Consider the following 144,179-nt stretch of genomic DNA (forward strand, 5'->3'; position numbering starts at 1 on the left):
AACAGCAGGTTTTGTAATAAGTAAATCTAAAACGTTTCCCACACATTCTTGTGAAATATCACAGAGTTTAGATTTCAAAAAGGACATTAGCTGGAAATACGCCAAATGATGATGTGTTTGGATTTTCCAAGTGGATACCAGTTCCTCGAAGGTCATATACCTCCTATCAGAGGAGTGTATCAATTGAGACAATGTGGCAACACCCAAGGAGCGCCATTTTTGGAATTGGGCGTTATGTTGTCCTTGAGAAAATTCCGGATGTCCCCAGAGATACAAGTGTCTAGATATGCAATATGGTAGTTGGAAAGATATCCTAATGATTTTCCAAGTCATTATTGTGTTTCTAAAGAATATCCGATGTTTTATGTCCTTAGGGAGCTGTCCTAAGGCAGTATGCAATAAGGATGATAAATGCCAGGGTTGTACTAACCCCGCTTCCAATGAATAATTAGAATAAAAACTAGTCTGTTGTAACCAATCAATACAGTGTCGAAAAAGACAAGCCAAATGATAACTACGAATGTCTGGAAAGTTAAGTCCACTCAGTTCCTTAGACACCATTAATTTTTTTAACGATACTCTTGGGTGTTTCTGGGAACATATATAAGATAAGAAAGCTGAGTTTAATTTAAAGGGGTTATACGGGGACCAAAAATTGCATTGCATTAATATTTTTATGTAAAAAGAAGTCACTTACTAATGTACTTTAATTTAAAATTCGGTACTAAATGGTGCCGTTCAAACCCGGTTCAATTGTTCCCTGAAGTTCTGTAGCTTTTCTAATATCGATGACGTGCTGACACGGCCCCACGTAACTGAGGGCTTGCTTCCTGTACTGTTCGTGTTGGCGTGTTATCAATGGTATAACCATTGGGGCTGTCACATTGACTATTGCTGGAGTCCCCCGTTCTGAGCATCAGCTAGCGCTTTGCTTGGGACTCCAGCCCTGCTCCCGACATTTATTCAGTGACTTCAGGGGTTTCCTATCGCTGGAGTTCCCGAGCATGAGCATATGCTGATGCTCTGCTCGGGGACTCCAGCACTGCTTCCAACGTCGCTGTCCATATATGGACAGTGACGTCGGCAGCAGTACAGGAGTCCCCAGGCAGAGCATCAGCTGATGCTCTGCTCGGGGACTCCAGCGATAGGAAACCCCTGAAGTCACTGACCATTTAGGGACAGTGAGGTCAGCAGCAGTAGTACTGTAGTCCCCGAGCAGAGCATCTATATATGGAGAGTGACAGTGACCTTGGAAGCAGTCCTGGAGTCTCCAGGGGACTCCAGCACTGCTGCTAACGTCACTGTCACTGTCCATATACGGACAGTGACGTCGGCAGCAGTACAGGAGTTCCCAGGCAGCGCATCAGCTGATGCTCTGCTCGGGGACTCCAGCGATCAGAAACCCCTTTAGTCACTGTCCATATATGGACAGTGACGTCGGCAGCTGCAGTGGAGCTCCTGAGCAGAGTATCAGCTGATGCTCTGCCTGGGTACTCCCGTACTGCTGCCGACGTTACTGTCCATATATGGACAGTGATGTTGGCAGCAGTATTGGAGTCCCCGTGCAGAGCATCAGCTGATGCCCTGCTCGGGAACTCCGGCTATAGGAAACACCCGAAGTCACTAACCAAATGTCGGGGAACTCCAGCTGTAGGAAATAGCTGAATCCACTGACCAAATGTCGGGAGTAGTGATGGGGTCCCGAGCAAAAAGGCAATGTGATAGCCCCTTGCAGTCATGCCATTGATAGCCGACACGAACAGCACAGGAAGCAAGCCCTCTGTCACGTGGTGCCGTGACGGTGCATCATCAATATTAGAAAAGCTCCAGGACTTCCGGGAACAATTCACCGGGTTTGAACGGCACCATTTAGTACCAAATTTTAAATTAAAGTGCATTAGTAAGTGATTTCTAATCATTTTGAGAAAATTATATTTGCCCAAAAATGATAGGGGGAGATGTCTCCATTTATTGAGCTCAGATATGATTTTTTTTGTACCAATGGAGGGTAATTTAGTGTGTAGATGGAGTCTGGAGTACGACCCACCTGTATCCCCAGGTATTTGAGAGATGTTTTAGCAATAGATACATCTAGAGACGACCATTTAGCAGCCGATGGATGTTTTGATAAGTCTAAAAGTTCACACTTAGTGACATTGACCTTAAAACCTGATTGTGCCCCAAAAGATTGTAATAAGTCAAAAACTCAAGTTACATCTCTAAGAGGGTTAGAAAGTACACCAACATATCATCCGCAAAGTATGTCGCTTTCACAACTCCAGATCCTATTCTAATACCCTCTATGTTTTTGTCTTCATCCAGCGCCCTGATAAAGGGTTCCAACGCTATATTAAATAACAGAGGTGATAGAGGACACCCCTGTCGTGTTCCCTTAAATATGGAAAATGGAGAGGAAAGAAATCCTGGAGTATATACTCTAGCCTGTGGGGTCGTGTATAGGGATTGAATGTATGTCCGAAAAGAACCCTTTATCTGCATAAAGTCTAAGATCTTACCCAACCATACCCAGTCCACCATATCGAACGCTTGCTCTGAATCCACTGTTAGGAGTGTTGGGGAAGGGTGTGCAGAAGTATGACCATCGAGATCTTACGTACGTTAGAGACTGCTGAACGTCCTTTTAACAAAACCAACCTGATTTGGAGAGATCATTCTGGGATAGCCAATCTGCCTGACATAATTTTAGACATTATTTTTAAGTCTGAATTTATTAATGAGATAGGCCGATAAGAAGTTGCCAGTTCTGGATCTTTCCCTTGTTTAGGGAGTACTTTAACATGGGCAATATTTGAAGAGTCCGGGATAGGTTCTCCCAACAAGTAGCCATAATATAAACGTAGTAGGCACAGGGTAATTTGCTCCTTCAATATCTTAAAATATTCTCCTGTATAACCATCAGGTCCCGGAGCTTTTTGATTTTTAAGATGTAAGATAGTCGTTTTGACTTCATCCTCATTAATAGGGGAATTTAATTGGGTCTGTTCTTCCTCAGTCAGAGTAGGAAGGTGAAGGTAATCTAAAGCAAAAATACTTTGGGTGAGTGAAGTTTGGCGTTTCGCATATACATCCGCATTAAAGTCTCTAAGAATGGAGTTTATGCGCTGTGGTTGGACGTGCGGTTGACCAGCAGAGTCCTTCAACTTTGATATATAATTTTGTATCCACTGACTTTCGGCCATCCGGGCTAACAGTCTGCCTGATTTATTGCCAAATCTAAACAGCTTTGCTTCGAAGGATGAACGCCTCAATTTTCCCCCTCTATCCAGCCACAGCTCATAGTCCTGTTTGGCCTTTTGCCACATCTCGTTGGTATGTAAATTTGTACGGGCCCGGAAAAGAGTATAGGATTGTCTAAGTGTTTGGCTAAAATCAAACGTTTAATCGTTTTTTTAAATTGGAAATATATACTATTAAATGTCCTCTCAAATCTACTTTCGCAGTATCCCTTTAGAGTTGAGGATTTTCGGCATGTGCTCCATTGTTAAGGTCATATTCTTGCCACCATCCCCGAAGTTTTTGCTGACAAGCCTCATCTAAAGCTAGATTAGAAGGGAAGCGCCAAAAAGTCTGTGCCACGAGGAAGGCACTCATGTATATCTAACACTACTGGGGAATGGTCCGATATGATCATAGGTTCAATTTCACAATGTTGTACTCACGGTTATAAGGATTGGGAAACACAGAAAAAATGGGGACGTAGATATACTCAAAAAAACACAGAAAAGGCCATACTTTCTATATGGGTTGGTAGACACCAGTTTCCACCAGGACGCAGACAAGTAAAAAATACTACAGAGGGAAAGGGCTCAGGTGCATTAAATAGTAATATCCACTCCCACTAGTCTTGAAGGGAGTGGCTGCTCAGTGTAATCACTACACACCAGTTTGCAAGGCACAGTGTAACTTGCCGGATCACAGCCTATTAGTCACGCCTATACTATTAGATCAGGCGGGCTGCCCTGCACGCCACACCAAACAAAGGCACACTAAACTCTCCCAACATTATAAGACCTGGCTGCATCTGTAAAGGATCTGCCAGGCACAACTTCTGTGTATACTCCCATAGGTAATCAGTCTGCACCTGAGTCTGTCTCTGAGACTGACTCCATCTTCCACCACTCAGGATGGCAGGTGTAGGAGTGGGAGAGCCTATCGCAGCCTGGCCAGACGGAGCTAGCTCCCGCCCTCTGTCTATTTATACCTGCCTTTCCTGTTCCTCCCTTGCTTGTGATTCTTCTCGTGTGGTTTCCTGGCCCAGCTACAGCTTCTAACTATTTGATCCTGCTCCATACTGACCCTGGCTTACTGACTACTCTCCTGCTCTGCGTTTGGTACCTCGTGCACTCCTGGTTTGACTCGGCTCGTTCACCACTCTTGTTGCTCACGGTGTTGCCGTGGGCAACTGCCCCTTTCCCTTTGCTTTGTGTTCCCTTGTCTGTTTGTCTCGTGCACTTACTGAGCGTAGGGACCGCCGCCCAGTTGTACCCAGTCGCCTAGGGCGGGTCGTTGCAAGTAGGCAGGGACAGAGTGGCGGGTAGATTAGGGCTCACTTGTCCGTTTCCCTACCCCCGTCATTACAGCATCCTGAAAAAGTGTATACAGTAAACATATCCATGAAAAACATGAGGTATTAATTGTTATTTTGGCCAAAATACGCAAGTTCGCAACCCAACGTCAGGGGTTCTCACGGTCTTACGAGTCCCTATGCTAGAACTTTCCGTTCCCTACATAAAAGCCAAACACAGAAAAAATGGGGACATATACTAAAAAAACACAGAAAAGGCCATAGTTACTAAATGGGTTGGTAGACACCAGTTCCCACCAGGACGCAGACAAGTCAAAAAATGCTACAGAGGGAAAGGGCTCAGGTGCATTAAATAGTAATATCCACTCCCACTAGTTTCAGCATGTGCTCCATTGCTAAGGTCATATTCTTGCCACCATCCCCAAAGTTTTTGCTGGAAAGCCTCATCTAAAGCTAGATTAGAAGGGAAGCGCCATAAGAAGTTTGTGCCACGGGGAAGGCTTTTCACAATGTTGTACTCACGGCAAGAAGGATTGGGACACCAAAGTATCATCAATTCTTGACCATGACTGTTGTGCATGAGAGTTGCCCTACCTTAAGGGTTGAGGATCCGCCAAGAATCATGAAGATCAGTTTCTGTAAAAAAAAGTTTTCAGAGTGGTATCTTTTGTAGAGTTCAGACTAGATTTAGATTTGTGTAAACTAGTTCTATCTTCCTCAGGATGTAAAACTACATTTAAGTCCCCTCCCAAAACTAGATTGGGACTATAATCAGTTCCTATAACTCTACTAACCTCCTGATCAAAGGATGATTGCTTCACATTTGGTCCATAAATATTGTAAATGCTTATATTGTCTGTTGAGTTAGAGAGCTGTAAATTTACCTAACGGCCTTCTGTGTCTATCCTAACTTTGGACACTTTATAGGTTAAGTTTCTATGTAGAAGAACTATTACACCCGCTTTTGAGTCTCTGGCTGGGGAGCCATATACCTGTCCCACCCATTGTTTTTTCATTTGGATAAAGTCTGTTTCAAGCAAATGAGTCTCCTGTAGGAGTGCAATGTCAGCCTTAAGATGTTTTAAATGCCTCAGAACAATATTGTGATTGTGTGGTGACCTAAGACCTTTAATGTTCCATGTAACAATTCTCATAAAAATCCAAGATAGCAATGACTTTCACCTGATATTCCATTTGCATTCCCCACAACCTAAGGAAAAAATCCAACAAAAACTGAAAAATGTAACAAAATACACAACCTGAATATTTCTCCACCCACATAGTTTCACGTTGGGTACGTGGACCCACTGGGCCGTACCACCTTGACGGTATGGCAGCTGGCCAATAGGACGCAAGTCACAGTATATAGTTTGTATAGTATACCTGTGGCAGCTCGGACAGTAGCAAGACAGGCTCGGCTGAGACTAGGCAGCAGTCAGGCGTGGTGTAGCAGGACAGGCATGGTATACAGCACAGCACGACTTCAGCTCAGCACGGCACTTGACCAGGATAGCACGGGACACAGGTACAAGAACGGGGAACACTGGGAACTGGAAAAAACTAGGAGACCATTTGCTTAGACAAACTTGGGTAAGACAACAATGCTCAGGCATGGGAGGAAGGGGCTGAGGCATTCTTATAGTCCAGGGTGCTCATGGGCTAATTTTGACATTAACTCAGGTGCGTGCCCTGGCCCTTTAAGAGCGGGCACGAGCATGCACCCTACAGGACCCGGCCGAGGTAAGCAGAAGTGAGCGCTGGTGTCTCCTGAAGAGGAAACTGGGGCCAGCGCTCGCAGACCCATAGCTGTGGGCGTCAGGAGATTAGTGAGCCTGACGGCCCATGGACATAACCGTATCCCCCCTTTACGCCCCCTACTCTTGGGGCCAGAACAAGAGAAAAACTTCTTCAGGAGGGTAGGGGCATTGAGGTTCTCTTCTGGCTCCCAGGACCTCTCTACAGTACCAAACCCCTTCCAATCCACCAAATAAAAGGTTCTTCCACCCACTCTCTTGGTGTTCAGGATCTCTCAAAAGTCTCTGATGAACCGCTGGGAGCCACTGCAGGAGATGAAGTCTTGGAGTAGCGGTTCAAGATCACCGGCTTCAGCAGGGAGATATGGAAGGAGTTGGGGATCTTGAGGGTAGGGGGCAGTTAAGCTTGTAGGAAACAGGGTTGATTTGTTACAAAATCTCGAAGGGTCCAAGGAACCTGGGAGCAAACTTGTACGATGGCATCCTCAGCCGGATATTCCTAGAGGACAGCCAGACCTTAGTACCTGGAAGGAACTGGGGAGGCTCTCGTCTTCTTGTGTCTGCCTTTCTCTTCATGTGGTCGACCGCAGGTAGAATAGAAGATCGAGTCTGCTGCCAGATCTGTAGAAAGTCCCTGAATGCAGAGTCAGCTGCAGGCACCTGGGACGTAGTGGAAACAGGAAGAGGTATACGAGGGTGTTGGCCATAGAAAATTAAGAATGGACTCTTTGCGGTGGACTCACTAGTATGGTTGTTGTAGGAGAACTCAGCCGAGCGAAGCAGCTGCAACTAGTCATCATGCTGTCTGGAGATAAAGTGTCGTAGATAGGTCTCCATAATCTGGTTTATTCTCTCGACTTGACCATTGGACTGGGGATGGTAGGCAGAGGAAAAGTCCAACTTCACACCGAGGAGTATGCAGCGGGCTCTCCAGAACTTCGAGGTGAACTGAACCCCCCAATCCGACACAATATGTAGAGGCAAGCCGTGCAGATGGAAGATGTGTTGGACGAAGAGATTGGCCAGTATGGAAGCAGACGGTCAGTGGAACGAAATGAGCCATTTTGGAGAATCGGTCCACCACCACCCAGACCGTACTGCAAACAGCAGAGAGAGGCAGGTCCGTGACAAAGTCCATAGCAATATGTTGCCAGGGGGCATTGGGCACAGGCAACGGCTGGAGCAGGCCCGCCGGTTTGGAGTGGGCAACCTTACTTGTTGCTCACAACGTGCAGGAGGAGACAAAGTCCATGATGTCTTTGGGCAGCGTGGGCCACCAGAACTGACAAGCGATCAAGTCTCGGGTCTTATGGACACCCGCGTGACCTGCCAATTTGGAACTGTGTCCCCAGCGGAGGATTCTTCTTTTGTCCGCCAGATGCACAAAAATCCTCCCCGGGGGAATGTCTCTAACTTGCAGAGGGTTGACAGGGATGATGCAGGATGGGTTAATGATACTCTGTGGAGACTCCATAGTGTCCTCTGTCTCGAATGACCTGGACACGGCATCGGCCCTCACAATCTTGTCGGCCGGACGGTAGTGGAGCTGAAACTGGGACCGGGCAAAGAACAGCGACCACCTGGTCTGACGAGGATTCAGTCGCTCGGCCGTCTGGAGATAAGTGAGGTTCTTGTGGTCCGTGAATATCAAGATGGGATGAACTGCGCCCTCTAATAGATGTCTCCACTCCTCCAGAGCCAATTTGATGGCCATTAACTCTTGATTCCCAATCGAGTACTTGCGTTCTGCGGAAGAGAAGTGCTTTAAGTAATAGCCACATACCATTGACTTGCCCTTGGAACCACTCTGGAACAGGAGTGCACCAGTACCGACAGATGAGTCGTCCACCTCCAACGAGAACTGTCGAGAAACATCTGGATGATGGAGGATAGAGGCTGACGTGAAGGCACTCTTCAGGCTATTAAATGCGGACCCTACTTCTGGAGTCCACACCTTAGCATTCATGCCTTTCTTAGTGAGGTTAGAGATAGTAGATGTCAGTGAGGAGAAGTTTGAAATGAACTGTCTGTAGTAATTGGTGAATTCCAGGAAGCGCTATATGGCCCTCAAACCTTAAGGGCGTGGCCATTCCAGGACGGACTTTAAGTTTTCAGGATCCATCTTGAGACCTTCATTCGAGATGATGTAGCCCAGTAAGAGTAAGGCATCTTTCTCAAATACGCACTTCTCCAACTTGGCATACAGGCGATTCTCTCTTAACCGCAGCAAAACTTGACGGACATGTCTCCGATGAGTCATTGGATCTGGAGAAACAAATCAAGATGTCATCAAGATAGACCACAACACAGACATAGAGGAGGTCGCGGAAGATGTCATTAACGAACTCCTGGAAGACGGCGAGAGCATTACATAGGCCGAAGCGCATTACTAGATATTCATAGTGTCCGTCACGGGTGTTAAATGCAGTCTTCCATTTGTCACCCTGGCGAATCCGGATTAGATTGTAAGCCCCACGCAAGTCTAGTTTAGAAAAAATCTTGGCACAACGTATACGATCAAACAGTTCAGAGATCACTGGCAACAGATACCTATTTTTCACCGTGATCTGGTTGAGACCCCGGTAGTCGATGCAAGGGCGCAGAGAACCATCCTTTTTCTTGACGACGAAGAACTCGGCTCCTGCCGGGGAGGAAGACTTCCATATGAAGCCCCTCTCCAAGTTTTCTTTAACATAGGCGGACATGGACAGTCTCTGGCAAGGAGAGAGGATATAACTTACCACGGGGAAGGGAAGCTCCAGGAACTAGGTTGATAGGACAGTCATATGCCCGGTGGGGGGGGGGGGCAGCGTCTCCGCCTCTTTCTTGCTGAAGACGTCCGAAAATGCAGAATAATGACCAGGCAAATCCTGCCAAGGACCAAGGCAGAGGAGGATGAGCTGAACTAATCTGTACCAAGCAACGTTTGAGACACTCAGAGCCCTACTGGAGAACCTCTCCAGAATTCCAGTCCAGGACTGGGGCATGTAGTCGGAGCCAAGGCAGACCCAGCAGCACGGGGTTGACGGCCTTGGTCACAGCTATAACTGGGTCTGGCAAATGTAGTCCATTTACAGATGCAACCATCAACGGCCTCTTCATAGGGGTAGTGGACAATTGGAGAAGATCCACCAGGTCTCTACGAATGAAATTAGCAGCAGATCCAAAGTCCAGATATGCAGAGACCCGATGTGTTTTCTCGCCGGAGACTATAGTCACGGGAATGGACTATTTAGTTGAAAGTCCTTCTTTACCCAAGGTTGTCTCTCCACCTAGGCTCTGGGGCTTTTGGGGACACAGACGCACAAGATGGCCTCCGAGGCCGCAATATAGACAGAGTCCCGAGATGCGTCTGCGTTCTCTCTCCTGGGTAGATAGCTTAAATTGGTCCGTCCTCACCGACTCCTTAGGAGGATCGGCATCTGTGGACAGCAGGGGTTGCTGCAAAGTAGGGACCAGACTAGGGAGTCCTTTCTCCCAACGAGCTTCTTGGAGCTGTTCTCGGATCCTTATATCAATACGGGCGGCCAGAAGGATGAGGTCATCCAGGGTAGATGGTAGATCTCGGGCGGCATGCTCGTCCTTAATCTTAGGAGACAGTCCCTGCCAGAATGTAGCCACCAGGGCCTCATTTTTCCAAAACAGTTCTCCCACCTGGGTGCGGAAGTGTATGGCGTACTCGCCCACGGAGGTGTCTCCCTGGTGTAGGTTCAGCAAGGAGGCGGCTGCAGACGAGACTCGGCCAGGGTCCTCAAACACTGTGCCAAAAATGTCCGGAGGAACCCCTGGAAGTCACGGGTCTCTGGTCCCTGTCTCTCCCAGATAAGATTCACCCATGCAAGGGCCCTGCCCGTGAGGAGAGAGATGATGAAAGCGACCATTGTGCCATCAGACGAGAATGCCCTTGCATACAGGCTGAAGTGGATCTGGCACTGGTTCAAAAGTCCACGACAGGTCCCTGCGTCTCCATCATAGCGGTCAGGAAGAGGCAAAGAAAATCGGATATCAACACTGCCAGGAGGTGTAGTCAGAGGACCAACACTGCCATGAGGTGTAGTAGGAGGAACGTCAGCTTGCAGTCCTGCCAACGTGCGATAATGCTCAAGGCCTGGAGGAGTTGGTCGTATCGAGACCGGAGGTCTAGCATATCCGTCTCTTGTGACGTCATCTTGGTCTTGGATCGACCAGCGGGATTCATGGCCTGAGCGTACTGTCACTTTGGGTACGTGGACCCACTGAGCTGTACCGCCTTGATGGTATAGCAGCTGGCCAACAGGACGCAGGTCACAGTCTATAGTTCGTATAGTTTACCTGTGGCAGCTCGGACAGTAGCAAGACAGGCTCGACTGGGACTAGGCAGCAGGCAGACATCAGACGTGGTGTAGCAGGACAGGCGTGGTATACAGCACAGCACGACTTCAGCTCAGCATGGCACTTGACCAGGATAGCACGGGACACGGGTACAGGAACGGGGAACACTGGAACTGGAAAAAACTAGGAGACCATTTGCTTAGACAAACTTTGGGTATGACAACAACGCTCAGGCATGGAGGAAGGGGCTGAGCCCTTTTTATAGTCCAGGGTGCACATGGGCTAATTTTGACATTAACTCAGGTGTGCGCGCCGGCCCTTTAAGAGCGGGCACGAGCGTGCGTGCGCACCCTACGGTACCCGGCCGATGTAAGCGGAAGTGAGCGCTGGCATCTCCTGAGGAGGAGACTTGGGCCAGCGCTCGCAGACCTATGGCTGCGGCAGTCAGGAGGTGAGTGAGCCTGACGGCCCGCGGCCATGGACATGACACATAGTATTCACGTTAATGTGCATATGAGGTTCAAAAATGTATGTAATAGTAAGGCGCCTCCATCCACTACTCCATTCAGAAAAGTGTCGAGATTCATCAAGTTTGCTGGAGATGTATATACTCAAAGAGTGAGATATCTCTTATCAGTATGACCGTAATAACTTAAGCAATCAATTACAATAAGCATACTAAACATAGATCAATAGTTGTGTGTCATTGTGTAGGAATATCTACCTGGCTGCATCACCACGTCCCCAATATCTAGACTCAGTCGCCCTGGGCATTATGAGAATATCAACAACTAGGCTTTCCATATTAAGAGATTTCAAAGTTCGTCAAATTGTGTGCATAATCAAATGAAAAGGATATCAAATCAGCAGAGAGGACATCAAAAGTATGTAGGTAAGTATTCAGGAAAGATATTTGGAAGTCTATTGTAAGATGTCTCCATCCACACATCTCATAAATGGAGAAAGAACCTTGATAGTATGGCAATATTCATTCAAATGGAAGATTTCGATTGTTCAAGATGACGTTGTTCCGGTGGTGAAAGCGTAGAAGATCGATTGTCCATCTGAGATACAGTGTTGTCTGTCTCTTGAGAAGTGGAACTATTATGTCGATTCGGAGACCGCAAGATGGCAGTCGATTCCTCCTGGGTCTCGAAGTATCGCTGGGTATAGCAAGGCAAATTTCACATGGTCGTAGTATAATTTTGAGCAAATTTGCAAAAAGCAAATCTCCTCTTGGCTACTTCAGCAGAAAAGTCACCGAAAATGAGTATACGGTGACCCTTGAAATCCAGGCCTCCGTTTTTATTTTTAAAGGCTTTCAGTAGCGACATTTTGTCAGAATAGTCAAGGTATTTTACTATTACTTGCCTTGGTTTGTCTCGTGGGGACTGTATCTCACCACGTTTGTTTGCTGCAGCCTGGCGAAGATCAGGTCCGATCCTGTGTGCTCGCTCCACCTTATGGGAATGTTTCAGCCCCAGTGCTGCTGGTAAATCAACTTCACATAAGTATCGCAACTCTTTCGGTGGCAGTATTTCTGGGAGACCTACTATTTGCAGTTTGTTTAGGTGCAAACGATTTTCCAGGTCTTCGATCCGATCCCAAAGCTTTCTATTCTCCTGTTGAGAATCTTGCATAAGTTGGCGTAAGTCATCAATATGAGAATGCATGTGTTGTATAGTTTTGTCTATACTATCCAGCCGTTCCTCATGCTGCGTCACAGCATCATGTAGTTTGGATAATGATGCAGCTACAGTCTTAAATAAAGATTCCTGCAAGTCTGGCGATATAAGCTTGGCCACATTAGTTGCCAGCTCTTTGTAGTCAATATGACAGTCCGGTTTACAAACAAAGGCTGACCGAGGAGAGTCTTGTCCTTCTATCACTGGAGGGCCGCTGGAGGGGAAGAGATCCGACGCCATATTAGTTGGTTGTTCGGCGGTTCGTCCCGATTTCATTTGGGTTATAGTTTTGCCCATGACACAAATAGATCTGTCCATGTACTCCCAGGATATGTTGGGGAAGAGGAGCAAGCTTCTGGAGCAATCTTGGTGACTGTATGGTCCGGCAGAGAGATTTGTGGAGTGAAGGCTGGAGCACTGTGCTAGTGCATCCTCACATGTCGGGGCCGGAACCGGAAGTCAATCTGGGATTATTATTGCATTAACATAACCAACTGTATAGTCCTGAGTAATAGGATAGACTGTTGCAGCCTGTTTCTGCTATTAAAAGATGACTGACACAAACAGTGTGCATGTAATATTTAGACTGCATTTACTAGTATTAACGTTGCCCATATTAAACGCATACACTCTGCATTATATGCCCACCTGCCTGATATAAGCTGCAGTAATGATCCAATGTATGGTCACCTTATCCATAGATGCAACAATAAAGGTTACTAATCTGTCCATAAATCCATAAACATGAATGATTATTGTTGTTTATGGGACTAAAACAATTGGTTTCATTAGTTTTAACTGGTTTGGCTTTTCCGCTGAAATTTTCCTAGTCGTTATTGATAAACCACTATGATTGAAGCATTTTAGCAGCTATCATATGAGATAATACATGTGCTTTAATGTATATAAATTTTATTTGTAACAATTAAAATACCCCATAAATAATAATTTCAGTTGTTGCAAATATCTAGCAGTGTATGCCCCTGTAATGACCGGCATCCTGATAGTAAAAATTACTGAAATGCTGAAAGATGTTTATTATTATCTGTCAGGCCATTGTTACTTTTTGACAGTCGGAGTAGCGTGGCAAGCTGCACTATTTCATTTATTCTTTTAAAGTGGAAATAAATATGACAGATGTAGTATGAGTCAATGGGGGGTGGATCATAACTGATTAATTATATCTGTCATGGATCCTGTAAAAATGGAAGCTAGGACACCAGTATTAACACAACCTGGAGGCCCATTTACACTGGCCAATTATAGCCATGATTCTCTGGATCCTCAGGGATCGTAACGATCATTGGCTAGTTTACCTGTAGCAGATCAGTAAATGGCGCTGTTTTACAATAAGCATTGATTGCTAGCACAAGAGTCTTGCAAAAGCAATTTCTAGCCTACAATGACACTCCATAGCGAGCTGGGATGAAATGTCAGAAATGTTAGCTTCTTGCAAACTTCAGGCTACCTGAGCCTCTCATTAGTCAATGCAGTTAATGTCAATGCAGTCACAGATTACAGCTGGGTCCTAAGCACCTGTTTACAGGCTTAAAATCAAATGTGTATTTCCACGGGAGAATAATCCTCAGATTTCTGCCGCAGATTTACTGCGGATGTGCTGCTGTGTGTGCAGCAGATCCGCACGAGTATACGCCCCATTGTCCTTTAATGAGGCTAATCCTTGGCATTTCCGTCTGAAATAAATAGCATGCATGGAAGGTGGGTTGTCGTCTGATTTGACATGGATTAAGGTGCTGATCCACACCAAAATCCATCTAAAATCTGACACATGTGAATGGGACCTTTATTGAGCAGAGCTAAAAAAAAAATACAGCCAGGTTGCTAACTGTATAGGGAAAAAGCAGGTAAACATTGGCTAAAGATACTAAATGACATATAACCTCCAAGCCCACAACTAAACTTCCACTTTGAGACTTTTAGTTTAGAAATATCACCTACATTAAAAAAAATATAACATGAAAAACTTGAAGTTCTCGTGAAGATGATCACATTTCCAGAGATAACTGTTCCAAACACCAAGCAGTCATTTGACTATTTCACGGTACCTTGAAGCAGGGCCCTGGCACACAAGCTCACACATAACTACATTTTCCTGGGTGGTCCTAAGTTTTGTTTTTTTTCTGGTCTCAGGATGTTTTCTGTCTATAGATAACTAGCGCTATCACTGAGCTTTTATTGTGCATTATGCAAATCATCAGCAAGAAAACTATCGGACTATGGTAAACGTAACCCCTAAATTGCAACATCCTTTGAAGGTGACGCTTGCTTTCAATGTCGACAATTGTCTGTTATATAAAAATGGGAAGTAGTTTATAGCATCATAAAGCCTGATGTACTCTGCATAATCCTAACTGGAGCCCAAGCAACAAAACAATAAAGCAAAAGGAAATCCCCCTTTTTCCCAATATAACAGTACACAACAGCCTGAAAAAAAGAGTTGTCATGACACCATGTAAACAGTAATTGTATTTCATCTAGTCACTGTGACTATAAATAATGGACATTGACCCCCCTGCTGTACAAAGCTCAACTGCTCTAAAGTTATTGCATTACAGATCCTGCCTGACCTTGCAAGCCAAGGTAATTCCCTCCCAGGATTTTAGCTTGGGGCTTTCATGGGACACTTCAGGTAGCTTTGGCGCAGTAATCCCATTATGTATAGATGAGAGCAGAGGTATGCAGACTGCACAGCTTGTACGCAAGTCCTATTATGTTGCTTGTAGGCGTCACTTCTACATTGCTTGGTCTCAGGATATGTTCTTTGTGATTTGTGTTGGCATTTGGGACGGAAAAAAAAAATTAGCTTTGGAATCACTAGAATTGCTAAGAACTTATGTCCATTCACTGAAATTCACAACACAAATACTGGACAGTATAATAACTACGAACCATAATAAGCTATTTTTATTAACTTCGAGAGCTTTGGGTACCTTTTTGCAAGGGTCAGTGCATGAATGTCAGTTCATTAGAGATTGTCTACAGTAATGCTTAACCTTTTTAGCTTTAGAGGGGGCCAGAATGCACTGCCCTTACCATTGATATATCGGAAAATATGGCTACATATATAGTCATATGGTTAACTAGCTTTGATGTAACATCTATATGAAATGTACTCGGAGATACAAATAAAGTTGACCTCCTGTTAGTTAAGATCTGAACCTGACCAGCTAGTGAAAAACAGTTGTGGATCTATATATTCAAAATCGAATGCAGAACCACTGTCATCTGTCAGAGTACGAAGCTAAAATGTTCCTCTGCTATATGACAAACATAAAAATGTCCTAAAAGTGAATCCAGAACATTTATATCCGTTAGAACGCCTGGTGTTACATTGAATTGCAGCCTGTGTCATTCCCATCATGACTTCTAAGGGAGGAATCCTCAGCTCCAGATTTGTTGTTCCACCCCAATGCCATCAAAGACTAACCATTTCTCTTAAAAGTTCTCTAGCTTTCTTACCCAATAATAAAAATAGGAACAATACATTGACATTGGATGTGTATTCCTTGGTGTTAATCCCCATTTTGTTAAAGCATTGATCTCACATGTCCATTGTAAATCCCGTCACAATGTCTTTAAATCAGATGAGGGGATTAGGACATTTTACTTAGACACAGTGACTCTACGGAACTGTCTTCGTCTCAGTATATGTTGGGGTGGGCCATTCCTTTGGTTATGTCTATTTCCAGAAAAGCATGTTGGTGCCAGTAGTATCCAAAGATAAACGAAAACACACGTCCAACAAGATGCCACCTTGATCCAAAATGTAGACCAACTTCCATGTGTAAATATCGTCTCCAAAGAAGAATTTTCATAGCTGCAAAGATAAGGCATTGCATGAGAATTTACAGATTGTAAAACATTAGTCACAGTGATACTTAAACATTACTCACAATGAGGTGTACATATGGCCAGCTATCAATGTTGTGTATGACTATAAACATACTATCCACTGAACTAATTGTTTTGCCCTTTGGCTACTATTGGATGAAACCTTTCCATTCTATAGACCGAAAGTGTAGATCTGCTATTACTTGCTTCAAAGTTCACATCACAAGCAAGACATGGGAGAAAAATCATTCCACCCTCCAGATAAATAATGAAATTGGGATGTAGCCAACTCCATGTGTTGTTTTTTTTCTATGCAATGCTGGGGAGGATGTGATATGTGATAGCTACAAGCTGCCTTTAGTACATATCTCTACACAGTCCAGAAGTGTGTAAGGTCATGTGAGTCAAAATTTATAATGATGGAAATTGATACAGTCAGCATAGTTTTTCTATGTAAAATGTGTTACTTATTACTGTTTGCCAGGCAACCAATGCTATGCCAGTGTACATAATTGTTTACCAACTGAATATTTCAGATAGCCTTAACCCCTTCCCTCTTTAGCCACTTTTGACCTTCCTGACCGAGCCTCATTTTTCAAATCTGACATGTGTCACTTTATGTGGTAATAACTCCGGAATGCTTTCACCTATCCAAGCGATTCTGAGATTGTTTTCTCGTGACACATTGGACTTTATGTTACTGGCAAAATTTGCTCGATATGTTCAGTATTTAATTGTGAAAAACACCAAAATTTAGCGAAAAATTGCAAAAATTAGCATTTTTCTCAATTTAAATGTATCTGCTTGTAAGACAGGCAGTTATACCACCCAAAATTGTTTCTAATTAACATCACCCATATGTCTACTTTAGATTGGCATCGTTTTTTGAACATCCTTTTATTTTTCTATGACCTCACAAGGCTTAGAACTTTAGCAGCAATTTCTCACATTTTCAAGAAAATTTCAAAAGGCCATTTTTTCAGGGGCCAGTTCAGTTGTGAAGTGGCTTTGAGGGCCTTATATATTAGAAACCCCCAAAAAGTCACCCCATTTTAAAAACTTCACCCCTCAAAGTATTCAAAACAGCATTTAGAAAATGTCTTAACCCTTTACACATGTCACAGGAATTAAAGCAATGTAGAGGTGAATTTTACAAATTTCATATTTTTTTGCAGAAATAAATTTTTAGTACAATTTTTTTTATAACACAGAAGGTTTTACCAGAGAAATGCAACTCAATATTTGTTGCCCAGTTTCTGCAGTTTTAGGAAATATCCCACATGTGGCCGTAGCGTGCTACTGGAATGAAGCACCGGCCTCAGAAGCAAAGGAGCACCTAGTGGATTTTGGGGCCTTATTTTTGTTAGAATAAATTTTAGGCACCATGTCAGGTTTGAAGGGCTCTTGCGGTGCCAAAACAGTCAAAATCCCCCAAAAGTGACCCCATCTGGGAAACTACACACCTCAAGGAAATTATCTAGGGGTGTAGTGAGCATTTTGACCGCACAGCTTTTTTACAGAAATTATTAGAAGTAGGCCGTGAAAATTAAAATCAACATTTCTTCAAAGAAAATGTAGGTTTAGCGATTTTTTTTTCTCATTTTCACAAAGACTAAAGGAGAAAAAGCACCGTAAAATTTGTAAAGCAATTTCTCCCGAGTAAAACAATACCCCACATGTGGTAATAACCGGTTGTTTGGAGACACGGCGAGGCTGAGAAGGGAAAGAGCGCTATTTGGCTTTTGGAGCTCAAGTTTAGCAGGAATGGTTTGTGGAGGCCATGTCACATTTACAAAGCCCCTGAGGGGACAAAACAGTGGAAACCCCCCACAAGTGACCCCATTTCGGAAACTACGCCCATTGAGGAAATTATCTAGGGGTATAGTGAGCGTTTTGACCCAACAGGTTTTTTGCATAAATTATTGGAAATAGGCCCTGAAAATGACAATCTAAATTTTTTCAAAGAAAATGTAGGTTTAGCTAATTTTTTCTCATTTCCACAAGGACTGAAGGAGAAAAAGCACCGTAAAATTTGTAAACCAATCTCTCCCGAGTAAAACAATGCCCCACATGTGGTAATAAACGGTTGTTTGGAGACACGGCAGGGCTGAGAAGGGAAAGAGCGCTATTTGGCTTTTGGAGCTCAAGTTTAGCAGGAATGGTTTGCGGAGGCCAGGTCACATTTACGAAGTCCCTGAGGGGATAAAACAGTGGAAACCCCCCACAAGTGACCCCATTTTGGAGACTACACCCATTGAGGAAATTATCTAGGGGTATAGTGAGCTCTTTGACCCCACAGGTTTTTTGCAGAAATTATTGGAAGTAGGCCCTGAAAATAAAAATCAACATTTTTTCAAAGAAAATGTAGGTTTAGCTTATTTTTACTCATTTCCACAAGGACTGAAGGAGAAAAAGCACCACAAAATTTGTAAAGCAATTTCTCCCGAGTAAAACAATGCCCCACATGTGGTAATAAACGGCTGTTTGGAGACACGGCTTGGCTTAGAAGGGAAAGAGCGCTATTTGGCTTTTGGAGATCACATTGAGCAGGAATGGTTTGCGGCGGCCATGTCACATTTGCAAAGCCCCTGAGGGGAAAAAACAATGAAAACGCCCAAAAAGTGACACCATTTAGGAAACTACACCTCTTGAGGAATTCATCTAGGGGCGTAGTGAGCATTTTGACCCCACAGATGTTTCATAGAATTTATTAGAATTGGGCAGTGAAAATAAAAACAATCCTTTTTCTTCAATAAGACGTAGCTTTAGCGCAAATTTTTTCATTTTCGCAACAAATAAAGGAAAAAAAGAACCCAACATTTGTAAAGCAATTTCTACCGAGTACGGCAATACCCCATATGTGGTCGTAAACTGCTGTTTGGGCACACGGCAGGGCTCAGAAGGGAAGGACCGCTATTTGGAGTGCAGATGTTTCTGGATTGGTTTCTGGGCGCCTGTGGGCCCAAAACAGTGGAAACCCCCCAGAAGTGACCCCATTTTGGAAACTACACCCCTCAATGCTTTTACCTACGGGTGTAGTGAGCATGTTAACCCTGCAGGTGTTTTGTAGAAATTAGTGTGAACTCGATGTTGCAGAGTGAAAATGGGATTTTTTCCACAGATATGTGGACAATATGTGGTGCCCAGCTTGTGCCACCATAACGAGACAGCTCTCTAATTATTATGCTGGGTTTCCTGGTTTTAGAAACACCCTACATGTGGCCCTAATCTCTTGCCTGGACAGTCGACCAGGCTCAGGAGTGAAAGGGTACCATGTAAAATTGAGGCCTAATTTGGCGATTTACAAAGTATTGGTTCACAACTGCAGAGGCTCAGATGTGAAATAATAAAAATAAACCCCTGGGAAGTGACCCCACTATGGAAACTGCACCCCTCAAGGCATTTATTAAGGGGTGTAGTGAGCATTTTCACCCCACAGATCTTTTCCATAAATGAATGCGCTGTGGATGGTGCAAATTAAAAATTTATATTTTTCCCTTGATATGCCATTCAGTGGCAAATATGTCGTGCCCAGCTTATGCCACTGGAGACACACACCCCAAAAATTGCTAAAAGGGTTCTCCCGGGTATGACGATGCCATATATGTGGAAGGAAACTGCTGTTTGGGCATGCTGTAGGGTTCAGATGGGAGGAAATGCCATTTGGCTTTTGGAGCGTGGATTTTGCTTGGTAGTAGTTTTGTTTGGAGTCTTACTGGTGTTTCCGTTTATAATGTAGGGCATATGTAAGCCGGGCGGAGTATATAAGGGGCATAGTCAGGTGGTATAATAACGGGGTAAAAAAAAACAATAAAATAATCCATAGATGTGTGTTACGCTGTGAGGCAATCCTTTCCGCACAGGCCGGTGTCGCACTGATAAATGGTGTCATTTCTTATCCCCCTTTTGGTCCACACTCCGCGCCTTTGTAGTTTGGGGAATTTTGCTGGGAAGTGTTGTCCTGGTATAATACGGGCACCGTCGCTTCCAGCGGATATGTTTGGGCCCTCCCTTTCCTGGTTCCCTAATTTTAGGTCCTTGAAAAATCGCCTCTTCAAACAGAAGAAATGTTCCCCTCGGGCACAACTGCATATTTTTTTATTTCCTGACTTATTGGAGCCATAACTAATTTTATTTTTCATAGACGTAGCGGTATGAGGGCTGGTTTGTTGCGGGACGAGCTGTAGTTATTATTGGTACCATTTTGGGGTACATGCGACTTTTTGATCACCTTTTATCCTATTTTTTGGGATGCCAGGTAAACAAAAAAATGCAATTCTGGCACAGCTTTTTTCGTTTTTTTTTTTATACAGCGTTCACCATGCGTTATAAACTACATGTTAACTTTATTCTGCGGGTCAGTACGATTCCGGCGATACCGAATTTATAGAACTTTTTCATGTTTTACAACTTTTTGCACAATAAAATTACTTTTGTAAAAAGAATGTATTTTTTCTGTCGCCAAGTTGTGAGAACCATAACTTTTTAATTTTTTTGTCGACGGAGTTGTATGAGGGCTTGTTTTTTGCGGGACGAGCTATAGTTTTTATAGGTACCATTTTTGGATACATGCGACTTTTTGATCACTTTTTATTCTAATATTTGTAGGGCAAAGTGACCAAAAAACAGAAACTCTGGTAACGTTTTTTACGGTTTTTTTTACGCTGTTCACCGCGTGCAATAAATAATATAATATTTTGATACCTCCGGTCATACGGTCGTGGCGATACCAAATACATATGGTTTATTATTATTTTTCAATAATAAAGGACTTGATAAGAGTAAAAGGGGGATTGTGTTTTATTTGATTACTTGAAACTTTTATTGTTTTCAAACTTTTATTATTTGCACTTTTTTTTACACTTTTTTATACTTTTTTTACACTTTTTCTCAAGTCCCACTAGGGGACTTGAAGTTCCAACGGTCAGATTTTTTTTTTTCTAATACATTGCACTACCTATGTAGTGCAATGTATTAGATCTGTCAGTCATTCACTGACAGCAAGCCGATTAGGCTTCGCCTCCCGGCGGGGCCTAAATCGGCTTCCGTAATGGCAGAGCAGGAGACCATTGTGTCTCCTGTTGCCATAACAGCAGTCGCCAGTCCCGATTGCCTGTCAGGGCTGGCGATCTGCTAGTAACCGCTACGATGCAGCAATCGCTTTCGATTGCTGCATCGAAGGGGTTAATGGCAGGGATCGGAGCTAGCTCCGGTTCCTGCCGTTACAGGTGGATGTCAGCTGTACAGTACAGCTGACTTCCACCGCTGATGACGCCGGATCAGCTCCTGACCCGGCGCCATCTTGCCGACAGCTACGGAAGCCGATCAGGCTCCGCCGCCGGGCGGATCTTGACCGGCTTCGGTGCTAGGCAGACCGGGAGGCCAGTATTAGGCCTCCGGTTGCCATTGCAGCCACCGGAACCCCGGCAATTTCATTACTGGGGTTCCGATGAGCTGCAAACACCTTAAGTGCAGCGATCGCGTTTGAGCACTGCACTTAAGGGGTTAATGGCGGGGATCGAAGCTAATTTCGGTCCCCGCCGTTACAGCCGGATGTCAGCTGTAAGATACAGCTGAGATCCGGTGATGATGGGACCGGCTCAGCTTCTGAGCCGGTCCCAAACATTTGGCGTACATGTACGGCAAGATGCGGGAAGTCAGTACTTTCCATGACGTACATGTACGGCAAATGTCGGGAAGGGGTTAAAGGGGTTTTCCAGAAATACATATGTTCTTAGGAGAGGCTATCAATGTGTCATTAAGAGGGTCCATCCATTTGGACCCTCATGATCAAGACCTTCAATGTTTTTTTCAGAGACAGTGGCGCATCTACTCATGCAGCTGTTCCTGGTACTGCAGCTCAGTCTCATTCACTTGAAAAAATGTGGCTTCTTCATTCTTCTGTCAGTAGGAGTCGCAGGGGTCGGTCCCCCACTGATTGCACATTGATGACCTGTCTTAATGGCTTTGAAGCCGTTTTTTAAATGTAATGTATGTGTTTTATGATTTTAAAATGTTTCTAATATAAATTTATTACAAATGTTATTTCGTTTTAGCGCTGCAGCTTCGATGTATCCACTATACATAGAAGCTGCATAACCCTGCTGCATGCCAAATCAGTCAGTCAGATGGGCTGACGGCTCAGGTGACAGGAGCTCCTGTGTGCCTCTGACAAGACAATCTAATCCCTAATACCGAATCTAAGGTGACTGACAAATTCGTTTTACAGTGGCATTATGCAGGTTTTATGTACAGTAGAGTGTTTACATACATAGAAGTAGCAGCGCTAAAACTAAATACAATTTTTAATAAATGTAAATTAGAAAAATATTTACATCGAGGCGTGGCTTGATGAGCATGTAGAGAGTCGCACATTTCTGAGCTCCTGCAAGAACTCCTGAAAAGTATCCGACTACTTTGCCTGAGGTGACATATACTTACCTGAACTGCTGTATTACCTGAGATCCTCGCTTGATGCGGTGGTTGTGGGTTGGAGGTGTACAGATATGACCAGAAGCAAGGCAAGATTCTCTCAGAGGCCCGCAGAGCGGGACTCACAAGATGGCGCCGCGGAGGAAATGCTGGCTGATCAACACGTGGAGCCAGTGGTCACGATTGCGGACAGGTTGGACCGCTTTGCCCGCACTGACGATGAGTCTAGGGTGAGGAGCAATGTGGCAGATGGGGAATCAGCGAGTGCTATGGCCTCCCGAGCTTCTGATGAGCCAGCTGGCGTATCGAGGGGGGAGCTGCTTCCTGCGCAGCAACCAATGGCGGGAGCTGAGCCCACACTACGAGATGTCTTTTTGGCTATCAACTACTGCAAGTCTACGCTGTCTACTTTGAATGTGAAGGTGGGTGCCATGAAGGAAGATATTGCCATTATTAGGCATGATATGCAAAAGGTCCACGAGCGACTTGGTGAAGTGGAGGGACGGGTCACAGACCTGGAAGATAATATGTTTACTACCATGAAAGACTCTAAAAAGTCGACTCATGATATTGTGGCTTTGTTTAACAAAACGGACGACCTAGAAAATAGGTTACGTCGTAATAATGTCAGACTGATTGGAATACCGTAAAAATCAGAAGGCTTGAATTGCACAGAATATATGGAGAATTGGTTGCGCACTTCTTTTGGGGAAGACACCTTCACCCCATTATTTGCTACTGAACGGGCTCATCGTGTGCCGACTCGCCCTTTACCACCTAGGCACCCTCCAAGGCCTATATTGGACAAATTACTGCACTATGAAGATCGGGATATCATTCTACGAAAAGCGCTGGAATGTCCGGGTTTGGCTATAAACAGCGGGAAAGTCTTCATCTTCCCGATTTTCTCAGCGGAAGTTCAGCATAAAAGAGCACGTTTTCAAGATGTCAAGAAACGACTGAGAAATTTGCAGGTGGCGTATTCTATGCTGTACCCAGCGAAGTTGGGCGTTGCAGCTCTAGGAGGAACTCATTTTTTTGAAAATCCGCACATGGCCATGCAGTTGATTGATGGACATGAGAGGCAACTACGTGTCAAGACGCCCTGAAATATGGTTCATATGTTTTATCTTGCAGGTCATGTATTCTGGGACTTGTACTCTGATTAATGTTGCGTAAAGTAGTGAGTATGTGACCTGACTTGTTGCTATTTACTGGTTACTCAGGCAGCACTTATGGGCTTTATGCCAAGTATATTGTTATGTTGAAATGCAGGATATATGTTTTGACAGAATGGTGGTATGCTCTACACAATCTTTCTGTAGTTCTGTACATTTCACTAGTGGGGAATTCAACGCCCACTCTCTCAGAGAGAGAGGTTTACTATGTTTATATGTGGGTTTTTTTGGGGGGGTTGTGGGGTTAAAGTTGGCACACACTTGGATTATATGTGAGTGTAAAAGAGACGTACATCCTTGCTTAAAGATGAGATATTACAGGCTAAATATTGTGTCCTATTTTGAATATGGCTAGTTCAGTTAGCTTTATTAGTTGGAATATTCGGGGTATGGCTGATGCCACGAAGCGTCAGGCCATTTTTCAGTATATTAGCAAGCACCAACCAGCGATTGTGTGTCTACAAGAGACACATTTGATAGATGACAGATTACAGCAGCTACAGAGGAGATGGGTGGGCTTTAGCTGTCACTCCACATTTATATTCTAGGGGAGTTAGTTTACTAGTTCACAAACAATTTCTATTCAACTGCTTAGACATGGAAGTGGATTCCGAAGGTCAATATATCTGTGTGTTATGTACCATATACTCAAAAATGTTCATAATAATATCTATATACATACCTCCTCATTTTTCTAATAGAGTATTGCTGAAGGCCATGTCTTTTGTGGCGGATAAACCTGGGATACCTTTGCTTCTCCTTGGGGATTTTAACAATATTCTTGACTCCAAATGGGATAAATGTAGAGATGATGACAGGAGTGACGGGGAGGCCCAGACTCCGGTTGGTACAATGATACAAGAATTTGGATTATTGGATATGTGGAGATTAAAACACCCTCGTGAAAGGAAGTTCTCATGCTGTTTATCCACTTACTCTTCTCTATCCAGAATAGATTTGGCCTTGGGGAATGAGTGTATGTTGCCCTTAGTTAGTCAGGTGGAGTATCTCCCTAGAACGTTATCTGACCACTCTCCCCTTAGGGTCACGGTTGATGTTAATAATCAGGGTTCCCATGGCCCGCGAACGTGGAAGCTGAATCCCTTCTGGTTGTCTTTGATTGATGGGCAAGGATTCATTGCCCGGAGGATAGAGGATTACTTTCAAATTAATTGTGGCTCTTCTTCTGTTCCTTATGTTTGGGATGCAATGAAAGCGTATTTGAGAGGCTTGTTTATGCAAGCAATTAGCAGGCACAAAACGGCAACCAGGGCGGAGGATAAGAGATTACATGAAGAAATGCGTAGGTCAGAGGCGGCATTTATTTCAAACCCGACTGTGGTACATCAAACAAGTTTACGAAATGCGCAAGACGCATTAAACTTACATCTTTTAGCAGTAGCGGGTAGAAAACGGCAGTTTTATGCGCAGAATGCTTTTGAAGAAGGAGAGAAGGCCGGCCATATGCACAACAAGGGGTATCACATATAGCTGCTTTACAAACGGCAAGGGGCAATATGGTTACGGAGACCTCAGAGGTCTTGGAGGTTTTGGGGGACTTTTATTCTGATTTATATGCCTCCAAGGTGCATCCATCCACAAATGATATTTGCTCATTCTTAGCTAAAGCACAACTCTCTAAACTGTCAGGGGAGGCCAAGGCACCTTTGGACTCTCCACTCACGCTGGAGGAATTGGAAGAAGCGGTCAAACAGATGGCTAACGATAATGCGCCTGGGGCGGATGGGTTGCCAGTTGAAATTTATAAAAAATATTCTGGTGCTCTTACCCAAATTATTAGAAGTGTTTCACCATTCACTGGCCCATGGCTCTTTGCCGGCTTCTATGCAAGAGGCCATTATTGTGGTCTTGCCGAAACCCGGGAAGGATCCTCAATTAGCTGATTCTTACCGACCGATTTCGTTACTGACAACTGATGTCAAGATTTTGGCGAAGGCCTTAGCTCTGAGGTTAAATAAAGTTATTTCTACCATTATACACCCGGATCAGACCGGCTTTATGCCTGCTAGGTCCACAGCTATGAATTTGAGACGCTTATTTTTAAATCTTCAGCTGAAGGCGGGAAAGAGCTATTCTTTCATTGGACGCTGCTAAAGCGTTTGATAGCATGGAATGGCAATATCTTTGGTGCACCTTGGAAGCTATGGGTTTTGGATCGTCCTTTACAGCGTGGATGAAGGTCTTGTACTCTTGTCCTACAGCTCGAATACGGGCAAATGGTGGATTATCTGCTCAGTTTGCTCTTGAAAGAGGAACTAGACAGGGATGCCCATTATCACCCCTCCTGTTCGCTGTGGCAGTGGAGCCCCTAGCAGCGCGCATACGCTTGTCCGTTATATTAAGGGATTTTCATATGGCTCTGTGCAGGAAAAAGTGGCGCTTTATGCAGACGACATGCTTCTCTATTTGGGGGATGTAGGTAGATCACTGGCAGAAACAATATCCCTAATTGAGAATTTTGGTGCATTGTCTGGTTTTAAAATAAATTGGGCTAAGTCCCACCTGCTCCCTGTGGATCCAATGTGCTCTACACCAAGGTTTCATGATGTGTCTGTAGGGTGTGTTGAGCACTTTAAATATTTGGGGATAGTGGTTTCGGCTTCTCCTTCTGACTATATTGCCCTTAATTAGCAACCCCTCTTGGTCAAATTCAAACTGAAAATATCGACTTGGTGTAAGTTATATTTGTCAGTTGTAGGTAGGGTTAATCTTATCTAGATGATCCTAATGCCGCAATTATTGTACATTTTGCATAACTCCCATGTATGGATTCCTTTACGCGACTTTTACTATGTTAACGCATTTTTTAGAGATCTAATATGGCGTAAGGGTCACCCCAGACTTAAATTAGAAATTCTACAACGTGCAAAGCATGACGGCGGCTTGGCCCTACCCAATCCTTGGTTATACTTCCTTGCATCCCAATGTCAGCATTTTAAGGGGTGGGGGAAAATTATACCGAGTGGATCTAATAGTGCGATTTTGCAGTTTGGTTCATCCGCTTTACTGTCCGTTTTGGAAGCGGGTCATGCTCTGCTGTCGGGTAGGAACATGCCCACATATGCGCTAATGCGCAAAGTTTTGGATAAGGTCTGGTCCATTAGAGATATCGGGGTATGCACAGCTTTTACGCCTATATGGGGTAATAGGGCACTTCAGGAGTTCTTCTCTCTTGAAGGCTTTGAGGGTTGGCAATCAAGGGGCATCTCCCGCGTATCACAGCTGCTCCATGATGATATATTTAAAACTTATCAACAGCTTCAGGAGGAATTTGGGTTGCCTCGAAATTCCTTTTACCAATATCTACAGATAAGACATGCATATGATGCTCAAAAGAAGGTTGTAGATTTGAATGTACATACAGATGGGGTGCTGGCTGTCTTACATGCTGGGAGTGGTACTTCGGGGGTTATCTCAAACATTTATCAGCTGTTGCTCAGTAAATTTTTGGATAAGTATCCCTTGATTGCTTCTCGAAATGGGAAAGGTAAATGGGTCCCATCTCTGAAGAACAATGGTCAGATATCATGGAAGCAGTTCCGAATATTTCTCTTAGTGAGGCTGGGCGCCTCTCTCAATTATATATTATCCATAGAGTATATAAGACTCCTAAATTTATTTTCAACATTGGTGTACGGGGTGATTCTACTTGTCCCAGATGCTCGGAAGATGGGGCTGATCATATGCATATGTTGTGGTCATGTCCAAATTTAACTTCATATTGGTCAGACGTGCTGAAGCTGATTCAGGATGCGTATGGGATTACGCTTCAGGGGACTCCTATAGAGTGCGTTTTGGGGTGTGTTACGCATATTCAGACTTCTGTCCTGGGTCGGCTTGCTATTGTAAGGCTGCTATACATAGCTAGAAAACTTATTACATTACACTGGATACAAAGCGCCCCGCCGACTAGGAGCGAATTCATTGCTAAAGTGAATAAAATGATTGTGTTGGAAAAAGCTGTGTATGTAAAGCGTAAAGCTCTTAAAAAATTTGATTCCATATGGGGATCATGGTTATGTGTATCGGAATCTGTATCATAAATTGTGCTCATGGAATTTTTCTTGTGGAAGCCTTCTGTATTGTATGCGGATTACATTTCTGGAAGGGATGAGAGGGGGGGGATTAAGAGAGTCCTATGTCTGTCTTACATCTGTATTGTACTTGCTCTCAGGTGAATTGTTTATTCGATGTTTGGAATATGTCTCACCACATATGTCTTTTATTTCTGTAATAACTGATGGTGCCTGGGGGGAGGGTTAGGGAAAGGGTTTGTATGCTATGTTTTGCATTGTCTAATCTTGAAATAAAAAATATCTGATTTAAAAAAAAATATATATATATTTACAATCTCAAAATACATACATTACATTCAAAAAATGCTTCAAATGTTTACATAGCCTTTAAGGATAGGCCATCAATGTGTATTCCAGGAAAACCCCTTTAAAGAGACTGTATAAGATTAGTAGGGTTTGCTTCCAGAACAGTGCCACTCCTGTTTATAGGTTGTGTCTGATATTGCAGCAGATTCATGTGAATGGGGCAGAGCTGCAATACCAGACATAGCCCATGGGCAAGACTTGTGATGATTCCAGTTTAAAGGAAATAATTTTACTGATCTTATGCAAATCTATTACCTCAGTGAAAGGGGTTGTATACCACTACACATTGAAAATCCGTACATATCTAGTGCATAAAAATAATTTTCCAAATAAGTGAGGTTTCCCTTGAAGATATCCTAATCTGTTCAGTTTAAAACTAAATTAAAACGACCTTTGGGGCTTTTTGTAAAACTCTTTTTTTTAGGGTAATTTCTGTGACTTCAGCAGATACAGGCTGTTACATCCTTTCTATATGGTAGATGGATCCCATTTGGCCTTGCTCTTTGGCAGTTCTCAGCATTGTGTCATTTGTATTTTTGAAGGTGTAGTTCATGTACACTGTTGTGCAATTCTTGTCATGTCTGTGCAGATCAGGAAAAAAATGTATTCAAGTATTATGTCAACGGTATATATTGCGGTAATTACGTACACAGTCATTTTCGACACCGCATTTAATGTATAAATCAATATTATTTTAGCAAGAGAAGCAACACCACAAAGTTTTTCTTGCCAAAAGTTCTGACCTGATGTGAAAAATAACCTACAAGCCTTTACTGTAGAGATTGTAATGCAATTCTAGATAAAAGAACAAAGGCCGGCTACAGTGGTACATGGTATTACACCACTTACATTCCTGGATGGTTTCCAAATCCGAACCAACAAAGGAAAACTGGGCATTAAGAGACATTATTATAAGACAAGTTGCTGCTCTTGCTCAATCAACATGTAACAAGAGAATGTCAATAAGTACCGTAAATGAGCGTACAAGGGCTCTCGTGCCTTCTATCTAAACATGCTATAAATCACAGTGAGTTATTTCGCAGCAGGCCCTTCATGCAGCCAATAAGGAGACTAAGCACCTGGGAATGTTCGGAATGCGCACCTGAACCAGTTGGTCAGCGTCATCATCACATAGAGAGAGGCGAGCACAAATACAAAGTGGAAGAAGGAGTAGCTGTAGATCACTCGCTCATGCTCATCATGTATCACTGTCTGTCCACCGCCAGTGTCCACATCCTCCCCACAGTTCTTTTCCCCTGTTAGAGAAGGCAAACAATGACTACCCGGTCATGATCGTATCTCTACTAATCTCTAACACAATATTCAGCCAACAAGTAATGACATAGTTGAGGGACAAGACGTCTTGTGAAGTAACTAATGCTTAGCAAATTCCCATTTGGAAAATTGCTTCCTTTAGAGGAGGGAGGTAAACTTTAGATATTGGAAATAAAGTTGTGACCGTGCAGAAAGAAATGTAAATGTCAGCAATTGCACTTGCAGTACGCCATACAGGCCCCGGTATTGTAAACTGAAGCCGGTACAAGTCAATGCCCCTTCATCACTATAGTTCAGAGTTCTGTATAAAGAGAAGCACTCCTTATATAAGATTGTAATGCTGGCCATATACGCTAGATAGCTGATGGGTGAACAAGCAAAGCCAAGACAAAGAGTTTGTGGTCTATGGATTTAAAAAGTAGAAATCAATGCTCTGTACTTAAATTTATTTGAACGACCAATTGGATGCTGTGTCCAAGCTGCTGATAATTCTGTAGGTGCAATGGTAAGATGAATGTTTAACTTTGGTGCATTGGAGAGGGAACAGTGCTTGTCATACAGGAAAAGACAGAAGTCCAATGAGTGCTTCAATATACAGGGAAGCCGTGGATTGAAGAGAGTTTCATATGGGAATGATGGAGCCAGCCCTGCATTGAGAACTGCACATGTCTGCAGAGGAGGGGGGTGGAGGGAAATGTATCATGCTGAACTTCAGGTGGGGGCGGCACATTTAGAAATTCCTGCCTTTGGCACCAGGAGCTTATTTTGCTCCGTTCTCTCTTGACACTCCCATTAAAAGGCAAGTATGACTTGGCTGATGGTGCATGTTTATTATAGGGAGGGGTATTGAGCTGCTGAGAGACACCTCTCAGGGTTTCACAAAAAATTGGGCATATTGAGATCTAACATGCATGATCCTTATTTGCCATCAACTTGTTTGCATACCTCCCAATCGTCCCAGATTCAGCTGGACAGTCCCAGATTCCGGGCGGTTTCCCGCAGTCAACTGTATAGGCGTCCTGAGGACCTAGATACAGTTGAACCCAATACTGAAGCAGGGAACTGTCAGCTCCCTGCTTCAGCATTAGTTCAGAGTGGAGGAGCTGGGGGAGCTCCTCCGCTCACCGATGAATCCTCGGGCACAGCTCTACTTTAAGCATTGTGCCCGGGGAAGCCCTTGACGTCACTGTCCATATATGGACAATGACTTTAGGGGCTCCACCTGGAGCGGAATCCCCATTGTCGAAGCTCTGGCTGGGGATTCTGCTCTTAGAGCATCTGTGTTGGCTTTATACTGTATAGGTGCATCTATGGGGCATTATACTGTATGTTTCAGCTATGGGGACATTATACTGTATGGTTGCAGGTACAGAGCATTAGACTGTGTGGGGGGCAACTAGAGGGCATATACTGTGTGGGAGGCACTATGGGAGCATGATACTGTGTGGGCTGAACTGGGTGTGTATGTGCGAGGATTGGGCAGGATCAGAGGCGTGGCTTAAAAGGGAAAAAAAAGTTGTCCCTTGTAACGTCTATGGCCGCGGACCATCGTCCTGACTTACACTCTGACGGCAGCGGCCATGGACGAGTGAGTTCTCGGCGGCATCTCCCTCCTGAGAGATGCCGGCACTCACTTTCTGGTTCGGACACTGTCTCCCGCAGAGCGCGCGCGCCTGAGCGTGCATGGCCTTAAAGACTATAAAAAGGGCTCTGTCCTCTTGAACATTGCCTGAGCGTTGTTGTGTTACCTAACGGTTGTCATTGCAAGAGTTGGAGTCATGTTGTGTCTTCCCCTGCATCTATTGTGTCGCACCCCGCCGTGTGTCTGTCTGCTGTCAGAGCCTCATCTTAGCCTGAATCCACCGCTACTGTCTACATTGCCTCAGGTACCCTTTCTGGACTATAGACATTGCATTGTACCTGTTTGGCCAGCTGATATCCCGCTACGCAGTACGACCCAGTGGGTCCACACCCCGCGCCGTGACATCCCTCTTTGTGATTCTTAAAAGTTGGGAGGTATGTGTTTGCGCGATCATGACTGAATATATATGGCCAACTTAAGAACTCTCAGTATTTCCACAGTATTACAATAATTCCTAGTAGAGTGACAGTCATTTATTTAATATCGTTAAATATTTTTGCCATACAATGTAAACATTTTGTAAGATGTACACAATGCACAATGAGACTGCACCCAATATAGATATGAGTAAATAGAGAAGTCTGTGACGAGTATATTAAGGAGTAGCATGCCTCGGTGCTCATGGGTCACTCCTGACATACCAGATGACCTGGAGCTACAATTTGTAAAACAAAAAAATGTTTAACTTGATAAAAAAATCCACCACAAAATAAATCATATGCAGTAACTAGCACAATATAGAAGGTTATTATATTCCAGAAAAATAATTTGTGAATAATAAGTGAAGTTCTGCCTTGCATTGACATTAGCCATATAGTCGGCTAATGTAAAATCCAGGATCATAAACAGAGGTGCACTAAAATACACCCAAAAGAAGAGCTCATTAACACATAAACATCCAAATACCATATAAATTTAGGGTGTACTTATTTTTGTGTGGTTTTGTCAATGTTTTTTTGCTGCAATTTTCGTAATTCTGGTAAAATTGGAGTGTTTCTTCAAAAAGTTTTTGGGTTTGCTGCAATTACAAAAATCACAGCCAAATCCACATTAAAAAAAATTAAAAGGAGACACAAAAATGGTGGTGTCCCTGTGGGTTTCTACTATATACTTAAAGGCACTGTGTGGCGGTTCGAGCATTCTCCAATTTATTTTTTCACAAATTCTGTATGTATTTGTGAAAAACCTCTGTATACATTACCTATATATAAAATCTGGGGAAACAGGGCTATATGTAAAGGCTGTATTATTTTTGCTCTGTTGTAGTAAAATGTTTAGCTAGGTTTACACCACATTTGGGGATTATTTTCAGAGACATATGCCGAAAAGAGTAGTCGACTTTTCAATTCAACTATAGGTAAAAAACAAAACACATTCCTCGTAGTATATATATATTTATGGGAGTCAATGTCAGATATATGTAACTGTATAGTCAGACAGTTCCATATGTCTGGGGTATATGTTCAGCAGGCGTCCCTAACTACAATAAAAAGTTGATGAAGATATATTACAAAGATGATAATGTTCGCGGACTATAGAACCAGTGCTACTCAAGGTGGTTCTTCACTAAGGCCTCATGCACACGACTGTAGCCATGTGCACGGCCGTGATTTTCGGGTCAGCCGGCAGCGGAATGTCACCCGCGAGCCGCCCGCAAATCGTAGGTTGTGCACATTGCATTATTTCCTATGAGTCTGGACCGCAGAATATGGCTGTAATAAGACATGTCGTTCTTTTTGCGGTCCAGGCTCCTGGGCCATGCACGGACCGTGGAAACCACGGTCGTGTGCATGGGCCCATAGGAATGAATGGGGCCGCAATTCTCCCATGGATTTTCGGGGGAATTGCAGCTGCAAAAGCACGTTCGTGCGCATGGGGCCTAAGGCTGAATTAACGCACAGCTTTTACTTAAGTTTTTGGTGGCCTTTGTTTCTGCGTGTCGTTTTAAAAAAAAAAAAAAAAAGTACTTTAAGAGGCTCTGTCACCACATTATAAGTGCCCTATCTCCTACATATTTAAAAAAAACGATCTGTTTTCACCACTTTATTAGCGATTTTATGCTAATGAGTTGCTTAATGCCCAACTGAGCGTATTTTTACTTTAGACCAAGTGGGCATTGTACAGAGGAGTGTATGACGCTGACCAATCAGTGTCACGCACTCCTCTCCATTCATTTACTCAGCGCATAGGGATCCTGCTAGATCCTTATGTGCTGTCTTATACTAACACATTAACAATACTGAAGTGTTTAGACAGTGACTAGACATTCCACGGGATGTCTATTCACAATCTGTGCACTTCGTTACTCTGCCTGTGGTAGTTACAGCAGAGGAAGCGTAATCTCGCGAGATTACGCAGTAAATGACAGGTTACAACGAGATTACGCCTCCTCTGCTGTAACTACTATAGAAACAGTAACGAAGTGCAGAGATTGTAAATAGACATCCCGTGGAATGTCTATTCACTGTCTAAACACTTCAGTATCGTTAATGTGTTAGTATAAGACAGCACATAAGGATCTAGCAGGATCCCTATGCGCTGTCTAAATGAATGGAGAGGAGTGCATGACGCTGATTGGTCAGCGTCATACACTCCTCTGTATAACGCTCACTTGGTCTAAAGTAAAAACACGCCCACTTAGGCATTAAGCAACACATTAGCATAAATCTAAAATCGCTAATAATGTGGTGAAAGCAGATAATTTTATTAAATAAAAAAGCACTGCTGTCATCTACATTATAGCGCCCATCTCCTTATATAGGAGATAGGGCACTTATAATGTGGTGACAGAGCGTCTTTAAAGTAAAACTGTCACCAGGTTTATGCTGGCCCGATCTGAGGGCAGCTTAAAGCAGTGCCAGAGACCCTGATTCCAACAATGTATTTCATACTTGTTAGCGATCAGTAGTTTTTGTAAAAATGAGTTTTCCTCATGCAGCTCGTGTTTATGAGTTGCGGCTTGCCCCGGCCGCTGATTGACGGTTTTCTCCGCAGCTCACGAATATCGAGGACTCGGGAATACAAGCTGCATGAGAAAATCAGATTTTTACAGATTCCCTTTCAAAACTCTGCAGCCAGATGTTTCTTTAACCCCTTAGTGACCAGCCCATTTTAGGCCTTAATGACCAAGCTATTTTATTCGTTTTTCTATAGTCGCATTCAAAGAGCTATAACGTTTTTATTTTTTCGCCTACATAGCTGTATGAGGACTTGTTTTTTGCGGGATTAGTTGTGCTTTTTAATAGCACCATTTTTGGGTACATATAATTTTTATATTAACTTTTATTAACCTTTTTGGGGGGGATTATAAAAAAAAACTGAAATTCCGCCATTGTTCTATGCGTTTTTAAATTGACGCCGTTCACTATGCGACGTAAATAACATGTTACCTTTATTCTATGGGTCGGTACGATTACGGCGATACCACATATGTGGAGGTTTTTTTATGTTTTACGACTTTTGCACAATAAAAACACTTTTGAACTAAAATTATTTGTTTTTGCATCGTCGCTTTCCAAGAGCCGTAATTTTTTTATTTTTCCATCAATGTAGTGATTTTTTGGGCTTGTTTTCTGCGGGACAAGACGTAGTTTTGAATGGTACTGTTTTGGGGTACATGGGACTTATTGATTCATTTTTATTATGACTTTTTTGGGGGGCAATGGAAAAAAATTGCAATTTCGCCATAGTTTTTTGCGTTTTTTTTTTACGGTGTTCACTTTGCGGTTTAAATTACATATTAACTTTATTAATGGAGTCATTACGGTCGCGGCGATACCACATATGTGTACTTTTTTTTTTTTTTACACTTTTACTAAATAAAACCACTTTTTATTGAAAAAAATGGTTTTATTTATTTTTTTACTGTACTTTTTATTAATAATCTTTATTTCACTTTGATGACTTATTTTATTAGTCCCACTAGGGGACTTTACTGTGCGATGTTCCGATCGCTGCTATAATGCTCTGGTATACTTCGTATACCAGAGCATTATTGCCTGTCAGTGTAAATCTGACAGGCAATCTGTTAGGACGTGCCTCCGGCGCGTCCTAACAGGCATATGCCCAGGGCAGACCCGGGGGCTTTTATCAGTCCCCCGGCTGCCATGACACCCCATCGGAGACCCGCGATTGCATTCGCGGGCCGCCGATGGGTGACAGAGGGAGCGCACTCCCTCTGTAAACAAAGTTAAATGCCGCGGTCGCTATTGACGGCGGCATTTAACGGGTTAAACGGCCGCGAACGAAGTAAACTTCGATCGCGGGCGTTGGAGCAGGAGCTCAGCTGTCATCAGACAGCAGAGCCCCGGCTCCTGCCTGCACGGGAGACCCGTGCAGGACTTAGACTAGGCTGACGTGAAAAGGCGTCAGCCTAGCCTAAAGCCCATTAGTGAATCACGTAAAAAGGCGTATTAGTGGTCACTAAGGGGTTAAAATCTATAGTAAGATATGAGAAAGCCTGCATACGTTTTGGTTTGTAGCGTTTTTGGGGTAGTGGTGTTTTTTTCAAAATGCAGTATGCTCTATGTATGGCCTTTATTCTGGCATTTTTTTCCCGTAGGCTTCTCTCTTGGACCAAAAAGCCACCAAAAATGCATGTAAAAACACGCTTAAAAAAGGGTTTGTAAGGAGGACTAAATTAGATAAATAAGAAATTGCACAAAGAGCATCTGAAAAACATGACTAGAAGTTCATAGTCAACATTACTTAAACTGATCGGCAGAGCGAGAATTGTAAATGCTATTGTTATGAGGTGTTATGTAAATTATAGACCACAGGCTCTACACCGCGTTCCAAATTATTATGCAAATGTTATTTTTCGCTGATTTTCCTAAATAGTCGATGCAAATGACAGTCAGTATAATCTTCAAGCCATCAACCGTTGGAGTATAATGTGAATTTAATTGCACAAATCTCCTAATGATTACAGATTTTTTTTTATAAGTAAAAAACTCAAAATGCACTGTTTCAAATTATTATGCACAACTGAGATCAAAACATTTTAAAGGTTGTAAAGAGAACTAAAATGGTAATTTGTTGAATTTGTAGCATCAGGAGGTCATATTTACAGAAATCAAAAGCTCTTTCAATCAAAATAAACTTAACAGGCCAAGTTAGATGTTAACATAGGACCCCTTCTTTGATATCACCTTCACAATTCTTGCATCCATTGAATTTGTGAGTATTTGGACAGTTTCTGCTTGAATATCTTTGCAGGATGTCAGAATAACCTCCCAGAGCTTCTGTTTAGATGTGAACTGCCTCCCACCCTCATAGATATTTTGCTTGAGGATGCTCCAAAGGTTCTCAATAGGGTTGAGGTCAGGGGAACATGGGGGCCACACCATGAGCTTCTCTCCTTTTATGCCCATTGCAGCCAATGGCACAGAGGTATTCTTTGCAGCATGAGTTGGTGAATTATCATGCATGAAGATAATTTTGCTACGGAAGGCACGGTTCTTCTTTTTGTACCACGGAAGAAAGTGGTCAGTCATAAACTCTACGTACTTTGCAGAGGTCATTTTCACACCGTCAGGGACCCTAAAGGGGCCTACCAGCTCTCTCCCCATCATTTCAGCCCAAAACATGACTCCGCCACCTCCTTGCTGACGTCGCAGCCTTGTTGGGACATGGTGGCCATTCACCAACCATCCACTACTCCATCCATCTGGACCATCCAGGGTTGCACGGCACTCATCAGTAAACAACACGGTTTGAAAATTAGTCTTCATGTATTTCTGAGCCCACTGCAATAGTTTCTGCTTGTGAGCATTGTTTAGGGGTGGCCGAATAATAGCTTTATGCACACTTGCAAACCTCTGGAGGATCCTACACCTTCAGGTTCGCGGGACTCCAGAGGCACCAGCGGCCTCAAATACCTGTTTGCTGCTTTGCAATGGCATTTTAGCAGCTGCTCTCCTAATCCTATTAATTTGTCTGTCAGAAACCTTCCTCATTATGCCTTTATCTGAACGAACCCGTCTGTGCTCTGAATCAGCCACAAATCTTTTCACAGTACGATGATCACGCTTACGTTTTCTCGAAATATCCAATGTTTTCATACCTTGTCCAAGGTATTGCACTATTTCACGCTTTTCGGCAGCAGAGAGATCCTTTTTATTTCCCATATTGCTTGAAACCTGTGGCCTGCTTAATAATGTGGAACGTCCTTCTTAAGTATTTTTCCTTTGATTGGGCACACCTGGAAAACTAATTATCACAGGTGTCTGAGATTGATTACAATGATCCAAAGAGCCCTAAGACACAATACCATCCATGAGTTTAATTGAAAAACTAATAATTAAATGTTTATGACACTTAAATCCAATGTGCATAATAATTTGGAACACTGTGTATACTTTGATCCACACATTACAGAATGGGTGTAAGGATAGGCTTCCCTTCATGTGAGAATGACTTTTCAAACCACTGACAAACGTCAAGGATCTGAAGGACATTTCCATCAGGACGATCCACCGCCGGGTAAGTAGTGGTCATTATTGCCTTGTGACAGGTTTTGTGAAAGACATGCGCTAGGCAGCAATGCCGTCTGTAAATGAAAATGTCGCTAGGAGTGATATTTAGCGTTACCCGGCAATGTTTGCTTATTTGTTAAATAAACCCTTAGGCTGGGTTCACACGACCTATTTTCAGACGTAAACGAGGCGTATTATGTCTTGTTTTACGTCTGAAAATAAGGCTACAATACGTCTGCAAACATCTGCCCATTCATTTGAATGGGTTTGCCGACGTACTGTGCAGACAACCTGTCATTTACGAGTCGTCGTTTGACAGCTGTCAAACGACGACGCGTAAAAATACAGCCTCGTCAAAAGAAGTGCAGGTGTAAAGGATCTGCCAGGCACAGCTTCGGGGTTAACTCCCATAATTAATCAGTCAGCACCTGAATCTACATCCCTGAGACTGACTCCAGCTTCCACCACTCAGGCTGGCAGGCTTAGGAGTGGGAGAGCCTATCGCAACCTGGCCAGACTCAGCTAGCTCCCGCCCTCGGTCTATTTAAGCCTGCCCTTCCTGTCCCTCGGTGCTTGTGATTCTTTTCGTGTGGTTTCCTGGCCCAGCTACAGCGCCTTCTATTTTGATCCTGCTCCATACAGACCCTGGCTTACTGACTACTCTTCTGCTCTTCGTTTGGTACCTCGCACACTCCTGGCATGACTCGGCTCGTTCACCACTCTGGTTGCTCACGGTGTTGCCGTGGGCAACTGCCCCTTTCCCTTGCTTGTATTCCCTTGTATGTTTGTTGTGTTTGTCGTGCACTTACTGAGCGCAGGGACCGCCGCCCAGTTGTACCCCGTCGCCTAGGGCAGGTCGTTGCAAGTAGGCAGGGACAGAGTGGCGGGTAGACTAGGGCTCACTTGTCCGTTTCCCTACCCCCCGTCATAACATAATCACAAGCCCATACCTAGTCTACCCTGGTCCCTGACACCACTATGGACCCCCGTGAGACCCTGGCTCAGCAAATGCAGGGTCTCTCCCTACAGGTCCAGGCCCTGGCTCAGAGGGTCAACCAGCCTGATGCTACCTTGGTAGTTCCCCTCACCTCACCTCTTGAACCCCACCTCAAGTTGCCCGACCGGTTCTCAGGGGACCGGAGGGCTTTTCTCTCCTTTCGGGAGAGTTGTAGGCTTTACTTTCGTTTAAAGCCTCATTCCTCAGGTTCTGAGAGCCAGCGGGTGGGTATAATTATGTCCCGGCTCCAGGAAGGGCCCCAAGAGTGGGCCTTCTCCTTGGCTCCTGACGCCCCTGAACTTTCCTCCGTTGATTGTTTCTTTTCTGCTCTCGGACTTATTTATGACGAGACTGACAGGACTGCCTTTGCCGAGAGTCAGCTGGTGACCTTACATCAGGGTAAGAGACCTGTTGAGGAGTATTGTTCTGACTTTAGGAAGTGGTGCGTAGCTTCTCGGTGGAATGACCCTGCCTTAAGGTGCCAGTTTAGGTTGGGTCTGTCGAATGCCCTGAAAGACCTGCTAGTTAGCTATCCCTCTTCTGACTCCCTAGACCAGGTTATGGCTTTAGCGGTACGACTTGACCGACGTCTCAGGGAACGACAACGTGAACGTTTATGTGTTTTCTCCTCCGACTCCCCCATGATGCCTCCCGAAGTTCCGTTGCTTCGTTCCTCCCCAAAAGACTCAGAGATACCTATGCAACTCGGGGCCTCCGTGTCCCCCCAACAACGTAGAGAATTCCGCAGGAAAAATGGTCTCTGCTTCTACTGTGGGGATGACAAGCATCAAGTGAACAACTGTCCTAAGCGTAAGGGTATGTTCACACGGCCAAATTTCAGACGTATACGAGGCGTATTATGCCTCGTTTTACGTCTGAAAATACGGCTCCAATACGTCGGCAAACATCTGCCCATTCATTTGAATGGGTTTGCCGACGTACTGTGCAGACGACCTGTTATTTACGCATCGTCGTTTGACAGCTGTCAAACGACGACGCGTAAAAATACAGCCTCGTCAAAAGAAGTGCAGGACACTTCTTTGGACGTTTTTGGAGCTGTTTTCTCATAGACTCCAATGAAAACAGCTCCAAAAACGGACGTAAAAAACGCCACGAAAACGGCGCGAAAAACGCCGCGAAAAATGCGAGTTGGTAAAAAAACGTCTGAAAAGCAGGGTCTGTTTTCCCTTGAAAACAGCTCTGGATTTTCAGACGTTTTTGTTGACTACGTGTGAACATACCCTAAGAATGCAGCCAGAGAACTTCCGCGCCTAAGTGATCATCGGGGAGGTCACTTGGGCGCACAGGTATTTCCCGTAAATAGGAAACGTACTAAGATCTTGCTTCCCTTTCAGGTCTCTTTTGGTGGTAGGTCTGCTACCGGCAGTGCCTTCGTGGATTCAGGGTCCTCTACTAATATCATGTCTGTGGAATTTGCTATGTCTCTTGCTATGCCTCTGATTGATTTGCCTAAACCTGTCCCGGTAGTGGGTATCGACTCCACTCCTCTTGCTAATGGTTATTTTACACAGCATACCCCTGTTTTTGAACTCCTTGTTGGCTCCATGCATTTGGAGCAGTGCTCTGTACTGTTGATGCAGGGATTATCGTACGATTTGGTTCTAGGCCTTCCCTGGTTGCAGTTGCATAATCCCACGTTTGACTGGAATACTGGGGAGCTAACCAAATGGGGTAATGAATGTTTTACATCATGTTTTTCTGTTAATTCTATTTCTCCCCCTGAGGAGGCGAACACGCTACCCGAGTTTGTTCAGGATTTCGCTGATGTTTTCTCTAAGGAGCCCTCCGAAGTGTTACCTCCTCATAGAGAATACGATTGCGCTATCGAATTGGTACCAGGAGCTAAGCTTCCTAAGGGTAGGATATTTAATCTTTCTTGTCCCGAACGTGAAGCCATGAGAGAGTATATCCAGGAATGCCTGGCCAAGGGTTACATTCGTCCCTCTACTTCTCCGGTAGGTGCTGGCTTCTTCTTCGTAGGGAAGAAGGATGGTGGTCTTAGGCCATGCATTGACTACCGTAGCCTGAATAAGGTCACGGTAAGGAACCAGTATCCCCTTCCTTTGATTCCTGATCTCTTCAATCAGGTTCAGGGGGCCCAATGGTTCTCTAAGTTGGATCTACGGGAGGCGTATAACCTTATCCGCATCAAAGAGGGGGATGAGTGGAAGACTGCGTTTAACACGCCCGAAGGCCATTTTGAAAACCTCGTCATGCGCTTTGGGTTGTGTAATGCCCCTGCGGTCTTCCAGAATTTCATAAATTAGATTTTGAGAAATTACCTGGGGATATTTCTTGTAGTGTACCTTGATGACATACTGGTGTTTTCCAAGGACTGGTCCTCCCACATTGAGCATGTCAGGAAGGTGCTCCAGGTCCTTCGGGAAAACAAACTGTTTGCCAAAACCGAAAAAATGTGTGTTTGGGGTACAGGAAATACAATTTTTGGGTCAAATCCTCACTCCTCATGAATTCCGCATGGACCCCGCCAAGGTTCAGGCGGTGGCGGAATGGGTCCAACCTGCCTCCCTGAAGGCGTTACAGTGTTTTTTGGGGTTCGCTAATTATTACAGGAGATTTATTGCTAACTTCTCGGTCATCGCTAAGCCTCTTACGGACCTCACTCGCAAAGGAGCTGATCTCCTCCACTGGCCTCCTGAGGCTGTCCAGGCTTTTGAGGTCCTTAAGAGGTGCTTTATCTCGGCCCCGGTGCTGGTTCAGCCCAACCAAATGGAGCCATTTATCGTGGAAGTTGACGCATCTGAGGTGGGAGTGGGGGCTGTCTTGTCCCAGGGTACCAGGTCCCTCACCCATCTCCGCCCCTGTGCCTACTTCTCCAGGAAGTTTTCGCCAACTGAGAGTAACTATGATATTGGTAACCGCGAACTCTTAGCCATTAAATGGGCATTTGAAGAGTGGCGCCACTTCCTGGAGGGGGCTAGGCACCAGGTAACGGTCCTTACCGACGACAAGAATCTGGTTTTCCTAGAATCTGCCCGGAGGCTAAACCCGAGACAAGCTCGATGGGCGTTATTTTTTACCAGATTCAATTTTTTGGTTACCTATAGGGCTGGGTCTAAAAATATTAAGGCTGATGCACTGTCGCGTAGCTTCATGGCCAGCCCTCCTTCGGAGGAAGATCCTGCTTGTATTTTGCCTCCAGGTATAATCATTTCCTTGATCGATTCTGATTTAGTCTCTGAAATTGCTGCTGATCAAGGTTCAGCTCCCGGGAACCTTCCTGAGAACAAGCTGTTTGTTCCCCTGCAATTCCGGCTAAGGGTACTTAGTTAAAATCATGACTCTGCACTATCTGGTCATCCAGGCATCCTGGGTACCAAACACCTCATTACTAGAAACTATTGGTGGCCTGGGTTGCCTAAAGACGTTAAGGCCTACGTCGCCGCTTGTGAGGTTTGTGCTAGGTCCAAGACTCCCAGGTCCCGACCAGCGGGCTTACTGCGTTCGTTGCCCATTCCCCAGAGACCTTGGACACATATCTCCATGGATTTTATCACCGATTTGCCTCCATCCCAAGGCAAGTCGGTGGTGTGGGTGGTAGTAGACCGCTTCAGTAAGATGTGCCACTTTGTGCCCCTCAAGAAACTACCCAACGCCAAGACGTTGGCTACCTTGTTTGTCAAACACATCCTGCGTCTCCATGGGGTCCCTGTCAATATTGTTTCGGACAGAGGGGTACAATTTGTTTCATTGTTTTGGAGAGCCTTCTGTATGAAGTTGGAGATTGATCTGTCCTTCTCCTCTGCCTTCCATCCTGAAACCAATGGCCAAACTGAGAGGACTAATCAATCTCTAGAACAATATTTAAGGTGTTTTGTCTCGGACTGTCAATATGATTGGGTCTCATTCATTCCCCTCGCCGAATTTTCCCTTAATAACCGGGTCAGTAACTCGTCAGGGGTCTCCCCCTTTTTCTGTAATTTTGGGTTTAATCCACGGTTCTCCTCCGTTTCACCTGGTAGTTCCAACAATCCCGAGGTAGAGGTCGTTCATCGGGAACTGTGCACAGTCTGGGCCCAGGTTCAGAAGAACCTAGAGGCGTCCCAGAGCGTACAAAAAACTCAGGCTGATAGAAAACGTTCTGCTAACCCCCTGTTTATCGTCGGGGATCTGGTGTGGTTGTCGTCTAGGAACTTGCGTCTCAAGGTTCCGTCCAAGAAGTTTGCTCCCCGGTTTATTGGGCCATATAAGGTCATTGAGGTCCTCAATCCTGTCTCCTTCCGGCTGGAGTTACCCCCGTCTTTTCGTATACACGACGTGTTTCATGCCTCCCTCCTTAAACGCTGCTCCCCGTCCTTGGCTCCCTCGAGGAGACCTCCTGTTCCCGTCCTCACCCCTGAGGGGGTGGAATTCGAGGTGGCCAAGATTGTGGACAGCAAGATGGTCCAAGGCTCCCTCCAGTACCTGGTCCATTGGAGAGGATACGGGCCCGAGGAGAGGACTTGGGTACCCGCCCGGGATGTTCACGCTGGGGTATTGGTCAGGAGGTTCCACCTGCGTTTCCCCAGTAAGCCAGGTCCACTTAGAAAGGGTCCGGTGGCCCCTCATAAAAGGGGGGGTACTGTAAAGGATCTGCCAGGCACAGCTTCGGGGTTAACTCCCATAATTAATCAGTCAGCACCTGAATCTACATCCCTGAGACTGACTCCAGCTTCCACCACTCAGGCTGGCAGGCTTAGGAGTGGGAGAGCCTATCGCAACCTGGCCAGACTCAGCTAGCTCCCGCCGTCGGTCTATTTAAGCCTGCCCTTCCTGTCCCTCGGTGCTTGTGATTCTTTTCGTGTGGTTTCCTGGCCCAGCTACAGCTCCTTCTATTTTGATCCTGCTCCATACAGACCCTGGCTTACTGACTCTTCGTTTGGTACCTCACACACTCCTGGCTTGACTCGGCTCGTTCACCACTCTGGTTGCTCACGGTGTTGCCGTGGGCAACTGCCCCTTTCCCTTGCTTGTATTCCCTTGTATGTTTGTCGTGTTTGTCGTGCACTTACTGAGCGCAGGGACCGCCGCCCAGTTGTACCCCGTCGCCTAGGGCGGGTCGTTGCAAGTAGGCAGGGACAGAGTGGCGGGTAGACTAGGGCTCACTTGTCCGTTTCCCTACCCCCCGTCATTACAGCAGGACACTTCTTTCAGACGTAATTTGAGCCATTCTTCATTGAACTCAATGAAGCACAGCTCAAAATTTACGGCTGTCAGAGAAGCCTCGCAAAATGCGAGGAGGAGCATTTACGTCTGAAACGAGGCAGCTGTTTTCTCCTGAAAACAGTCTGTCTTTTCAAACGTAAAAGCCTGCTACCGTGGGCACATACCCTTAATTGCCCACTCAGAAAATTCTTAGCCAACTATTGTCAAAAGTAAGGAAGGTAGTGCTATCATCCAACAGCTAAAACCTTTTCATTTTTATTCCAATCGAACACATAAGACTTTTATGATACTTTCACATGTGCGTTTAATTTACCGTAACAGTGAGATGTGCTATTGTGATCAATGAGTTTTTTAAACATCCCGTTCACACAATGCGGTTAAAAACGCATTTTGTTTATTTTTGCACCGCATCATTTGTCACAGTTGTGCTGCTATTGTGTCAGTTTTTCTCCATTTACTTCAGTGGGAATAATACTACTGGAGGTCCGGGTGTTGCGGCCATGATACAGATGCTAAAATGCGCCAGTATTTTGGCTGTCTGAAAGGAAACTTCTGAAAGCGGCAGCAGAAGGACATATTATATATGTGAGTGCATTATTTGATCTAAGCAGACATTGAAAAAGAACATAAATTTTCATCACCTCTTTCCTCGTCCTCTTCTGGACAGCAGAAACAGCAGGACGCTTTCTACAAATAAGATGGATAAAATAAAACAGTACAGTAGATCCATAGATTAATATGACCTGCATTACAATTGTATTTGCTACACGCTATAATCTTCCACATTACAGGCAGTGTATCCCATCTCAGTGCCCTGTGTATCACTGTTCTCTTCCTGCTCAATTTACCACAATAATTCTTCAATTGGATATGCTGATCTGAACTAGCAATGAACCTCTGAAAATCCAGAACTCACAGAATGATTACCCACCAGGAAGGAAATGTGAGAAAATGACTCAATTCTTAGCAAAAACAGGTTACATAGTTTCTGAATGGGCCAAAAAGTGCAGAATAATAGATACTAACCTGGAACTCATATGTGTAGACCTTAACCATCCACATTGGACCAAACATCTCAGCTAAGTAAGAGGCTTCATTGCTGTAAACATATGAAAATATATGCAACATTAATAGTCAGTACATTGGCATGCATTGTATCCCGCAGGTTTTCTGTAACATATTAGCCCCTTGAAGACACAGACAATTTTTTTTTTTCCATCACCGCATTACAACTTTTTTATTGATCTGTCTACGTAGCTGTATGGGGGCTTATTTTTTTGAAGGATAAGATGTAGTTTTTAATGGTACCATTTAATATACCATATAATGTCATGGGAAATGAAAAAAACAGTCCTTTGTGGGGTTGAGTGGAAAAAAACACCATCGATTCCTTCATTGTTTTTCAGGTGTCTTTATTACGGCGTTCACTGTGCCAGAAAAACATCATGTTAATACGAAATGCGGGTCAATACGAAAACAGCGATACCAAATTAATATATATTTTTTTTATGATGTACTAAAAAAAAATTTGTTATAACATTTTTTTTCGTGTAGCTATATTCTGACAGCCATACATTTTTCATTTTTCTGGCGATGGGGCAGTGTGAGGGCTTCATTTTTGCGGGGCAAGCTGGAGTTTTATTTGGCACCATTTTGTTGTATATACAACTTTATGTTCACTTTCTAATACATTTTTGGAGGAAGCAATTCTTGCATTGTGCATTTTTATTTTTCTACAGTGTTCCACCATAAGGTTAAATAACGTAATGTTTTAATAGTTTGGGCTTTTACAGACGCGGTGATACCAATTATGTTTACTTTTCTTATTGCTTACATAATTTTTTGTAAAAATTTTTATTAAACAGTTTTCTACTTCGTTTTACACACACTAACTGCAGTCGCACCCGGGCGCTTCTTCACTTAGTGGCCATCACTACCGCTGTAGCAGCCTTAGCGGCTGCTAGCGGTGACACCGGGCATGAGGGTGGTGGCGCCGATAGCAGCTGCTGTGGCCTCTATAGCGGTAGCGACGGCACTATAGCAGAGTAGGGAGATATCCCCCTGCTCTGCTGTCTACTAGCGCCACTGTAGCTCCCTTCAGTTACAGCGGCGCTAGTAGACAGCAGAGCAGGGAGATACCTCCCTTGCTCTGCTATAGTGCCCCCCTGTAGATATCAAACCCCCCCCTTCCAGGATAGCGCCACCATAGCTCCCTGAAGGAGCGGAATCCCCATGTGGCCGGGGATTCCGGTCCTGGAGCGCTGCTTGATGCCTCTGTCCTTATATGGACAGTGACATCAGGGAAAACTCCTGAAGCGGAATCCCCGGTCACAGCATTGCAGAGTCTATGATCGGGGATTCCACTCCAGGAGAAGCCAATGACGTCATGGACACAGACGTCAGGAGCTTCTCCTGGAGTGGAACCGACGGTCATAGCGTCTGAAAACGCTGTGACCGGGAATTCCGCTTCAGGAGTTTTCCCTGATGTCACTGTCCATATATGGACAGAGTCATCAAGCAGTGCTCCAGGAGCGGAATCCCCGGCCACACGGGGATTCCACTCCTTCAGGGAGCTACAGTGGCGCTATCTATACTGGAAGGGTGGGTTGCTATCTACAGGGGGCACTATAGCAGAGCAGGTAGGTATCTCCCTGCTCTGCTGTCTACTAGCGCCACAGTAGCTCCCTGAAGATGCGGAATCCCCGTGTGGCCGGGGATTCCGCTCCTGGAGCGCTGCTTGATGTTTCTGTCCATATATGGACAGTGACATCAGGGGAAACTCCTGAAGCGGAATCCCCGGTCACAGCATTGCAGACTCTATGACCAGGGATTCCACTCCAGGAGAAGCCAATGACGTCATGGACATAGACGACAAGAGCTTCTCCTGGAGTGGAATCGACGGTCATAGCGTCTGCAACGCTGTGGACGGGGATTCCGCCTCAGGAGTTTTCCCTGATGTCACTGTCCATATATGGACAGAGGCATCAAGCAGCGCTCCAGGACCGGAATCCCCGGCCACACAGGGATTCCGCTCCTTCAGGGAGCTACGGTGGCGCTATCTTTACTGGAAGGAGGGGGGGTTGCTATCTACAGGGGGGCTGTGGGCTGTGTGGCACTACATACAAAGGACAACTGTGCAGGAGCACACAAAATACCCAGCTTTCCTGGGTATCAAAAAAAAAGTGTGGCAATAAACTAAGATATAACTTTTATTTAATCTAGCTAAAAGGATTAATCCTTTACTCAGACTAAATAAAAGTTATAACTTAGTTTATTTCCACACATTTATTTGATAGCTGGGAAAGCTGGGTATTCTGTGTGCTCCTGCACAGTTGTCCTTTTTTGAATGTCTATTGCCCGCCAGCTATCAGTCATTTCGTAGTCCTTGCACTACCTACAAGGGGGCTGTGGGCAGTGTGGCACTACCTACCAAGGGGCTGTGGGCTGTGTGGCACTACCAACCAGGGGGTTGTGGGCTGTGTGGCACTACCAACCAGTGGGCTGTGTGGCACTACCTACTAGGGGGCTGTGTGGCACTACCTACTAGGGTGCTGTGTAGCACTACCTACCAGGGGGCTGTGTGGCACTACCTACCAGGGGGCTATGGGCTGTGTGGCACTACCAACCAGTGGGCTGTGTGGCACTACCAACCAGGGAGATGTGGGCTGTGTGGCACTACCAACCAGGGGGCTGTGGGGCACTACCAACCAGGGGGCTGTGGGCACTACCAACCGGGGGGCTGCGAGGCACTCCCTACCAGGGGCTGTGGGCTGTGTGGCACTCCCTACCAGGGGTCTTTGCGACACTTCCTACCAGGGGGCTGTGCGGCACTCCCTACAGGGGGCTGTGCGGCACTCCCTACAGGGGGCTGTGTGGCACACTCTACAGGTGGCTGTGTGACGCTATCTACAAGGGGGCTGTGTGGCGCTATCTACAAGGGGGCTGTGTGGCGCTATCTACAAGGGGGCTGTGTGGCGCTATCTACAAGGGGGCTGTGTGGCGCTATCTACAAGGGGGCTGTGTGGCGCTACCTACAACGGGGCTGTGTGGCGCTACCTACAAGGGGGCTGTGTGGCGCTACCTACAAGGGGGCTGTCTGGCGCTACCCACAAGGGGGCTGTGTGGTGCTACCTACAAGGGGCTGTGTGGTGCTACCCACAAGGGGGCTGTGTGGTGCTACCCACAAGGGGCTGTGTGGCGCTACCTACAAGGGGGCTGTCTGGCGCTACCCACAAGGGGCTGTGTGGCGCTACCTACAGGGGGAATCTGTGAGTGGGGGTCTGATGGTCATTTTACTGAGTGGTGAGCTGATGGTCATTTTGCTGTGAGTGGGGGGCTGATGGTCATTTTACTGTGAGTGGGGGGTTGATGGTCATTTTTCTGTGAGTGGGGGGCTGATGGTCTTCAAGTGGTTTCCACCTCTGACCTCCAATTATAATTAATAGGAGGCAGAAGATACCTGCAGTGCTCGTTTGGAGCTTTTTTTCCTGCGTCTTTTGCATTCGCTTCAACGGCTTAAGAAAAAACACAAAAAAAAGGTCACACAACGCTGTTAGTTGCTGAAGGAATTTTGAGGCAGATTTTTTTTTGCCTTACAAAAAACGTGTGTGAACATTCCCTATAAGTGGAGTGCTTGTTCTTAGCCGTTTTCTGTCTTTCTCAAAACAATTTTTGGTAGGGGGGCCCTGAGGAAATTTTGTTTTTCCAGTGCTGCCTCGAGTCCGAAAAGGTTGGGAAACTCTGTACTAGGGTCCCGTCATGGAGCAGCTCAGTTCGTCATGGGAACGGGGCCTAGGTGAGTACAATTTTTGTTTTTGTTTGGGGGCACTGTCTACAAGGGGGAGGTGCGGGAACTGTATGGCACGATCTACAAGGGGGAGGTGGGGGACTGTATGGCACTGTCTACAAGGGGGAGGTGTGGGGGGCTGTATGGCACGATCTACAAAAAGGAGATGGGGGATTATGGCACTGTCTATATGGCAAAATCTACAGGGGGGCATTATACTGTGTCGGGGCCACTAAGCGGACATTATACTGTGTAGGGGTACTACAAGGCGCATAATACTGTGGGCACAATTAGAGGACAAAATACTGTGTCCTTGAAGGGGTTGTAATATATTATATTATTAAATATTATTATTATACTGTATGGGGGCACTAAAGGGGCATTATAAATTTTTTTATGGGGCATTTTTTTTTAATGATGGGGTGGGGCGGCGAAAGATCATTTCGCACAGGGCACCATCTATACTAGGGCCGGCCCTGACTATGATTCCCTGTAACAGTGTAAAAGCACTCACATCAAAGTACCCTATAAAATAATAACCCAGCAATTCAGCAACTGCTCTACATAAAGTTGGCAGCAAAATTATTACATGTAAAGGGTGACAATGATATTTAGCTGTGGTTTAGCGTTCGAGTATTTATTTTTGAGGCTATGGCTCGAAAAGAAAACCTCCCAGCCTTCATTCACAAACAAAAATCTCCATTTCCCCTCTCACATTTGTAAATCAGAAAAATACATATTTTTTTCACGTCAGCCAAGTGACTTTCCTAATCTTCCAAGTTTCTGCTTTCCGTCAACCAGATTGCAGGGTATCGGCTGAGGTTGGGAAGCAGTCGCCAGCAGAAGACAGAAAGGCTTATGAGGAATCGTGTGAGGTCAGCTTTATTGACTGTAGAAGTTTATTGATGCTCAATAAAATAGCCAATTCCCTGTTCTGTTTCTAAAACGAAGATCGTTTTCTGTACTGAATCACATAGCATCCTCATTGTGCTGCTAACCCTTTGTGTATACCTGTAAACAGTAAGTATGTGCACCTGATGTCATTTTTTTATATATACACAATGCCACTTTGTATTATCCTAACAGGGTAGAGAATACCAATAACCACCAATATTCAATGTCGATGTCCAATATCATGAAAAATAACAATACTCATTTGATCAATTTGGATTTCACAATTCCTTGCTGGATTTCCAGTAGTTTTCAGAGAATGGAAATTGCTGTGTAAGCCTGTATTGCAAAATCCCACAAATTGTTTTATTATATTCACAAAATTATTTGCTAGAAAATCATAAAACACTTAATTGTAAGAGGAAATTCATTGAAACTTTAAGGAGAAACAGTGATATCCATCATGATACTCATTGTATAGTGCATTGGCATCTGATATTAGGGGTGTTGGTGGGTCCCCTCTGGTGGAGACATTTATGCTATAAAGCCGGCCATACACATTACATAAAAGTTGTCAGAACCCACTTATTTCAAGTATCGGCCGACTATCAAATGTCTAAGGGGGCCTCTTAACTCTCTCCGATGGCAGATACTGGAGGAAAGAAGGATTAGGAATTTTGGATTTGAAAAGGTTTTTGAAGCGGCATATTCCCCTCTCCCTTTTTAACCCCTTAATGACCGCCGATTAGCCTTTTCACGGCGGTCATTAATGGGCTTTATTCTACAGCGCCACCATTTCACGGCGCTGCATTAGAATAAAGTAAACAGAGCAGGGAGCCGTCAAATCTCCCTGATCTCAGCTGCCAGAGGCAGCTGAGGGCTGGGGGCGTCCCTGCTCTGCCGGGTGAGATCGATATAAGTATCGATCTCACCCGTTTTACCCTTCAGATGCGGTGCTCAATAGCGTGCACCGCATCTGAGCGGTTTTGGAGAGAGGGAGGGAGCTCCCTCTCATCCCACTGACACCCGGCGATAAGATCGCCGAGTGTCTGTGTCTCCGATGGCAGCCGGGGGCCTAATAAAGGCCCCCAGGTCTGCCTGTAATGAATGCCTGCTAGGCTATGCCGGAGGCATGACCTAGCAGATGCCTGTCCGTTTTAAACGGACAGGCAGTAATACACTGCAATACAAAAGTATTGCAGTGTATTATAAAAGCGATCGTATAATCGCATAGTGAAGTCCCCTAGTGGGAGTGGTAAAAAAAAAAAGTTGTATAAAGTTAATTAAAAAAAATGTGAAAAAAAAAATAAAAAAACCACTTTTTCCCCTTACAAAATGCTTTACTATTAAAAAAACACAATAAAGCAAAAACGTTACACATATTTGGTATTTCCGCGTCCGTAACGACCCCGACTATAAAGCTGTTACATTATTTAACCCGCACGGTGAACGCTGTAAAAAAAAAAATCAAAAACAATGGAAAAATTGCTGTTTTCTGTTAATCCTGACTTAAAAAAATGTGATAAAATGTGATCAAAAAGTCGCATCTACTTTCAAATGGTACCAATAAAAACTACAAGTCTTCCCGCAAAAAAAAAAGCCCTCATACAACTGCATCAGCGGAACAATAAAATAGTTATAACTCTTCAAATATGGAGACGCAAGAACAAATAATTTTGAAAAAAAAGTGTTTTTACTGTGTAAGTAGTAAAACATACAAAATCTATACAAATTTGGTATCTTTGCAATCGTAACAACCCGCTGAATAAAGTTATTGTGTTATTTATACCACACGGTAAACAACGTAGATTTAGGGCGCAAAAAAAGAGTGGCGAAATTTCAGGTTTTCTTCTATCCCCCCCCCAAAAAAAAGTTATTAAAAGTTAATGAATAAATTATATGTACCCCAAAATGGTGCTATTAAAACTTACAACTTGTCCCGCAAAAAACAAGACCTTATACAGCTATGTCGACTCAAAAATAAAAAAGTTATAGCTCTTCGAATGTGACAATGGAAAAACGTAAAAAATGGCTTGGTCATTAGGGCCCAGAATGCAAGCAGGGGGAAGGGGTTAAAAAAAAGCATGTTTGTGTTGAAGTCGGGAGAAGTAGCTGTTTCGCCCACAGCTATTTCAATGTATGGCCAGCTTAAGGAATATTTTGTGAATTTTTGAACTACCCTACCCTGGGACTTATATTTTTTAGTTATATTCGTAGCATAAGATACTTTCACCCACACATTTATATATGTTTATCTATGTCTGTGAAATTATGTTTTACAATGCTAATGGCTGCGTGACGCGATCTCCCAGCACAGCAATACCAGCACGGACTGGAGACATATAGGATAAAGCAATCTATTCTCCAATCTGACTTCTGTCCAAGGACATGCATGGACATCTCCCTTAGATACCAGGTAAAAACAATATTAGTTTTACTTCATGTGAAACATCTCTTTATGATTACCAGTTATTAAAATGTATATAGTAGAAGCCTGTAGGCTGGTTTCGCGCACAGCATGTTGCTGCGTATTTTATAGCGGTTTTATGGTGCGTGTTTTTGTGCAGTCAGATGTTTTAAAGTCTATAATAAACCGTAAAAAGCACTAAATACACTGTGTTTTTGTTTGTGGCATCTTTGTTTCATTTTTGTGGTCAGTTGCGTTTTTTTCCAAACGCAGTTTTTCCTGGAATTTTTTCCCATAGGCTTTATTATAGGACTTTATAAACACCATTAAAAAAAAAGCACGTACAGAATGACACTAAATGAAAAACATGCATTTTTTCATGCAATGCTAGAGAAAAAACTGTGTGAAGAAAGATTTCAAGTGAAACACACAGCTAGCCCAAGATACATATCAGAGCTATGACTATAAAACCCTCCCACAATGTGCTGCTTGGCAGTGTAAACAATGTGGGCAACACGGCAGTAGCTCGTGCAGCAGTGTTTTTTTTGGTTTTCATGTTTTACTATCATACTCCCCACAAAACTATAGACCAAGCTCTTATGTAGCAGTAAGGGACCCGTCCTCCACCCTTATTTGCAATGAGAGATTTTAAGCATTGTACTTATTTTATTGGGAACAGCCAGCTTTTTATGGGTGAATCTTCACCCTTGTTAACAACAGCGGCAGTAAAAGGGTTGACTGCATAATAATACAACATAGTTAGAAGTATTTACAGTGCCAGAGTTAGCAAATGTCCATGAGCAGGCGTGCGCTGGAGGACAGATATCCAGAGGGCAGCTGCTGCTGGCCTCGGCTTCTGAACTGCTAATATTGTTGGCTTAATTAGAAAAAATATTTAGCATGCCAGGAGAAGCAGTAATTCCCACTGGTTCTCTGGTTGCTCTCTGTTCATAACCTTTCCACATTTCCACTTGGATCACAGTTAAGTATAGCAAGCCCCATTATTTATAACAGCTGGCAAAGACTGCTGCCCCTTTTAAAATAACTCTTAATATTTTTATGTTTTCGCCAATCGTGGGCATCATTTTATTCCATATGGTTCCTCCTTCTCATCCCCTGCAGCATCTTAATCACTGTTATCTAATGAAGAAAAAAAATTCAGTGGGGGTCAACCAACAGATCCCAGTGTTACTACTAGTCCTGAATAACAAGTCACCCACATTGTAAGAAAATATTTACTTGCGTTATATCAGGATGAGGACTTAATAAAGGCTGTAAATTTTCTTCACAATGAGCAATAACTATTGCCAATTGTTTATCCCCTAGTACCTTTCATGCAGCATATGCTAAACCCACATGGCTAAAGGGGTAGCACATTTTGGAGAATTTCGTTTTTGTTAGAAGGGTCCAATGACAATAAGCTAATCACAGGGTTTCCCGCTGCCAGACCCTCAGTGATCAACTGTAATCTCTGCAGTAACCTGATAGCAAGTGTTCAATTTCCCTGAAGCGCCACCACAGAGGAAATCAAGTATTTCACAGTTCCCATTGAAATTAAAAGACTATCCATGCAATGATGGATGTGATGGGTCCTCCAGAGCTAGAGGCACTCTTTGTTGCAGCTCTCCCCTCTTGATAATGAGGGCCTGATAGAGGGATCGCCATCTATTAATTCAAAATAATATAATAGAAGATGTTTTTTCTAAGCCAACCCCTTTAAAGGGAATCTGTCTTCATTTTAGAGTGTTACTAAAACAGAGTAAAAAGGACACGGCGCCACATCGTGCAATTCAATTTGTAATATGCAGGAGCAAAAATGATGATAATTGCTCACCTTGTGGTTGCAAAATACTGGTGGGTATATGCAATACGGTGGAAAGCTGCTGCTAATCCCAAATGCAAACACCCGGAGGAGTTGCCAAAGTAGTGCTTAGTAGGAATAAAAACGGGATTAAAAGGCGCTGCTTGGATATATTTAAATATGAAAATAATTTATTGAGTAGTCATAGTACAGATGCTACGCGTTTCAACACCGGACTGGCGTCTTCATCAGGCAAGTAAAACCAAAACCAACTTTTACTTGCCTGATGAAGAAGCCAGTCCGGCGTTGAAACGCGTAGCATCTGTACTATGACTACTCAATAAATTATTTTCATATTTAAATATATCCAAGCAGCGCCTTTTAATCCCGTTTTTATTCCTACTAAGCACTTCATTTTAGAGTGAGCATCTGTTATGTATCACATTTCCCATTCGCAGCAACCACTCGTTGAGGTGATTTAGAAAGAGTGTCTCATAAATCTATGGTAGATCAAATCTGTGGCACTCTGCAAAATGGTCTGGGTGCTGTAGGTAGGGTTCCCACCCCATCAATATTGATAAGATAAAAGTCAAGCACTCCTCTGGTTAAATATGCAAAGAAAAATATTTAATTTTCGGATCAGGCAATATAATAGAGAAAATATATAATGTTTCGGCCACAATCCGGCCTTTGTCAAAACTCTATTGCCACTGGTCAATAGAAAAAGTTGCTGGAGCGCTATAGGAAAAGGTAGCTTGTACCATGGATCGCCTTTGTACGCATTTCTCCATGGTACAAGCTACCTATTTCCTATAGCGCTCCAGCAACTTTTTATATTTACGATTGTGGTCGAAACGTTACATATTTTCTCTATTACATTGCCCATCTAAAGGGAAGGTGTCACGAAAAAATTTTTTTTTATATGTTATTGCTTTTAGTATGTCATTAAAATACATTTTATTTATTTGTGTTTTTGTGTTGTACTTTTTTCTTTTTTCTTTCTTTTACTTCTCTATGGGGGCTGCCATTTTTTCTTTCATCTCTGTATGTGTCGATTAACAACACATACAGAGATGGAATACGGCACATACATCCCCATAGAGAATGCGAACGGGAGCCGTTCCATTCACTATAGCGTACGCCGTCTGTGTGGGAACGGCGCATGCGCCGCTCCCAAACAGACCAAAAGGAAGGTCTTCGGCAGAGCGACATCCGGCGCTATTTTCATGTGGACCGGAAGCCGCGGCCGGACAGTAAGATGACTACTTCCGGTTGCGACTCCCGGCTATATGTTCAGACTCAATGACTAGGAGCGGAGGCAGCGGAGGCAGCGGCGGCGGCAGCGACGGCAGGTAAGTTATGTTTGTGTATGTGATGCGTGTGTATGTTAGTGTTATACTGTCTGATTACCACTGTATCTAATCCTGCTACACTGTGCATTCGCTCAAAAAATGGCGTTACACAGTGTAGGAGGTTTGAACATTCAACCCCCTCCTTTCTCCTGGCACTAGCCAGGAGAAAGGAGGGGGGATTGTGTGAGGACACTAGAGCGAGTGTGTCTTCTCCAATTTTGCAGCATAAAGCAATGAGGTTGCTTTACCACATGCCAATGCTGCAATTTTGGGAATTGCTCCCTCTAGTGACCAGAACTTGGAAATGTTATAAATTAGAATCTAATTTATAATATTTCCTGACTTGTGAAAAAATAAAAAAAATTAGAACAATGTGTAATCATTTATATACTAATTGTTTAACTAAAAAAAAAAAAAAAAATTTCTAGCGACACATTCCCTTTAACCAGAGGAGTGCTTGAGTTTTATCTTATCATCATAGATGTGTGGTGACAGTCTACCCTGAAATTACTGTGGCTGCTGCAAGTGTAGATAATTTCCTTGTAAAACTTGTGGCTGGAAAAGAGGGTAAAAAATGTGATAAATCTGATTTTGTGTACATTGTGCCAGCTACAATACCTGGACTGCTCAACACATAAAATAAAAGCCGATTAGTGGCATCTAAATATTATTCTCTTTGTTGTTTAATGTAACATTTGTTTTTAACATATATCAAATACATTGATTATTATTGGATCTATAATTCATGTTGTTTTGTGACTTAAAGTTTTGCCCCAATAATATTATCACCCATCACACAGGATAGGTGATATCTGATCGGTGGCAGTCCAACCGCTGGAAACCCCACCAATCACAAGAGCAGGCTTACCTTGCCGTTCTTGGAAGCCACATATAAATGAAGCGGTACTGCGCATGCTTAGCCACCGCTCCATTCATTTCTATGGGGCTACTGAGTGCTATCTTCGGCAGCCCTATAGAAATGAATGGAGCGGTGATCGAGCAAGCGCAGTACCGCTCCACTCCTATGGGGCTCCCAGGAACGGCAAGGTAGGTCCATTCTAGTGATCGATGGGAGTTCAAGCGGTTGGACCCCCACTGATCAGATATTTCTGACCTTACCGGTGGATAGCTGATAAATATTGATTATGGGAAAACCCCTTTAAATATTACTCATCTGTTTATAATATTTACTATAACTAAGAATGCAAAGCTCGAAAAACATAAGCGTCTTTTGTCATATTGAATTTGCTATTACAATAAAAGTAATTTGAAAAGGACATTGCCTTGGTGTAATAGAGAATTCCTTATTATGGCAGGCGGCCTACCAATGCTCTATAAGCAGCAGTCGCACCGTTTGCTCTTTATAGTCCACTCTCTCATTAGAAGTACAGACCTGCTATAGCAAAGCTGGCCATACACATTAGGTTAAAGTCTGCTGAATGCGCTGATTTTGGCAGGATATGCCATCAATATAATCTGTAAGGGGGCGTATTTCAAAATGCCTGATGCTTTGTTCAAAGTCACTGCCACAGGTGCCTTAAGACCAATCCTAAGTTGATCCATTTGCAAAACCATAAAACAAAAAAGACAGAATAGAGAAAGAAAAAACTTTTTTCTGTATGGGAAAGATTTAGTTTGATATCACAGCCAACATGTCCTCCATTAAAACTATACCCATTGAGGAGGACAACTTGGCATGGGCATAAAGATGTGGGTCATGAGAGGTTCCTATTAGAAATTCATGAAGTAAAAATGAATGAGATGAAATGCTGACATTACTCTTGTATAACACTTGTGCTGTCTTGTTTGGAACATTAGAAAATTACTCATAGATATGTATGGAACGTGATTTAATAAATTATCTCCGAAATAATCTGCTTGCATCACGTCTGTTTTTAATCTTTACACATTACCACATGCTGAAAGATGTTTTTATGTACAGTAACAAGAGCAATTACATGAACTATTCCGCACATCTCATTTAACACAGAAAAATTCCACCCAAAAAAAACCTCAAGTCTTTGACACAAAGTGCATTGCTCCGGGGTCTCGGCAGGTAATGAGTATCTGGCCTTATGAACTGGCCAAAAGTGTCTTCTGAACTACTAACTCCTGTTATATCTATCTACTTACAGAGCACTATTAATATCGTCCACAGAACACGAGGCATATAAAAAATCTAACAAAGCCCCTCTAGCTCTTTACACATTATGCCTTTGTTTTCTACTATCTGCATTCCATCCTCTACTTCAAACATGTGCCCTCCATTCTAGGACCAGGACACAGCCATCTTCCAGAACTGCTTCATGGGTGAATCCTCCCTGCCCTATTCTCTCCCAGGCTCCTATCTTAATTATTGAATGTGACCACCACAGTTAGGTCTGTTAGGAAACGAGACTATGTGGTCACTGAGACAGGAAGTGATGTCATGTGAATGACAGATGCAAACAGAAGGACATCATTTGGAGAAAAAAGTGACATCACACAGGAAAATGATGGCAGTCTGTTACACGCCACTGAATTTAGGCTTTTATGCTGGAGCCAAGATAAATGTTGAGGATGGGGATTTATGTGTCATATTTCACCTCAAAACTAAGTTTTATTTCATTTTAATTGAATTATCTTTTTAAAAAAACTGTGTTTGTTTGTACTCATAGTTATAGATAGAATATGTAGTTAAAAATATATACATACCAGGCAAACAAGACGCACACATACATAATGCAGGCCCCGATAATAGCAATAGATGTATCTTCTGTCTGTAGTCCATCTCTGCTGGTGCTTGGGAAACACACTGTGTTATTCTGTCCCCTGAACTGAACTGTTGGAAAGAACCGAAAATATTGGTACATGCAAATGACAGGCAAGAGTACACTTTTCATACAAGAGCTTGCGCCACACATACTGTAATTTAATGTTTTTATGAATATGAAGAACAATAATGCTTCAATTTGTACAAAGGCTGGAAATTTAATATAAGAGTTGTAGTTCTATATCAGCCGCCAACCTGCAGTTTGGATGAACCTAGAGCAAAGATATATATATTTTTTTAATTAAATGAATGTGTTTGTGTTTTTAACCAACTTTCAAATCCACTTTTATTAAAAAAAATATTACATTTTTAAGATACAGCTTCATTGTATTCTGTATACATAGAATCTGTATCGTTCTCCCTCAGTCGATTCACCTGATATCGATCACATCTAAGGTCAAAACTTAGATGTGATCGATTTTAGCTGGATCCTGTGTGTTAGAGACACGCGGATCTGACGGAAATGGCTGAGACAGGATTATACAAATCATATGCATACAGGAGTCATAAAAGCTGCATATTAAAAAGTAAAAAAAAAAATGTTTTTATAAAAGTGAATTTGAAATTTAGTTACAAAACAAAAAAGATATTCATTTAAAAAAAAATCCTATCATAGCCTTTAAAGGTGTTTTCCCCACTATAAATAAAGATATCCCTTCACAGCATCACTTTCCTTTGAGTTGATGAACATGCCTGTACACCAGGGATGGACATACCATTGGTGCAACCTGTGCAGCTGAACAGGGGCCCAATAGGTAAGGGGCCCATTTTCACCTAATAGCAACCTTCTTCTGTCTGTTAAATTGCATGTAAATGCCTGAGATGCTGAATTTTATGGCAAACAATTACTTATGGATTGTTAGAGAGATGTAAGGGGGCGATCTATGATGAGATATTGGAGAGTAAGGGGCCCATATACTGTTCTTGCACGCAGGCCCTCATCTGTCTGTGTACACCACTGCTGTAGACATATATGAAGACTGCAGGTACATGACCACTAACTGCACCATGGAGAATGCCAAGAATAGCCAAACTCAACACAAGCTGGAAGTGCAAACACTGCACTCTCTCACTAATACAAGTTTGCAGCCGGAGATCACACTGTGCAGGGCGTTGGCAGACGGTAGGGTGATATCTACTCAACAAGGCATCATTTGGAGGCATACCTGTTTGGAAAAGTTTGTAACTTTGTATATGAGATCATCTGGGAAATTATTAAAATGGTGGGACAACTCTTTACGTAACAGAAGTCACAGTTTTAGAAATAGAAAGTGATAGAAATTGATATCAGTTAACAGATAAAGAATGGTGACAAATAAAGTGATGGAGAAAAAACACAAAGAGAAAGTAATAAAGAGGAAATAATAGACAAAAGAAAGGAAATGCATGTGAAAAGAAAAGAGAAGAGACTACTATGTTGATTGTGAGCTTGTCCTGTAAAAGAATGGCCACGTTTCAGTATAACGTGTTGACAATTACTTTTTGATCTATCTGGGAGACTGATATCAAACCTCCACAGTGAACACGATCCCCATTATTACAAAGAATAGGCACTAGGGAAGTCATTATCATCTCATACTGACACATATAAGCAGACTGACAGCACTACAATGCAAAGGTTCAACTAAGGACATGGAAAGTATATGAAACCACAATGTGGCAGCAGGGGAGCCACAGGGCGACAGTGGTGAAGCAGTTAACCACATCACTATCACACTGAATGTTTTTCTCTTCTTATCGAAGTCAATAACAAAAATGCCATAAAATGTCATGTATGAACCTGGTCTATGTCTCAACATTTGTTATTCTTAGATTTCCATTTTTACTGACCTCTTTCTGGAGGTCGACTGGAGAGGGCTGAAAATGTAAGGTATGTGACATAGCAACTAATAATTGAGGCTTGTAATAATCCGGACCGAGGCTGCTCTGCGAAAAAAAAAAGAAGATTATATAATTATTCAGATAATTCAAACGACAACTAACACTATTCTAAAAGTCAATGGTGAAAACGAGTCTAGAACCTTATTGTATTATTCCTATAGATGATGTCATAGCTCCTAAACCCGTAAATATTCAGGCACTCAGCCTGGGGATGCAGTGAAAGCAGGGGATGCAACATCAAACAGATGGATACTCCGAGCCCCTTTGGTACAAATATCAGGATACGAGAATACCATTCACATGCTAAGTAGTCAAAGTCATGACCTCACATGGCCTCACTATATGATTTGTGCCAATGGGATTACTGGAGGGATGCTGAGAGCTGCGGGCTCTTACAGGATTTAGGAGAATAGTTTAAACATAAATCTAGTTTGTTTATTTCTTTGCCATCAAAGGGCAATAAGTTATCAGACTGACCCAAACAGCTGGAAGTCTGCAGCTATCATTCAGATGTCTAGTTTGTTATACATTTATTTTTAAAATATACAGGAATAAACATTGTTCTAACAAAAAGTGTCAGTCGGATCGATCAATGTCAATCAGATGGCAGCTTTTATTTTCCCAGATCTGGCTTTAAAATGAAAGAGAACTGATGTATGAGGCCCAGTGTGAAGAGTTTTTCACATATTTTATAAAAACATTGCACAGGAAGTGAATTGCCTCAAAAATGAAATAATATTATATTTACAAATATATATTCTGTGATACTTTTTAAATAATTTACAATGTAAACAGTGAATATTGCCCTTTCATTGGTTTACTTACCAATGCCATGTTAGGAAACGTCAGTTTATTTAAGGTTGTCATGACTACTAGCCTAACTTCTGGGCGGCTCTGGTTTGAGTTGCAGAGCCAATCTAATTTCTCTGTTTTTATCGTATCAGATTCTATGTTGGAGTATTTAAGTCTGGTCAGTTCTTTCATTGTTGCTTGTGAATTTCCTTGTGTATGCAAGTTCTGATCAAGCTCCTGGCTACACCCTGTATCACCTGACTATTTGTCTCAGGGTGAAAAGCAAAAGAGAAAGATAGTGTACACCAAGTTCTCTACTTTATAAGAAACTTGGTGTACAGTTATCTTTCTCTTCTGCTTTTCACCGAGACAAATAGTCAGGTGATACAGGGTGTAGCCAGGAGCTTGATCAGAACTTGCATACACAAAGAAATTCACAAGCAACAATGAAAGAACTGCCCAGACTTAAATACTCGACCCTAGAATCTGATAGGATAAAAACAGAGAACTTAGATTGGCTCTGAAACTCAAACCAGAGCCGCCCAGAAGCTAGGCTAGTAGTCATGACAACCTTAAATAAACTGACATTTCCTAACATGCCACTTTCACATGGCGGTATTTTACATCAGTATTTGTAAGCCAAAGCCAGGAGTGCAACCTACATAGAGAAAAAAAATTGGAAGGATTTGCACCTCTTCTGTGTTTTAGACCCACTCCTAGTTTTGCCTAACAAATACTGATGCAAAATACTGTCACGTGAGCTTTTACTAATTAAAACCAGATAGTAACACATCTTTTTATTTCTAATCTGTTTATATTTTCTGATTGTAGATTTTATATATAATAATATATATAATATATTATATGTTATAATGCTCTGAGATAAGTCCAGGTGTACTGGCCTCGGCATCATCTGAGCACTGAGCATGCACCGAATGCAACTGTACTTATCTTAGGACTCTTCTCTGGTAACTTGCATGCAGCGTGCACTGTACAATAACTTTTTTTTAGACAAAATGCTAAACCGGACAGTTTTGATAGGGGCATGTTTAGCACGTTAAACCACAACAGTGTAATGACATGCTGGTGGTCTAGTGCCCTAAAATGTATTGACAGGTTCCCTTTAAGAAAGCCATACACATAATATAGCTGGATAAATGATTTCTTGGTAGAGAGTTATCACCCCAAACACCCTCATAAAAATGGGAAGGGGAAGAGATAAGCAGCTGGCAGGAACCTCTGCTGATCATTGTCTCACTGGGAAATCTCCCAGGGGAAAGAAACTCACTCTTTCAAAATTTGTTTTCCCCAACGGGAGACGTCAGGGGCAGTCAGAATGTTTCCATACACATTACATTGTACACCTAACAAATATATGAACAGCTTTATTGATCAGGTCTTCCTAGGCTGTGTACCTTAACCACACCTTTCAAAGCCCTTATAAAATTCTCCCACTGCAGATCTGACCATGTTATGCCCTATGCAGAAAGCTGCACTATATGTTGTGTGATTGTGGCACTAGTTTTGTTGTGGTTGGGAGATGCAAACTCTACCCACAGTTAACTTTACAGTTTTTAGCTGGAAGACTGGTTTTAAATACCCCAGGTCATATCCTGTCTGCATGTGTTATTATAGTTACATATTTTTTTGTAGTGTAATTGAATTTTTTACCATTTAACATATTAGTAACACAATACTGAACAGAGCAATAAAAACACAATACAAATTTTAACATTTGGAATCAAATTTAAAAAACTATACAGTTAAAGACATTTAGAATGCTGTTCTGTAGGAATGGTACAATGATGAATGAATGATACATTCTCAAACCTCTATATAAGAACCCCTTCTATATTCTGTACTTACTGAGCTGTACACATGGGGTGATGGAAATGAATGACATGATTATACACAAACTGATGTTAATGCTTATCAGTCCTTTGTTCAGGAAGCAGCCAGCTGGATGGGTGAAGTATGTATACAGGAAATAGAAGGCCATCGAGGCAATGGAATAGAAGAGCAATGTGGTAACCAGGACTGCAAAATACCAGCGTTTATCTTTAGATGCGCCAGTCAGCCTGGAGAGAGAAACAGATAGATTTCGATCATAATACTATAATGTACAGTATGTTTACCTAGACTACTTATATATTCTTATACCCATTGGTGTCACCACTGAGAATGCTGTATAAGCATCCTACACGGATCCCAAAAGAGTGAAAAACTTTTTTGCATGTTTATCAGCCCTGACACATATGTACAAAGCACAGAGGATACCATTACTGCCTTCTAACAATGGGTATGGGTTTAACCCCCACTAAGGGCTCCACTGATGCTTTGTATTCTTCTAGATGCTCTCATTTCCCTCTCCTCAAACAAGTTAGCAAAGTTATTTGTTTTCGACAAAACTGGAATGAAAGTTTTGATAATGAACACCATAGGGGTAATGTTTATACATTATATAAAGTTTGGGAAATATTGATGTAATAGGATATATAAAAGTTTTTCATAGTAATCGAATAAAGTATAAAACACTAATATCAAGGTCAATCATGTAAATGCTGATGCAGATGTGTAGACCGATTCTGTTTTGTTCCGGGTTCGGAGCAAAAATACGTTTGTGTGCTCCGATTATTTTTTTTCTCTGTAAATGATAAGTTGTTGCAGCTACTCTTAAAAACTTTAGCAAAGGGCAGAGATTTCACTGACTGTCTATACTGCCCCCCTGTGGTGACATCATCTGCAGACAGAAGCTTAATTATATCTATTTTAACTGCCTTTAAAAATGTTAAAATCTGGAATCTCACCAATTCTTGTTCCAGGTATGAGCAAATGCTGTTATGAGTATCAGCTGGAGGAGAACAAAAGAGAATCCACCGCACACGCCCACATAATGCCATACTGCAAAGACAAATGCCGAGAGTCATTTAAATGTGAAATCAACTTCATAATTTAAGGGATATTTATGCCGAAAAATAAATACATTGAAATACATTTTTAACTTACTGCAATTGGAAATACTGATGTTTTATAATTGGAATCACATTAAATGATGCCAATTATTTGGTTGTTAGGATGCCAATAGATTACCCATTTAACTAATTCTAGTTAAACATCTGTTACATGTGACTTTTAAAATGTTGTGGAACTACAAGTCTCACCATGTACACATACTAGGAAGACTACTTGCATAAGTGCCACAGGATGCATACCCCAGCACATGATGGTAGTTATGTCAAAATAAACCAAAATAATAAATCTAATTAAAAAAACTAACAGTTAGGCTTAGTTCACATCTCTGTCGGGACTCCGTTCATGGGTTCCGTCGGAGCTTTCCGTCAGGGGAACCCATGAACGGAAACTAAACCATAGGTTTCCGTATGCATCACCATTGATTTCAATGGTGACAGATCCGGTGCAAATGGTTTCCGTTTGTCACCGTTGTGTAAGGGTCCCGTCGTTTCGATGGAATGAATAGCGGAGTCAACTACTGTATTGATTCCGTAAAGATGACGGAACCCTCACACAACCATTTGCACCGGATCCGTCACCATTGAAATCAATGGTGATGCAAACAGAAACCTATGGTATCCGTTTGTTTCAGTTTGCATTCCGTTCATGGGGTCCCCTGACGGAAAGGTCCGACGGATCCCATGAACAAAGTCTCGACGCAGATGTGAACAAAGCCTAACTTTACATTCAGGGATTTGGAACCTAAAGGCAGGACAATATAAAATAAAGCGTTAGGGCAAACGCACAAGCTGCATGCACGGACCGTGTACTGTGGCACAGTCTCAGTGTGGTGCCTCTTTGAAGCACTGTATTCTCCCCATGAAGCAATGCTTATAGGGGAAAATACCTCTGTAATAAACCATCTAATAGAAAATGCCATAATTTTATTTCTCACACATTCATTATGAATCTGTAAGAAAAAACCCTCTATGCTTTCTTATAAAATTGTTGAGAATCACTGGAATAATGATAGAGCTTTATAAAATATAACTTTTACTTCATATTTTTTAAAATAATGTGCAAAACATACACACAGGACAAATTTCAAGGCTAAAAATGTGCTCTCTTTTGTGAGAGAAAAACTGACATTCTGTACGATTTGTGCAGAGTAAATGCAAAGCTCCAAATATTACTGCATAAAGGAGGAGGTTTTTTCAAAGGTATATTTTGGGGTAATCCACCCCCCTACCCATTCTATAGTGTGTCCAAGTCCATCTTGATCCTGTAGCTGGGGACTGGGAAACCTCCTATTTTCCTTTTATATGTGTCCAGGCAGATAATGCTGTTCTCCTGTGGACTTGGACACACTATAGAATGGGTAGGGGGGTGGATTACCCCAAAATATACCTTTGAAAAAACCTCCTCCTTTATGCAGTAATATTTGGAGCTTTGCATTTACTCTGCACAAATCGTACAGAATGTCAGTTTTTCTCTCACAAAAGAGAGCACATTTTTAGCCTTGAAATTTGTCCTGTGTGTATGTTTTGCACATTATTTTAAAAAATATGAAGTAAAAGTTATATTTTATAAAGCTCTATCATTATTCCAGTGATTCTTTACTAATTCTAAATAGAGTATTTATGCTATAAAAAACCTTTGGTGGAAGGAATAAAAATACCACCTGACATCTATTATAAAATTGTTGGCATGAAGATATACATAGAAGTGTATGGGTGCGGTATTATGGATCTGTACAACATGGATCGGTAATATGACCTGCTACATGACTTTTTACCACTAAACAGTTTTAAACTAAATATTATGCAGCTTTTAATAAGAAATCACTGTTGCAATAAAATGATAAATTGTATGTCAGTAACACACTACCACTGTACCTCATGTATCCCCAATAGGTTACCTTATTATTATTATTACAATAATATATAATCATATTTAATAAAGTATGATCATATTCAAACAAAACCAACATGACATGCTTTAAGGATTTCCCACAGAGAGGTCAACTGTGACAATGAATATTCTGAAAAAGCAGCAACAACAGAGGAACCAGCAGAAGAGCGGCGTCAGGGAGCACGCTGCTGAGCAGAGGAAACCCAAGCAGGAGAGGAGCGGTGCAGAGCACAATGCCGGCCACGGGTAAGAGCGAAATAGAATGGAAATATAAGAGCGGGACGTTGGCTGGCACGAGAGCCTGTGAATGACTTACCCGCAGCTGAGTTTGCATAAAATAACATAGTATAGATCAACATCACAAACTCCTTTCTATGCGAATACAAGTCTTTAAGGCCCCATGCACACGACCGTATTTTTGTCCACCCGTAAATACTGGCGTAAATACGGGTCCGGTGTCACCCGTATTCCACCCGTATTTACGGGCACGTTTTCGCTGCAAAATTACACTGCAATAATCGGCAGCCCTTCTCTCTATCAGTGCAGGATAGAGAGAAGGGACAGCCCTTTCCGTAATAAAAGTAAAAGAAATTCATACTTACCCGGCCGTTGTCTTGGTGACGCGTCCCTCTCTTGACATCCAGTCCGACCTCCCTGGATGACGCGCAGTCCATGTGACCGCTGCAGCCAGTGATTGGCCTGTGATTGGCTGCAGCAGTCACATGGGCTGTAACATCATTCCAGGAGGCCGGACTGGAGGAAGAAGCAGGGAGTTCTGGGTAAGTATGAACGTCTTTTTTTTTTTTACAGCTTTATCTATATTGTGATCGGCAGTCACTGTCCCTGGTGCTGAAAGAATTACTGCCGATCGTTCAACTCTTTCAGCACCCTGGACAGTGACTATACACTGACGTCGCATATCAACGCTCCCGTAATTACGGGTGCACACACGTAGACACCCGTAATTACGGGAGCCCCATAGACTTCTATGGGCCTGCCCGTGCCGTAATTACGGCCTGAAATAGGACATGTTCTATATTTTTCAGCGGCACGGGCACCTTCCCGTAAGCATACGGGGAGGTACCCGGTGGCCAATAGAAGTCTATGGGCCCGTAATTACGGCCCGTAATTACGGCCCGTGATAACGGCCGTTTTTACGTTCGTGGGCCTTACCCAGTTTTTATTCCTGATTTACCAATTTTTCCAGCAGTGACTGAACTCTTGACGACATTACAAAGGGTTGAAGAAAAAATTGTTAAGAGTTTGCACGATGGTTAAAAACCAATTTAAACAGGAAGCTGATAAGCACCGGAAAGCAGCTACCTCTTTTCATGTAGGGGACAAAGTGTGGCTTTCCACAAAAAAATTAAGGCTGAAAGTAACCTCTCCAAAATTGGGTTAGAAATATATTGGGCAATTTTAAATTTCTGAACAAGTCCCTTTTCGTTTAAAACTTTTTGAGACTACGAAAGTGCATACTGTTTTGTATTTTTTGTTCTCACTTTAAAGGGAATGTGTCGCCAGAATTTTTTTTTTCTTTTTAGTTAAAAAGTTAGTATATAAGTGATTACACATTGTTTACATTTTTTTAATTTTTTCACAAGTCAGGAAATATTATAAATTAGATTCTAATTTATAACATTTCCATGTGCTGGTCACTAGAGGGAGCAATTCCCAAAATTTCAGCATTGGCAATGTGGTAAAGCAACCTCATTGCTACTTTATGCTGCAAATTTGGAGTAGACACACTCGCTCTAGTGTCCTCACACAATCCCCCCTCCCTTATTCTGGCTAGTGCCAGGAGAAAGGATGGGGTTGAATGTTCAAACCTCCTACACTGTGTACCGCCAATTTCTGAGCACAGTGTAGGAGGATTAGATACAGTGGTAATCAGACAGTATAACACGAACATACACACACATCACATACACAAACATAACTTACCTGCTCCTGCCGTCGCTGCCACCGCTGCCGCCTACGCTCTTAGTCCTTGCGTTTGCGCTGCCTTGAACATATGGCCAGAAGCCGCGACCGGAAGTCATCTTACTGTTCGGCCGCGGCTTCCGGTCCACATGAAAATGGCGCCGGATATTGCTCTACCAAAGACCTTCCTTTTGGTCTGTCCGGGAGCGGCGCATGCGCCGTTCCCACACAGACGGTGTACGCTATAGTGAATGGAACGGCTCCCGTTTGCACTCTCTATGGGGATGTATGTGCCGTATTCCATCTCTGTATGTGTCGTTAATCGACACATACAGAGATGAAAAAAAAAATGGCAGCCCCCATGGAGAAGTAAAAGAAAGAAAAAAGTACATCACAAAAATACAAATAAATAAAATTTATTTTAATGACATACTAAAAGCAATATTATATAAAAAATATCTTTTTCATGACACCTTCCCTTTAAGACATTTGACGAAAATACTTTTTGGGATGCAATTTGCCACTTTCACCACCAGTGAATGTGCCAGGTAAAGATAAATATATTGTTGAAAAGATCTTGGACTCCAAAATCTCTTGGGATAAGCTACAATATTTGATGCAGTGGAAGGGATATTGCTCTGAGGAGAATTCTTGGGAACCAGAAGAAAATCTTCATGCTTCTAGGCTTAAAAAACAATTTAATCAGAGATATCCCAACAGGCCAGCCTCTAGAACATTCAGAGGACAACCTGGAAGGAGGGGAGTATGATCAGGAATCAAACCCAGAAACTCCTATATCTCAGGGTGTAGCTCTTTTTATTGAGCTACTGGTGATGATGGACAGCACCAATGCTCAATCTATTGTCCAGGTTCTCTTGATTTTTGCCTCGAGTTCTTTGCCTTTATTGCCTGATTGGTCTCAACATTTTGGCTTCGTATATAAGCCTGGCTCTTGCACTTCCTCCTTGCCAGACTATTAAGCCTCCTGCCTCTAGTCTAGTTCATTGCTGCCTTAGGCCCCATGCACACGACCGTAATTACGGATGAAATTGCGGACCCATTAATTTCTATTGGCCACAAACACCTTTCAGTATATTTACCGATGTGTGTCCGGGCCGGAGAAATGATCTGCAAAAATAGAGCATGTCCTATTCTTGTCCGCAATTGCGTCAGACTCGCCAATAGAAGTCTATGGGCGCTTCCGCAATTTCAGATGGCTACGGATGTGTATCCGTAGCCACCGGATCCATATTTGCGGACAGTACAAACTATTACGGTCGTGTGCATGCCTAACTCTACAAACTATTGCTTCTTGTACCAAAGTGTGTACCAAACTTGAATTGTTTCCTGACCACGTCTCTGACTTATGTTACAAACTATATATGAGGAGTAAATATGGATATTTTCCTTAGTGCTGCTGCTCATTAAAATCTTCAAATATATATTTAGATATATCCAACAAAAAGGGAAGCATTTCTATATGATTTAAAATCCAATGGTTTTATTCTGTGTAAAAAGCAACGCGTTTCGAAACTGGACTGGTTTCTTTATCTGCCAAAACACACATTAAAAGTTTCCCCCCTAGTTTGAGGGTTTTATAACCAGAATAAAACTCTAAATGGGAGTTTTTACAGGTCAGGGGTCAACATGTCATACTGCATCACATGCATCTGCATCAAGAGCAGCGCCAAGAAAAATATCCGTACCTTCATCTTCTCAGCTATATTTGTTCTATTGATGGGCACAAGCTGTCCCTGAATGTATTTCAGGCTACAGCTCAGCAACATTGCACTATATGATCAGGTTAGCATAACCAACTTCACTACGACCTGTCACATAGCCACTAGATAGAGCACTATGTGCGCCTTGTGTTTCTTTTTCCCTTTTTCTAACAGTATTTATGCCGCTTATGGTGTACCAAACTTGGACTGTTTCCTGACCACGTCCCTGCTTTACGCTTCAAACTGTTGCCGCTTATCCGTGTACCAAACCTGGACTGTAATTTGACTACACTTGCTATTATCACCCACCTCCCTGATTGTTTCAGCCACTGATCTGGTGCTTACAGACCTTGGCACCTTGTGTAACATGAGCACGTACTAGATAAATGTCATATATCTATACACAGAACTGTGCCAATACACACATTCAACTACTTTCTGACATGTTATGTAAGACATTGTTGGTATCTTTTACCTGGTATAAAGGAATCAATCGGGATAAAGAATGCAGCGATACACATTCCAATTAAAATCAGGAACTTTAGGCACCAAAACCTACAAATAATAATACAAATATAATCACAAACTTAATCATCAAATGATATCGATCCCATTGTTTCCCAGGGTCTAGAAGATTGTCACCCAGCAAAGGACAGAAGTAATAGGCCTATGTTATACAATTTTGAAACAAAAATCTGTGGTATTATGATATAGTATTAAACTGTACCCATTGTGGACCATGGCCCTGAACTCCTGTGTAGACTTCACATTGATAAGGAAGACTGACTGGATGAAATAGAAAGATGCAGTGCCAAAGCAAACTCGATAAACGGCTGTATAACCAACAAGACTGTTACAGTCATCACCACCAGGCAGATGGTTGCACAGGAGATAAATCCAAGGCACCTGTAGTTGACAATATGAAATACATGATCATATTTAGCACAAAAAAATAATTAAGATGAAGAATAAGAAAATAATGCTGTGAAAATTAAAGAAATACTTTCATTCAGCTCAGAACTTAGATCTTGGGGAATATGGGGCCAATGCAAATGTTCTTCAGAATATATGGATGTGGAACATTTATTCATTTCAATATATGCACTGCGTCACTTTACACTGCTGTATAAATGTATTTAAAGTCTATGTAAACCTTTGATAGTGATTTTTTTATAAATAAAAATGTCAGTCAGTGTGTTTTGTGCAACTTTCAAGCTGCTCTGTATCTGTATCTGTATAAAGAGAAGCTGTATAGTTCACTGAATACTGTACCCCTCAGGTCCGTGGGACTGACGGGTTCAGTGAAAGCGGGTTCTGCGTGTCTCTAACACACACACACGTAGGATCCACCTGTTAAGGGCTTGTTCACATCAGTGTTGCCCTTCCGTTGAGGGGTTCTGTCTGAGGTTTCCGTCGGGTTAACCCCTCAACGGAAAGGCAAACGGAAACCTAAGCTTCAGTTTGCATCACCATTGATATCAGTGGTGACGGAAACGTTGCTAAAGGTTTCCGTTTGACACCGTAGTGACAGGGTTGTGACAGTCGACTGCGCTATTGATTCCGTCAAAAACATTAGAAACCTGTAACGACTGTGACAAACGGAAACCTTTAGCAACGTTTCCATCACCATCGATATCAATGGGGATGCAAACGGAAGCTTAGGTTTCCGTTTGCCTCTCCGTTGAGGGGTTAACCCGACGGAAACCTCCGACAGAACCCCTCAATGGAAGGGCAACGCTGATGTGAACACAGCCTAACCATCACATGTGATAGATTACAGGTGGATTCTGCGTGTCAGAGACACGCAGGACCCGCTGACACTGAACCCGTCAGGTCTGCAGGACTGATGGATTCAGGTCTTAGCGAAAGATACAGCTGCTCTGTATACAGGATACAGAGCAGCTGTATCTCAAAAAGTAAAAATAATTTTTAATAAAAACGAATTTGAAAGTTGCACCAAACACACTGACTTATTTAAAAAAAAAAGAAACAATCACTTTCAAAGGTTTACATAGCTTTTAAGGAAATAAATACATATTCCTATCCTCAGAGCCAAGAACCCAATATGTGGAAAGTATAGAACCCCTTTAATTTTTTACAATGCAGCAAGATCATTAGTCACCAGAAGGGCCAACCCTAACGTCTCATGCACACGACCGTGCGTGCCGTCTGAGTCCTGTCAGTGATCCGAGGAAAGATATGACATGTTCTATCTTTCCTCGGATCAGAGACTCGGACCATTTTTCACGGACCTGATTCCCCCACTAAAGTGAATGGGTCCGTGAAGACTATCGGGTGCCGTTCGGATGCTGTAAAAAACGGCCCGAGTGGCACAATGGTCGTGTGCATGAGGCGTAAGGCTTCAGTCTATGGTGCGGTATGCAGCCATGTCCATAAACAGACAATGAAGACAGACCATTCATTGAGTCACCATGCCTCTGCAGAGCCCATGCCTACTCCTAATGGCATAACCAAGTGCATCTGACTTTTAATACTATTACCGAAAGTTACATGGATAGCATGATGTTTATATTCCTGTAATTCAGACACTTAATTTACTTAAATAACAAATAGGTGACTGTTTTTCCGTTATTGAATAATTGAATTACCCGAAAATTATTTTTTTTACAATTAAAAGAAATAATTAATGTCTAGACTATGGCACTAAATATACAGTTAAGGTTTGATCTTTAAGTTTTACAAAGCTTCTGCAGTCACTTACAATTGTTGTAATCTATTTTAGCGGCATATGTACTGTAAATGTCAGACGAGTGCCTTACCGATGCCACTATAATTTTTTTGTATACACAATCAATCAAAAAAGTTTCATTGTTTATCCTTAATCTCTTTGTGCATTGACACTAGACAATATACATTACAACTACTTGCAAATGAATGAATTGTAACAATATTGCTACATATAAAGAGTTCTACTATATACTCACATGCTCCTTGACAGTTTCTGACACCTTTCTGGAAAGCATGAGGCAGCAGACGGTGCAGGCCAGTATGTGGAAGAATGTGTACAGCAGTCTGGTACCAGTGGACACCTTGATGCTGGGGAAGCATGAGCAACACAAAGAGCATGGAGAGGGCCCACAGCAGCAACATATCTAAAAAAAAAACATTATATAAAAGAAATTTGAATAGTAAGACATGGCTGGGCATTGCATCATACAGTTCTAAAACTATCTACATACCCCGTATTTTTTTTAGAACTAACAAGGTTGTCCATTTAAAAAAAATCTTATTCTAATTCTGAGTTAATAGAAAGTACTCTGTAGAGTGGGGAGCGGTTACAAAAAGCGTCTCTCTCCTGTCCTGCATTACACAGACAACCCATTGATTTGTATGTGCACTGTGTAATGCCTAATTCCTCCTGTGGTGGCACTGCAGGCAAAATGAACACTTACTGAATGGTTTCCCCCTCACATTACAGCTGAACACTTGGGTCCCTGCAGGGGAACACATTGTGATCGACATATTGTCGATGGACCCTTCTAACAAGCAGGGATTGTATAAAGTATACAACCCCTTTACAATCAGTGTGAGAAAATTATGTTCTGCCACCTGGGGAAGATCCAGATGCAGCCAGATGTCCATCAAAGGTTAATAAAAGCCTGTATATACATAACAACTAAACTATTAAAACCAGGGTAACATTTCCTTTTAGAAAAACATACTATTATTGGTAGGAACAATGTTAGCCATATTTAATCCTTTAATACAGAAGTTTGAGAAATAACTATCCAGATATGTGTTAGAATAGTGTACTGTATACTACAATGGTCAAGTCTTTACTTAGAAATAGGATACACAAGAATCTTTAAATTGTAACTGTATGCAAATGACTTGCATATGTGGAAATATAATTATGCAAATGGCCAGGGCTGGCTCCAGGCCCTTGGTCAAATGAGTCCCAGTGGGCCCGTTGCCTACACCACCCACGACTTGAAAGGTGGTGAACGCTGATGCCAATAGATCCCCCATCTTCAAAACCCAGTGGGCCCTGGCATCTGTCTAGGATGCCTTCACAGTATTCTCACCCATGTAAAACAGTGGCAGTCTCAAAGTAAGTGATATCAGAAAAGAGATCCAATTATCACATATGTATTAAATGAAACTTCAATGCATTCAAATGCAACAAAGTTACAAGTGAAGTAACCATGGATCAAAACTTCTTAACATAAAATTCTGGTAAGAGGAACATATATTGTCTCAAAATGGGGATGTTCCAAAATTCTCACCTGGTAAGAGACAGAATTGATGAAATCCTTGCATAGTTTGTTCCTCCTCAGGGCTTTCCGGACAGCCATTTCATCCATTAGCCTCATAATTGGTACTGACTGATGTCTGGTCGCTATAAGATCTTCACCTTAGGAAATTGCATCTTCCGCATCTTCATCACATCATTTCTTAAAAAATCTGATTTATCTGAAGATTTTTTTTCTTCTAGTCTAATAAGAGCAGTCCAATCCTTCTTACGGTGAAAATATGTTTAGTGAATATTGATTGCAGATGTTCTTCTACATTTATTGTGCCCCAGGTTGTCCATAAAAATAAGGTTGTGTTGTTCTCCTTTTTTCATGGTGCTACTTCTTGCTGGAAATCCCATTAACAAGTCGGCTCCCTTGTCAACATGTCAGGAAAACAAATAAAGAGGAATGTTGAAGTATGCGACACATCTCCGCCACCTTTTCTGTCACTTCTTCATTGATACGACGATTTATTTTTACCGTCCTGGAGTGCCATGCTGGCGGTTTATCACCCTATGGGCAATTCTAAAAAACAGAGATTATCTTCTGATTGACAAGACAAATTCAGCCTAGGTCTTACCATCTGCACAGATGGGGGAGGGCTATGTAAGGCTCAGCACATTAAATAGGATTTGCTAAAAGCCAGTTAGTTACATTTCAAAATGACTGTCCAGGCAATGCAATGTCCCCAATAGCGTTAGCGCTACATCAACATACCATGTGTTGTGTGCCAGCAAGTGACAATAAACCAGCTACATCCAATAACATTAATAGCAGGTAGAAGTTAAAGTTGGGGGGCACATTTTTATTGTCTAGAGTCCCTGCTCCCATGAAAACCTATTGGTCCACCTATTACGTACCATCAGTTCATAATATGGTGACAATTTTAATTCACTTAAAATAACTGTATTGTAAAACCATATCTAAAACAATACTTAACTTTTACAGGTCAGTACAGATTTTATTTTTTAAAGTATATTACGTTTGGCTTCCACCTATACGCAGCGTAATGGAAAGTAAAAACACCCTGACATAGAAGATATAGAAACATTTTAAATAGACTCCACGCCTTTGTATGAGATATAGACTGGTTTCCTGCACTGAGAGGTGCTGAGAATCTCCATGCAAAGTGCAAAAGATGTAGATAAGCCTATTAACTCTTAATTTAGCCGGGATAAAAATACAGCCGGCAGTATGAAGTGACACGAGGATCACCAGTAAGAACACCGGTGAAGCTATATCTACACATCCCTAGTCATTGAAATCTTGGACATCCAAAATTAATGTAAAATGATGAGTGATTACAAATTCATCTTCATCAGCTTTTCTACTAACGGTGAACAAAACGACCATATTAGAAAATGATTCAAAGTTTGAATGATACCCTTCCTTAGATATGTTTGATAACACCTTAATATTTCTGAGGCTTTGCAGCTTAGGCTGGGTTCACACGACCTATTTTCAGACGTAAACGAGGCATATTATGCCTCGTTTTACGTCTGAAAATAAGGCTATAATACGTCGGCAAACATCTGCCCATTCATCTGAATGGGTTTGCCGACGTACTGTGCAGACAACCTGTCATTTACGCGTCGTCGTTTGACAGCTGTCAAACGACGACGCGTAAAAATACAGCCTCGGCAAAAGAAGTGCAGGACACTTATATACATTATATGCAGGGCACTTCTTTCAGACGTAATTTGAGCCGTTCTTCATTGAACTCAATGAAGCACAGCTCAAAATTGACGGCTGTCAGAGAAGCCTCGCAAAATGCGAGGAGGAGCATTTACGTCTGAAACGAGGCAGCTGTTTTCTCCTGAAAACAGTCTGTCTTTTCAGACGTAAAAGCCTCTCATCGTGTGCACATACCCTTATAGTCTTCCTTTAGTCAAAACGATTGACGCTTATAGGGCAAGAATTGAATTAAATGACCTTCTTTCATGTACCTGTTTCCTGATGTATCACGTTCCACATTTAAAAGCTATGTCCACCTTCACACCCTAAAATAAAAAATGAAACTTCTTTGCAAATAGTCATCATTAAAAATAATCGTATTGTGTATACAGCTCCTATGCAGATTTATGTATCTTTATGGTAACAGACTGCAAACAAATCTTGGATAGCCTGATCCTGCAGTCCCTTCCATCTGTCCCCTACTTCTTGCTAACCTACCAAATGATGTATGAGCCCTAGGTTATGTTTTGCATAAAATCATATCCTTTTTTTTGGTATATTAGGATTATAATTGAATATGGAACTTGAAACACATACTGTATTGGATTTGAAAGCCTGCAATGGTTTTCAATATAGTTTAGCCTTTGGTGTCTATTATGGAAATGTCATCGGTGCAATAACTAAATATATTCTTGAAATTGACTCTGAAGTTCAGTCACGTTATAAAATTCTTGCCTTTCCATTTCCTACCTCGGCAGCACTCGAAACGGTTAATAATCGTGCTTTCCCCTACTAGGAAAAAAAAAAAAAAGGCATGTTAATTAAAGTAATTAAATAATTAACTAATTAGCAGCCAATTATCAGGAACTATAAAATATATATATCTATAAAACTTCTCAATAAACCTCTCAGTGGAAATAGGGGGAGGGGGGGGACTGCACATCATTTTGTTAAATCATTTATTTATGCCATAGCGGAATGCCTATTTTTAAAAATGTCATAAATAATTTTAAAAAAACGACGTCCCCCCCCCCCACCTATTTCCATAACGAGTCAAGGAAAACCAACAGCCATAGTCTATTATCAGGATGGGAAGGTTCATGGCAATTTGTCCCTTCCCATCATGAAAATACCAGCCTGCGGCTGCCCATCGTATCATATGAGGCTGCTCCTGATGGTTCCCGTCTCCTTTCGGTACCCCTGGTGCGTTTGGTACCAGGGTAATAGTATGGAGGGGTTAGTGTCAGGCAAAGGTGGACATAGGACACCTCTGGATGACACCAAGCCCTAGCAATACTAACGGAGATGTGTCAGATACCTCCATTACTAAAACTGTTATACAGTGGGGAAAAAATAAATACATTATTGAAATAAACACTCCACTACGGCAGCCATTTTTTACCATTTTATTATAAAAAGTAAATCCCACAACAATTCAAGACATCGAAACCTGTAAAAAAAAAAAAAAACACAGAAAATAATACATATAATACAGTTACATGCGAACAATTATATACTGACATCCTGAAGCTGACATCTGTAGCCGGAACCCCTGTCCAGATCCTAGCAGGGGAAGTATCAGTAGAGATGGACACAGCGCTGACATCATCAGTGCTGGTCCATCCAAGGGCAGTGGAAGAGGCGGGGGCGTGTCTCAGACTAGCAGACAACAGTCTCCATATGCAAGTCTGAGACAGAGGCAGCTATCTTGAATCCCGGACCACGGAGATCGAAACGAGGAAACAGAGTCAGATGCAAGCAGGAGAAGGAATGGTCTGGTGACGCCCTGGTTGGAAAACATTTCTGTTCACACCCTTTCCAGCCAGGAAGTTCGTTCAGTCCTCAGCTAAATAAAACGTTTACAGGGGTATTCCAGTTACAACAAGTTACCCCCTATCCGTAGGGTAAGGGGTTACTTGCTGATCAGTGTGTGTCCGACAGCTCAGACCCCCATCGTTTACGAGAACGGGGACCCCAAAGTTGCCCAAACCCCAAGTTTGAACCAAGCGGCAGGTCGCTCAAGCGCACTGCTGCTCCTTTCATTCTCTTTGGCAGCGCCGGAAAAAGCTGAACACTGTACTTGGCTATCTCCGGCGCTCCCATAGAGAATGAATGGAGCGGCAGTGCGCATGAGCGACCTGCCGCTCCATTCAAACTTGGGGTTCGAGCAACTTCGGGGTTCCCGTTCTCATAAACGTTAGGGGTCCGAGCTGTCAGACACCCACGATCAGCAAGTAACTTGTTGTAACCGGAATACCCCTTTAAGTCCCTCAGCGAAGGCAAGGTAGTATTCTTTTCTAGGTCCTTAAAACCTAGATTTAGGCCCTTTCGGTGGCAATACTGCAAATCGCCCAGGAGTAGAGGTAACATCAGACAATCCGATAGACAATGGCATTTCAAGCCCTGAGGAGAGTACACCTTAAAGGAGTTGTCTGAGATTAGAAAAATAATCTGTGTTGATTCACAGGAACAAGGGGGGGATTTATTAATATTGTTTTACACGGGTCGCACGGCCAAAAATTGCTCTGTAACCCTGCCTGCAGGTAATGAAAGTCAATGCGGCTGCGTTGTGACCCACACGTTGCCGCTACACGACAATTGCACAAAATTAAGCAGGTTTGGATTTCTACCGACTGTGAAGTTGCGGTCACAGCAACTTGTGGGTCACAAAGGGACCACATTGACTTTTATTACCTGAAATGTAGGCAGGCTACACAGTATGCTGGATATTTATCCTTGGACATATACGCATGCGCAGACTATCTCTTGAAAGGCCGACGTTGACGACCTCTGATTCGTCAACTTGTATGTCTATCTCTGCAGATGAGGGCTGGAGTTGTTATACTTGCTGTCATTGGTCACACATAGACACACCTACCAAATACGTCATCGGAAGTTCTTATAATAGGGAGAATTTGCCCATTGATTTCAACGGGAAAAACGGCGTTCTGTTCCGAGGGGGCGTTTTTTACACGGCCGTTTTTCAAAACGTCTGATTAAAAATCATCTGAAAATCAGGAGTTGTTTTCCCTTGAAAAAACTCACGTTTTTCGCAGACGTTTTTGAAGTTGGTTTTCTATAGTCAATGAAAAACGGCTCCAAAAACGTCCCGAGAAGTGAGATGCACTTCTTTTTCGCGCCTGTTTTTCAAAACGGCCACGGAAAAAGCGCCCCGTCGGAGCAGAACGACGTTTTTCCCATTGAAATCAATGGGCAGATGTTTGGGGGCGTTCTGCGTCCGAATTTTCGGCCCGTTTACTGCCCGAAAATAGCCCCTGTGAACATACCCTAAAGGCACTCTTGTCCAAAGGCTGTGACTGGTATTGCAGCTCTGTCACATTTACTTGAATGCGTCTAAGCTGTAATACCAAAAACAGCCCATGGACAAGACTGGCGCTGTTTCTAAAAAATAAAAATGAGAAGAGCCTGTTGGTCTCAGACGAGCAATATTTTTATAAGAATACACAGCAATATTTTTATAAGAATACACATCATTGTATCTGGGAGACAGACGTGTAGCACTAGTGCAGAGTATCTGGCCTGGCTGTTGACAACTAAAACAACCCACATAAACGTCAGTACAGCGGCAGCCGCTTCCCACACACACAGAAGATAATTTCCCAGCACCGGACGTGACGTCACATCGCGGCTGCCGGAAGTAGAGTTCCACGCTCTGCTCCCTGTCATATCTTCCGGTACAGAGACGAAACATGGCTGCTGAAGGGGATGTGGAGCTGGAGCTGGAAACAGAGGAGAACTGTAGTGAGCGGCCGGCGGATAAACCCCGCAAACATGACAGCGGAGCGGCGGACCTGGAGAGGGTCACGGACTACGCGGAGGAGAAGGAGATCCAGAGCTCCAACCTGGAGACGGTGAGATGTGCTCATGAGAACCCGCAGGTTGAGAGGGTCACTGGTGGTTCCTTATAAGGGTCGTTATGGGCAGAGGTGACAAGTGCCAACAGGCTACCTGAGAGGGGGTGATCATGTGACGTCCTGAGCTGTATATTACATGTGACGTCCTGGGCTGTATATTACATGTGACGTCCTGGGCTGTATATTACATGTGACGTCCTGGGCTGTATATTACATGTGACGTCCTGAGCTGTATATTACATGTGACGTCCTGGGCTGTATATTACATGTGACGTCCTGGGCTGTATATTACATGTGACGTTGGCAGAGGAGCGTGGCTGTCATGTGTTGCAGCTTTTCGCCACGCTGGGTTATATTGTCAATGGTACATGGCAATGGATTGTGAGGGCTACCATGTAACCTTCGCTCACCAGTATACTCTACCAGGTAAACGTGGTATCAAGCCATTCATATATAGACCTGTATCAAGTGGGGTGCTCATGAGATGGAGGTGCTCAAAACAAGTGACAGATGGAGCAGTTGCCTGTAGAAACCAGTCAGATTAACTCTTTCATTTTTTGAAGGATCCGCTGAGAAATGGGAACTGGTTGCTATGGGTAACTTGCTATGGGTAACTGGTTGCTATGGGTACTTGCACCAGTTTTGATAGATCTCATCCATTGACACTACGGGCATGGAGCTGCTGTGCCCGCCGGTACTTAGATGTCATGTATAACTAACTATATGATGATCATGTGACTGGTCAGGCCATATATCTCCCTCTCATAAACGTACGTCCTGCTACACCTGAGTAGTTCTGATTAAATCTTTCTTATAGGCCATGTCCGTGATTGGAGACAGACGGTCAAGAGAACAGAAAGCAAAGCAAGAAAGGTGCGTTCATCACTTGTTTTATTTCTACTTCGAATATTCAGTAATGAGATCATTCTGATGTGTTACCTAATGCTGTATCTTCCAATGTCAACGTTCCACAGGATAGGTTATAATTGTCTGATTGCTGGGGGCCTCACCGCTGGGACCCCACTCATAGCGAGTATGGTGGTCCCAGATTCTCCTCAGTTCTCACCCTGCTGTGAGGATGAGCTTGAATGAAGCTCCATTCAATTTCTACGGGACTAATGGAAACAGCCAAGGTCTGTATTCAACTGTTTCTGTCATTCCCATAGGCTTTGAGTGGACCGGCAGTGCCCATGTTCGACCGCCGCCCCATTCATTGTCCTCACTGCGGTCGGTGGGGCTCCCAACGATCAGACAATTATCACCTATCATGTGTTGACTTATTTTGTGATCTATGTTATTATCGTTACTAAGGCTTCATGCACACAACCGTAGCCATGTGCACGGCCGTAATTTTCGGGTCGGACGGGGGCGGAGTGTCACCCGCAAGCCGCCCGCAAATCGTGGGCTGTGCACATGGCCGCGGCATTATTTGCTATGAGCCTGGACCGCGGAACACGGGCATAATAAGACTTGTCCGTTCTTTCTGCGGTCCAGGCTCCTGGACCATGCACGGACCGTGGAAACCACGGTCGTGTACATGGCCCCATAGATCCATACATCCCGTGGATTTTTGGGGGAATTGCGGCCGCAAAAGCACATTCGTATTCATGGGGCCTAAGAGGAGCTATTATTCTCATACAGTGTATACTCTTCCGGAGCCCCAAATGGTAGTCCAGGGCTCAGTTGAGCTGGTCTTATTTAGGGCTGCAGGAGAATTAAAGGGGTTGTCCTGTTTCAGAAAATTAATGTTATTTCATGTAAAATTAAAGGTTATATAATTACCAGTATACTTTCTGTATTCATTGCTATTTTCAAGATCTCTGCTTTTTGTTATTTAGTAGGAATAATGCCCATGGTCTTGTTAAGGCACTCTAGGGTTGTACGATGCATCGAAATATCGATACTATTTAGTTGCCGTGCACCCTCAAACTGTTAATTTACCATTAATTCATGTATTTCGATACTAAGCTGTGTCTGGAGCGGGGCTGCCAGTATACTGGCATCCAAATAAAAAAATAATTGAATTTTTTTTTGTAAACTTTAATGTATTGGCATGTATCTATATTCCAGTACATAAAAGTTTAAAAATAAAAAAGTAGGAAAAAAAATGTTCAATTAAGAAATTGTAAAAAAAAAAAAAAGCGCGTGCGCGCACACATTTTTTACAATAAACATTAAAATAAGTCTCCATACATAAAATATACACATTCGGTATCGTCGGGACTGTAATACCCGCACAAAAAATGTATAGTGTAATTTATGATGCGTACGCTGTAAAAAAATAAATCAACCTGCTTTCTTTCGCTTATTAAAGTGAGGCATGAGGTGTTATGAATTTGGAACCTCTGTGCCTCACACATTAACTGCATGTTGACCATTATGACGGAGAAACATGATGGGGTTAATTACTGTTAATGTAAGGCACATGGATGCGCCTCCCATCAGAAAATGGAAGGAGTTCAACTTTTTTATTGTTGCCAAAGTATCGTTTTGGTATTGAGAATCACAATACTACACAAAGTATCGGTATCGTAGTCCAAATTCTGGTATCGTGACATCCCTAATGGACACACCGGTGCACGGCTCGTTACAGTATGTGTATCAGAGCTGTGACTTCTAATGATCCCAGCACCTCTGTTTATCACATGACCATGGACAGAATTTTATCCACTGGAGGGAAACAATGAATGTTCCTACTGAATAACAACAAGCAGAGATCTTTAACCCCTTAAAGAGGCTCTGTCACCAGATTTTGCAACCCCTATCTGCTATTGCAGCAGATAGGCGCTGCAATGTAGATTACAGTAACGTTTTTATTTTTAAAAAACGAGCATTTTTGGCCAAGTTATGACCATTTTTGTAGTTATGCAAATGAGGCTTGCAAAAGTCCAAGTGGGTGTGTTTAAAAGTAAAAGTCCAAGTGGGCGTGTATTATGTGCGTACATCGGGGCGTTTTTAATACTTGTACTAGCTGGGCATTCTGATGAGAAGTATCATCCTCTTCTCTTCAGAACGCCCAGCTTCTGACAGTGCAGATCTGTGACGTCACTCACAGGTCCTGCATCGTGACGGCCACATCGGCACCAGAGGCTACAGTTGATTCTGCAGCAGCATCAGCGTTTGCAGGTAAGATCGACTTACCTGCAAACGCTGATGCTGCTGCAGAATCAACTGTAGCCTCTGGTGCCGATGTGGCCGTCACGATGCAGGACCTGTGAGTGACGTCACAGATCTGCACTGTCAGAAGCTGGGCGTTCTGAAGAGAAGAGGATGATACTTCTCATCAGAATGCCCAGCTAGTGAAAGTATTAAAAACGCCCCGATGTACGCACATAATACACGCCCACTTGGACTTTTACTTTTAAACACACCCACTTGGACTTTTGCAAGCCTCATTTGCATAACTACAAAAATGGTCATAACTTGGCCAAAAATGCTCGTTTTTTAAAAATAAAAACATTACTGTAATCTACATTGCAGCGCCTATCTGCTGCAATAGCAGATAGGGGTTGCAAAATCTGGTGACAGAGCCTCTTTAATGACCAGCCTATTTTAAACCTTAATGACCGAGGCATTTTTTACGTTTTTCCATCGTCTCATTCCAAGAGCTATAACTTTTTTTTATTTTTGCGTCGACATAGCTGTATAAGGTCTTGTTTTTTGCGTGACAAGTTTTACTTTTTATTAGCACCATTTTGAGGTACATATTTATTAACTTTTTTTGGGGGAATAGAAAAAAACAGATTTCGCTACTCTTTTTCGCATCCTAAATCTATGCCGTTTACCATGTGGTATAAATAACACTAACTTTATTCAGCGGGTTGTTACGATTGCAACGATACCAAATTTGTATAGATTTTGTATGTTTTACTACTTTTACACAGTAAAAACACTATTTTTTTCAAAATTATTTGTTTTTGTCTCCATATTTGAAGAGCCATAACTTTTTTTTTTTTTATTTTTTTTTAATTTATTTAATTTATTTTTAATTCTGCCGATGCAGTTGTATGAGGGCTTTTTTTTTGCGGGAAGACTTGTAGTTTTTATTGGTACCATTTTGGAGTAGATGTGACTTTTTGATCACTTTTTGTCACTTTTTTTGGTCAGGATTTACAGAAAACAGCAATTTTTCCATAGTTTTTTATTTAATTTTTTACGGCGTTCACTGTGCGGGTTAAATGTAATAGATTTATAGTCTGGGTCGTTACGGACGCGGCGATACCAAATATGTGTAACTTTTTTTTACTTTATTTCGGTTTTCTAATAGTAAAGCATTTTGTAAGGGGAAAAGGTGGGTTTTTCATTTATTTTCACTTTTTTTTTTTAATTAACTTTATTAAACTTTTTTTTAACTTTTTACTAGTGCCACTAGGGGATTTTAATATGCGATCATCTGACCGCTTTTATAATACACTGCAATACTTTTAAATAAGTTTAAAACGGACAGGCATCTGCTAGGACATGCCTCTGGCATGACCTAGCAGGCATTCACTACAGGCAGACCTGGGGGCCTTTATTAGGCCCCCGGCTGCCATCGGAGACACAGACACTCGGTGATCTTATCGCCGTGTGCCAGTGCGATGAGAGGGAGCTCTCTCCCTCTCTCCAAAACAACTCTGATGCGGTGCACGTTATTGACCGCCACATCTGAGGGGATAAACTGGTGATATACTTATATCGATCTCACCCGTTCGAGATGGGACGCCCCCAGCCCTCCGCTACCTCTGGTAGCTGAGAGCAGGGAGATTTAACGGCTCCCTGCTCTGTTTATTCTAATGTAGCGCCGTAAAAAGGCTTATGCATCAGAATAAAGCCCATTAGTGGCCGCCGTGAAAAGGCATATTGGCGGTCACTAACTGGTTAATACTGTAAGGAATTAATACTGAAAGTATATTGGAAAATTTTATACCCTTTAATTATCTAAAAAATAACAGATTTGTCTAAACTGGACAACCCCTTTTACATATGAAGAGCTTTGCAGGAGAGGCTTTAGACTTGTCCTTAGTTCTAGGAAATCATACCATTTCGCTTTTCTATTAGATTACTATAAAATAAAGATATAAAATACATTAAAGATCTTTTATTGTAAGTTTGTTACAGAATCAAACTTTTAATTAAAATAGAAAGCTCTTTGCTGTGAATGTAGTTGTGTAACTGGAGTGATCAAGGCTCATCTAATGTAAGCAAATTTTACTAAAGGAAAGCCTTATTTTTTCAGAGAAAAGGAACTAGCAAAAGTTACCATCAAGAAGGAAGATGTGGAACTTATTGTAAGTATTAATGTCTGGTAATAACTACCAAATAAGTTAGGTTTAAAGGGTTTGTCCCACCATTAAATATCATTTTCATTGTATCCATCATAAAAAAAACGTAATGGTTTGCAGTTTAGATGCTGTTAAAAATACACTTCAGCAGTTATAACTTTTACATATATAGTATGGCGCCACCTGGTGTTCAAAGTGTATAGTAATGTGCATGTCCTCTTTACTGGAGTGCTGGTGGACAGGCATGCTCAGTTATTCTCCCCCCCCCCCCCCCCCCCAGACAGTGATCCTCTGTTAACTGCAGAGCAGCCAATAAATATAGCTGTCTGCCCTACTTGTCAGGGAAGGAGCAGTGCCTCCACAGTGGTGTGTAGCTGAGAAGACTCCTCAGCTTATTAGTATTGTAAAGCTCTTACATCCTGACAGATGATACGAACCTTGCACATTCCCACTCAATCTTTGTTTAATTGTATTATACTTTCATTGGTTTCTAAGGGAGTAGTGCATACTGTGGATGTCGCACAGTATATATCTTCACTACTCGGAACCCCATGTTACCTATCTGTAGGGAAAGTAATAAAGGGACTACACTGTCAGCTGCCAGAGGGGAAATTAGACTGATTCTGCTCCGTCTTTCCTCCGGCAGCCCCAAAAGGGACACGGGGAAGCACAAAAATATCAGTTATTTTTATATTCTAGAACACTGGAAAGTACTTCAAAACAGCTATTCACATTGTTTCGGTATGAAAAGGATTCGTGAGATTACTCCTTTAACCCTTTCCCGTCGCTCCATCCGCAGTTTATATCGGGAAAGGGTTTTTAAAAATGGCGCCCGCTCCGAAGATGAGCAGGTGCCATAGCCGCCCAGTCTCTGCTGTTACACAGCAGAGACCCAGCGCCAATGCTTGCGATCAGAAACCTCTCTAATCGCGAGCATTTAACCCCTCAGGTGCCTGTATCAGATGTGACCACTGGGATCTGAGGGGTTTTACTGCCCCTTCCACTTTGGGGCCGGTCACCGGCTCCTGTGCGGCAAGATAATGGGAGCCTGTGTAGTCCTATAGCAGCCGGGAGCCTTGTGAACACTGCCAGCCCTGCTGTAGAAAGATTGCGGTTAGCGATAGCAATGTACTGATTTTGTCATATACTGCAATATTGTGATAATGCATTGCAATGATTGCAGGTTCAAGCCTCCTAGGGGGGCTAAAAAATAGTAATAAAGTTAAAAAAAATATATATAATTATATAAAAATTCAGATCACCCCCCCCCCCCTTCCCCTTTTATGTTCAAATAAATAAACAAAAGTAAACGCATTAGGTATCCCCGCACCCGAAAATTGCTTGAAATATAAAATTATTTATCCAATACTGCAAATGCCGTAGCTGGGGAAAAAAGGGTCAAAATGGCCGTTCAAAGTTTTTTTTATTTTTTATTTTTTTTGCCACTTCAAAACATACTTTTTTAAATTGACGTACATATTGCTTTCCTGCACCAAGCCAAGTTTAGAGGCTCATGGGTGTCAGAATTATAACCCCACCATAAATGACCCCATTTTGAAAATTAGACCCCTTAAGGTATTGATCTAGGGGTGTAGTAAGTATTTTGACCCAACCGTGTTTGCAGGAATTAAAGTGGTTGTCCAGGAATACATTTTATTTATTTTTTTAACTTAATTGAACATATTAGAAATTTACTTAAATATGTCTGTTTACCTGTGGCAGCATTACTCTGATCTGCGGTCACGAGACTGCACCGAGAGTATATTTTTCGTTTCCTGTGACGTTCCGTATCTTTGCTCAGCCAGCACTTTCGGCTGAGAGAGGCACGGTGCGTCATCAACTACATTTACATGCAGTGGGCTGGGCGGATGTTTCATGAGCCCTTCAGAGCTCCGCCTCCTCTGGTCCTGCCGCCTGTAAACCTAGTTGATGACGTGTCGTGTCTCTACACAGCAGGAAGTACTGGCTGAGCCGAGACACGGAGCGTCGTCTCTGCTTGTACACGCCCCCTCCTCCTATCTCGGAGTTCCCGCACTGCCTGCCCGTCTCCTCTCATCTCCCACGCCGACGCCCGCCGTCGGCGGCACCCCCCATGATGGTATATACAGTTATTACAGGGGTTATATAAATACAGGGATGATGTGGGTTATATACAGGAATGATGGGGCCATCATCCCTGTCTGTAACCCTCATCATCCCTGTGGATGATGAGGTAAAACACGGATTGATGGGGGTTATATACACATGGAGGATGAGGGAATACACGGTGGATGGGGGTTGTATTCAGGTATGATGGAGTTAAATCGTCCCAGTGTAACCCCACCCCCATCATCCCTGTTTATAACCCCAACATGACTGTATAATCCTCAGTGTGTGTGTGTGTGTGTGTGTCAGTATGCAAATAGCTGAGATGCAGCAAGGGATCATGGGTATGGTGGGTTACAAGACAGGAATCGGACAGGAACAGGGGATGTAAACCGAGCAGCAGTGACTATTGAGATCAAACAGAAACTGGTTAGAAAGCATGTAGGGGGTTTTAGGGAAGGCAAACCATGGCTGGGGAACACTTTTTAGAAAATATTTTTTCCTTGGCCAACCCGTTTAATGCATAGCAGGTAAAAAAAACACACCACTTTTTTTCTACACGTGTCATTTTTCAGGACAGATTACTTGTAAAGCGAACATGAGAATGTCTGTCCAAATACACCCCAAAATGTATCACCATGTTTCTCCTGTGTTCAAAAGTATCCCTATTATGCCCGTAATGCGCTGCATGGACACACAGCAAGGCCCAAAAGGAAGGAAGCACCCGTAGGCTTTTCGGGACACAAATTTTGCTTGAAAACTTTTTAGGCCCCACTACACATTAATAGAGGCATTGAGCTGGCAGAACGCTAGAAACTCCCCCCCCCCCCCCCTTCTATTAATGACCCAATTTTGAAAACTAGGGGTTTTCCACAATCTGATGACCTATCCACCGGATAGGTCATCAGTGTACGATCAGTGCGGGTCTGACAACCGGACCCCGCATTGATCAGCTGCTCTGGCTGAAAATGTACCAAAAGTCTTACTTTATTTAACTTTTTATGGCTTCTTTCGCTGGAAGGGGGTGCCGGCAGGTTGTCCCTAAAGTGGAGAAATCGCTGAAGCATTTCATAGCTGCTGTGGGACATAATGCCACAAAAAATGTTTGGCATTTATAGAGCTGGATGCCCTATGTGACCTAATAGTGTTGTTTTTTTATGTTAAGGGTGAGGCCCAGAATCTTTTTTTATTTAAATCTCCGTTATCGGATTCCATAACCTGGCATAAAGACACGAAGGTTTATTTGCAATGTATTGCCTGACATACAAATTTGTTTCCCGCACGATATGTTCCACAACTTGGTCCGTAATAAAAATGTTAAAAAAAATTAGTGGTGTAAAATTACTGACATTGGGATTTATGCCTGGTGTAGCAATAAAGTAATTATTTATGGTGGGAGTAAATAAACTTGTAGGAGTAAAGCACTAAATCTGTTTTGGGGGGTAGTGCAGTTTCAGGGGCTGCACTTTGCACATACGTTGTGGCAACTGTGCCGTCTCCCATATCATTGGTACTGGGTCTCATTTCACTAGAATCACTTGAAGCGACACTTTCGCTTTCAAGTAAAAGGTTCACTTGAGATTCATGAATCAGTATCCGAACGGATCATCTGATAGGCTTCCTCAACACTGTATCTTCTGACAGCCATAATGACACTACAGTCTAAACGCAAATAATAAATGTAACTAGTGGTTTAAAAAAATTGTTATCAACCGAGAACACTAAGGCTGGGTTCACACAGAGTTTTTTGCAGGCGGATAATCTGCCTCAAAATTCAGTTTGGAATTTTGAGGCAGATTTTGCTCTGCCTGCATGCCGAATTTTGCTGGTTTTTTCGCCCTGGCCATTGAGAGCCGTGGGCAAAAAGAAGCCACGAAATACGCTTTCTCTGCCTCCCATCAATGGGAGGTCAGAGGCGTAAATGCGCAAAGATAGGGCATGTCCCTTTTCCCTTTGAGATGGTTTTTCTGCTCGCGGGAAAACAACGCCTCCACCTCCCATTGAAATCAATTGGAGGCCTTTTCGGCCGTTTTTTTTAGCAAGTTTTCCGATGCGGTTTCCGCGTAAAAAAAACTGTGTGAACTCCCCCCTAAGGGAATCAAACCTAAACCAGAATTCCATATTTTGATGTTTTTCTTCTAAATTAAACGAATAAGTTTCTCCAAACACATTTCTTTATATAATGATTGATTTAGGGCCTGTTCACTTTGGCGCTGGCTTCCGTTTAGGATTTCCGTTCATCTGTTCTGTCAGAGAACAAGATAAACTAAAAGCATCGCTTTGCTTCAGCTTGTACCGCCATTGATTTCAATGGTGTTTTTTGTTTTGTTTTTTTTGTTTTTTCAGTTTTCCTCCGTTCCACAAGGTTTCCGTTTTTCCACGGAAAAAATAGCGGAGCCGGCAGCACTGTTGATTCCGTGAAAAAAACGGAAACCAATTGAAACAAAAAAAAAACATTGCAATCAATGGTGATGCAAACGGAAGCGATGCTTTCCGTTCATCTGAGCTTTTGACTGAACAGATAAACGGAAGCCAGCACTGATGTGAACAGGCCCAAACATAATGTATAAAATGTGTTGGCGTTGTGGGAAATGTAGTGTTGCGGGGAGTAGCATTTCTTGTATTTATACTTTCTTTAAATTTCAGATGCATGAAATGGAGATACCCCGGTCGGCAGCAGAACGAAGTTTGAGAGAACACATGGGAAACGTAGTTGAAGCACTCATTGCTCTCACTAACTGAACCAAGAGTCTCAGGGGCTTCCCATATCTTCCAGGGAATCCTACGATCGGAAGAACAGGAGGAATCAGGGATGCGGACTGTTCATTACAAGACATATCAACCCATGTATTTGTGGAAATGCAGATCCCAATGTGTCCCAGCAGGCAGAGCTGGGCCTTGTAGTTCCATTACAGCTACAGAGGTTATCTGTTCATTTTAGGTTTTGGATTTAGAGACTGTCACCACATAAGTGCCCTATCTCCTACATAAGGAGATCGGCGCTATAATGTAGGTGACAGAAGTGCTTTTTATTTAAAAAAACGATCTATTTTTACCACTTTATTAGCGTTTTGGATTTATGCTAATGAGTTGCTTAATGCCCAAGTGGGCGTATTTTTACTTTGGTCAGCGTCATACACTCCACTGTACAACGCCCTCTTGGTCTAAAGTAAAAACACGCCCACTTGGGCATTAAGCAACTCATTAGCATAAATCAAAAAACGCTAATAAAGTGGCAAAAATTGATCCTTTTTTTTAAAATAAAAAGCATTACTGTCACCTACATTATAGCGCTGATCTCCTTATGTAGTAGATAGGCTCTGTCACCATATTATAAGAGCCCTCTTTAATAAAACTAATGTTTACAGGACACACAAGAATAATTTTCTGTCATTTTCCTTCAGCAATACATTTGACCTTCTATGATAATTACGAACAATGATGTTGTATTAGAGGAGCTGAAAAAACAACCAAAATAAAAGTAATTGGCAGAGTTTGACCTTTTTCCCCATTTAGTATGGTCAGGACTCAAAATTGACCAGTTAAGTTTGAGATATTTCAAATAAAGTTTTTGTTTTTTTTAAAAAACCTATTACGTTGTAGTTTGTGCATTTTTTTTGTATACTCTGTACCTCTCAGACCATGCAAACCTTAGACAGCAACCGAAAAACCCACCTTTCATATGGCTCTTTAAAATAAACACTAGTAGTGGCACTTTAAAGCAGTGGACTATTTTGGCTTTTCTGAGCCTCCAGTCAAATTGGTAAAATAGTACTGTACTTATATCATGGTCTCTCGTTGCATTCTGCTGTGTGTTGTCATTGGAGGCCACGTCCGGATCTTCATGCAGAGTTAAGGCTGTCTTAGACATGCCAATTATCGGGCAAACAAGTGTTCACAGAACGCTCATTCCTGATAATTGCAAACGCTCATTCAAGCTGATCGTATAATTTTAAATGCTGAAAATATTGCTGTCGGCAGCACATCTGTGTAATGTATGTGGACGCGCTAACTGAGTAACGAGCGCTCACCCCCATACATAGCTCCTTGTAACAAGTGCCGATCGACAAGCTGTCTCGTTGATCGACGCTCGTTTACACTGTCCAGGTCAGCTGTGTAAAAGTACCTTTAGCGCTAATTCGCACCACCAGACTACATCTCTGTTCAGAAGCTGTCAGTGCCAAAAAGGAAATCAGATCGTGTTCTGTAAAAACAGGATCTTTCCTTGAGAGAAAAAAAAAAAAAAATACACAAACACACACACTATTATGCACATTGGATTTAAGTGTCAAACATTTAATTATTAGTTTTTCAATTAAACTCATGGATGGTATTGTGTCTTAGAGCTCTTTGGATCATTGTAATCAATCTCAGACACCTGTGATAATTAGTTTGCCAGGTGTGCCCAATCAAAGGAGAACTACTTAAGAAGGACGTTCCACATTATTAAGCAGACCACAGGTTTCAAGCAATATGGGAAAGAAAAAGGATCTCTCTGCTGCCGAAAAGCGTGAAATAGTGCAATACCTTGGACAAGGTATGAAAACATTGGATATTTCAGGAAAACGTAAGCGTGATCATCGTACTGTGAAAAGATTTGTGGCTGATTCAGAGCACAGACGGGTTCGTTCAGATAAAGGCATAATGAGGAAGGTTTCTGCCAGACAAATTAATAGGATTTGGAGAGCAGCTGCTAAAATGCCATTGCAAAGCAGCAAACACGTATTTGAAGCCGCTGGTGCCTCTGGAGTCCCGCAAACCTCAAGGTGTAGGATCCTCCAGAGGTTTGCAAGTGTGCATAAAGCTATTATTTGGCCACCCCTGAACAATGCTCACAAGCAGAAACGGTTGCAGTGGGCTCAGAAATAAATTAAGACAAATTTTCAAACCGTGTTGTTTACTGATGAGTGCCGTGCAAGCCTGGATGGTCCAGATGGGTGGAGTAGTGGATGGTTGGTGAATGGCCACCATGTCCCAAGAAGGCTGTGACGTCAGCAAGGAGGTGGCGGAGTCATGTTTTGGGCTGGAATAATAGGGAGAGAGCTTGTAGGCCCCTTTAGGGTCCCTGATGGTGTGAAAATGTCCTCTGCAAAGTACGTTGAGTTTGACTGACCTCTTTCTAACGTGGTACAAAAAGAAGAACCGTGCCTACCGTAGCAAAATTATCTTCATGCATGACAATGCACCATCTCATGCTGCAAAGAATACCTCTGTGTCATTGGCTGTTATGGGCATACAAGGAGAGAAACTCCTGGTGTGGCCCCCATGTTCCCCTGACCTCAACCCTATTGAGAACCTTTGGAGCATCCTCAAGCAAAATATCTATGAGGGTGGGAGGCAGTTCACATCAAAACAGAAGCTCTGGGAGGCTATTCTGACATCCTGCAAAGATATTCAAGCAGAAACTGTCCAAATACTCACAAATTCAATGGATACAAGAATTGTGAAGGTGATATCAAAGAAGGGGTCCTATGTTAACATGTAACTTGGCCTGCTAAGTTTTTTTTGATTGAAAGAGCTTTTGATTTCTGTAAATATGACCTCCTGATGCTGCAAATTCAACAAATTACCATTTTAGTTCTCTTTACAACCTTTAAAATGTTTTGATCTCTGTTGTGCATAATAATTTGAAACAGTGCATTTTGAGTTTTTACTTTTAAAAAAAAAATCTTATTAGGAGATTTGTTCAATAAAATTTGCATTATACTCCAACGGTTGATGGCTTAAAGATTATACTGACTGTCATTTGTATTGACTATTTAGGAAAATCAGTGAAAAATAACATTTGCAGAATAATTTGGAATGCGGTATATATTTATATTGTATATACCCCCACCCCCCCCCCCAGGTATTAATGCATCGAATTGTCAATTGTTTTTATTAATCTTCAATCCTTTATTTTTATTTCTTATTTTTATAACTTTTCCCCTTCTAATCATTTTTAGCATCTTCTTATAATCTTTTATATGGCTAAAATTGTATTTTTTTCCCTGTGGTTTTACCTTGTGTTTTTTGTAACACATCTGATGCCCCGGAGGAAGCCAGAAGGGCGAAACCCAGGGTCGGGTTGTATTATTTTCCGTGTTACAAGAGCTTATCTTATGCTTTTATCTATATCTGTTTTTGTAAGTATGGAATAAACTCGTGGAATTTGTAGTTTCCAAAAGGTAGTGCACGATCTCCTTTTTCTCCCTTGTTGGAGATTTAGAACATCAGGTACGAGGGTATACACAGCAAGCAGTTGCATTTCTGCAGTTTCATTTCTGTGTGGAAGCACAAGTACCAGCGAGATACACACACCAATGGAAATTCTGCATGCTAGCTGGGGGAAGGTCAAACCCCTGATAGACACTTCAGACTTTAAAACCCCTAAACCGTCTGAGCGGTAAAAAACGTTCAATTTGTCTATGTTTTTTACATGGCCTGATGACGTCGGTTCGATGTCGTAAAGCGTAGTCTATTAAACTATTATCTACATTCGTCGACCTCTTCAATTTCATTTTAGCAGCGCCGTTTATAGGTATTTTTTTGGTCTTTTTCACAATATAATGTACTGGGAAACTGCAACAAAATTATTTGTGGGCTGAAGTTGGAAAAAACTGATTCCTCAATAATTTTTTGGGTTTCATTTTTTCGACTTTCACCGTGCGATAAAGACGACAACTTAGCTTTATTCTGTGGCTCAATACGATTACGGTGATACCAAATTTATATAGGTTTTTTATATTTTACTACTTTTATTGATAATACATTTTTAAACTTTAAAAATGTTTTGTGTCGGCACATTCTGAGAGTCGTAACTTATTTATTTTTTCACCGATTGTGCGGTTTGAGGGCTTATTTTTTGCGGGACGAGCTGTAGTTTTTATCGGTACCATTTTTTGGTACATAGAACTTTTTGATCACTTTTTTTATTACATTTTTTTAGAGCTAAATTGACCAAAAAAACATAGATTTTGTCGGTTTAAATTTTGTATTTTTTACGGCGTTCACCGTGCGCATTAAAAAACGCTATATTGTAATAGTTCAGACTTTTACTGACACAGAGATACCAATTTTGTTTACTTTTTACATTACTTTAATGGGAAAAGGGGGATTTTTTGAACTTTTAATTTTTTATTTCCACTACTAAAAACATTTTTTAACTTTTTTTTTTGACACACTTTATTAGCCTCCCTAGGGGACTTGAACCAGCGATCGTTAGATCGCTCGTACAATATACTGCAATACTAATGTATTTTAACTACGTTAAATACTAACGTATTGCAGTATATCGTCATTTTTACAGGCTTCTGTTCATCCCTGCCACAGGCAGGGCTTAACAGAGGCAGAGTGAAGGCAGCCCTGGGGGCCTTCATTAGGCCCCTGGGCTGCCATAAAAACCGTCGTCACCCCCCGATCCCACTGCAGGGGGCTGTTGGAGGGGGCCGCCCCCCTTTTCAACGCCTCAGATGCAGCATTTGAGGAGTTAAACAGCCATGAACAATGCGATTGCTGCTCCCGGCTGTTAGTCCCGGGTGTCCACTGTAAAATACAGCCAACACCCGCAGCATATGGAGCATGCTCAGAACATCACTCCCCACAGCCGGACGTAACAGCATGTCTGGGTGCGCGAAGGGGTTAATCTGCCGAAAAAGTTATAATAATAAACTTACCTTAAGGGTCAATGCACTAGATGCGTATTACATGCGGTTTTGCAGCGCATATTTGCGTGTGGCAAAACCGCAGTGTAATACAGTACCAGCATAGACAATGAGGTTCCAGGGAATCTTATGTCCATGCTGTGGTATTTTTTGGAACGTAAATTGACCTGTGGTGCGTATTTATCTTGCGATTCCGCTTGTGAATTCTATCCGTTTTACAGAAATACGCAGGAAAACCCACAGCATGAAATCGGCATGCGATTTACAAATAAAAACCGCACTGAGAAATATAAAAAAATGCACCTTCAGGTGACTTTTTTGCTGCGAATTTCTTGTGGTTTTGCTGTGTCTTTTCTGCAGCAAATTACGCAACGTGTGCATGTAGCCTTCGGGCTTATTCAGACGAGCGTAAAATGAAAATCACGCACAGCACACTGACCCATTGATTTAAATGGGGCCATTCACACATGCGTTAAACTCACTGCATGTCCTATATTGGTGCGGTTTTCATGCACTTATCGCCCATTGAAGTCAATGGGTGTGTGAAAATCATGCACAACACATGGATGCAGAGCCGTGTGCTGTGCGTGATTTGCACATCAATTCAATTGAAAATATTTTTTTTTAAAAATGTGCATTGCGAGTGCGTGAATAACACATGCCACTCGCAAAGCACACATGCATAACGGACCAGATTCATGCCCGTGAATCTGATACGCTCGTGTGAATGTAGCCTACGGCTGGGTTCACATGACTTATTTTCAGGCGTAAACGAGGCGTATTATGCCCAGATTTACGCCTGAAAATACGGCTACAATACGTCGACAAACATCTGCCCATTAATTTGAATGGGTTTGCCGACGTACTGTGGCGACGACCAGTAATTTATGCGTAAAATGACTGCCTCGTCAAAGAAGTGCAGGGCACTTCTTTGAAACGTAATTTGAGCCGTTTTTCATTGAAGTCAATGAAGAACAGCTCAAGATTACGGGCGTCAAAGACGCCTCGCATAATGCGAGGAGGAGCTTTTACGTCTGAAACGACGCAGCTGTTTTCTCCTGAAAACAGTCTGTCTTTTCAGACGTAAAAGGAAGCTAGCGTGTGCACATACCCTTACAGTTTCTCATTGTTTACTTGTTAAAGAGGCTCTGTCACCACAATATAAGTGCCCTATCTCCTACATAATCTGATCGGCGCTGTAATGTAGATAACAACAGTGGTTTTTATTTTTAAAAACGATCAATTTTGAGCAAGTTATGAGCAAATTTTAGATTTATGCTAATTAGTTTCTTAATTGACAACTGGGTGTGTTTTTACTTTTTACCAACTGGGCGTTGTACAGAGGAGTGTATGACGCTGATCAATCAATCAGTGACCAATCAGCGTCATACACTTCTCATTGTTCCAGCCCATTGTTAGTGTGATTGTGCAGTGAAAGAAGCTGGGCTGGAACAATGAGAAGTGTAGGACACTGATTGGTCACTGATTGGTCAGCGTCATACACTCCTCTGTACAACGCCCAGGGGGTAAAAAGTAAAGACACACCCAGTTGTCTATTAAGAAACTAATTAGCATAAATCTAAAATTGCTAATAACTTGCTCAAAAATGATCGTTTTTCAAAATAAAAACCACTGTCACCTCCATTACAGCGCCGATCACATTATGTAGGAGATAGGGCACTTATAATGTGGTGACAGAGCCTCTTTAATGCTGTTCAGCTCCCCTGTTGCATCTCTAATTGGGTGTTTGAGTGATTATATGTGGACCCTACAGATGACAAGACACCACACAGACATATCAACAGTAACTGCCCGATGTAGGGATGTGCTCATATGAGGATCATCACAGGCATATGAACAGGTGTGATAGGGGACATAACCTGTAGCAGCCAGCAAACTGACGAATGTTAAATGTAAGTATACTGATAAGCCTATGGTTTTAGCCGTTTGTGTAGGGTTTTTTTAGGTTGAATTTTTTTACACCCTCCAGCTATATGTTATCGGGGTCTTCTTTTAAATAAATTGTTGGCTTGCCCACACTGGGTACAATTGTAGCAGGGGCATAGCTAAAGGCTCATGAGCCCCGATGCAAAGGTTCTTCTTGGGCTGGGCTGGGCCCCCCACTATATATATATATATGAGACAGCATATCTATAGCAATACGACCCTATAGCTATGGATAGGATTAGATACAGCGGCTCAGCAGACAGTATCACACATTATAGGATTAGATACAGTGGCTCAGCAGACAGTATCACACATGATAGGATTAGATATAGGGCCCAGCAGACAGTATTACACATTATAGGATTAGATACAGTGGCTCAGCAGACCGTATCACACATGATGGGATTAGATATAGGGCCCAGTTGACAGTATCACACATTATAGGATTAGATACAGTGGCTCAGCAGACAGTATCACACATGATAGGATTAGATATAGGGCCCAGCAGACAGTATTACACATTATAGGATTAGATACAGTGGCTCAGCAGACAGTATCACACATGATAGGATTAGATATAGGGCCCAGCTCGCTGGCATTGCCGCTCCAGCGCTGGACCTGGGAAAGGTATAAGAATTAGTTTCCTTTTTTTATGTGTTACTAATTATTTTTGTGTGTTTGTGTTTTTTTTACAAGTTCGGTTGTTGGACTACTTCAGATTCGAGGACTACGTTTTTTTATTCTCAATAAAATGGATAATGAGAGTTGTGTGTGTGATTTTTATTTCAATAAAATATTTTATCTATGTCTTTGTATTTGTTTACATTTTATAACTACCACCTTAGTAATGGCCGCTGGCTGATTGACAACGGCCATTATTAAGGCTGGTCTTAATGTTAGACATGAAGAGGCTAACACTAACCCCCATTATTACCATGGTACCCACCGCCACCAGGGGTACCGGGTAGTGCGGGGTAGTGACGGAGCGGAGCTGGGGCGGCCGCAGGCTGGTATTATCAGGCTGGGAAAGCCCAAAAACAGTGGTCCTTACCACCCTGGTAATACTAGCCTTCTGCTGCTGTGTTGCATGTGGCCGGTTATAAAAATGGGGGAACCCCACATCGTGCAGTCCAATTATTTATAAAAAAAATTACGTCCCGTCCCGTCCCCCCCACTTTTTATAACCAGCCAGATACAATGCAGCAGCCTAGCATTACCAGGGTGGGAAGGGTCACTGTTTTTGGCCTTTCCCAGCCTAATAAAGCCAGCCTGTGGCCGCCACATTGCCCGGCCATCACTACAGATGGTGAGATACTGGATCATAACCGGCTCTTCCTGGCACCCCTGGTGGTGGTGGGTACAGGGTAATAATGGGGGTTGGTGTTAGCCTTTTCACCAGCTAACACTAAGCCCCGCCTTAGTAATGGACGCTGTCAATCGGTCAGCGGCCTTCAGTAAGGTAATAGCAATAAAGTTTGAATAAAATACAAAACACAAAGAAAAAATGGATTTATTGAAATAAAAAACCCACACACAACCCTCATTAACCATTTTATAGAGAATAAGAAAGCTGTCATCTAAGTAGTCCTCGAATCAGACATAGTCCAAAGACTGAACCTGTAAAAAAACCACAAAAACAAACATTAGTAAGGGCCAGTTCACGTCACTGCTGCCCTTCCGTTTAGGGGTTCCGTCGGGTTAACCTCTCAACAGAAAGGAAAACTGAAACCTCCGCTTCCGTTTCCCTCACCATTGATCTCAATGGTGACGGAAACGTTGCTAAAGGTTTCCGTTTGTCACCGCTGTGGCAGGGTTTCGTTGTTTTGCATTGTCAACTGCGCTATTGATTCCGCCTAAACAACGGAACCCGTTCACAACGGTGACACCAGTAGCAAAGTTTCCATCACTATTGAGGTCAATACGTGATCTATAAGTTGTATGTACCATAACATGGTACCAATAAAAGCTACAGCTCGACCAGCCAAAAATAAGCCCTTGCACCGCTCAATCGACCAAAAAATAAAAAGTTATGCCTCTCACAATTTATTTTTTTTTAACAAATAGTCTTTTCTTTGTAAAAGTAGTAAAATATAAAAAACCTATATAAATTTGGTATCACGATAATTGTATTGAGACGCAGAATAAAACTAAAGTTGTCATTTTTACCGCACGGTGAAAGACGTAAAAACAAAACCCCAAAACAAATGGAGGAATCACAGTTTTTTCCAATTTCAACCCGCAAATAATTTTTATTCAATTTCCCAGTACATTATATGGTACTTTAAATGGTGTCAATAGAAACTACAACTCCTCCCACAAAAAAATAAGCCCTCACACCGCTCTATTGACAGAAAAAATGTAAAAGTTATGGCTCTTGGAAGGCGGGGAGTGAAAAACAAAAATGAAAAAGCAAAAAAGGATCAGTCCTGAAAGGGTTAATTCATTTGTAATAAGAAAACATTTATGACCAAATATGGGGTATTGCTGTACTTGGGAGAAATTGCTTTTCAAATGTTGGGGTGCTTTTTCTCTTTTATCCCTTGTGAAAATTAAAAAATTCAACATTTTAGTGGACAAAAATGTTGATATTAATTTTCACTGCCTAATTCCATTAAATTCTACAAAAAACCTGTGGGGTCAAAATGCTAACTATACTTTTGGGGGGTTTCGACTGTTTAGGCACCACAAGACCTCTTTAAACCGGACATGGTGCCTAAAATATGTCCTAAAAAAAGGAGGCCCCAAAATCCACTAGGTGTTCCTTTGCTTCTGAGGCCTGTGTTTCAGTCCATTACCGCACTAGAGCCACATGTTGGATATTTCTAAAAACTGCAGAATTTTGGCAATAAATATTGAGTTGCGTTTCTCTGGTAAAACCTTCCGTGTTACAGAAAAAAATGTATTACAAATTAATTTCAGCTAAAAAAAAATAATTTGTAAATTTCACCTCTACTTTGCTTTAATTCCTGTGAAACGCCTAAAGGGTATGTTCACACGAGGTCATTACGTCCGTAATTGACGGACGTATTTCGGCCGCAAGTACCGGACCGAACACAGTGCAGGGAGCCGGGCTCCTAGCATCATACTTATGTACGATGCTAGGAGTCCCTACCTCGCTGCCGGACAACTGTCCCGTACTGTAATCATGTTTTCAGTACGAGACAGTTGTCCGGCAGCGAGGCAGGGACTCCTAGCGTCGTACATAAGTATGATGCTAGGAGCCCGGCTCCCTGCACTGTGTTCGGTCCGGTACTTGCGGCCTAAATACGTCCGTCAATTACGGAGGTAATGACCTCGTGTGTACATACCCAAAGAGTTAAAATACTTTCTGAATTCAGTTTTGAATACTTTGAGGGATGCCGTTTTCAAAATGGGGTGATTTATGGGGACTTTCTAATATAGAAGGCCCTCAAAGCCACTTCAGATCTGAACTGGTCTCTGAAAAAAACCGATGCAAACATAAAGTAGACATAGCTAAAATTGTCTTACCTGTAATTTTCCTTTCCTTGAATCCGAAGGCAGCACAATACAAATAGGGTTAGTCATGTCTCCTGGCTACTAGGACAGAAGAAAAAAAACACATGAGTGGTTAATCAATGAATCAGTACATTTAACCAGCATAGCCAGGGTATATAGGAAAGGCTGAGCCACTAACCACTTGTGTAAATATGTAGCAATAAACTTTAGGGGCGGAAAGTTGTGCTACCTTCGGATTCAAGGAAAGGAAAATTACGCGTAAGACAATTTTAGCTTTCCTTATCATCCTCGGCAGCACAATACAAATGGGATTTGAGAAGCAATATTAAGGGGGGGATGAAACAACTGCTTCAAGCACGTCTGCCAAAGGCTGCATCTGTAGAGGCAGGGATGTCCGGTCTATGATGGTTTGCAACCGTTGATGAAGAGGCCCACGTTGCAGCTCTGCAAATCTGGTCAAAACATACATAATTCCTTTCTGCCCATGAGGTAGTGGTAGAACGAGTAGAGTGAGCACTGATGTTTGCTGGAAGCGGGCGACCTTCAGAGGAATAACATTGGGAAATAGTGTCCTTATGGAAAGAGCTAGCTGCTCGTCATACCCGTATAGCCAATAGAAGCGAGACTGCACCCCCAAACGGAGCCGACTGCCGGGCATGGGTGCTAATATAGTCACGATTACCCCAGCACTCACAAGAAAACACGAAAATATATTGCAAGTTGAATAGATTTATTTTTTCACAAAGCCGTATATCATATATTATTTCATATATAATCAGCGTTTTTATATGAATACATGAGTTGAAGTGACTTAACCCCTTCCCTCTTTGGCCACTTTTGACCTTCCTGACAGAGCCTCATTTTTCAAATCTGACATGTTTCACTTTATGTGGTAATAACTCCGGAATGCTTTTACCTATCCAAGCGATTCTGAGATTGTTTTCTCGTGACACATTGGACTTTATGTTACTGGCAAAATTTGCCCGATACATTCAGTATTTAATTGTGAAAAACACCAAAATTTAGCGAAAAATTGCAAAAATTAGCATTTTTCTCAATTTAAATGTATCTGCTTGTAAGACAGGCAGTTATAACACACAAAAATGTTGCTAATTAACATCCCCCATATGTCTACTTTAGATTGGCATCGTTTTTTGAACATCATTTTATTTTTCTAGGACGTTACAAGGCTTAGAACTTTAGCAGCAATTTCTCACATTTTCAAGAAAATTTAAAAATGCTATTTTTACAGGGGCCAGTTCAGTTGTGAAGTGGCTTTGAGGTCCTTAGATATTAGAAACCCCCAATAAGTCACCCCATTTTAAAAACTGCACCCCTCAAAGTATTCAAAACAGCATTTAGAAAGTTTCTTAACCCTTTAGACATTGCGCAGGAATTAAGGCAAAGTAGAGGTGAAATTTACAAAGTTCATTATTTTTTTCCAGAAATTCATTTTGAATCCATTTTTTTTGTACCACAGAAGGTTTTACCCAAGAAATGCCACTCAATATTTATTGCCCAGGTTCTGCAGTTTTAGGAAATATCCCACATATGGCTGTAGCATACTATTGGACTGAAGCACCGGCCTCAGAAGCAAAGGAGCACCTGGTGGATTTTGGGCCTCCTTTTTATTAGAATATATTTTAGGCACCATATCAGCTTTGAACAGGTCTTGTGGAACTAAAACAGTGGAAACCCCCCAAAAGTGATCCCATTTGGGAAACTACACCCCTCAACGAATTTATTTAGGGGTGTAGCAAGAGTTTTGACCGGCCAGTTTTTTTGCAAAAATTTTTGGAACTAGGCCATGAAAATGAAAATCTACATTTTTTCAAATTACATGTAGGTTTAGCTAATTTTTTTTCATTTCCAAAAGAACTAAAGTAGAAAAAGCACCACAACATTTGTAGAGCAATTTCTCCCGAGTAAAAGAATACCCCACATGTGGTAATAAACGGTTGTTTGGACACACGACAGGGCTTAGAATGGAAAGAGCGCCATTTGGCTCTTGGAGCTCAAATTTAGCAGGAATGGTTTGCGGAGGCCATGTCACATTTACGAAGCCCCTGAGGGGACAAAACAGTGGAAACCCCCAACAAGTGACCCCATTTTGTAAACTATACCCCTTGAGGAAATTATCTAGGGGTATAGTGAGCATTTTGACCCCACAGATTTCTTGCAGAAATTTTTGGAAGTAGGCTGTGAAAATGAAAATCTACATTTTTTCAAATAAAATTTAGGTTTAGCTAATTTTTTTTCATTTCCACAAGGACTAAAGGAGAAAAAGCACTGTAAAATTTGTAAAGAAATTTCTCCCGAGTAAAACAGTACCCCACATGTGGTAATAAACGGCTGTTTGGACACACGGCGAGGCTGAGAAGGGAAAGAGCGCCATTTGGCTTTTGGAACTCAAATTTAGCAGGAATGGTTTGCGGAGGCCATGTTGCATTTGCAAAGCCCCTGAGGGGACAAAACAGTGGAAACCCCCAACAAGTGACCCCATTTTGGAAACTACACCCCATGAGGAAATTATCTAGGGGTACAGTGAGCAGTTTGACCCCACAGGTGTTTTACAGAACTTATTGGAAATAGGGCGTAAAAATGAAAATGTAAATTTTTTCAAAGAAAATGTAGGTTTAGGTTTTTTTTTTTCATTTCCACAAGGACTGAAGGAGAAAAAGCACCATAACATTTGTAAAGCAACTTCTCCCGAGTAAAACAATGCCCCACATGTGGTCACAAACATCTGTTTGGACACACGGTAGGGCTCAGAATGGAACTAGCACCATTTGGATTTTGGAATGGTTTCTGGGCGCCATGTCACATTTGCTGAGTCCCTGTAGTACTAGTACAGTGGAAACACCCCAAAAGTGACTCCATTTGGGAAACTGCACCCCCTGAGGAATCATCTAGGGGTATAGTGAAAATTTTGATCCCAAAGGTTTTTTGCTGAATTAATTAGAATTAAGCCATGAAAATGAAAAATAATTTTTTTTCCAACAAGATGTCGTTTTAGATCAACATTTTTCATTTTTACAAAGAATAGAGAAGAAAAAGCACCCCAACATTTGTAAAGTAATTTCTCCCGAGTACGGTAACAACCCATATGTGGTTATAATCAGCTGTTTACATATATGGGAGCATACAGAAGAAAAGGAGCGGTATTTATCTTTTGGAGCGTAGATTTTGCTGGAATGGTTTGCGGACGCCATGTTGCATTTGCAAAACCGCTGATGTACCAAACAAAAGTGACCCCATTTTAGAAACTACACCCCTAAAGGCATTTATCAAGGGGTGTAGTGAGAATTTAGACTCCACAGGTGTTTTTCAGAAATGAATACGCAGTGGATTGTGCAAAGTGAAAATTGCAATTTCTCCACTGATCTGCCCATTCACCGCACAAGATGTTGTGCCCCTAGAGAATCTTACCCCATAAATTGTTAAGCGGGTTCTCCCGGGTATGGTAATGCCTTACTTGTGGCCATAAATTGCTGTTTGGGCACACTGTAGGGCTAAGAAGGGAAAGACCGCCATTTTGAGCATGGATTTTGCTTGGTAATAGTTCTGTTTGGGGTTTTGCTGGTATTTCCGTTTATAATGTGGTGGCATATGTAATCTGTGCGGAGTATATCAGGGGTATATGTAATCTGTGCGGAGTACATCAGGGCATAATAAGAGGGTATAAGAATGGGGTAAATAATACAATTATCCATAGATGTGTGTTACGCTGTGAAGCTATCCGTTATGCACAGACCGGTGTCACACTGATAAACGGTTTTCTTTCTAATCCCCCTTCTGTAATGCTCTGCACCTTTTGGGGACTTTTTCTCCTTTGTAGTTTGGGAAATATTACTGGGAAAGTTTTGCGCTGGTATAATACGGGCGCCCTCGCTTCCAGCGGATGTGCTATGTCCATTCCCTTTCCTAGTTCCTAAATACTAGAGCCCTGAAACTGAAGGAATGTTCCCCTCCGGCCTGCGCATTGAGATGTTTTTCCATCACCGCATTACTAGTGCCATAACGTTTTTCTTTTTCAGTTGATTGAGCGGTGTGCGGGCTTGTTTTTTGCGAGACGGGCTGTAGATTTTATTGGTGCCATTTTAGAACACATACGTCTTTTTGATCACTTTTTATTTCATTTTTTGGTAAAGGAAATTACCAAAAACAAGCAATTCTGGAATAGTTTTTTATTGTTTTTTTTATCGGCATCCACAGTGTGCCCTAAATTACATGTTAGCTTTATTCTGCGGGTCGATACGATTACGGCGATACCAAATTTATATAGTTTTTTTTATGTATTGCAGCTTTTGCACAATAAAATCACTTTTTTTATAAAATCATTTGTTTTCTGTGTCGCCATATTCTAAGACCCATAACTTTTTTATTTTTGCGTGCACGAAACGGTGTCAGGGATTATTTTTTGCGGGACGGATTGTCGTTTTTTATTAGTACTATTTTGGAGTAAATGTGACTTTTTGATCACTTTTTATAGCATTTTTTGGAAGGAGATGTGACCTAAAAACAAAGATTCTGGCGCTGTTTTTCATGTTTTTTTTTTACCGCGTTCACCGTGCGGGATAAATTACATAATAGTTTTGTCGTTTGGGTCGTTACGGACGCGGCGATACCAATTATGTATAGTTTTTTTTATTTTTACGGTTTTTCCCATAATAAAAGACTTACTATGGGAAAAAAGTCAGTTTAGCTTTATTTTTATTTGAAATGTGTGTGTTTTTATTGTTTTACCACATTTTTATTAACTTTTTTTTACTTTTTTTACTTGTCCCACTAGGGGACATGAGGGCCTGATGCCCCGATCGCTACTCTAATACACTGCACTACATACGTAGTGCAGTGTATTAGCTCTGTCAGTTATTCACTGACAGCAAGCCTATGAGGACACGCCGCAGGCGGGTCCTCATCGGCTCCCGTACAAGGCAGACTCGGACGCCATTTTCTGGCGTCCGATTGCCACAGCAACCCAGCGATTGCATCACTGGGTTGCCGATCGGGTGAAAACCTATCAGATGCTGCGCTCTATTGAGTGCAGCATCTGAGGGGTTAATCTGCCGGATCGGAGAATAGCTCCGGTCCTGGCAGTTACAGGAGGGTGCCAGCTGTATAATACAGCTGTCACCCCGCGGTGATGGTGCCGGCTCTGCTTCTGAGCCCGCACCATCACTGCGCCGTATATATACGGCGCTTTGCGGGAAGCACCTCCCGACAGCGCCGTATATATACGGCGGATGTCGGGAAGGGGTTAATAATGTGTAACTTCTGCGATCTGACGAGAGCAGGCACATTCAGCTTAGAATGGCCATTCTAAGCTGATCGCAGAAGTTACACATTATTAAGTCAATTCAACTCATGTATTCATATAAAAACGCTGATTATATATGAAATAATATATGATATACGGCTTTGTGAAAAAATAGATCTATTCAACTTGCAATATATTTTCTTGTGAGTGCTGGGGTAATCGTGAATATATACTTTGGGACTTCAGCCCAACCCCTTTGCACCACATGGTCAACATAGGTGCGCATCCCATATACATTTTTTTCTAGGCATGGGAGCTAAGGCAGGAACACAGTGTGTTGCAGCATGGAGGACGGATCCACAGGGAATCGGCCTACGGGCCGGGCAGACGCCTTGAACACACTAGGATAAATAAGAGGAATACCCTCAGAGTATCATCCATAGGTGATAAACCTCGGCTTAATAACGCGCACGCTTAAAAGCCGGGAAGCAGAAGGTATAATTCATGTAACGAATAAAACACATCGTCCTGTAGGACAGAAGAAAAAAAACACAAGTGGTTAGTGGCTCAGCCCTTCCTATATACCCTGGCTATGCTGGTTAAGTATACGGATTAATTGATTAACCACTCGTGTATTATTTGCTTCTGTCCTAGTAGCCAGACATGACTAACCCATTTGTATTGTGCTGCTGAGGATGATAAGGAAATTGGAATGGTTAACTAGTAACTATTTTGTGTGGTATTACTATCTGTTTTACAAGTAGATACATTTGAATTTAGAAAAATGCTAATTTTTGCAAATTTTCTCGAAAATTTTAAGCTTTTCACAAATAAATATTGGATTTATTGACCAAATTTTTTCACTAACATAAAGTCCAATGTGTCACGAGAAAACAATCTCAGAATTGCTTGGATAGGTTAAAGCATTCCAAAGTTATTACCACATACAGTGACACAAGTCAGATTTGAAAAAATCATGTGTCCACAAGGCCAAAACAGGCTCAGTCCTGAAGGTGTTAAAGTGAGAATAATAAACAAACAACTCAAAATGTACAAATAAACATGTCTGACATTTCCAAAAAGAAAATCCGTGACCAATATAGCCGCCCTTCTTTTCAATAACGGTCATAAGCCGTCCATCCATGGAGTCAGTTTCTTAATCTGTTGACAATCATTTTTTTGTGCAGCAGCAACCACAGCCTCCCAGACACTGTTCAGACAGGTATACTGTTCTCCTTCACCATAAATCGGAGGTTTAAGAAGGGCCCACAAGTTCTCAATAGGGTTTAGGTCCGGTGAGGAAGGGGCCATGTCATCATTCTTTCATCTTTAAGGCCTTTACTGGCTAGCCATGCAGTGGAGTACTTCGCTGCATGCGATGGAGCATTGTCCTGCATAAAAATCATGGTTTTCTTGAAAGATGCAACTTTTTCCTGTACCACTGCCTGATGAAAGTGTCTTCTAAAAACTGGCAGTAGGTTTGGGAGTTGATTGTTAGTCCATCTTCAACACGAAAAGGTCCAACTAGTTCCATCTTTAATAATACCAGCCCATAGCAGTACCCCAACTCCACGTTGCTGGCCTCTGAGTCAAAGTGGAGCTCTGTGCCCGTTACTGATCCAGCCACAGACCCATCCATCTGGTCCGTCAAGAGCCACTCTCATCTCATCAGTCCATAAAACCTTTGAAAAATCTGTCTTCAGATATTTCTTGGCCCTTCTCCCCCTAGAATATGACAGCACTGGAGAAGAACAGGTTCCTGGTCGCTCCACGTTTGATTCTTCCCAAATCTTTAGCAGCTAATTTGCGTTTCTTGCGACTCTGTTGTCTATTTGCAACAAAACGTTTGATGGTTCTGTGATCAGGCCCCAATATCTTAGCAATTTCAAGATACATCCCTGTGAAAGACTTTTAACAATTTATTTTTTTGGGCCCATTTTGCTATAGGAAACAAGCTGCCTAATAATTTTGCACACCTTGATATAGGGTCTTGGTCTCCTTAGGCCTCACCCTCCCTCATTACATAAATACAGATCACATGATATGCTTCATCCAATAAGAAGTCAAGTTTATACAACTTGGAGTTGGAAAATATGAATGAATAAAAATAATGATTTGGTCAAAATATTCACTTGACTAATAATTGTGGACACCGTGTATTAGAAAGTTGCAGAACTTCATTAAAAAAAGATCAAGGTTTATTTACAGAAAACCCCTACAATATATTTGTTGTGTGGCGGTCATGCTGCTAAATGTATTCCAGGGGTAGATGAATATAGACTTTAGGATCCAAACAAAAATAACTTCTATAGACAACAAGAGTAAACAATCCAAAAAGTTGGGTTGCATCAGAAAATAAAGGTGTTTTTTTTTGTGTTTTATTTACAGGTTCAGTAAAACAACAGCTTTATTTCAAGTGTCACATTTCCCCTTAATATGTTAAATGTTCACACAATTGTCCAGGCCAGCTACGGTATTTTTATAAGTCTGGGTTCACACATGTTGTTTTTGTCAAATTTTATTTAAAATGACAGTAAATTATTTTACTGTAATTTTAAAGGTATCTTCACAGTTCAGATTAGCTGCGGATCTTCCACAACAGAATGAATTGCGGAGAATACACAGCGTATTACAGTAGTAAGAGAAGAGTAGATGAGATTTGTATAAATCTCATGCATACACTGCAGAAAAAAAAATCTGCCGAGAAACTGTTTATAAATTGATCTGACATGCTGCGGATTAAAAGAAAAATACCGCAATTTATGCCATGGAATCGCTGCTCTTTTGTTGCGGGTTTTCACCACTATATTCAATTGGGAGGTAAAACCCACAATAGCAAATGTTGTGATTTTTGCGATGGAAAAGCAGCAATAATCGCAAATTATAAAAAAAACGAAAACTTTTTTGGGTTCAAAATAAAATGGCCAATAATTACCCCCTGGGCGTTGTCATAGCAACACGTTCCTCTGTTCTCCGTGCAGCCCGGCCTCCTGGGATGACATGTAATTTCATGTGACTGCTGCAGCCAATCCCAGGAGGCCGGGCTGCAGGGAGAAGAGAGGAACCAGTTGCTATGGCAACAACCAGGGGCAAGTATTGGCTTTTGTTTTCCAGCAGTGTTTCCGCTTTAAATTCGGCACCACTTGGTGCTGTTTTTCGGCCAGAATCCCCGGGTTCTAGTGTGAAGCGTATCCGCCCTGTGTGAACATACCCTAAAACAAAATGCATTACAAAATCGCAACAAAAACTCTACAGAAAAATATGACACTTGCGAAACCAGCCTAATACGTATACACTGGTTTTTCCATTTAAGAAACATGATGGCATTGGTCGTGATTTCTTATCTGGATTTAAATCCTGGGTCGGAATGGGCATCCTATCAGATGCTAAACTACCTTCTAAACACTTTGCTACGTCCAAGGCCTACCGTAGCCATAATTGTTACCGTATGAATGTCAGGTCATAGTTATAATCATGTGTCGAATTTGGTCATTGTGAGCTGTTCGCTATTGACAAAAACAAAATTTCCAATCTCTGTGTTATTGCTATGATTATATGGAAACTACATTAGGGAACAGCAGGACTTTAGCATCTCATCTACCATATCAACGTACTGGTACAGATGTCAATGGAAGATATCAGTTACGTGCACCCTGATGATGGCGATTACCTCGGTTGCTTATGATGGCGATTACGTGGGTTGCTGATGATGGTCACTTTGACCCATCGTTAAAATGCACTCCAATTTTAATACTTGATTCTTGGAACCCTTTAGACCCCTGGACAATGAGGGCTCATGCAAACAGTACAACCATATGCAAATTAGAAAATAGACCAAGAAAATATTCATGCATTCTTTCTATCCTACAACAAAGACTTGAGACAACCAGACACTCTTTAAATTTGAAAAGAAGTATGTATAGTCCAGGGAAAATATTTACATAATGACCATAAATCGTCAAAATAGCCAATAAGCTTGTCAATATTATATATAAAAAAAAAAAAAAGGCAAATGTTCTTTACAATTGTATTTGGGAACTCTATGGGAATTAAAAAAAAAAAAAAAAAATCTCAATTAGTCCATTAATTCGTCTTCCTCTTCTTCACAGATGGTCTCTCAAACACGTCTCTAACACCAGCTGCCTTCTGCTTAAAGAACTTCGTATTCTGGGCGCTCTCTTGTCCCCAAGCAGAGTCAAATGACGTTGTGTCTTGATCAACCAAGTGAGTGTATTTTGTTCGTCCAGAACGACCAAAGTTTTTGACCTGAAGTGAAAAGTGAAGAGAAATAGTTTAAATTGATTTCTATTTAACAATTAATACAAAACGTGACTATTTGATAACTTTTCTATACTAAAGCTGGACATACATTGCATATATATTATAGGGGTATATCCATCTTTAACACCATTTAACAAATTACATATATAATGAATCCACATAAAAAGTTGAGTAAATGTGCATATGCATTGCATTACTTATCTTGCACTGATCCTCAGTTACAGCCGGTATATAAATGCCATAAACAGTTCTGCAGGCTTCAGAGCCAACAACATTTCCTACACGGTCTTGCTGGCTCAATGTCTGCACTCTTTACACTAGGCACTGTGGAGTATTGGGATGGGGGAGCACTGCACTATAGTAGTTCAGCCATAAAATAATTAAAAAAGGGGTTTTCTAGTCCTAAAAAAAAAAAAAATGTATGGCCTAACCTCAGGATAGGCCATCAATATCGGATTGGTCGAGGTCCGACTGTTTTGAAGGGGCCCCAGAACTCATACGAGCGCTGCTTCCCCTTCATTCCCTTTACTGCTGTGAATTGCCGACACACTTGTAGCAGCGCGACGCTTCACAGTATTACAGCCTTCTCCCATTTAAGTAAATAAATGTGAGGGAAGCACCTCTAAATATTAAACTAAAAGCTGGGTGTTTATAGCAGAATAAGTTCTTAAAGGGGTTTTCCAGGCTCCAGATTTTTTTTTTATATATCTGGTGTTTTTTGTGAGAAGCTGTAAAACATGCGATTATTTTTATTTATTTTTTACTTGTGCTTTTTACCCACTATGCTGGTCGCCGACTCACACTGCTGTGTTGCCCCTGCACTTCCGGAAGCATGGCATGACAGTAGTTTCAGTAATAGCGGAAAACTACGCATCCCAAGTGGCGTCTCAGCTTCAGCAGCACAAGTTCAGTAGCTCAGAATAGCAACCAAGCCCAATGTACTGCTCGTGATTGATGACATGCCAGACATTGGGGGAGTTACGTACATGTGATGAATGTACGGTACATCGTCCATCACAGTAACAAGAGATTGCAATACCAATAACGCAAGTCAATTACAAGTAGTTCTAATAGCGATTATAGGAACAATGGTTAAATAAAAAATTTAAAATGAAGTGGGAACACCCCTTTAAATACAGCAATACAGAAAATCCAGGTTTAATTTGTCTAAATGTAAATATTACAATACAAACTGTACCTGCATGACTTTTGGCAGAATGGTTTTGTTAAAGTGGTCCTCCAATGTAGGAGCACTGAAATCTCTTTTGTACACGTCCTCATCTTCATCCTAAAAGAAAAAAATATATATGCCATGAAATCATTTTCTATAAAATTTCTTGTAAAACTAGAATAAAAGACATTTTAATGTCATCAGTGGATCAACTCCTACCATGAAGAACGCTCCTCTGTGGTAGTATTTCTGGAGGAACTTGTATTTTCCTTTCAGTGCTTTGTTGGTTATTATCTTGCCATTGGCACGAAGCTCTGCTCTGCGCTCCTCCTCGGTCATGTTACGCATGCGTTCAATCTCGGCCTTCTCCTTCTCCATTCTATTATGGGATTCAGGGAAAAGGAAATAAATCATGACCATTTTGAAATTGTAACCCTAGTGTGTACTCAATGGCTAATTTGTGGCAATAAATTTACCTGCACAATGCGAATAAAGGTCCTGGATACAATCAATATTTAATACACAGTAAAACCATGTTAACTTTGTAATATAAATCCAAGATTGTATTAATATGCTATGAAATAATATAGACATGAATATAATAATAAAAAAAAAAACAACAAACATACGCTTCTCTTTCTTCACGGTCACGCTTGATGCGTTTCAATTCTCGTACTTTCCAGGCCTCATACTCTTCCTCATCATTCTCATCATCTGTGTTTAGAGCATCCAGTGCAGCTAGGGACCTCTTGTTCTCCTCGATCTCTTTCTTTGCCTCCTCTTCTACAATCTGCAAGACAAGTGGGTGTTAAACTGCTTTGATGTGACAGCTGACCTGTCATTTTTCAGACCTAGGATGAATACTTACCTTTAATGTGTATTTACGTCTTTCCTCCGCCATACGCTTGGCTTCTGCCTCTACTTCTTTCTGCTTAATTGCTTCAGCTTCTCTTTCCTGAACGGTTACCCTGTCCTTCCTGAAAGAGGTAGGATTCACAGAGTTAGCTTTTGTCTTTCTGTCAAGGAGATTTGCTGCTCGATATTGAAAATTCTGTTAGATGATCTTTAGCTACAGACTGCAAAAGGTTGTAGTGTGGTACTAGAAAGCAATTGACAGAATTCAGTAGTACTCCACCATCGGCATTGTAAGGGATGATCTCAACAGGTTAGGGCATAAATCTTACATTCAGATTTTATAATCGATTTCCGGTGCTAGCACTGCCTCGTGCGTTGGTTACAAAGACCTTGTAAAAAAACAGGAGTCCTCTGTAAAATATCCAGGAAACATTTGCCATACTGCACTTAAAATGTTGAGGAAATTAAATTAGAAATATCAAAGTTGTCTCGCTTCAAACCGCATTAACCATGCTTACTTCACAATTTTCTAACACAAAAGTGGTGTACATAAACAATGTGAAAGATTTTTTCAAATTTTTTTTTTATAGTTTACAATATTGCATATTTTTAGTACCACTGCAAGTTAATTTGAAGTTACTGGTTCAACAATTGCTGATTCTCTACTCCAAAGTCCACATGGCAACACTTCCTGTGAGTGCTCTGGCCTTGTTCAGCATTGTCATAGGGTCGTCCACATCCTATCTGGCCTGAATATTGGCAGTTATGTGTGTATTTGTTGTGTGAACATGGGTGGTGAACTGGATCTACACAGCATCCCTATGACAAGGCTGGACAAGGCCAGTGCATAGTACAGGAACTCTTGTCATGGGGAACATTAGGGTAGAATGGTTGGAGGCTTTTGTCCTGCCTCTTCAAGCACGGATAACAGAAATAAGAAGAAAGCTTTTTAAATAGAATACTTCTGATAGTTCTCCTTGAAAAAAAATGCAATAAGTCCAAAGCCTCATTTACTCACTTTCTAATAAAAACTGGTTTCAGTCTTGGTTCAGTTTCATCTTCACTGTCTGTGTATTCCTCATATTCGGATTCAGACGCTGACTCGTCTCCTGATTTCCATTCATCTTCCACCTCCATCACTTCCATCTCATCATTTTTCCTCTCTGCAGCTCTCTCGCGCATCATTGTACGACGACGCTCAATTTCCTAACAAATACACAGAGAGGACTGAACTAAAAACGCATAAAAGTAACACACTGGTCACAAGACAAGTATTTTGGGTCAGGGAGTCATCTACAGAAAAAAAATAGTATTTAAAGAAATATGTGCATTGTCCCATTAAAGGAGTTATCCCACACATCATTTTATTACCAAAGGTCCTGAAATATGTTAATAGCTGTTTCAAAGTCATTTGCAGTGTTTCTCGCATAAAACATCTTTTTTTGGTTCCATGTGTCCCTCTTAGTACTGCTGCTAATCTGTGCTGCTGGGGGAGGGACTGAGCAGAATCCATCTCCTTCCCCCTCTGGTAGCAGAATATTTGGTAGTCCCTACTTACTTCCCTGCAGAAGGAGTCTCCTCAGCTATACTGCAACGCTACTGCAGAGGCTCTGCTCCTTACCTGACAAGCAGGGAAAAAACATTTATATTGGCTGCACTGCAGGGAACAGAGGATCACTATGCCGAGAACGGGCTGTCGGGAGAGTGACTGAGTAAGCATGTCCACCAACATTTACCTCATTAGGTAGACATGCACATTTCTATACACTTTGAACACCAGGCGGCGTTATACTATGTAAGTAAATGTTATAGCTCTTGAGACAACCCCTTTAACTGATTGACTTATTGCAGGGCATCTAAAATACAAAAAAAAAAAAAACAGGTGCTCCTATGCACCCTGTTTGGTTAAAAGGGTTTTCTAGGAAATAAAAATTCATGACGTATCCTCAGGATAGGCAATTAATAGCTGATGGGTCCAGGTCCGACTCCCGGAACCCCCACCGATCAGCTGTTTGTTTGTTTTTTTTAAACATTATTGATTTTTCATAGCTAAACAATAAGCAATAATGTATGACTGGTACAAAATAAAATACAGTATATACATGGTAACAGACTGTCTCATTACAGAAGATGTATAAATGTTTAAACAACAGTTTAACCAAGCCAAACAACCCCCAAAGTCCAAGGACACAAAGTATATTATTGGAATGTGTTTACAAGAACAGCCAGATCCTAATTTCTAAGCAGGTACGCTACATATCAATAAATACCTCTTTCCCAAAATTCTCTAACATTTCAGGTTCCCAAGCGTACCATCAATGTCCCTAGTCAAGTACCACGATGTGTAGTAAAAGGGGGTCATCAGCTCCGTATTTTAGTTTGGTTGGAAATGTTTGCATATGAAAGTTTTCCATTTCTGGAAGAACTTTGAGGCTTTAGCTTCTGCAGTACATTCAATTTCTAGCCTATCCATATGTAGAATTTTTTTCATTTGTGATATTAGTTCAGCAATTGTTGTAACCTGTGGTGTAAGCCAGTATGCTGCGTTTAGCCTCCACCAAAAATGCGTGCAACGCTTGCAAAGAGCGTGAACAGTCCGGTAGCACATGGAATAAAAGGGGTAGGGGGTCCATGGGAAGTGACATCCCCCAAGTGTTCTTATAAACACGAATATTTCTTCCCAGTACGGTACTAGTTTAGGACATCTCCATTACCCATGTATAAGGTTCGTTTTGAGGTTGTTGCACCTTGGGCAAGCCACCAGCCTATCTGGAGCATTAGGTTGTGGGGGTATGTCAAAGCCATAGATGGATCTATGTAGGAATTTAAAGTGGGTTTCCCTCCATTGCTCATTTATAACCGCCTTTCCCACCCTTGACCATCCTTCTAATAGCTTTTTTGTCAAATCCAAGTCTGGAAATTCTCTGCTCCAGGCCCTGAACATCAAAGATGTTGTAGATTTGGCCTGTTTTTCTTTCAACGTGCCATAGATACATAGTTGGTACGATTGAAAAAAGACACGTCCATCAAGTTCAACCAAGGGACGGGAAAAGGGAAGGGAAACATTTCTACACATAGGAGCTAATACATTTAAGTTCTAGGAAATTATCTAACCCTTTTTTAAAGCCGTCTACTGTCCCTGCTGTGACGGCTCCTGCGGTGACTATTCCATAGATTCACAGTTCTCACTGTAAAGAAGGCTTGTCGCCTCCGCAGGTTGAACCTTTTTTTCTCCAGACGGAGGGAGTGCCCCCTTGTTTTTTGAGGGGGTTTTACATGGAACAGGATTTCACCATATTTTTTGTATGTGCCATTCATATATTTATATAAATTAATCATGTCCCTCCTTAGTCGTCTCTTTTCAACTTAAATTCTCCAGGCCCCTTATTAGCTTTATTTTAAAATATCTGCATGTTTTAGGAGAAGGGGATGGTTTGCATTGGGTACAATCGTTTGGGGAAGCTAACCATCCTAATTAAGTGGCATTTACCCATAAAGGAGAGGGGCAAGTGGCGCCAGCGTTTTAGTTAGTTAATGATTTTAGATATTAAGGGAGGGTAGTTCAGTATATATAACGAGTCGGGAGTGCAAGTAATATGTATCCCTAGGTATTTGATAGAATTTTTAGATAAGGTAACTGGAATGTGGCCCAGTTGGGGGAGGGCTTGTTTCTTGACAGATCTAGTAATTCACATTTATTGACATTCACCTTGAAGCCAGATTGTAACTCAAAAGTTTTCACCAGATCGAAAACTCGAGGAAGATTCTGAAGAGGATCAGATAAAAACACTTATCAGCTGTTTTGAAGGGGCCGCAGCGCTCGCACGAGAACTGCTTCCCCTTACTTTCTTCTTGCTCCCGGTGAATGTACGACACACATTTACCTGCGATTCACAGGTATTGCAGCCTTTTCTCCCATTCACTTCAAAAGGAGAACAGGCGGCATACCTGTGAATCACCGCTACATCCGTGTCAAACATTCACAGTGAGCAAGTAGAAAAAAACAGCTGATCGGCAGGGTCCTGGGATTCGGACCCTGACCCATCAGCTGTTGATGGCCTATCCGGATAGGTCATCAATTTTTATTGGCTGTAAAACCGCTTTAAGACCCCATGCACACGAACTTGCTTTTGCGGCCGCAATTCCCCCGAAAATCCACGGGAGAATTGCGGCCCCATTCATTCCTATGGGGCCATGCACACGACCGTGGTTTTCACGGTTTGTGCATGGCCCCGGAGCCCTGACCGCAGAAAGTACGGGCAAGCCTTATTACGGCCATGTTCAGCGGTCCAGGCTCATTAAAAATAATGGCCGTGGCCATGTGCACAGCCCGCAATTTGCGGGCGGCCCGCGGCTGTCACTCCGTGGCCGTCCGACCCGGAAATCACGGCCGTGCACATGGCTACGGTCGTGTGCATGAGGCCTAAGCGTTCCAGGGAGAAACCATATGTTCACTTCCACGGCACACAAGTATGTAATGTTAATCAGCCAAGCGGGAACCTCATTTACTATACTGGAACCCCCCGATGGCTTGTTTTCCACCTGGTTGCAGACTCTTTAAGGCAATGTACACAGATTTATTCAATATGTAAATCATCTGGACTATAATATTTCAATTTAAGGATGAGATCAGAAAAATGTTGTGTAGGGAATTGTGTAGTGTAGGTGTATGTAATAACTCACCTCATCATCCACCTCTTCCTCCTCCTCCTCACTGGTTTCTTCCCTTTCCACATGCCAGTCTTCTCCTGGTTCAGACTCGGACTCGCTTTCACCCACCACCTCAGGCTCTACAATCTTACGGTGTCTAGCCAATCTGGCAAAAAAATATTTGAAGGACTCATGAAGAAGTGTTGGAATATGATGCTATAAATGGGGGGGGGGGGGGGGGGGGAGGGTTGAGTGTAGAAGTAAACAAAACAGTGATCTCAAGAGTCAGTATCGGTCTCATGTAAGAGCCGACACTGACAAATGGGAGGTTTTACTGGCAAATTGACATTAGAGACATTACATGTCTGCCTGATGAAGTCCTGTGACTTTTACACTAAGATGATTTGCACAAGAGTGAAGGGGATATAAAGAGACGGGTTACCTCTCCTCCACATCCTCATTCATACGGTTCTGCAATCGAAGCAGACGAGGATCACTGGTGCTTTCTTCAGGCGGTTCCTCCACTTCTACATCCTGCTCTTTCCCTTTCTTAATAAACTGGAACTCCTCATCTTCATCAGATGATTCCATCGGCGCATAGTCTGGTCTTTTACCGGAGACATATCGCTTGACCTTCACCTTTTCCATCGATATTTCACCTAAAGTCGGTCAAAGTCAGGTTAAAGCAAGTAAAGCTTGAGATTGACTATATAATGTATTATCCTTCATACAGAAGCACCACACACAGCAGTATATAGAGAGAGCACTCCCAATGATGCCCACAGTCTAACATCCCCATCAGAAGAACACACCAATCACGGGCATTTAATCATGGCATCTTTATGGACTAAAGAAACCCACACAATTAATAATGCCATAAACTGTACAAAAACGCTGCGTGTCAATCCAGCCTATATAGGGGACATTATATGCCTTTTTGTATATATGATAGGTATGCTGTATTTATGTTGTGTAGTTCCGGAAAAGTTGGCCAGTCCGGTGGGCTGCACTTATGCGTATTTATGTGGCCAGTAATGGGGTGTATATATGGTATGCCATTTGACTGCGTTTTCCCTCCCAGTAGATGAACAGTCAAAGGCTGTATCGCTCAAAGACGGTTATGTTAGAATGCACTGAAATGTTGTGACCGCTTATTGTAAAGGCAAATGATGGTTGGCTCGCTGGAAATCCAAATTGCGCTGTTCTCTGACAGGGCAGTGTGTACGTGACAGATGTTCTTTCGGACTAAACACACAAGGTTTATTACATGGAGCTGGCTTACACTTTTATTACATGCCTCATTTCCATCCTCCAGCTCTGATCTTTAGTTGTATTTGTTTATATACAGCACATTATACGTACAAAATGTATACACAGATCTATCGATTTCTACCAAAGTTCTAGGCCTGTACCAGTCATTCGGTTACCATAGAAATATCACTTATCGATCTGTCCGCTTGTTATGTCATATGTCACACCGCTTTTTCCCCTGACCTCTTTTTATGATATAGAACACCGCTTATCCCTCTGACCACTTGTTATGTGATATATAACACCGCTTATCCCTCTGACCACTTGTTATGTGATATATAACACCGCTTATCCCTCTGACCACTTGTTATGTGCTATATAACACCGCTTATCCCTCTGACCGCTTGTTGTGATATATAACACCGCTTATCCCTCTGACCACTTGTTATGTGCTATATAACACCGCTTATCCCTCTGACCACTTGTTATGTGCTATATAACACCGCTTATCCCTCCGACCGCTTGTTATGTGATATATAACACCACTTATCCCTCTGACCGCTTGTTATGTGATATATAACACCACTTATCCCTCTGACCGCTTGTTATGTGATATATAACACCACTTATCCCTCTGACCGCTTGTTATGTGATATATAACACCGCTTATCACTCTGACCGCTTGTTATGTGATATATAACACCGCTTATCCCTCTGAACGCTTGTTATGTGATATATAACACCGCATATATAACACCGCTTATCCCTCTGACCGCTTGTTATGTGATATATAACACCGCTTATCCCTCCGACTGCTTGTTATGTGATATATAAAACCGCTTATCCCTCGGACCACTTGTTATGTGCTAAGTCCGCCCATAGCATACGTTCACTAAGCTATGACAAGATGGAAATATATATCACAGCCTAGTGAAATAAACACTGCCAGCAGATGAATCCTGGAGCTTTTATTAACGTACTGCTGTTTACATTGATGCATAGATTTGCGGCCTACTACAACAAAACTCTCCCATTACTGCCAGCAGGTTGCACACAGTCACTTTACCTTTCTCATTGCGGACAGGTACGGCTCCAGCCGTAGACTGGATCGGAGGCTGCTTGTTGAGCGCGCTGGAGGACGACATGGTTTCGGTAATCGTTCAAAACCGACAAAGGTACGTAAACTATAGCCTCCAGAAACCTTGGAGGACCAAAAACCACAGAGACGAATCTGCAGGAAGAAAGGCCGGTCTCTATGGTAACTTCCTGGTGCGTGAGCTGTAAATCACGCATGCGCACTCAGCTCCTCCCTTTCCGCTCGGGTCCTGGAAGAAGATGGTAATAGAGGTTTCGCTCTCCGTGCGGTGTGATTCTATCCGTTGTCATCCTTTACCGGGAGACGTTCCCGAATTACCCCGATGCGTCTTCTGTTAACTGCAGAGTACAATGTTTCCGATAATGATTATATTGGCGGGTTTTAACATAGTTTAAAGTGTGTGTGACAATGGAGCCGGCTGCTGGAACAGAGCAGGCCGGGAGTGTCGCATCGTCACCCATTGCGTTGTATTTGAGCTCTCCTATAAACCACGTTCTGTAGTAATTTTGCTTTGTAGATGTCAGGGTGGTACTTGTAGTGGTCAAGTTCCCCACATACACTTACGGGCAGCTCTGCCATCTTCTGCTGCCAGTCTTATGGGTGCATATACTGTTATGGTCGCTATTTGTGCTACGTAGTTATGGAGGATATTTACATGTAGCAACAAATGCTGCTCCGGCAGGTTACTGATCGAGGACTGATGTAATCCTCAATGAAAACTTGGCCAAATAACATTGCTTTCACTAAGCGATGGCTATAAGACGGTAGAATGAATGGTTGCAATGGAAGGCACTACTCTATATACTTTTTAAAGGGATTCCCTGTGCCAGTATAGATATTGGTAAAATATTGCCCTATCTGAGTAGCCTGTTGCCAATAAATTATCACCTCTGAGACTGAACTTTCTATATATTAAGGTTTATAAGCAGATTTTCTCTAAACTTTCTATATATGAAGGAGATTATAGGCAGGTTTTAGTTCTGGTTGTGCAGGATTTCTGCAGTCTGGTGTAATCTGTCTTTCTCGGCAACGATTTCCGCAATCCTCTAGTTTTTGATGGAGTCTTTGTCACAACTAACTATTTTTTTTCTCTCAGGCCAAACGCACCAAGAAGGTTGGCATTGTGGGTAAATATGGGACCCGTTATGGTGCTTCCCTAAGGAAGATGGTCAAGAAAATTGAAATTAGTCAACATGCCAAGTACACATGCTCCTTCTGTGGCAAGGTAAGATAAATACACACAATCCCACCTTGTAATCTCTGTTGTAATAAGTTCTCCTATGTGAAAGTGTAACATTGCTATATATTCTTGTTAGACCAAGATGAAGAGAAAGGCTGTTGGAATCTGGCACTGCGGTTCTTGCATGAAAATCGTAGCAGGAGGAGCCTGGACCTACAAGTAAGTACAGAAGTCTAGTTGTAAACATCTACGTTAAAGCAAATTAATGTTACACTTTTTTTTATGTATGAGTTATACAATTTACTTTCTGTATTCCTTACGCTTTTCAAGATCTTTGCTTGTTCAGTAGGAAAATTCATGGTTTACTTCCAATTCTGTCCATGGTCGTGTGATGTACACGACTTCTTACAGTATGTGAATGGGAGCTGGGAAATGGTGATTAGTAGAAGTCATTGCATTATAAGAGCTTCGTGTATCTCCAATTATATATATATATATATATATATATATATATATATACTGCAAATTTGTGTTTCTATATTCCTTAAATGGATTCTACTTTACTGCACAGACTGGCCATGGTCTGCTCAGATCTCTGCAGTAGGAGACCGAGCGTCGGCTCCCGTCTCGTACAGGAGCCTGCACTGTCGAATGTAATGTGATCCTGCAGTGCTGGCTCTTGTACTGGAGGGCGCTCTTTCTCCTACTACAGAGATATGGGCAGACCGTGGCCCGTCTGTGCGGCTATTGAGTAGAATGCAAGTTATATACAAAATAATTATGCAAATTTCATAATCGTAGATGCACTTTGACACATGACATGAAGGACGCTGGATTCCTCATTCTTTCACATGTTAGATAATGTGCCATAGTTTCTGGGAACTTAGTAATTCTACTTGCGGCTCACGGCCAATGCTGCAAGCTTTAGTCCAAGTATATACATATATTCATGCACTCCTCGCCCTCCAGCCGCTGATTGAAACTTTTCTCCCTATGCACAGTAATCGTGCGAAAGCTGTCAATCGGCGGCAAAAGGGTAGGGGGATTCGGCATGACTATACTAGCACTCAAGCTTGTAGCACTGGCTGTGCACCACAAGTAGAAATATTAAATTCTCAGAACTACAGCACATTGCCTAATAAGTTACACAACTGCTGAAATCTGTGTCTGTCACTGCTTTATGCTGCCCTCAGACAGCAGCATAAATATCTGGCAGATTCTCTTTAAAGGGTCTTCCACTTTCTGACAACTGATGACCTGTCCACTGGATAGGTAATCCGTACATGATCGGTGCGTGTCCGACACCCGTACCCATCCGCCACTTCACTCGGCTGCCTTTCGTGAAGGCCGTAGATTTTAGTCTGCAGCATGCCCTATTTGTTGATTAGTTGCAGAAGTTTGCCAACTTTCAAGTACATGTCAATTTGCTGTAAATATTTCCACCATGACTGCACGTTCCCGTAAGCATGTTAAATAGTAACTAAACGCTCGACAAACATTTCTGTTCGGCTTTTTCCAAAAAGCGAATGTATGAGTACGGGCTCATAGGCTTTCTATTGATCCCGTACTCCAATACAGTGATTTCTTGAAAAAGCCGAACAGAAACTAAGCGGCTGAGCGCTTCTGCAGCTTCGTTTTAGCGATTGATGGGGGTCTCAGTGCTCAGACCCCCACCCATCCAAACTTTTGACATGTCCCTATGACATTTTATTTTATTTTTTTATCCTTTTCCTCTGTTTTTAGGAACTACTGCTTTGTGTACATTTATATTCACATTTTATAGTCCTACAGTTGGCTGTATGTCTGGAAATAAAGTATACTATACAAGATGCATAGACTTCTCTAGGACAGGCAATAGGGTCTGTCTTCTTTTGGCATACTTCTAGCAAGTCTCTCTGGATACTAGATCTAGACCCCATGCACACGACTGTAAATTTTATCCGTAATTATGGACCCATTCGTTTCTATAGCCGACTAACACCTTTCCGACGTGCTCTTTTTAAAAAAATTTTTTTACGGACTCTGCTCCCATACTTTATAATGGGCGCACGGCCCGCAAATGCAGACGAATGTCTGCGGCCGTGTTCATAATAACGGGCAGTGACAACGGCTACGGTCGTGTGCATGGGGCCTAAGCTAGGTCCACGCCCCAATGAGCCAGAATGTCCCCAAGCCTTCACAACAATATTTGTAAATCCGCAGGTGCATCTAAATTTGCTACAATCAAAGCTTCACACTAAATCAGTAGGTAAAACCACTGGAAAATCTTGAGTTGTTGGAAAATCAGTATTTTCTATTCTTTTTTTAAATGAATAAAATGATTTATACTTACCACCTGGACATTGTCGTAGCGACGGGTTCTTCTGTTGTCTATCCAGGCCAGTCTCCTGGGGTCACTCTTAATCCTATATGACTGCTGCAGCCAATCCTAGGCTGCATCATCATACCACGATGCCTGACTGCAAGTATATAATGGGGATGTGTCACCATGACTACGGACAACCGGCTAAGCATAGGCTTTTTTTTCCTGCCGTTTTCTGCATTTTGGTGCGGTTTTTCGGCTGTAATTCCCTGAAGGTTCCAGGGCGAATAAGCTGTCTATTTTTATGCAGCCTATCTGCCCTGTGTGAACGTGGCCTTATAGTTTACGCCAGTTTCTGTTGTAAATTATAGTAAATAAGTTGGGCTGTGGAGGCCTTTAGCTAAACTCCAACCACCTTTTTGAAAAGAGGCAAGAGTGGGGAAAATGGCCCAAAAGTTGCAAATTTAGGTCCTAATCACTGACCGTTATCTCTGTATTCGCACTCATACAGGGAAGGCGGTCAATCGCTGTGTAGGACCGCCCACTGGACTCTCGTCCAGAATGGACATAAATAAATTACAAGTTATACTGAATCTTTTTGCTACCAAACTATATATCACTCTGCTCAACTCCTCCTGCTCTAAAACAAACTGCTTTCAGATTGGTCTGCATTCTCAACTTGAGTTTTTTTTTTTTTTAAAGAGAACCTTTCACCAGCCCATACATGTGCATGTAATAGGCAGGGCTTCACAAACACTCACTTGCAATCATTTTTCTATCCTCCTCAGTTATTTAAGTATCGGTGCCGTTAAATTTGGTGCCAGATATGTAAATAAGCCCCTGTCAGTGGGGTGTTTCTATCTAACTAAATGGCAAGGGGGTGTGATGACTTCTCTCTGACACTGTCCAATCAGCTACAGACAGTGTCAGGGCGGCTTGCGCTGTTTCCTCCTGCGAGAACACACACAGACTGGCGGTTCTGCAGAGAGCGCTGTCTGTGTGTGTCACGGTTCAGGGGCTTATTCACATATGGGGCGCCAAACCTAACGGCACCGATGTGTAAGTAACAGGAAGTTAGAAAAATACTTTCAAGTGAGAATGTTTGTGAAGCCGTATGGGCAGGTGAAAGGTTCTCTTTAAAGGGAATGTGTCGCGAATTAAACTTTTTTTTTTTTTTTTTAACGTAAGTTACTTATTTAGTTCTATTATATTTTTAGTTTTTTGCTGTATTTTTTTTATTCCACATGGTTGGATTTATAAAAAATTAAATAATAATTTGATATGTTTTCCTATGTTGGCCACCAGAGTTAACACTTCCCAGAATTACAGCAAGGTGAATAAGGCAAAGCAACCTGACTCACAGCTGATGTAAATGTGGGAGGGAATATCACCCCCCCCCCCCCCTCCTACAAGCCAGGAAAAGGTGTCTTCAAGTTGCTAAGCAGTGTCCGGCTCCCATTTTGGGAGTGATTGTACAAATGCCAACTGGCAGAAGCTATAGGACACACCAAAAGGCTAAGGGTATGTTCACACCTGATTTTCAGCCGTTTTTTTTATCAAACTCACATTTTTGGAGCTGTTTTTCTATTGTCCATGAAAAACGGCTCCAAAAACGTCCCAAGAAGTGACATGCACTTTTTCGCAGGCGTCTTCTTATTTGCCGTTTTTTTGAAAATGAGGTGTAAGAAGACAAAAACGCCCTGTCGGAACAGAACGCCGTATTTCCCATTGAAATCAATGGGCAGATGTTTGTAGGCGTTTAGCTTCCAATCTTTCAGCCTTTTTTCGAAAAGTTTACGGCCCGAAAAACGGCTGAAAACACTACGTGTGCACATACCCTAAGGGTATGTTCTCACGGCTTATTTTCGACCGTTTATCGGGCCATAAATGGCCGTAAAATAGGAAGCCTACAAACATCTGCCCATTGATTTCAATGGGAAATACGGCGTTCTGTTCTGACGTGAAGTTGCTAAAAAAAAAAGTTTGAATCAGGAGCAGGTTTCCGTTGAAAACAGCTCCGTATTTTCAGCTGTTTTTGATTTTGTGTGTGCACATACCTTAAGAATGATGAAAGTGAAGTGAATGACTTTTCAATTGACAGGTTCACACGGCGTGTATTTGACGTTTTTTTTGCGCATTTTACGTGACAAAAACGCATGAAACGTCTGATTACACTTTTCATTTACATAATTGGTAAAGTGCGCTGTTAGTACATACGTGCTATTGTACACACGCTTTTTTAAAAAACGCGTTGTGTAAATAAGCGTTGTCTATTCCTTTGACAATGTGAGTCCTAATTATGCGCCAAAAAGCGCGCCCAAAATGCGTTACACACACACTGCTCTGCTGCGTGCGCACACACTGCTCTGCTGCGTGCGCACACACTGCTCTGCTGCGTGCGCACACACTGCTCTGCTGCGTGCGCACACACTGCTCTGCTGCGTGCGCACACACTGCTCTGCTGCGTGCGCACACACTGCTCTGCTGCGTGCGCACACACTGCTCTGCTGCGTGCGCACACACTGCTCTGCTGCGTGCGCACACACTGCTCTGCTGCGTGCGCACACACTGCTCTGCTGCGTGCGCACACACACAGTTAAAGCAGGTGGGGATTTTGAGAGGGGGGGCTGTGAGCGAGAGGGACAGAAAGACACACACGCACACCTTACCTGCAGTGCGGCCGGTCTTCATAATGGCGCCGGCTTCTATGCTGGGTCGCTCTGAACTGGGCTTGCGCAGTACAGAGCCAGATGGCAGAGGCAATGGACGGGAGCAGTTCATTGTGTCCTATGCACTGTAGCTGCCGTATTCCATTTGTGTATGTGTCGTTAAGAGACACATACACCGATTAAACCCTTCCCCCTGCTTGCTATCTGGGCCCTAATGACCAAGCCATTTTTTACGTTTTTCCATCGTCCCATTCAAAGCAGGGATGTCACGATATCAGAATTTGGACTTCGATACCGATACTTTGTTTAGTATTGCAATTTCGATACCAAAACAATACTTTACCAACAGTAATAAAAAATAAAAAAGTTCTTCCATTTTCTGATGTGAGACGAGAGGTGTGATGAATTCTGAATGTGCCTCACATTAATAGTAATTAACCCCATCATGTTTCTCAGTCATAATGGGTTAATGTGTGAGGTACATGATGGGGTTAATTACTATTAATGTGAGGCACATGGAGGTTAAATTCATCACACCTCGTGCCTCACAATAAGTAAGAAAGCCGGTTTTATTATTTTTTTACAGCGTACACATCACAAATGACGCAAAAAAATTGTGCAGGTTATTACGGCCGCGCCAATACCGAATGTGTATATTTTATGTATTGAGACTTTCATTTTAATGTTTATTGTAAAGAATGTGTATTGTTTTTATTTAATATTACTTTGTTTTTACTTTATTTTTAAACTTTAATGTACTGGCATATATCTATATGCCAATACATTATCCTGTGTACGAATGGTACACAGACAGTTGTTGGGACACACCTAAGTATGCCCTAACAGGAAATCTGGTCAGACATCCCTGGGGTCCTTCAATGGACCCTGGACTGTCTGCCCATATATGGTATGTCCTTCAATCGTGTCACAGGGATAGAGTCGCTGCACTAATGAGCTTCAGTGCCGCCGCTCATTAGTGCAGCGCTGACCGCATCACATCATCCTGACAGCGCGCACTTGTCAGGACTCAGGCGCGGGGCAACAGCCGCAGCCTTTCTGTCATACATTCATGTGTTACAATACTGAGCTGTGCGGCCGCACAGCTAAGTATTCGAAATACATGAAACAACGGTATCTAACTGTTTGGGGATGCACAGTATCGAAACAGTTTCTTTGCATTGTGCATCCCTAATTCGAAGAGCTATTACTTTATTTTTGCGTCGACATATCTGTATAAGGTCTTGTTTTTTGTGGCACAATTTGTTTTTTATAGCACCATTTTGGGGTACGTATTATTGATTTAACTTTTTTGGGGTGGATAGAAAACAAACTGAAATTACGCCACTTTTTTGCGTCCTAAATCTATGCCGTTTACCGTGTGATACAAATTTGGTATCGTTGCAATCGTAACAACCCGTTGAATACAGTTATTGTGTTATTTATATGTTTTACTACTTACACAGCAAACACTTTTTTTTTTTTTTTTTTAAAGAGTTTTTTGTTTCCATATTTGAAGTCATAACTTTTTTTTTTTTTTTTTATTCCGCCGATGCAGTTGTATGACAGGTTTTTTTTTTTTGTTTTTTTTTTGAGGGATGACTTGTAGATTTTATTGGTACCATTTTGGAGTAGATGCGCATTTTTGATAACTTTTTATCAAAATTCAGGATTCACAGAAAATAGCAATTTTTCCATTGTTTTTCATTTTATTTTTTACGGTGTTAACCTTGCGGGCTAAATAATGTAATGGCTTTATAGTCGGGGTAGTTACGGACGTGGCAATACCAAATATGAGTAACTTTTTGCTTTATTTAGTTTTTTTTAATATTAAAGCAGTTTGTAAGGGGGAAAAAGTAAGTTTTTCTTTTTTTCAAATTTTTTAAACGTTTTTTTTTACTAGTCATACTAGGGGATTTTATTATAAAAGCGATCGGATGATCGCATATTACACTGCAATACTTTGGTATTGCAGTGTATCACTGCCTGTCTGTTTAAAACGGGCAGGCATTCACTACAGGTAGACGTGGGGGCCTTTACTAGGCCCCCCCGTCTGCAATTGGAGACACAGACACTCGGCAATCTTATCGCCGGGTGTCAGTGGGATCTCCAAAACCACTCAGATGCGGCGCATCTGAGGGGTTAAACAGGTGAGAACGATACTAATGTCGATCTCGCTCGTTTGAGCAGGGATGCCCCCAGCTACCTCTGGTAGCTGAGAACAGGGAGATTTAACGGCTGCCTGCTCTGTTTATTTATTCTGATGCAGCGCCATGAAAAGGCTATTGCATCAGAAAAAAGCCAATTAGTGGTCGCAGGGAAAAGGCGTATCGGCGGTCATTAAGGGGTTAAATAAAACATGGCAAGCCCAGTACAGTAAGTGTTATTAAAAAAAAACCATAAATGTGTGAAAAAAATAGTCAATATAATTGAATAAAAACACAAATTAATTTAAAAAAAAGATTTAGAAATGTCTTGTTTTTTTGCTATTGGAAATTGCAAGTGCTCCCATATGGACAGTTGCTGCTTGTAATACATGGAAGGCAGATCTGCTCTCCTTCAGACTGCTGTCCTTCGTGCCCTCATTCTCTGCTGGGCTCTTGGAAAGTAATTACGGTGCCCCAGTTTACTTGAAATGATTTGTAATTAGTTTCTGCCTTTGAGATTGTTTCTTCTGTTGCTTTTTGGAAACAGATCAAATAGTAATGTTAATCATTGAAATGTTTTCTCTTTTTCAGCACCACCTCCGCTGTCACAGTAAAGTCTGCCATCAGAAGACTGAAGGAGTTGAAAGATCAGTAGATCAAGCCTTTCTGTGGAATCTTTCTCCATCTGTTTGTCTGGACTATTCTTTAATAAAGAAATGTCTTGGAAAATGGAAGCTTATTGCTTTATGGCCTGTTTTATTCTAGTGTAAATTTATCCTCACCGCTCGGGCGTAGACTTACTTTGCTACATCCTTGTCAGCATCTGAAGTATAATGCATATTGCTGGACCTTAAAGGGGTAGATGGGGTATTTCAACTGTTTCATGGAGATGTTTATGTTTTGTCATAATTTGGAGCTATTTTTACGGGAATGTAAAACTGCAAACTGGTAAAATTTGGACTGTCGTAGTACTTGATGACAAGGCTGTTTGGTTTCTTTTACCAGTATTTCCAGTAAACCTTTTACCAGAAAACTACTTTGCATGATCTGATCCAATACAAAGCTAATACAAATTGATAGGGATTCTGTACCTCTGTATGCCTTGTTATACAGCAATAATTGGATGCTGATTTCAGTTGCAGAAATTTCTAAATTAAATCTGCAATGTGTTAACTTTACCCTTATAGGAGAATTTCCTGGAACAGTTTCTTTAATAAAAATAGAAAAGATAAAGTTGCGACTGCATGTATTTGTATCCCTGAGCTTTGTCTGTGCTGCACCACTATCCGCGTATGCAAGTTATAGCAATGAACACTGAGTACAATTGAAAACAAGTCACCAACTCCATTTGTAAATGAATCATCCCCACACTTGTACTGATCAAACCACGTCTACGACCAGTGATGTAGTTTGTAGATGAAGTCTAAATTTGTCAACTGGCTTTCAATTTGTCCTAGATAATGTGATATAATCCAGACATCATTGAGTAGTGGTCTTCTCATGTTGGAAGGATGGCGGTAAATGCCTTCAGGTATTTTCCAATCTGGAATACTGTAGGTTGATTTTTGTTTTTCTTATTGCAGATGCCAAAATTTGTTTAATAAATACATTTGGAAAAATCTGATTACAGACCTACTCTATATATAAAAAAACAAAACCATAGCTCATTTCTTGTGCCCTACTGGTGCTTTTTAGATATGTTACTGAAAATTGGAAGCAAGCTGATATAAAGGGCAAAGTACTTTTGTTAGTGTGGCAAGTTTCTGTTACTAAAAAAAATATAAGATGATGTCTGACTGGATTCTGGCAATTCTAGAATCTGGTCTTGAACCAAGTGGAGCATGACCTGAAGATGATAAACCCTATGTGGTTATTAGGGAACAGAGGTCAGATTTGGGGCTCATTCAGACTAACGTTGTTCTTGTCCATGTGCTGTGCTTTGAAACAGCACACATAGTTACATAGTACGGTTGAAAAAAGACATGTCCATCAAGTTTAACCAAGGGAAGGGAAAAATGTCTACACTTTGATGTAGGAGCTGATGTTTTTTCATTCTAGGAAATTATCTAAGTCTTTTTTTTTAAAGCCATCTACTGTCCCTGCTGTGACGGCTCCTGCGGTGACTATTCCATAGATTGACAGTTCTCACAGTAAAGAAGGCTTGTCGCCTCTGCAGGTTGAACCTTTTTTTCTCCAGACGGAGGGAGTTCCCCCTTGTTTTTTGAGGGGGTTTTACATGGAACAAGATTTCACCATATTTTTTGTATGTGCCATTCATATAAGTTAATCATGTCCCCCCTTAGTCGTGTTTTTTTTCAAGGCTAAATAGGTTTAATTCTTTTAATCTTTCCTCATAACTTAGATTCTCAATGCCCCTTATTAGCTTTGTTGCTCTTCTTTGTATTTTTTCCAACTCCAGGGCATCCTTTCTATAAACTGGAGCCCAGAACTGAACTGCATATTCTAGATGAGGCCTCACTAATGCTTTGTAGAGTGGCATTATTACATCCCTGTCCCGCGAGTCCATGACTCTTTTAATACACGACAATATCTTGCTGGCCTTTGAAGCAGCTGCTTGACATTGCATGCTGTTATTTCGTTTAAGGATCTGGGTGTACTTGTAGATCATAACAAGTGACTTGCCCAGTGTAGCTCCCCCTAGGACATATGATGCATGCAGGTTGTTGGTACCCAGATGCATAACTTTACATTTATCTACGTTGAGCTTAATTTGCCAAGTGGATGCCCAAGCACTTAGTTTGTTTAAATCTGCTTGCATTTCACGAACATCTTCCATAGACTGAACTATATTACATAGCTTGGTGCCATCTGCAAAAATAGAAATAGTGCTATTAATCCCATCTACATAATAAGTTGAATAATAGTGGTCTCAGCACGGAACCCTGGGGTACACCACTTCTAACCGGGGACCATTCAGAGTAGGAATCATTGACCACAACTCTGGATACGGTCCCGGAGCCAATTCTCAATCTAATTATAAACCTATAGTCCTTAACCCCCTCCTGGACGTAGTATTAGGTCATAGTAACTGCATCGTTCGCGCTCCATGACCTAATCGTATGTCACGGGAGGATCAGACATTTTGGCCGTACTCCCGACATACAGGAGCTGTGACAACTGCTGTCTAGTACAGCAGTTGCCGCAGGGACTGATCGCGGTGCCCCTGCTGATTATCCCCTTAGGCGCAGCATTCTATAGCGATCACAGCTTCTTAGGGGTTAAACCACCACCATCGACTGCGTGCTACATGATAGCGGGCGGCGGTGGTGGCTTTGGCAACCGGACGCCTAAAAATGGGCTCTGGCTATGCCATCTATGGAAGCCTAGTTATTCCTGACTATGCTTGCTGACCGCTCTAATACACTGCACTACGCATGTAGTGCAGTGTATTAGGATTGCGATCAGGGCCTCCTGCCCTCAAGTCCTTTAGTGGGACAAAGTAAAATTAAAAATTCTGTAAAAATAAAGTTTTAAGAGTAATAAAAAGTAAAAATCCCCTTTTCCCTAATCAGTCCTTTTATTAATAAAAATAAAAAAACTACATAATTGGCGTCGCTGCATCCGTAACGACCTGACTACAAAAGTGTTTCGTTATTTATCCCGCGTGGTGAATGCCATAAAAGAAAATAAACCATACCAGAATCACAATTTTTTTTGGTCACTTCACCTCCCAAAAAATGTAATAAAAAGAGATTAAAAAGTTGCATGTACCTAAAAGTGATACTGGTCGAAGCTACAGTTCGTTATGCAAAAAAACAAGTCCTCTTATGGCTCTTAAAATAAGTTAAAACAAAAAGTAAATGATTTTTTACAAGTATTTTATCGTGCATCAGACATAAAAAAAAACTATGAACCTATTGTATCGCCGTTATCCTATCGCCCGCAAAATAAAGTGAATGTCCCTTTTAAGGGGTTTCCCCTGTGCTGGTACCTCAGAAGCTCTGCAAATGCGTCATGGCGCGCAGAAGCCCAATCCAGCAAAATCGACATCCCAAATAGCGCTCCGCCTTTCTGAGCCCTGCCGTTTGTCCAACCAGCAGTTTATGACAACATATGGGGTATGATGAGGGTGAATTTTTCTCCTTTTATTCCTTGTCCAAATTAAAATTTCTTACTTTATCAGAAAAATTAGATTTTCAATTGCACAGCCTAATTCCACAAAATGCAGCAAAAAGCCTGTGGGAATCTAAATGCCAACCATACCCCTCGATAAGTTCCTTGAGGGGTGTAGCTTGCCAAATAGGGTCACTTTTGGGGGGTTTCTACTCTTTTGGCACCACAAGACCTCATCAAACCGGACATGGTGCCTGATAAAAAGGAGGCCTCAAAATCCACTAGGTGCTCGTTTGCTTCGGAGGCTGGTGCTTCAGTCCATAAACACACCAGGACCACAGGTGGAATATTTCTCAAAACTAGAATCTGGGCAAAAAATATTGAGTTGCGTTTCTCTGGAATAAAATGGATTTTCTGCCAAAAAGCTGAAATTTGTAAATTTTACATCTAATTTCTGTGAAACACCTAAAGGGTTAATAAACTTTCTAAATGCTGTTTTGAATACTTTGAGGGGTCTAGTTTCTAAAATGGGGTGTTTTCTGGGGGTTTCTAATATATAGGCCCCTCCAAGCCACTTCAGAACTGAACTGGTACCTAAAAAAAAAAAAAGAGGCTTTTGAAACGAAGGGGCCGGTACAGCTTCGAAACACATATAGTGCTGTTGTTTTATGTACAATAAAAGTTATTTCATACCTAGCTGCGCCCTTGGATTTTCCTCCCCTTTTTATCTGGATATATACAGCGGAGATTGCCTCTACATCTCCGGATCGGGAACTGGGCTGCAACTACCCTACAAGTGGGACTTGGACACGGTTTTGTTGGATGTTATTCTCCGAGCATAACAATATCAGGTCAGCACAATTGACCACCTCTCTTCCCCTCGTATTTTTACAGGTTCATGCACGATGTGCGCTCTGTTTCTTTTCTTCTTATAAGCGTGCCTCTATCTTAAAAACAGATGCATTTAAATTCAGAAAAATTCTATTTTTTTAAAAAATTCTCTAAATTTTGCTATTTTTCACAATTAAACACTGAATATATCGACCAAATTTTAACACTAACTTAAAGACCAATATCTCACGAGAAAACAATCTCAGAATCGCTTGTATAGGATTAAGCATTCCGAAGTTATTACCGCATAAAGTGACACATGTCAGATTTGAAAAATGGGGCTCTGTCAGGAAGGTCAAAAATGGCTAAAGATGGAAGGGGTAAAAATACCTTCGGTATTAAGGGGTTAAAGTGAGAATAATAAACAAACAACTCAAAATGTACAAATAAACATGTCTGACATTCCCCAAAAAAAATAAATCAGTGACCAATATAGATTTGAAAAATGGTCTCTGAGCCTTAAGGCCAAAACTAGGCTGCATCTTTAAGGGGTTAATTTACCCATTAGACGTCTATGAGGGACAGTGTCAAATGCCTTTGCAAAGTTCAAAAACACTATAGCCCCAGCGGCCCCTCTGTCTAGGCTTCTGCTCACCTCTTCATAAAAACATCAGGTTGGTCTGACAAATTCTGTCCTTAGTAAAACCGTGCTGGCTGTCACTTGTAATACTATTTGTCGTCACATAATTCTGTATATAGTCCCTCAATAGCCCCTCTAACATTTTTCCCACGATTGCTGTAAGCTGTTAAGCTTACTGGTCTATAATTACCCGGGGAAGACCCAGAGCCCTTTTTTTTTTGAAAATAGGCACCACATTTGCCCTGCGCCAGTCTCTTGGCACTATACCAGTCACTAGAGAATATCTAAATATTATGAAGAAGGGGGCAGAAATAACTGAACTAAGCTCTTAAAGAACTCTAGGGTGTAACCTATCTGGTCTGGGGCCTTGTATACATTTATTTAATTTAGCTTGGACCATATCTACATTCATCCAATTCAGTATATCAACTGATATATTAACAGCAATGGCACCAGCTACATAAGCCGCTCTTTCTTCTGTTGTATATACAGAGCTGAAGAACCCATTTAGTAACTCTGCCTTCTCTTGATCCCCTGTTACCAACTCCCGTTACCACTATCTAAGGGTCCTACATGTTCAGACCTTGACTTTTTTGCATTTACATACTTGAAGAATTTTTGGAATTTGTTTTACTATCCTTGGCCACCTGCCTTTCATTTTATATTTTTGCTGATTTTATTACCTTTTTACAGATTTTATTAAGCTCTTTATATTTTACAGAGGCTACAGCTGTACCCTCAGATTTGTATTTTCCAAATCCCCTTTTTTTTTGTCATATATTGCCCTTTTTTGGTAGTTTATACTTGTTACCTATAGGAATAAATTTTGCACTATAATTATACAAAGTGTATTTTAAGATCTCCCATTTATCATTTGTACCATTATTTGACATTAGTTCTTCCCAGTCTATATCCTGAGTTGCAGCCCTCATCCTGGGGAAATTGGCCTTAAAATCTCCCTCTGGTTATGCCAAGAATTCACGTTATTGGGAGCTTTGGGTAAATTCGAAGTATTACACCTAAGTGAAGAAATGTATCTGGTAACATGACATAATTAGTATTAACCCCTTCAGGACCCAGCCTGTTTTGGCCTTCAGGACCAAGCCGATTTTTTCAAATCTGACATGTGTTACTTTATGTGGTAATAACGTTGGAATGCTTTTACCTATCCAAGCGATTCTGAGATTGTTTTCTCGTGACATATTGTACTTTATGTTAGTGAAAAAATTTTGTCGATAATTTTGGTATTTATTTCTGAAAAACACCACAATTTAGCAAAAATTAGCATTTTTCTAAATTTAAACGTATCTGCTTGTAAAACAGATAGTAATACCACACAAAATAGTTACTAGTTAACATTTCCCATATGTCTACTTTATGTTTGCATCGTTTTTTGAATGTCCTTTTATTTTTCTAGGACGTTACAAGGCTTAGAACTTTAGCAGCAATTTCTCTTATTTTTAAGAAAATTTCAAAAAGCTATTTTTTCAGGGACCAGTTCAGTCTGAGGTGGCTTTGAGGGCCGTATATATTAGAAAATCCCCAGAAGTCGACCCATTTTGAAAACTGCACACCTCAAAGTATTCGAATCAGCATTCACAAAGTGTTTTAACCCTTTAGGCGTTTCACAGGAATTAAAGCAAAGTAGAGGTGAAATGTACACATTTTATTTTTTTTGCAGAAATTAGTTTCTAATACATTTTTTTTTTGTAACACAGAAGGTTTTACCAGAGAAATGCAACTCAATATTTATTGCCCAGATTCTGCAGTTTTTAGAAATATCCCACATGTGGCCCTAGTGTGATAATGGACTGATGCACCGGCCTCAGAAGCAAAGGAGCACCTAGTGGATTTTGGGCCTCCTTTTTTTTAGAATATATTTTAGGCACCATGTCAGGTTTGAAGAGGTCTTGTGGTGCCAAAACAGTGGAAACAACGCAAAAGTTACCCCATTTTGGAAACGACACCCCTCAAGGAATTTATCTAGGTGTATAGTTAGCATTTTAACCCCACAGGTTTTTCGCTAAATTTATTAGAATTAGTCTGTAAAAATGAAAATGTAAAATACACCCCAACATATGTAAAGCAATGTCTCCCGATTACGGTAATATCCGATATGTGGTAATAAACTACTGATTGGACCCTGTAAAGGGAAGTGTCCATATATGTGTGTATATGTATATATATATATATATATATATGTATGTATATATGTGTATGTATGTATATATATATATATTAGTATGTATGTATACAGTATGTGTGTATATATGTATGTATACATATATGTATATATATATAATATATATGTGTATGTATAGTACATATACTGTATCATGAGCCAGGGCTGTAACTACAACAGCCCTAGTCATTAATACGGTTGGAAGCAAAGCAGGACAATTAGCATGTCCCTGCTTTGTTAGGAAACCATGGAGACAAGGGATAGTTATCCCCTGTCTCCATTTCAAGTCTCCCGCGCGCACGGACTGTCTCGTGCGGGCTCTCATGAGTCGGCTGGTGATACATTATCACCATGCCGACCCATGCTAGCCTGGGGCAAGCGCCACACTCCCCGCTGCAAGCGTACCGACAGGGTTAAATAGCCCTGCATCGGTACGCTCAGGAGCCGAGCTCAGGAGCCGAAGCTGAAGAAGATCAGCTGTGAGCTGCCTTCACCAACCATACGGCTCACCTCTCTCTCTCCTCCAAAGACCTGGGTTCCTGCTGCTGCCTCTGCTGCTCCACAAAGTCACGCTAAGTATCAAGTGTAGCAGCAGCTACACTTAACCCTGTCTCTCCCTGTCTCCTCCTGCTGTAACCCTTGCTTCCCTGAGTTAACCCCTTGATCTCCCTGAGTACTGTCCCTGAGTTAACCCTTGCTTCCCTGAGTTAACCCCTTGCTCTTCCTGAGTCCCTACTGTCCCAGAGTTAACCCTTGCTTCCCTACTGTCCCAGAGTTAACCCTTGCTTCCCTGAGTTAACCCCTTGATCTCCCTGAGTACTGTCCCTGAGTTAACCCTTGCTTCCCTGAGTTAACCCCTTGCTCTTCCTGAGTCCCTACTGTCCCAGAGTTAACCCTTGCTTCCCTACTGTCCCAGAGTTAACCCTTGCTTCCCTGAGTTAACCCCTTGATCTCCCTGATTACTGTCCCTGAGTTAACCCTTGCTGTCCCAGAGTCCCTGAGTTAACCCTTGCTGTCTGTTTTACACAGTAACCCATTCCCCTTGTTCCTCCTTATCCCGTATTAACCCTTAGTGTATAGGGAAAGTTATATTAGGAGGGAGTGGGATAGAGATAGAGAGCGTGTGAGAATCACAAGTAACTTATGTTTATTGTGTTGTAACGTAACTGTATTCTGTGTATGTTTATGTAAGTGGGTGGCGGTATAATATCTTGATACCGTGTTTATACTGTACGGTGATTAGTTACTGTATTATACATATGAGAGTGATTACTGTATGTTAATAAATATTACCTTTATTTACTATACGGTCTTATTCCCTTGAGTAGCCGCTAAAGCAATTCGATCAACGTTAGTATAAGGAAAAGGTAGGGGAACTAGGCATAACCCTAGTGACCCTAATTATAAAGGCGGTAGTAATAGTGGGTGCCACTAACCAGTGAATCCCGCTATTACCCCACCCCCTTTAACATTGGCGAGCCAGCCCATACTGCTTTCAATTGTTTCTGTCTTTTGTACAATAAAGTTGTGTTAAAACGTGAACTGCAGATAGGCGGCGAGGCGTGGACAGGTAACGTACATACACGGTGTAGTGTTGGGTTATACTGTGCGCCTAGACCTTTTTGAAGTTCAGACAAGTAACACAATTTTATTTAAGGCTTGATACAGGATATAATTGATCAGCGAACCTATTGTTTTTTGTTTTATTTTCTGAGGTATTAACGTCTTTTATTTTGCTTTGCGGCGTGCTGCTCTACGGCGACGAATCGTCGGGCGAGCAGCTTATACAAAAGAGTTTGCAGAAGTATCAACGTCGGTGTTCTTCCGGTGAAGTCCAGCTGATCGGGAAAAGGCGTTCCGGAAGAAAAGGACCTTTTTCAAAACAGCGGGTGACAAGGAGGACAACGCAGACGGAGATGACTTCTGGAACAGTGAGTATGGACTTCTCCACACTTAAACACCTCGCCAAAAACAGTAAATTTAATCCAGTAACACCTACAACATATAAATCAGTAGAACTGCTGTGGTCCACTTTATTGGACCAGGCTTATGCACACGACAAGTTATGCATTAGCAAAAGGAGCGTTTTTAACAAAACCTCCAAACGACTCCATATGTTGGCAAAATTAGTGTATACTTTTGAGGACACCATTTGGAAGCCAGAACACGCTGAGACTATAGCTGGCACAAGAGTGGCAGGTGAAGTGGCCACAGGCGACTTCCACTGCCATCGTTGTGTCGAAAACATCAAACAAGTATACACACTGGAAGCTCAGCTACATGAAGAAGCCCAGTATACGGCTCAGAGAGGCAAGAAGATCTGCATGTTGGAAGATAAGCTCTCTGAGAAAGAGACTTATTTTTCCGACATGGATACAGAGCTTCTTAGATTGTACACTGAGGTAAATCATCACAAACATAAGATTGCATCCATGGATGCAATGATAGAGACACTCAGGGGTGATCTAACTGCAAAATTGCAAACCATTGCGAGTTTGCAGCAGACCATCACTCAGCTGTCTTGGCCTAGTACTAATGGCATGGGACCCTTGCCCACAAAACAGGTTTGCGTTTCGGGTACGGCACAGGGGGAGACAGCGGCAACAGCGCCATTGTCTTCTGAGGACCACAGATCCAATAATCCGGGTTCCGATACTAGGGTACAGGTGGAGCGGACATTGACCTTTTCTCCAACACCCTTGGAGAATAGACGTAGTAGTCGCCTCCATGGAGAGGGCTCCAATTGGGGATTGGGCAGCGGATGGGATACGGTACATACCGCTTCCAATCCACCAACGTGTCCTCCAAAATCACAAGAATTTTATCACCGCCATAACAACATGGAAAGGATAAACTTCTTGTTGAGGATCTGTAAAGAGATCCCAAAGTATGATCCAAGTGTGGATCCGTTTACAGCATGTGATATTTTTGAGGGCCATTGCAGAAAATATTCGGTGGCCCCGGAATATCGCATGGAACTGTTTAAATTATGGTTGCCTACCCACCTCAACCAGAGGTACGAAGCAACGGGGAGTACGTATCCAAAAAATGGCCAATTTCATGATGAGGAAGATCGCCTTTCAATACTCATGAGATTGGCAACAGGTCATCTGGATGTCACTCCAGAGATCCTTACAAAGTTCAAACCTTCCATACAGGATGAGCCTTTGACTCTCTGTGGTCGGTTTGAAGCAATGTACAGGAAGGTTACCAAAGACCAAGGTATGGGAGTTCCACAAGGCATGGTACGCATGTTTGTGGAAAAATTTACATACCTTGACACTGCAATACGGCTGAGTGCAGCAAGAGAGCCATCGCTCATTGATGCAGCCATGATTATTGAGCAGTATAGACAGGATATACTGCACAATAAGAAGACCATTAAAATTAGGGAGCGTGGTGATGTCAACGTTAAATCGCAAGATCAACGTGGATATCATGCTAAGATATACCCATCTCTGCATCCCACAGCTCCAACAGCTCCATCATTAGAAAAGACAGGCAGCATACGATGCTTCCTGTGTTTACAATATGGTCACATGAAAAGGAACTGTCCTAAACTGGTACGCACGAATCGTACCTACCCCGAGAAGAATGGTAATAACAATGGTTTCAAGATGAAGCCTAATTATGCCAAACAGACCGGGGAACATACTGACAGCAGCCAGGGACATTTGCCGGCGCAGACACTGAAACGCGTGGCACTAGTAAATGCTCCAGACAAAGTAGGTAACGGTACGTCAGGTTCAGAATCTACCAATTTTTCACATAACACTTCAGGGGACAAATCGCAGGTGGCGATTTGTTCCACAGAAGTACCCACTGGTAGTCTGGTGCAATTGAATTGAAGGCTGGGGATCCCTAAAGATTTGGCTCCAGTATGTCACATCATACTGGATTCTGCAGGGAGACCCCACATTAAAGCCAAAATAAAAAACCAGGACACAAAGATCATGCTTGACACGGGTGCGGAAATTTCAATTACCAATGTCAAACATGATCTACAACCAGACAGCCCTCAATGTGTTGTGATCGGATTTGATCACGAACAAGGGGGGGTGAGAGCCCACAGGATAGATGAAGTTGTGGTTCAGATTGCCAAATACGTGACCCTGAAAGTCCCAATGTGGTATTACCACGGCTCCGACAATATCATCGGAACCGATATAATGACACAGAACGGATGGATCATTGACCTGGCAAACTGCATTGTGTGGAGGGGCCCCAGACAATCAAAGGTATGTGTCATACAACGGCATTGTCTGGGACCACCCCTGCCCATGGTTGGCAACACATCTGACATCCTGGAACACAAATGGCCAGAGGTTGCACACAAGGCAGACCTCGAGCCTATTGTGTACGAGTACCCAGACCTCTGGGCTCAGGGCAAGAATGACTGTGGGAGAATGGTTGGCGTTCAGGTGGACATACAAGGGCCAGACCCGCCACCTCAACGACAATACCGTTTTCCTCCCGAAGCCACACAGTCAATAATGGATACAGTCCAAGACTTAGCAACTAGGGGAGTGGTCATAGAGGGTAATTCAAGATGCAATAACCCTCTATGGCCAGTTAAGAAAAAGGACACCAATGCATGGAGGCTAACGATAGACCTCCGGGTCCTTAACAAATACACCCCTATGTCTGCACCCGTGGTTGCACAGACTCCTGACATAATGGCGAGGATAAGTGGCAAAAGTCGCATATTCTCGACCATTGATGTTGCAAATGGGTTTTTCTCTATTGAGATAACTCAGAGTTGTAGGTACAAGTTTGCTTTCACGGTGGGGAACAAGCAGTACATGTTTTGTGTACTCCCCCAGGGGTTCCATAGTAGCCCTACATATTTTCACCAGGCATTGGCAGCCGTACTGAGTGTGTTCTCACGGCCAGGATGCCTGCTGCAATATGTAGACGACTTGCTCCTTCATACAGAAACCATGGAAGAACACTTGGCTCTGTTGAGGGAACTGTTGGGACTCCTGGCCCGGGCGGGGCTCAAACTGAGCCCTCACAAGGCAAACCTTGCTAGGACAGAAGTGACCTTCCTTGGTGTCCAGATCTCTCATGGAGCCAAAGGCATCATGGTGGCCCGTGTGGAAGCCATGGTGAAATTACCCAGACCAGGCACTCTACAGGACTTGCGCAAGTTCCTAGGAGTAGCAAATTTCATGAGAGAGTTCATAGAGGATTTTGCTGCTAAAGCAAAACCCTTATATGAACTTCTCAGAGGGGAAGAACCTTCCCTGAGGGACTGGTCTGAGACACAGGAGGAGGCCTTTTCTACTCTGAAGAGAGACCTCTCGTCTGCCCCAGTCCTGGCCACCCCTCACCCTGATAGGGAAATGGCCATTCAGGCCCATGCTGGAACAGAGTCTATCTCGGCGGTCCTCCTACAACTGGAAGGATCTGAGAACAGGCCTCTGGGATACTTCTCCAGGCTTCTTTCACCTGTTGAGAGAGGCTTTGATGAGTGTGCCAAACAACTGGCAGCCATACATTATGCGATCAAGACGACTGAGCATATTGTAGGCTTCAGGCCCCTCACTATACAGACTCCACACTCTCCATTGGTCCTCCTACTCAGGGACACACTCCCTGGAGTCTCTCAACAGAGATTCGGTAGGTGGATAATGGACCTGAGTGGACGAAATCTGACAGTGAGTCACAAGGCAAAGTATGTTCTTTCCCAGCTGTTAAATACGACTGGAACTGAACATGACTGTGGTCAACCCACGTTGAACACTGCCTCACAACTGTTCAGGACGAATACACATCCAGATGACAGAATCATCTTTGTTGATGGCTCTCGCTTTTATCTGGATGGTACTTATGTGACAGGGTTTGCTGTTCTGGATGAGACCACAGGTACCCAGAGTCTTGTCCGGCTGCCAGGTCACCTGTCAGCACAACGGGCTGAACTAGAGGCTGTACGAGAAGCCCTTCTCCTTAAGCCCCCAGGGAAGCGAACCATATATAGCGATAGCTCATATGTGGTCCGATCCCTCACACTTCATCTAGAAACCTGGAAGAGACGAGGGTTTGTGGATAGCCAGAACAAACCACTAGCCCACGTCACTGTCCTGAAAGAATTGTGGGAATGGGGCATGGCACATTCTGGAGAGTCAGCTATCCTAAAAATCCCAGCACACCAGAAAGGGGATGATCCCTTGGTCCTGGGAAACAATAAGGCAGATGAATCTGCCAAGTTGGCTGCAGTGTCTGGGGTCCTCCGAGAACCAGGCACTGAAGATGTTCCCGCATATCAAATTGCAGTGCGCAGTAGTAACCTTAAGGATGGTCCTGTGTCATTTGAGGAGGAACAATCCAAAGATCCTCTCCTAATGACACACATCTCTGCACCACAGGATCCTTGGTCAATCAGACAGGGTATCCTGTGCTATGGCACGAGTACTAACACACTTCCCCTGCCAGTAGTCCCGCAACATCTGCAAGCAGAACTGACGAGGCTCAACCATCAGCTGTTAGGACACCCTGGTCGGGATAAACTGTTGTCCCTCTTAAAGGACAAATTATACTGGCCAGGAATGCCCAAAACAGTAGAGGAAGTGACACAACAATGCCTGGTGTGTGCCCAAGTTAACCCAAGAGCCCCAGCTCTAAAGCCGGTATTGCAGCGGGTTCCTCCAGCAGAGGGACCATGGTCTGCAATACAAATCGATTACATAGGACCATTACCGTCAGGTAGCCGTAATTGCCGCTATGCATTGGTGGTTGTGGATGTCTTCTCCAAATGGGTGGAAGCCATCCCAACACCAAATGATACAGCTGCCACTACTGCTCGAGTCCTTTGGGAGCAGGTTCTATCACGATGGGGAGTGCCCAGAGTGATAGAATCAGACCGGGGAACTCACTTCACTGGTAAGGTAATGAAAGCACTTTGTGGACTATTGGACATAAAGCAAAGATTTCATGTGCCTTACCATCCCCAGTCCGCAGGTATAGTGGAACGAATGAACCGCACCATCAAAACACGGCTTTCTAAAGCACTGCTGGAAAAAGGTACCTCGTGGGTGACCTCCCTCCCAGCTGTGCTTATGGGTATCCGAGCCACAGAGGCATCATCAACAGGTATCACTCCATTTGAAATCATGACGGGTCGCAAGATGCCGCTCTGCTTTCCAAACGAACCTCAGATATCTGAACCCATGAAGGATGCCATTGCCAGGGATGTGTATCTCCAACAGGTTCAGCAGAACCTGAAGGAATTGCTGCCTCACGCAGCAATCCGGATGCACAGACCGTATATACAGGGGGAGACTCCCTTGCCCTCTGTAGGAGATTCGGTAATGGTAAAGGTGTTCCGCAGGGCGGGTCCCTGGGATGCAAACTGGGAAGGACCCTACGAGGTCCTGGAGGTAATGGGTGAGACCATGCTAAAAGTACGGAGGCCGAAAACATCCAAGAAAAGGTCAAATAGACGACAAACCGTTTATTGGATCCACATCGACCAAGCAAAAGCCACCCAAGCCTCCCCATCTCAATAGTATAACGGAGTTGGGTGAGGGGGGAATGGTAGGTCGAAGGTGGATAACAAAACACACTACATATACATTGAAGCTGATAAGGGAAGGCATGTTAAGCACATTATCCCTTAGCAGATCTCAGGACGAAGGAACATCGCTGAACCAAGTATCGCGAGGGGTAGTTACCACATGAAAAGGGTATGTCTCCAGTTTGTGATGCTAGTGATAAGCATGATTTTGGCGGATACTGGTTCTTCTGGGGATAGTCTTGAACCCACATTAGATACAGATGGCAGATTACTTGGGTTACCAAGTCTTCTCGCAGTAGAATGTTTGGAAGGTAGAGTGCTGGAACCATACAACAACCTTACATTTGAGCCAGGGCAGTGGTATTTGTATGGGTTCCAGAGAGAGGGTTTTACCAATGGTGTAGTTCAACACTATACTCCGGTGGAGAACGTCTCTGCCATACAACATGACTTACATGCTCTATGCCTCAAGGAATATAGACATTTTCGGGACTTAGACATGACACCCACTAAATCCCTAAGATGGGTATCAAAGAATCCACATCTGCATCCTTACAGACATGCGACAGCTAATACAACAAAGGTGTTGTGCACTAGGGAAGGAGTTCTGAGCCCTGAAGATGTCACTGGGGCAGAGTATAGTGGGTGGTATATTCTTAAAGCCATTTTCCTGAGTACTAGTAGTCAGGATGGCCTGAGAGTAAGGACATATTTTGACAGACCCATACCTGTAATAGGCACCCTGAAGGCGTACTGTATGTTAAGGGATTCTTATATGGTCATGAATAGGAAACCAAAATATGCACATGGACATGTTTCCACGGACTATTTAAGGACCAGTGTAATGATGTTGAAGCTAAACTGCAGCAATTCTGAGCAAATAATATGGAATGATCAGGACGGTCAGGTAAAACTGGAAGGCTTGTACAGAGCAACTGTTTTAGGAGTACGGACTGATGCCAAAGATCATAGGTATACTCAGGTAGAGGGATCTCCATCCATACGATCTTTCATGATTACTATAATGAGAGATGGCTGTGTACCGGAGGTGACAGGACATTATTTTGTCACCTATGCCCACTGGGAACCAGATACACAGATGGTGATGTCCGATACTAACCCCTGGAGATGGGATATAGTATGTAATGGGGTGGACGCCCCAATGATTGATGTATGGATGGATGGGGCCCCTATGACTGAGGAATACCGGAATAGATATGTATCTTCCGATTGGAAGGACCCCAGAGGCAGGGATATTAACTTCAACATCAATATAGATGGCTCCTTTAAATGGCCGTTTTGTGAGGCAGTCGACGAAGGGTGCTGGACATTTACACAGTGGGTCTATCTATCCTCCAAAATTAAACCCATCCGGAACCTAGTATTACAGGCTGGGGACAGTGATCAATGGTATCCCTTTAAAGGAAGAGGTCAGGTATGTGTGATGGTAGTACGAATTCCTTACGAATCAGAAGGTCTCCAGCCAGTAAAAACTCATTCTGACTCTTGTAACGTCCCTACCCATAGATTAGCAGATCCCATTACTCCTCAGTTATCATCTCCCTGGAGAATTATCACCGATACCAAATTTGTGCTATACACATGGAGAGTTTCGTTAGATGATTTCAGGGTAGATCACTGGGATCATAGATGTGAGGAGTACGTGAGGAACCAAATTGACATGATAAGAGGATGGGTAGAGGCGGGACAAGAGGTAAGAAAGGAAAATAGACTCTGGAGTAACAGGAAACGACGGGATCTGGTAGCCATGGGCCTAGGAGGAGGTGCATTGGGAGTAGGAGCTATGAACACTATGGATCTGGAAGTCCTGAGGAGTAAACTTGGGAATCTGGGGAGACATGCCAGCGAAGGTTTTAAGACCCAGCTTGATGTAAACCATGTCCTTGAGGGTTTGCAGCATGCGCACATAGATGCCACTACCTCTCTATCTTCTGCTCTACGAGAGAAGTTTAGAAGTTTAGTTGTTGGTCTCCTGGAGGAGCAGGATAGAACACAACTCGCTCTGGCATGTACACAGATTCAGGGGGAACTCTCAGGCAACTTGAAACATATTGTGTCTTCACTGTATAGCGGCCACTACCCATTTAACCTCCGCCAAAGGGTAAGTCCTCTGATATCTTAATTTGCAATGAATCATACCAACTGGTGGGTAGTTCAGTGGCATGGGTGTCGGAATCTAACATGTACCGCCTCATCCTTAGCACCCGTATCGGGCAATGTAAGACTGGGATATAGTGCCACAAATCTGGGTGTTGTCATGCAGAACATGGTGTTTCATCCCCAGCTCCCCTCGGATATTCTAACCTATGAGGGCAGCCATCCATATCTGTTTGACACAGATGGATGTTGGAGGAAGGAGGACGCTATCCTCTGCCAAGGTAATTACGACCGGGTGCTTAGACACCAGTGTTGGGATACCGAGGGGTCCTGTGAGATGAAGGCCTACCCAATACCCTCTTCAAACGTAAAATACATAGGTCAAGGATATTGGTGCTGGTATCAAATACAGAACGTTTCATATACTATCCACGCGACTAACTGCACCGAAAGAGGCATACTCCTCCCCGGAGCATACTGTACCCTTAATCCCGTATTAGGCGTTGATGTGGCGGATCAAAAGGGAAGAACTCCGGTGACACCTGAAAAAAGGCTCGACATCCGTCCAGACACCCCTGTGAGACTCCAGACGATTCCTCTTGGGTTTGGCATCGAACTAAGAAATCTCCTGCTAGACTTCAATGAGGAAGAGGATATCGTGGAGAAACTGAAAGATTCCCAACACCAAGCCACTATTCAGTTGGAACATGACACTAAAAAGATCACAGGAATTGTGAACAACCTTGACGCGGACGCGGAAGTGTCTTGGTG

The 144,179-nt window shown here is 42.4% G+C and overlaps 4 protein-coding genes across 8 annotated transcripts; 2 read left to right on the plus strand and 2 right to left on the minus strand.

The window, feature by feature from the left end:
* Positions 1–15,203: 15,203 nt before the first annotated feature.
* On the minus strand, positions 15,204–78,548 carry SERINC4 (serine incorporator 4). 5 transcript variants are annotated; one of them, XM_075858111.1, is made up of 16 exons: positions 78,466–78,548; positions 76,300–76,347; positions 75,648–75,689; positions 75,170–75,223; positions 73,215–73,597; positions 71,913–72,080; positions 69,695–69,873; positions 69,443–69,522; positions 63,268–63,361; positions 62,327–62,538; positions 59,618–59,713; positions 57,670–57,796; positions 44,765–44,837; positions 44,380–44,425; positions 29,264–29,417; positions 15,204–16,134 (listed from the first exon to the last, which is right to left on the minus strand). In XM_075858111.1, exons 5-16 carry the CDS (start codon positions 73,299–73,301, stop codon positions 15,921–15,923), a joined length of 1,530 nt encoding a protein of 509 aa, XP_075714226.1. In that variant the 5' UTR covers positions 73,302–73,597; positions 75,170–75,223; positions 75,648–75,689; positions 76,300–76,347; positions 78,466–78,548; the 3' UTR covers positions 15,204–15,920. The 5 variants fall into 5 exon arrangements, with proteins under 5 accessions (XP_075714226.1, XP_075714225.1, XP_075714229.1 ...); XM_075858110.1 differs by having other exon boundaries at positions 73,215–73,748; XM_075858114.1 differs by having other exon boundaries at positions 29,241–29,417; positions 73,215–73,748.
* Positions 78,494–89,286, plus strand: HYPK (huntingtin interacting protein K). The gene is made up of 4 exons (XM_075858116.1): positions 78,494–78,769; positions 79,590–79,645; positions 83,991–84,042; positions 88,768–89,286. The coding sequence occupies exons 1-4, from the start codon at positions 78,608–78,610 to the stop codon at positions 88,861–88,863; spliced, it is 366 nt and encodes a 121-aa protein (XP_075714231.1). The 5' UTR covers positions 78,494–78,607; the 3' UTR covers positions 88,864–89,286.
* Positions 89,287–106,624: 17,338 nt separating this feature from the next.
* Positions 106,625–117,898, minus strand: MFAP1 (microfibril associated protein 1). The gene is made up of 9 exons (XM_075858117.1): positions 117,723–117,898; positions 115,848–116,064; positions 115,439–115,571; positions 111,774–111,961; positions 110,769–110,877; positions 110,530–110,690; positions 110,120–110,279; positions 109,928–110,017; positions 106,625–108,714 (listed from the first exon to the last, which is right to left on the minus strand). The coding sequence occupies exons 1-9, from the start codon at positions 117,799–117,801 to the stop codon at positions 108,532–108,534; spliced, it is 1,320 nt and encodes a 439-aa protein (XP_075714232.1). The 5' UTR covers positions 117,802–117,898; the 3' UTR covers positions 106,625–108,531.
* Positions 117,899–117,911: 13 nt separating this feature from the next.
* Positions 117,912–126,781, plus strand: RPL37A (ribosomal protein L37a). The gene is made up of 4 exons (XM_075858118.1): positions 117,912–117,994; positions 118,849–118,977; positions 119,069–119,151; positions 126,639–126,781. The coding sequence occupies exons 1-4, from the start codon at positions 117,992–117,994 to the stop codon at positions 126,700–126,702; spliced, it is 279 nt and encodes a 92-aa protein (XP_075714233.1). The 5' UTR covers positions 117,912–117,991; the 3' UTR covers positions 126,703–126,781.
* The last annotated feature ends 17,398 nt before the right edge of the window (positions 126,782–144,179 follow it).

The sequence above is a fragment of the Rhinoderma darwinii genome, chromosome 3 (assembly GCF_050947455.1).
Source record: "Rhinoderma darwinii isolate aRhiDar2 chromosome 3, aRhiDar2.hap1, whole genome shotgun sequence".
NCBI classification, from domain to species: domain Eukaryota; kingdom Metazoa; phylum Chordata; class Amphibia; order Anura; family Rhinodermatidae; genus Rhinoderma; species Rhinoderma darwinii.

Bases quoted from the DNA above. Each gene is read 5' to 3' on its own strand.
- SERINC4 (XM_075858111.1), bottom strand. From the start codon at position 73,301: ATGAGGCTAATGGATGAAATGGCTGTCCGGAAAGCCCTGAGGAGGAAC. The intron at 59,714-62,326 runs GTAAGTACAGAA...TTTTTTTCGCAG, and splicing joins CACCCCATGTGTACAGCTCA to AGCAGCCTCGGTCCGGATTA. The intron at 44,838-57,669 runs GTATGTATATAT...ATATGTTTACAG, and splicing joins GTGTGCGTCTTGTTTGCCTG to CAATGAAGCCTCTTACTTAG.
- HYPK (XM_075858116.1), top strand. From the start codon at position 78,608: ATGGCTGCTGAAGGGGATGTGGAGCTGGAGCTGGAAACAGAGGAGAAC. The intron at 78,770-79,589 runs GTGAGATGTGCT...TCTTTCTTATAG, and splicing joins AGAGCTCCAACCTGGAGACG to GCCATGTCCGTGATTGGAGA. The intron at 84,043-88,767 runs GTAAGTATTAAT...TTTAAATTTCAG, and splicing joins AGGAAGATGTGGAACTTATT to ATGCATGAAATGGAGATACC.
- MFAP1 (XM_075858117.1), bottom strand. From the start codon at position 117,801: ATGTCGTCCTCCAGCGCGCTCAACAAGCAGCCTCCGATCCAGTCTACG. The intron at 110,878-111,773 runs GTGAGTAAATGA...TACCTCTTTCAG, and splicing joins AAACCAGTTTTTATTAGAAA to GAAGGACAGGGTAACCGTTC. The intron at 110,691-110,768 runs GTAAGTATTCAT...CTTGTCTTGCAG, and splicing joins GACGTAAATACACATTAAAG to ATTGTAGAAGAGGAGGCAAA.
- RPL37A (XM_075858118.1), top strand. The intron at 118,978-119,068 runs GTAAGATAAATA...TATTCTTGTTAG, and splicing joins CATGCTCCTTCTGTGGCAAG to ACCAAGATGAAGAGAAAGGC. The intron at 119,152-126,638 runs GTAAGTACAGAA...TCTCTTTTTCAG, and splicing joins GGAGGAGCCTGGACCTACAA to CACCACCTCCGCTGTCACAG.